Raw genomic sequence first — 115669 nt, 5'->3', positions numbered from 1 at the left:
GACCCAATAAGACCCTATTTGCCCCGTAAGCACATGCAATTACGTTTCTAATGACACCCCACACGACCCTGTACGGCTCGTGTAACTGCAGAAATTTTTGTAAGAAAAGTGCCGGTTTTTGATGACCTCATACCAGCCACAAAAGCTTCGAAGAATGTTTAGCCCCGTACGAAGTACGAAGGGGCTTATAGGATTACGATGCCGTGTGTAATTGATGGAATTCGAAGCAGACGGTAAGGGCAAAGTGTTTGCCTATGATCATAGATGACGAATCCGCAATAAAAATTTGGGCCGTCTGTCCGTCTCTCTGTCACGTCGATATCTTGAGTAAATCAAATCCGATTAAAAAAAAAAAATCCCTGAAAGATAGTTAAAATAGTGAGGCTAAGTTCGAAGATGGGCATATTCGGGTCGGCCCTTCGTGATTTAGGGCCACCTAAGTGATTTAAAGTCTTTTGGTGATATTTATGGCAAAATAAACGATGTAAACGGCAAATGATAGGTATTGTCAATACCAATCCAGGAAAAAATAGTTTTTTAAAATCGGGTGAGTGGACCGTGAGTTAGGGCCTTAGAAGTGAAAAGCTACTAGGGCCCTATGTGAATTTTACATAGAACTCAAGTAAATTTCATTCGTTTTTCGTAATTTTTGTGTCATTTGGACGGCAATCAAAGGCCGAATAGAATGTTGTTGAAAAAAAATTAAATTTGGGTCCTCGGACTAAGGCCGCTACTAGGGCCCTATGCGTATTTTACATACAACTCGAGTAAATTTCATCCGTTTTTCGTAATTTTTGTTTCATTTGGAAGGTAATCAAAGGCCGAATAGAATGTTGTTGAAAAAAAATTAAATTTGGGTCCTCGGACTAAGGCCGCTACTAGGGCCCTATGTGTATTTTACATACAACTCGAGTAAATTTCATCCGTTTGTCGTAATTTTTGTTTCATTTGGAAGGTAATCAAAGGCCGAATAGATTGTTGTTGAAAAAAATTAAATTTGGGTCCTCGGACTAAGGCCGCTACTAGGGCCCTGTGTGTATTTTACACATAACTCGAGCAAATTTCATCCGTTTTTCGTAATTTTTGTTTCATTTGGAAGGTAATCAAAGGCCGAATAGAATGTAGTTGAAAAAAAATGGGATCCTCGGACTGAGGCTGATACTAGGCCCTATGTGTATTTATACTCAATAAATTAAAATTTTAGGGCTATTTGAAATTTTTGTTTGCGCTATGCGCAATTTCTAAGATGTACACATTACATAATAATTTTACTTTAACTACTTTAACCGGCGCATAGGCTTACGGTCAAAGTAGGGTGACAGACGCACTAGGGTCACGTACGCAATAGATATACGGGTTTGTACGGGGCTCAGTCGCAGCAAACGCTCCGACTGTTCTGATGGCTCGTTTTGAAAGTGGTTTTGGCTTCTGGGGTCGAATACCTTACTGGGCACATATAAAAAATTCCAATAAAAAATGCGTCCGATTTCGGCCTTCTGTTTTTCATAAGAATCCCTCGGCATACGATAGTCGACTGTTCAGTAAAAGGATCGCGGATCGCTTTTCTCTCGGTAAATTTTGATAGGAAATGGGAAAAAAATGGAATTTCCAACAAGAGCGATGTTTGCGACCAGAACAAAGCGTGTTGTGTTGTGTCTCCACGAAACGAAAACATCGATTCGCCATATCATTTTTGGAAACATTAAACAAAGTGACAGTTCAAACGAGAAAACTTCTATTTTCTCCCTATGACATGGGGTGGAAAATACTACACTTTTCTCGCTAGAAATGTCATTCGACTAGTGCCGCATGAAATAGTTATTTGTGTATCTGTTTTGGACGATTGGTTTTAGGCAATTTCGCGAGTTGTAGCCCGAACGAAGTGAGGGCTACATGCGAAAGTGCCTAAAATCAATCGTCCAAAACAGATACTCAAAAAAATTTTCATGTAAGGGGTCGAAAACCTGAGAAAAATATCGAAACTCCCTCATTTTCGGCCCCGACACATGAAAAATCCATTTCGATATCCCGAAATGATGCTAAAAAAGCTTCTGTGAGTTATGCTAGAGTGGCAGCAGTTCCCTTCACCCTGCAACATGCATTATAATATTACAGCCGCTCAAAAGAAAATATTATTCCACAAACAACAACTCTATCCTATCTCCCATGTTTGTACAAATTCCAAAACACTTCGTTCCATGTTTACCTCAAAAAGTTTTCCCATTTCCAACCAGTCGCGATTTTATGCGGGTAACATTTGCCGACGAACGACGCACCACCATCCAGTTTGTTCCCATCAATCAATTGATTTAAATACTGAGACAGAAATTATTGCTGCAGAATATATTGTACCGAAAAGCAATTCAATTTCCGTAATATATACATCGCCACAACTTCACCCGAGAAATGATCTCGAACAAAACAAACAATTTTGCAATTTCCCCGAAAAAAAGACGCTTCCCTCGAACAAATAACATTTATGTGATGAAAATGGGGACTCTTCACCGCGATGGTTGTTATTCAAGTGTGCGTATCTTGTTGATTTTTGTTAGCATTGATATTATATGTGAACTGCGTATCGTTCAGGGAATAGATTTTCTTAGGTTATTTGTTGAGAAAACAGAAATGTAATCAGAAGCGGAAGTTTTATTGCTGTTTTTAGATTGTGGGAAAAATAATTTCCCACATTTTGATTCTAAAATGCCGTTCCAATAGTGTAAGCGAATAAGGTGATGCAAGGAACATATGCAAAATTGAAGTTTTCGAAATGGTAAGTTTCTACAAATCGAAAAATTAATCAACTTTTGATAAACTTTTAATTAAATTGCTGTGGAAATGGCCTGACCATTGTTTGAATTTTCTGATATACCCATTTCTCGCAACTCCCTCAGTACCACAATGACAAATGACACAGTTGTTATTAGTTTTAGTATTCTCATTACAAAAAAGCATTTGAAATTAGCAAATTAGCAGATTGGGTCAACATTTCATGCCTCAAAGGTTTTTGTTACTGTTCGAGCGAGCTTGTCTTTCATAGGACGACCATTTATCTTCTTACAGTTAAATTGTTAATCCCACCAATTCAAGGTTTCCATACACTTGTTAAATTGCTTGCATAAAGCATATAATTTAATGAAATCGATTTCGACGAACCCTTCTTAACGCTCAATCCTTTTGGACAGTCAATCTGAGGAAGTGAAGAACGAAGTTTTCGTTTAATTAATTTTAAATTCAATTTCCGGATAGTAGAAAGTGCTCAGCTTAATTAAAAGTTTTACAAAGTAAGCCGCAACACGTTCCTCTGATCTGAAAAAAAAATTCTTTTCGATTCGAGTTTGAATTTGAAAGTATTACTACGAAATACCTCGTCCCAACAAACTAATTCTTGACTCCGGAAATTCTACGAATAGAAATTGAATAAAATATCAACAGTTACACACAGCTCGAGACACAGCTGTAACGTTTTCGCAACAAGTTCATACATCACAAAGATTTTTGGTCTGATCCAGACAGTAGATAACGGAAGAATTTGTAAGTTTTATTCAAATAACCGAGAGAGACTTTGTCGAAAAGCTTTTAAAAGCTCAATGTTTCTCTCCCAATATTTGTTGCGCATGCCTGAGACGTAATAAGAAAATTGGGAAAACAAAAACAGGAAAATGTGGTGTACCACAGGTGTTTTTACTCAACTATTTCACAGGGTGTTTACAGAAAAATTGAAAATTAAGAATTGTAGAGTTACAGGAATCGGTTAATTATAGGGATTTGGGACAAAGACGTTATCTGCAATCGACAACGAAGCTCTGACTATTCTTTGTATGTTTAAAGTCAACAGAGACCACATTGAAGTACTTGAAACAGCTGAAGTAATAGATTCAGTTATAACATTTGCCGCTTTGTTAGGTTTTAATCAGTAAATTATGTATTCATAAGCATGGAGTTAAAGGATAGCGGAATTATGAGAGGAAATTCACTGTAAAAAGGATCTCACACACCATTGACAAAACATATCATCATAAGACACATAACAATTCAAGTGGGCTCATTAATTACTTCTTGTCTTTGTGAACAGCAATATGCAATGCATAGGTCTGTTCCAAGGCCATTTGAATTGTCAAATTTCATCCACCTCAATAACATTTCTGTGTAAATCGCGTAGGCCACGTTGCTCGATTTGTATGAAATATCACGTAAAAGCGACGTTGCTGTGGATGAAATTGTCGTTCTTCGGGTTGTCAAAGTTCGTGTTTACAGTTACTTGGGACAAAACGGACAAAACCTATTATGCATAACAATCAGATGGTGTAGTGCACTTGCATGATTTCAGTTAGTTCCTTAATCAACTTGTTTAACGGTTAGGTCCCAGCACAAATCATACTTGGAGAATATTATTTATGCCGAGTCAATGCAGCTCTCCAGATCATCTTCAAGGCCGTTTGAAATGTCATCCACGTTAACAACTGTCATCCACGTTAAAGATAATGTAATTTGAACGTGAGATTTTGAACAGCCATCTATTGTTCCTTCTTTATTTATTCAAGATTTTAAATTTAGTAGTCAAATGGCAGGCCTTTTTTGACATAAAAGTTTCTGTTCAATTTAAATAAAACAACGAAAGTAATCTGAGGTCACGTTTGAAAGCTCCGTAACTTGACGATGACAAAGTTTACAAAATTGGTGGGCCAAAAATAGGACAGTGTTCGCTTGCAAATTTGATTATTTTAGAAGTGTATGAAAAGAGAGTAATGAGATTTACAAGTGTACACTGTTCGATTTTTGGCCTACTAATTTTGTGAACTACGTGTGTGCTGTTGCTAGAGAGCTGCCTTGGTCAAGTAGATTAATGAACTGCGAGACAATGCAATTGGTGTAAATGTTACTCTATTTGACATAAGCGATATTCTCCTACTATGCTAGGTGTTTCAGTTAGGAGCATTCAACGCACTTCAAGCAAAAGAGATGATTGTCAGCAACTGTCACATGAAATGGTTTTTTTACAGTGTTTTGCAGTCGTGCGACACACTGTCAAATTTCAGTACCCAATTTACAGTATCACTAATGCTTGAAGTGCGTTGGTATATTTCATGAACGATGTTAAACCCTCCCCCTCCACTGAATGTGTAAAGCAACAACCTTCCTAGGATAAATAATAATAATTTTCAATCTTTATTTTCATCCTATCAATTCCTACAAGACGTTGTTTTTGAAAGTAAAATAGAAAGTTTTCGTTCAGCACGTTCAGTTAATGAATTTTGAAACAATGGCAATAAAAAATCAAATTTACTGATTCAGAAAAATAATAAACTCAAAATTTTTTTTAATCACATTCACAAATAACATTCCTGAAATAAACCATCAAAAATATCTCCTCACTTTGCAGTTTGCCAGGTTTGTTTATTTTCGAAATTCGCAATAGAACACTAATTATTTTAGTGCGAGATGTTGACGAAGTTAGACCGTGTGTTTAGTGAGTAAGCCATCGCTTTGCAAAGCTGTCACGAATGGGGTCCAGATGGCTGAGTCGATTTTTTTAAGATTCATGAGTGAATTCTGTCTACACTGTTTAAATGGTGAGAATACCCGAAATCAAAGAACGAAAACTTCAACAAGTACTTGCTACTTGCAAACAAAGCCTTTAATATGTAAGCCTAAAGAAACTCTGCAATTTTTACCAAAATTTCTACCATCACCAACAGTTAGACCGAAAATCAAGCTAACTGACTTCGAATGTGATTCAAGACCTTCAAGACTCTTGAATGAAAAAGCGCACAACTTGACTAACATCTCCGACTAATTGCAGGAATGAACATTACTGAAATAAATTATTATCGGCCAGATTTTTGTTTATACAATTTTGTTATTTTTATTTTCGCTTAAACGTATAACGATGTGGTCATCACGTAATTGTGCCGGAAAATATGTAAACTGTCGGCACCTAATCGTAAAATGTTGCAATTTAGAGAGCAGTAAAATAATCGGAGATATTGATGTTGTGCGGAGATACCAGTATACCGATGTCTAACATTTCAATATTTTTGGTTTGGATTGCAAAGATGAGGAACGAAAGTTAAAAGTTTGATGCAGAAAATATGGCAGGAAATGTGCCTCGGACGAGACATTTTTGAGATATTTAAAATTTTGACTGTAAACCAATTAAGTTCTGTAGCAATGAGCTGCTGCAGCATCCAGTGTATTCTTTATTACCTGACCCAGACCCATACAAAACTTGAATAGCACCAAGGAATTCATGCAAAATTAATCCAAAAAATCATTTATTTAATGGAAATTTAATGGTATTTTTGCAGTCGGGAAACTGCTATGAAATGGTCAGTTTTCACGGTGGCAGGCAATAAAATTACATGTTTTTGCGGCTTATTACACACCTAAGGAAAACAAGAAATTTGGTTTAGGTTTCAAAAACATGTAAAATCCATTACTAAACTCGGTATAAAAGTTAAAAAGTCTCGTTTTCGTGTGTTTATTGACCTCGGCTTCGCCTTAGATAAACAAAATTCACATGAAAACTCTACTTTTCATCGTTTTATCCCTTGTTGTGTAATAGTATTTTATCGCATACGCGGTGTGATTCCCCGAAAAAATTATTCACCTAGGATATGTAATAGTATATTTTCTACCTTGGTGTATATTTCGAGAATAACTTCGTATGTACAATTGTATATAACGAGCGCCAGCGAGTGTATATACAATTGTACATAAGAAGTGATTCGAGAAATATACACCAAGGTAGAACAATGTTTTATCTCCTGCAAGCTGATATTTCATACATTAGCGAAATGACCACAAAAATTTGGATTTAATAATTAATTAAGCATGTTGTTTTAAAACGCATTCACAACAAAAAAAACATCATACATAGAGAATCATACGTGCACAATATTTATTACAAACCTACGGATAAAAAGATGAAAAGTAGAGTTTTCATGTGAATTTTGTTTATCCGAGGCGAAGCCGAGGTCAACCAACACACGAAAATGAGACTTTTCACTTTTATCAAAAGTTATGTAATAGATTTTATCTATCTAGAACGATAATCTCGAGCTTATCTCCCTAGTGAGTTTTTACTTATCTCGATATATCTGTTCTCGACAGATAAAATATGGTATGCACCTATTGCCAGACTGTTATTTTGACGTGTAGGCATTACTGCCCACGCCTTCGGCTCTGGCAATAATGTCCTACAAGTCAAAATAACAATCTTGGCAACAGGTACATAATATATATTACATGCTAATGGCGTCGAAAGAAGTGCTTGAGACATGAAAAGTACTGTTTTCGACGCATGTAGCATGTAAATAGTCATTTGTGTCATTGATTTTAGGCACTTTCGCTTGTAAGCCTCACTCCGTTCAGCCTACAACTCTCGAAATTGCCTAAAATCAATCGTGCTAATCAGGTACACATGTGAGTTTTCATGCAAAGGGCCGAAAACTCGAGAAAAAATCAAAAGTTGCCCTCATTTTCGGCCCGTAGGATGTAATATATATTATGCACCTGTTGCCAAGATTGGTATTTTGACGTGTAGGACATTATTGCACTAGCCGAAGGCGTGGGCCATAATGCCTACACGTCAAAATAACAGTGTGGCAATAGGTGCATATCATATTTTATCTGTCGAGAACAGATATATCGAGATAAACAAAAACTCCCTAGAGGGATAAGCTCGAGATTATCGTTCTAGACAGATAATAACTATTACATTTGTTTCAATAATATAATCGAATAAACAGCTGACTGCTTATTTTTATCATTATAAGTTGAGTTGGCATATGTCTGGTAATCCTTAAATGTTCCTCTACCCAGCTATGCACTACTGTCATAGAATCGATATATTGAACCGCTCTTGTTCCTTAATTAACAAAATTTCAGTAATCATTATCCCCCTCGCCTAATCTACCAGCTTTGACGACCATGCGTTACCCTCCAGTATTTATAAATTATCTTAGGAAAATCGAACATCTTAATCGCTCGATGTATTACCAACGGACATGCTGCTCGTGTAAGTTTGTTCAGCTCAATATACATCCCCGGTGATATTTACAATTGACGACAAACAACACCTACTTATGTTTACATTGTACATCTTCGATGGTAATCATTTCTGATATATCCTTTTTAGCACAAGCGAGAACACTAAATTAGTTTTCTGCAGTGTATATTACACTACTATGTACACTCGGCAATGAATATAATACACCAGCAATCATCATTAAACTGCAGTTTTATTACTTTATTGAAACAACAAATTTAATCGATCTATTTGTGGCATCACAAGCAAGGTTATCAAGATATATTTATGTTCGGAAAATATTGATGGAAAACAAAATTTAATTTGCCATGGTCAATAAAAGTGCGATTGATAAATGAGTAGTTTTTCTTATAAGAAAGAAGAGGAATAAAGAATTTTTATGATGATGAGAGGCTTGTTTGTCGATTATTTAATTTACTTTTATTTACGACTGAAACGAGTGTGGTTTTAGCAACATATATACCTCACGGTTGTAATTAAAACGTCACTGCATATTATAAAAAGAAAATATTATTTCGAACGACGCATTTAGCGAATATGCTTCGGTGTAAGTTAACTTTCGATGCTTAGGTTATACACATTGAAATCTCTTGTGAGTCATTCGCTTAAAGACACACGAACCACACACTGACTGGCGTGAAAATTGAAAAAAAAAAATAAGAAAAGCCAACTACTTTGCGGATGTAGACTAGAAGACTAGAAAAAGGTGGGGAAGTTAGCTCAGGCTCCTTACAAACCCCTTGCAAACATCTAGCATATAATATGTATTATTATCGAGTCTACTACTTCTTTTGATGGAAGGATTTTTAGGAGGTTGATGCTAAATCTATTCTTTCATTTGCTTCAACATAGACTTTGGCTATATAAAAGACCACAATAGCCAGAGCTGTATGGTTTCGTTTTTTCGGTGTTATCGATGACAGATGACTAATTTACTCACATTTTCGAAAATTACTCGGGCAAGCTCTCGTGTACGTACATGTCTCGTTGTAAACTTCATGTAGCTGTAACAAACAATTTCCAATTTTTCGTTTTTACGGAATTCAGGGCCGAAAAGAGTACTTTTCATCTTCCAAATTTAAACTCCTCTGTCGCCATCATCAATTCAATGGTGGAAAAGTTGAGCTCAGCGAATAACTATTTCTGTTCAATTTCTGTTATCACTTCAACAAATTGAAGCACTCAACCGATGAAACAGCACAGTGCCAGATAAATACTCTGAGCGGTCATAGAAGTCGTATGCAATAAGGAATATATAATTCGACTAAATTTAAGTGCTGAATTTTATTAAGTGTTAATGAAAATAATAAAATTGAGCTGTGTTGTCTAAATTTACTGTCGTCAAAAAAAAATTTGTTTTATTGAGGCAGCATACTCTCTTGACGATTTGGTTTATGTTGGTCGTGTTGGTCACACACATGGATTAGCTATAAAGGTTATAAAATAAATGAACGATAAAAAGTTATAAATAAATTTCAAATAAACAATTTTATTCACAACAAAACGATGTGAGCGACTGTTACTGGCATCAATGTGTGGTTATTGTGTGACAGAATATTGAACTTGATTCGACACTTAATTTTATCCACTTTTGTAACACTTTTTAAAGTGCTTGGCTATTAAAGTTAAGGCTAAGGTTTTTTTTAAGTTGAGTTGTATGTCAGACTAATAGTTATTTTACCGCGAGGAGAAAATAGGAAATTCTAACAATAGCGTTCGCTCGAAGTGGAATTTCCTATTTCTCCCAGAGGTGAACACAACGTTTTTCATGCGTGAATTTTGTGTTTTGTCCTTTTTCTCCACGAAACGAAAACATCGATTCGCCATGCTATTTTCGAAAGCATAAACAAAGTGACAATTCGAATTTCTCACTAGCAATGTCATTAGACCAGTCGTCAAGAAATAGTAGATTACATTGGATGCTGCGGATGTAGTTCATTACATGAGGGATCAATTTTTGTGATACGAGCCGAACTCACAAGTGTGGTTTTAAGCAACAAGCTTTGGAAACGGTTATTTTGACAAGTGTAGACTACACGAGTCAAAATAACCGTTTCCAAAGCGAGTTGCTTAACACCACACGAGTGAGTTCGCGAGTTCACAAAATTGATTCCGAGTGTAATGAACTACCAAGAAGCATCCAATGTATGCTGTTTTATAGCCTATCCACCCGGAATATTGTTGTTACGAGTACATTTTCCCACCCAAGGACCTGACATTTCAAAACCAAAAGTGTTCCTGGAACACTGTTCCAGAAGACAACTGACCGATTCTTGAATATCAAAAGATTACTTTAAATTAATGCACAATTTCACAACATTTATGTCGCGCTATTTCATTCACTGCCAGACTAATAATAAACATAAAAACTACCGATACAACAAAACCAACAAAAATATCTGTTGTTCCATTAAAACGTTTATAAACGAATCTAGTCTGCTGATAAAATCGGCTCACAACATTAATCCCTAAAGCATCACTGGCAACACTACCGTTTTAGTTGACAAACTACTTCGACTGTTTTGTTTTTGTGAAGTGATAGATTCATATTTTACGTAATATTTGTCGATTTTGGTGGTGCTACAATAAATTTTGCTGTGAAGTGAAGTGAATACATGATAATAAAAGTAAAAGTGTCTAGTGTTTTTGAAAATAAGTGAAAAATGCGAAAATTCAATTGTTTGGCTATTGGTGTTCGTTGAAGTTGAAAAAAATCGAAAAATGGCTATAAACAAAATGGCCGTCACTTTTATTTTTGTGGTTTTAATTTTATTTTTTCGAAAGTTTTTGACGAATTTGCTTACATTGATGCGTACTTTATTCAAGTCAAAAAGTTTGTTGTATCAAAACTAAAACTACATCGCGATTGATTGTTTCGATTTCAATGCGATAAACACCTAAAGAATATTTCATGCGATACATTTTTGCTGATAAGTAATGAAAATCTCCTGGTATGTAATGAATTTTCATATGAATTTATGAACTTTACGCGGGTGGGAAATGTACATGTAACAACAATATTCCGGGGGGATAGGCAATAAATTTCTTTTACTTTACTAGTGAGGTAATGTGGCTATTCCCTCACTAGTGAAAACCTTTTTCCTCGCTCGTAAAGTAAAACGTTATACTTTACACGTGAAATAATTTGATATCTCGTATCACGATGAGTAAAAGTACCTCGGGCTGAAGCCCTCGGATACTTTTACTCATCTGGATACGAGATATCAAATTACTTGACTGGTAAAGTAATGTACTATTACTTTACTAGGGACCTTGCTCGTAAAGTAAAATAGCATACTGCACGCGGGAAATAGTTTGATATCACGTATCATGATGAGCTGAAGCCCTCTGATACCATTACTCATCTGGATACGAGGTATCAAATTGCGTCACTGGTTTAATACTCTACTGTTACATACTCTTCTTTTCCCTAGAGTCGAAAGTGGCTTATTCAGATCTAGGAAAAGTTTCAAAAACATATAATTCATTACAAAGCTCTGGATAAAAATTAAAAATCCAGTTTTCTCGACTTCGCCTCGGCCTTTTCAACTTTGTATCCCTTGTCATGCAAACAACTATTCTTATTTGATCTTACTTAACCTCAAGCATGCAGTTAAAAAAATAAATCATCAAAATCGGTTGAGAATTGCTCAAGTTATCGTGGTAACTAAGAAAAATTGGGTCAAAGAATTATGCTTTTCATAACATTTCAAACGACTTTTGCCACAAACATTTTAGGGTATTTTCTGGCGTAAGACCCTGACTTTCAGTCACGTAAATTACCAATTTGAATCCGGGATAAATTCGGGGATAATATTTTTATTGTACAGTTTGATGATATGAAGGGAAAAAAATGTTGAAGTGAGGATACAAACGGGTGCGAACGAATATCATGATAATAATCTTCTACTGCTACAACGACCACAGGAGAAAGCGGATATATATTTGGGTTGTGTTCTTTTAAATAAATACACAAAAAATCTCCATTTTCTCCTATGATCGTCCTAGCAGATGACTAGAAGTTTCTATATATAGAAAAATGTAAGTCAAAACTAATGAAGTAGTAGATTTCATATCAAATACTACACAATACCTTAACCACGGAAAGTAACCGAATTTACGATAATATCGTGATACGCCTCCCGTTTATAGAAGGTTAAGGTAAACGAACTCATATCCATACAGAAAGAAAACAAACGAAAAAAAGAACCAAGAAGATCGAGTTCAAGATTAAGTCATAAGAAAATGTTGTAGTTGTAAAAAAACCCAGCGACGGACGTGAATATTTAATCTTGAGTTTTAATTGCTATTCATTAATTAATTGCTCTAAACATAAAAGATTTCGTACGTAAGATTTTAATTTAATGAAACAACTCAGCCCACTCCCACCCACAAGACTAAACAAACCGAAACATTTTTACACTCAATTTTCCATTGTGAAAATTTCTCACGAGAGAGAGAATAATTTCCATGCGAAAAGTAAGAAAAAGACAGTCCATCAGACGATTAAAAGCTCCGTAGCACGTGTTTCAGGAGTAAATGTGCTCTATTGAGCGAGACTGATATACCGACCTTGTTATCATCAATTGGTAACAATTTTTCTTCTGGTTTTTCGAAACATTTTTCCGCAGACACATCCGGTAACTGAGTGCTCTTGCAACAGTAAAAGTTTGTTCTTCGCGTTGATAAGACGTGTGTTTTGGTTATTATAATTTATTCAGTGAGACAAGCTCTAAATTATACAAAACTGTTGACTGGGTTGTTGAATTTGAATAGAATCGTTTAAGAGGAAAACATTTATCGTGTATGTGAAAGTGGAATTAGTGCTGTGTACATAAAGAAGACATTTAGACAATTTTAGCGTCTCGCATTCAATTGTAACAAACAATAAAACAATTTACTTCTCGCATATTTCAATATGTACTTGAACGAGTATTTATATCGCTTATGAATTCAGATCGGCTCGTACTTACAACATTCAATTAGGAAAATTGTATTGATCGGTAGATAACGACAAAATGATGGAAAATTGATGGAATTTAGTTGGGGTGCAATTATATACATACATAACATTTGCGGCACCGTATCATCTTGATATACTTTCGAAAATTCGTTCATTCGTTTAGGATGAGTTGTCGTCAAACGGAACACTTTTGCAGTCGTATCAAATTAATTGAATAATTTGCATAGCGATATAGACGAGTCTCGTTGATTCAATTAACGTTAATTCGACGACGAACTATTGATTCTTTCGGGACATTCATTAAGCAAATTAAAAAAAAAACGAAGCAAATTTGGTAAAATTAGTAGGGCACACTGAACAAATCCGACACGAGAGTGTGAGGAAATTAGAAACTTAATGGGCTAGACATCGATATTCAATTTGGAGATATTTTTGTTCCTGTTTGGGCTCTCCAACTTTTCAATAATTTCATTAGCGTATCTCATACTTTACTTATTGTATGTACATCACACTGTGTAATGCTTTTCCTTTTGTTGGAACATCCAACATGTAGTGAAGCAGACATATGAATTCGATTTTACACGATCTTTATTTTTAGCTATAATATCAATTGTTGTATCGTCATTGAAGATTTAACATCAACAAAGAAACATATTTTTGTGTGTTTGCTTTTATGTAGGAATAGCGGCTATTGTTCTAAATCATAGCTCTGTGTATAATATGTACAACAAGTACGCAACTTTGTGTAATTGTTTGTTTGAATTAATTAATGGGGCAGAACACGTTATGCAATGAGAAATAATGTTAAAATGTATAACATTTTGGAAGTTCTGTGAAGAATAAAAATAGCAAACAATGTCATTACGTTCTTCGTATAGCTTCGGTATTCATTTTCACTGATGTTTCAAATTGCTTCCAAATGTACAACAATATTAATCTGTTACAGACGGCAAGCATATGACCAGTATTATTATCATGTCTATGACTTCAATCTATCAAAGTATTTTTAATCTGTTGATTTCAAATCTTGTACTTCAATTTTTTAAACATGCATTTTACCATATAAAGAACCGTATTTCGCATAGCTTATCATTATTTTTGTCGTCCTTATTGATAACAATTGAATAGCCATACTGCAGAGACAATTTGATTTTACAGACATTATGTCCTTCATTTTCCACTTGACCATTGACCTTCGTGTTACATTTATATCGATGAACCGAATGTGCTTTTAAGGGCTTATGCGTAGCTTTCTGTATTTTACATTCTTCAGTGGTTTTTTCGTTCATAAACGGTCACACCAGAAATAGCAAGGGATCGTGAAAAAATGTAAAGAGTTAGGGAAGTCCTATGTCCATCAGTGGAGGTAGAGATTGTGAAATGAAGAAGAATAAAAAGAAAATAATGTTAAGACCAATTGCCAGACTGTTTGAACCTTTGATAATGATTTTTCAAAGCATTTCTGACCACAGGTAATGTTAGGGAAAGTTAGCTGACAAATTAATGTGTCAGAAATAAATGAACTGTAAGCAAAACTTGCCCTTAAGCTTCGGCAGATAATGTGCCGGGCGAATGTTAACTGTTACAGGTAATGTAGCTTATTGACTGTGACGGATAATGTTAAGATTATACTCACTATGAAGCTTTAGAATGTCACGTACTGAGTGGTCACAGCCGGTCACATCTAATTTACTAATCTAATTAACATTTCAATCGACTGCTGTTCAATTTTCTGTCAGTGTGATTTTATGTGGTAGCAACAAGACAAAATGCTCTTTCTCACATTGCCTTTATTTACTAAGAAGTCCATTCAATTACTCTAAAGTAAAATGGTAATGTAGTCTACTTTACCGATGATGTGATCTGCGTTACCCATTTTCTGATGTAGTTTCTGAGTTTATTTATCTGTTTGATCGAATTACATCCTTTTCCACCTTTATTTATGTCCCTCTCGCTCAATCCACATGCGACATCCAGTACCAAGTGTATAGGAAAATCCGGCACAAAAAAAAATGTCTTGGCATCATGTGTCAGATTGTCCGTCCCCATCCAGTATTTGTTCAACCTGTATCGTTTTTCATTATTCGTTCTTCAATTCGGTTTACTCTATTTGGCTTCATATTTATAAGGTCTTTTTATAGTATAGCGAAATTACGACCCTGACCTTCGGCTCGAACGACATACTTCACACACATCAAACAATAAATTTTCTATGTCATGTAAATAAACATTCTCTTTGAAAGCTGTGATGTACATTTCGCTTTTCAAGACATGTACGACATTTCTTCATTGTCCGGACTTTTCCAAAAGAAACGAAGATCCGAATTCATCCATCGAAAGTTTAGAATCTGTAGATAATGTAATGCTATGTGAACGATAGATGCCCTTGATTTTTCATTTTTTTTTTATTTAACTTGTACTTTACGTTCAACTTAACACCAAGAAGAACTATATATTCTGTAAAACCAAATATCGCAGACACAATATCCAAAATTTGTGATAGTACAGTACATCAATATTGAAACTAAAAAATAAATAAATAACAAGAGCTGTTGATGTGTAGCAGAAAAATTTAGATGCTGATTAGTGGTGTCGTCGCATGTATCCGTACACAATGGCTTCATTAATATTTGTGATAACAAATTGCGGCGTACGTTTTTCGATATTCTCATATAAAAAAGAAGCATAGGGAAACATATCGATACGTTTCAGCCGTTTCAGCAACATCATTATCAAAACGTTCGCGTAGACATTCGCAAACTTTGCTAACAACAATTTTTACGGTTCCCTGTGTTCACATAAAAACAAATTGAATGATTCGGCTGTGACTGACTATGGTATGCTTGGCATCCAAAGAATTATTATTTTTTCCTTGTTCTACAGATGGCAAACATGTAACTTACAGTATAGTCATCGAGTCAGTTTTAACACTTCTGATTTAACTAAATTTTCAACAAAATCTATTACTTCCTTCGTTTTAACATTCATTTTGCTAAGCGAATCCCGTCGCACGGGTTAGTCATCCAGTCGATAACAGAGATGTGTAAAAATATTATAACTTGATAATCATTAAATATATTTTCAACGAAATCTATTACTTCATTCGTTTCAACACTCATTTTCCTGTGAAAGACTGTGTCGACTAAGTAAGCTGATCCCATCGTCATCCTTGTCGATAATAGATTTGACATTTTTGTCTGTGCAAAGATTGTGTCGCTAGTGTAACTACTGTCCTAGTATGACTAGAATCATCGAGTCTTTTGTACAACTTTCCATTTAAGTAAATTTGCAATAAAATCTATTACTTCATTCGTTTTAACATACATTTTCCTGCGAAAGAACAAAATAAGCTGAGTCCATCGTTCGTTTTAGTCATCCGTGTCGATAACAGAGATGACATATTCGTCTGTATCCGAGCCTGTTTTAAAGAATTATATTTTCCAAAAATTCTACAAAATTCCTGAATTTGGAAAAATCATCCAAATGAGGGCGAGTTAGCTTCGGAGCATAAAAAAGAACTAAAAAGGCCATAAAAACAACGGAGGCACTTCCTTTCCATCACTTCGATATGTTGTTATCTAAAACAAAACGGATAAAATGTGACGGAAAAATTAGTTAATTTTCGGGAAATTAATTCCTATAAAACAGGCAAAATGACTAACATAAACCGATTCACTTAGGGAATTCCAACGAGTAACATTAATGTGAGATTCCGTCCCACAAATTACAGATGTTATAGATTCAGGGCGTTTACGTAGTATAAGGAGAATCACACAAATCTTAATCATCACGTCGCCGTTCGTGTTATGCACAACCAATTTTAGCTTTGTTTTTGTTGGTGTTTCTAATAGATAAATATTTACCGAAAAGTTTCTTGTTTTAGATTTTCAAACGAAACAATGACGACGCAACGGTATTATAGCTAGCTAACCACACCGCATAGACTTTCACATTGACCCATTAAGTTTGTACATTTAACGATTCTTTTTTGTATTCAGATTTCAGAGAGCGAAAAAGGGGATTAGTGAAAATTACTCAACTTATTGCCATGAAATAAACATTGAAATGAAAATTTTTGTTTTTAAAAATGAACACTACTGAACAGTCTGTACATTTATACATTATTTGAGAGGACGTCTTAAGCGCTGGCTGGAACAAATGTTACAATAAATAAAACTTTTTTTTTTGGCAAATTATCAAAATAGAAAAATTGGGAAAAAAATTTCATCGACCAAAATGTGCGTAATTAATTTTCTTTACGGTTGGAATATCACCGAATGAATGAGATGTGACTAAGCCACAATGTAAACTGAAAATAAAAATTGTCGAATAAAACAGCCAGGGAAATTCCAACTCGACAGACGATTTAAAAAGGACAAAATTATGTGAGAATATGTTCAATCGAAAAGCAAACACTTTACTGATGCAACAGCTAAATAATGTGAATTACAGTGCTACAACAGTGCAACCAATCACAGTGTGTCTGAGTGTGCCAAATGCATGGTATGCATGAACTAAATAACATCCAACATTTCTAATTGATTCCCATTTTGGAACCACTCTACAACCAACCATGACGACAACGACGACAACGGCCACTTCTTCACCCAGTTACTATGCCCTGAATGACGACAATTACACCGCCATCCAACCGAATATCATGTTCGAGGGAGCCGAAGTTATCATGTCGAATGCAACACAGTCGGATTACATCCACAACCGGATTGTTCAGTCCTGTTTCATACTGATATACGTTCTGATATTTGTGATGGGCGTATTCGGTAATGTACTGGTTTGTTTCGTCGTGTTCCGCAATAAATTGATGCAGTCCGTGACCAATTTATTCATAACGAACCTAGCATTATCCGACATTTTGCTGTGCATTTTGGCAGTTCCGTTTACACCTTCGTACACCTTTCTGAAGCGTTGGATATTCGGAACGATTCTGTGCCATTTGGTTCCGTATGCACAAGGAGTTAGTGTCTACATTTCGACGTTAACATTAACAGCCATTGCCATCGATCGATTCTTCGTCATCATCTATCCGTTCCAGCAGCGAATGAGATTGATTGCTTGCATTTCAATTATTTTCATAATTTGGATGGTATCGCTATTGCTGACCTTTCCGTATGGACTTTACATGCAAGTAGCCAGATTGAATTTTACTGGTGAACATGAGTTCTACTGCGAAGAGGATTGGCCCACAGAGTACTATCGCAAGGTGTACGGAACCGTCACAGTTATTCTCCAATTTCTTTTGCCTTTCTTTATTGTGACATTCTGCTACGTCTGTGTGTCTATTCGTTTGAATGACAGGCACAAAACAAAGCCAGGTACGAAGACGACAAAGAAGGAGGAGCTCGATCGAGACAGAAAGAAACGCACTAACAGAATGTTAATAGCAATGGTTCTGGTGTTCGGATTGTCTTGGCTACCGCTTAATGTCGTAAATGTTCTCAACGATTTTTACATCAATACATCCGAGTGGAAGATCTACAATGTACTGTTCTTCATAGCACACAGCGTTGCAATGTCATCCACGTGCTACAATCCCATTTTGTACGCCTGGCTGAATGACAATTTTCGCAAAGAATTCAAATTGGTGCTACCTTGTTTATCATGGCGACGCGGCAAATGCATTCCTGGCAACGGCAGTCAGCGATGGCATCCAGAGCCAACATTTAACGGAAATAATGAAACGATCCAGGAATCATTGTTAACGTCAAGTTTTACGCGAAGCAACTGTCCATCATTAGCGGCCCGTGATTCCATTCAGTTGAATGGATTCAGAAGTCCATTGGACCACACCATTTTGTTGTCGGATGTGGTACCAGCCTGTCGACAACGAAGCCCGGAAACGGTTTTACTGCCATCTGGGGTATTAGAAACAAATTTTGAAGATTCACTTGAATACGGCAACAGGCAATTATCAGCGGGTGGCCATATACGCTTTGAGGATGATAATTGTAAGGAAATGAAACCGGATCGTATCAAAAATGGTGACAAATATCGTGCTACTTAAATTAGGTAAGAAATTCTTAATTACAACCTTTCAACCTTTCAAGACTCTGTTGCTTCTATTGGTACATTTAACAGAATGATGAAAAATCTTTTACTTCATTTGCTTTAACATTTCATAAAACTACATGAGCCTGAGTTTGATATTTATTTTTGTCATTGATGTCGATAGCAGATGACATACAGCACAGCTAAACTTATAGTCTCTTCATAAATATTAGCTGCTAATCAGCATACATGTTCCATGTATGCCAAATATCAACGTGAGTTTTCTTAATCCCTTCTCCCCCCACCTTAAATGGTAACCATTATGTTAAACAACGAGGAAATGTGTTACGAATTCCAAATTAAGTTATGACAGATTAGCGAACACCTAGAGACGAAGTCTTATTACGAACACCCCATTTACATCTGAAACATTAACTATAATACAACCCTTACGTAAAGACTTGAAAGACCAACCATTACAACAAAATGGGTTACAGATTTTCTCGTACAGCGTTAAAGTTGATTTAATTTTGTTTTTACTTAATTGACAAAAGGTACAAGAAAATATTCGTGTAAACGTTTTCAGAGACCGAACCAGTACACCGCTCTGTCTTATAAACATATTTTCATCATATTAATGCTGTGAATTTCAAATTTTCGTCCGTATTTAATAAGTTATTATCGTTGTCCGTTCGCCATTAAAAATAGGGAAGCATTTCCTTGGTTAGTTTTATAAAATATTTGATCGCGTCAATGCTGCACTTTCATATGAGTTGGGTACGAATGCGAAATTATCATCTACTTTTCTGTGTCAGTAAATATATGCCCCTGAGTCTTTCTGTAGCACCAGCACCAAGCGTCAGACGCGTTCAGGGCAGTAAAAACAAACAGCTGCAACGTTTGAATTCGATTTATTCGATTTACCGTTTAAACTCTTACAAACAACAGTACTGTATCGCCACACAATCATTCAGGGGCGCCGACTTCTAAGGACAAGCGAGGCTCGGGCACCACTACTCGAAAGATGATCACCACTACATCTTTCCAGCTTTACTTGAAAGATCACCACTACTCCCAGATTCTCTTGTTGTATGAGCACCACTACTCCCAAACACAAGTCGGCATCCCTGCAATCATTAGGTCTATTACTTCATTTGTTTAAAGTACGACCTAGTGTTTGATGAAATATTCGTATAACCAGTTAAAAAGATCAGTTTTCTTGTGAATTTTGTTGATCTGAGGCGAAGCCGAGGTCAAATAACATACAAAAACGTGACTTTTTAACTTTAGTAGTTCTCGATGTATGTAGAATGTAAATTCTTTTGAAATCATTAGCTTTAACATACAACAAATTCTGCTGACCAAAAAAATATTTCTACTAACCGCAAAGGCCATACCTATCCTTTTAAAAAAGCGGGCACGTAATTAAATGAAAAAAGCAAAAAACAAAAACGAAAAGAAAACGGGGAAACGTATTCATAAAAAGTACTTCCCTATAAAATTAATTAATGTGAGCAGGTAATTTTGTCGTAAACTATACGGAATTCTAAGGATTCCGCGGGATTCTGCCATAGATTAAATCTACCATTTGGGAAAGGAAAATGTTCGCATATTTTTCAAATTAATTTTTGAGGCGAAAAAGAATTCAAATTCATTGGAAGCATGAAACATCTGCACTGCAATGATTGCTGTAAAAATTAATGCCGAAGCTTTAATACTTCAGTGAATAAGGGTTTTACGACACGTCCTCGATTTTTTTTTCTTCTTTTTTTAAGTAAATCTGAAATTTTCATTTCTTCTCTTTGATTGGTTTCGTAATTTCCTCAGACTCAAGCTTTATACAATATGTTTCATGAACGTGAGAAAAGTTATGTCATAACGTTTTTGAATCCAAAACCGAATTCATTTTACACACACAATCGTTACACATAATCTGAAAATTCGGTCTCCTCTTTTTGGGAGGACGATTTCTATCAATAATATTAACGGAAATTTTAAAGACTTGGACTATGGAACTGCTATTTTCGATGCAAGTCTGAAAATTGGTGCTATTTCACGCACTAGATGTAAAATTGATCATTCGAACGCTTGAGGGTTTGGAAGCATATCGGGCTTGAACAAGACTTTTAATTATTCAATTTTGATAAGCTTAGAAAACCATCTGTTTTCACCGAAACAAAACTTTTTTCGCTACATTCGTCAGCTCACAGTAATCAGTGTACATTTTTATGTCTTTAGAAAGAAAAATATTATTCTCAACCGTCCAATTTGTTTTAATACATTAATCCATGCGCTAAAGTACTTTTTGCAAAGCACAGCTTCAATACGACTGTATTCGTCATGACTTTGTAGTGCGAAATGTAAGAGTTTTCCTAACGATAAATCATTGAAATTATCTTTCTAAATAATTTATCGTGCGGAAAGTGACTTTCTTCATGGTTATATGGCTGGACAAATTAAATTGGTGGCAAATGTGAAAAGCGTTTGTTGTCGCCTAAATGATGTATGTATTTTCTCCATTGTAATTGTGTTTCGCAGAAGACATTTTTCATGAAAAATAGGCCTCGTATCGGTACAAAAAATAAAAACATTTCTTTTGGAATTCTGTTGGATTTTACAAAATTCTGAAAATGGAACATAGGCACATAAACTGATAGGGTTTCCAGATTCAAAAATTGAAAAATTCACATTTCGCTATGGAAACTTGAAATAAAAAGCGTAGGAAATTATATGATGGGAGCAACAAACGCTCGAAGAAACAACTTCTGCCTCTCCATCTCCATCAGGTCTGAGATTTTTTAATATATTTAGTTATTTGGAGTTCCAGTGCTCTTTCTCTCTAGCTTTGGTTTAAACGTTCTATGGTTATAAGTAAACACTCGTTAGCTAATTAAAAATCACAAACAAGAAGCTTAGCATACCTGGACCGCTGTTCATTTAGTTCGTGTGTAGATGCGGTTCTTTACCTTCAGAATCGAATATAAAAATACGAGTTTTTAGAACCAGTGGGACCTAAACCGAGGGGCAGGCATTCATAGAAAATCCTTTGAAAACTAGAAAGTCAATTCATAAGAAAATCCTCAAGAAATCCTCAGCCAACTAAAGAAAGTCCTTGGAAATTCAAGAAAATCTTTAAAAATCGACATAAATCCTCAGATATCAAACGAAAATGGTAAAGAAAATCCTCAGAGGATTTTCTTTTTGAAAACCCTTTGTCAACGAATTTTTCGAATATTTGCTCCTCACGCTAGACCAACATTTTTATCTTTTAACGTCCAACATTGCGAAAAAATCATTTCAAAGCTGAACAATATCACAAAAATGTACAATTTCGTTCGACGGAATGTCATTGTATAGTCGATCATGAAGTAGTGTGTACAATAAGACGTAATGCCGCGCAACGAATTTTTTATATAAATTGCTACAACAGAAGAGTTGATGTAGAGTTGAAAGTGTACATAGAGTGCACTTTCACTAAAACAGTAGCGGGCAACGATTATTTAGTTTGCAGATCAGCAATGGTCTTTGGTAACAACAAGTTCACATGTAACAATCTCGAAACGAGCCATCAGAACAGTCGGAGCGTTTGCTGCGACTGAGCCCCGTACAAACCCGTATATCTATTGCGTACGTGACCCTAGTGCGTCTGTCACCCTACTTTGACCGTAAGCCTATTGCGCCGGTTAATGTAGTTAAAGTAAAATTATTATGTAATGTGTACATCTTAGAAATTGCGCATAGCGCAATTACGAAGCCCCGTACGACGTTCCTTTCAAATGAAACAAAAATTTCAAATCGCCCTAAAATTTTATTTTTTTGAAGGGCCTAGTATCGGCCTCAGTCCGAGGACCCAAATTTAAAAGTTTTTTCAACTACATTCTATTCGGCCTTTGATTACCTTCCAAATGAAACAAAAATTACGAAAAACGAATGAAATTTGCTCGAGTTATATGTAAAATACACATAGGACCCTAGTAGTGGCCTTAGTCCAAGGACCCAAATTTAATTTTTTTTCAACAGCATTCTATTCGGCCTTTGATTACCTTCCAAATGAAACAAAAATTACGAAAAACGGATGAAATTTGCTCGAGTTATATGTAAAATACACATAGGGCCCTAGTATCGGCCTCAGTCCGAGGACCCAAATTTAATTTTTTTTTCAACTACATTCTATTCGGCCTTTGATTACCTTCCAAATGAAACAAAAATTACGAAAAACGGATGAAATTTGCTCGAGTTATATGTAAAATACACATAGGGCCCTAGTAGTGGCCTTAGTCCAAGGACCCAAATTTAATTTTTTTTCAACAGCATTCTATTCGGCCTTTGATTACCTCACAAATGAAACAAAAATTACGAAAAACGGATGAAATTTACTCGAGTTATATGTGAAATACACATAGGGCCCTAGTAGTGGCCTTAGTCCAAGGACCCAAATTTAATTTTTTTTCAACAACATTCTATTCGGCCTTTGATTACCTTCCAAATGAAACAAAAATTACGAAAAACGGATGAAATTTACTCGAGTTGTATGTAAAATACACATAGGGCCCTAGTAGCATTTCACTTCTAAGGCCCTAACTCACGGTCCACTCACCCGATTTTTTTTCCTGGATTGGTATTGACAATACCTATCATTTGCCGTGTCATTTACATTTCCATCGTTTATTTTGCCATAAATATCACCAAAAGACCTTAAATCACTTAGGTGGCCCTAACTCACGAAGGGCCGACCCGAATATGCTCATCTTCGAACTTAGCCTCACCATTTCGACTATCTTTCAGGGAAAAAAAATTTTTGAAATCGGATTTGATTTACTCAAGATATCGACGTGACAGACGGACAGACGGACAGACAAAATTTTTATTGCAGATTCGTCATCTATGAACATAGGCAAACAATTTGCCCTTACCGTCTGCTTCGAACTCCATCAATTACACACGGCATCGTAATCCTATAAGCCCCTTTGTACTTCGTACGGGGATAAAAACACAATAAAAAACAAATCGTTCGCTTTAGGTCAAGGTCAATTGAAAAACAAATAGTCAAGGTCACGTCATTCCTAAAAGTACCCCGTTTCGTTCTGCTACTTTTAAGAGCTTTTAAGTTCATCTTTACAATTCCCGAAAATTGTAAAGTGAAAACTCATCAGTTTTTTGGTGGTTTCAAGGAACGTTTTTCGTCTCATTGAGCATTGAGGTCTACCGCGCGGAGTGATACACTTCTAGAACTAAATGGTCTAGATCGTACAGGCATATTGCAAAAAACGTATCATCAGCTCGTGATATAAGTGCATTTTGTAAGATGAGTCGCTTCGCCTCGTTATACAAGCTCTACGAGATTTGGAAATCCATTTCTCATGACACAATCTACTATTTGCCAAGGATTTTCTTCTTTTGTGCGGATAGCGAATAATGAATACGAACATTGTCAAGTTACAAAATAAAATTTGATATCAAACTCTGAGAAAATTTTATTTCACAAAAAAAAGAACGGTTCTGCTGACAAAACATAAGTCGTAAATTTACATACACAGCAAAGTAAAAAATTTCGAATGGACATCATTAGGACTAACTTAAATGCAACCGAACATCATCTCCTTCCGTAAAGTTTCGCATGAACGGGTAAATACAGTTTATAAATCGTCCTGTTCCGGTTTCGAATGAATGTGTCTGGCCAAACGATTTTTGTCTAACGAACAGATAAATTATCCTTCTGACTTATTTTATTCCGAAATTTTATTTGAACCGTTGCCACACAGTCTAATAAAGATTTGCAAATAAATAAAAAAAATTATTTTAGGATTCTAAACAGTTAAAAGTAGATTAATTCAATCTCATACTTTTTATTACATTTTTGAAGAGTATTTCTATTCTCTACACGTGTTTCATCGCTATAATCTTCTTATATCTCACTTACCTACTAAAAGATGAACGATTCGAATACGTTACGCTCGACCTATCTTCTTCGTTATACTTCTAGCGAATTTTCTTCGGAGATTATTTTCAGCACCGTAAACAGCGTGGAAATTTAATTATCTTATTTTTTTCGCCTTCGGTTCAGTTATATAAATGTGTAGACACACTGGGTGGGTTTTTCATTTCTGCAAGGGAAGATCAACCTCAACAATAATGCCAAAAATCGAAACAATTTGATCCATCTTCATTTCCAATAAGTGAGTGACACCGACAAAATGTTCAAACCGTATACACACACACTCATCTCATCAGTCTGAAGGGAGGAGAAATAAAAAAGAAAGTATTTTTACTCCATAAAATAGGATCCATAAAAATACATTCATTCATTCAAAGCGAATAAAAAAAATATTTACACTCGCCGGTTTATTGATTTCGGTGTTGGTGCGAAAATGGGAAATAGCAGAAAATAATAAATTTCCATATCAACTGACGACATTTCCATTTCCTATACCTTATGTTGGATTGAGTATGATTTGGGTAGCGTAATAGAATTTCGTTGCGGGAACAGTACAAAGATACATGTAGCGAATCGAAATGATGGGAAATTTCCATATGGAAATCGGAAAACAGGATGCAAAAGGTAAATTGGTCCCGTAGCAATGAAGTAATCATTGAAACTGTATGGCAATAGGTCACATCATGAGTCCAATTAGGGACCGTCGGGGAATGTGTTCGGATTGTTGGAAAATCATATGGAGACGGATTCAATTTAGGCAAACCTGGGTGTGACACTTCGGTATTTAAAATTCGATTTCAAGACATTTGGGGAATGACACATCACCGAAAAACTCATGACACGTTCCATTATTGGACATAGTAGCGACATTGGCATGCTGTGCAAATTTTAATAAAAGGACGATGATAAGCAAAAATTCATCTCTTTCCATCATTGTAATGGTACGCAGTTTAGGTATGGTGTATATAGTTACCAAATTGTACGATATTCTTTAACCAAATTCAATCCACACCGAACGAGGCAGTTAAATATTTCAATTTTTCGATCTCTTTAATTTTGCCATAAGGCAAGTTAATTAGCCGTTTTATGTTTTCACATCTTCAGTTATTTCTCGTACAACCAGGGACTATTTTTGGTGAAATATTTTCCCATATTTTCTTGAATTTCCTCACATTTTCCTGGATTTTTCCATACAGTTTTTTTTGGGAAAATTTCGAAAAATTTGGTGCACTCGAGGCCAAACATAAACGTGATGCAATTTTATAGTCTGTTTAAAGAGCGAAATAAAAGCATGAGTTAGTGGTAAACTGACCAGTTAAAACTTGCTGCAGGTGTAGCTGTCAAAGGTGTTGTTGTAAACATTCCATTGTCAATTTCAATTTTGTTTTGTTTTACTTGACAGCTACACCTCCAGCGGAAGCTGACCAAAAGTGATCTCAACTCAACTGGTCTCACTCTCGATTTAAACAGTTTATTAATACAAGCACATTGTTTTTCGTCTCTATAGACTGTTACCGGAGATCAAAGATCAGTTAAATTTAACTGGCCTTGAGGACAATGTCAAAAATTTATGAATGAAAATAAATAGGAACAACGCACTTCAAGCAAAAGTTGACAGCTGTCAAATAGAGTTCTATTTGTTCCATTGTATGAAATGGTTTTTATGCAGTGTTTTACAGTTGTGCGACATACTAACAATTCATAGTACCCTATTAATAGTACCACTCATGCTTGAAGTGCGTTGATAGAAATTGTAAGTTCTAATTTTCACATCTCATTTTGACATTGTTCTCATGGCCAGTTGTGTTTATCTGGGCCGAAATACCTCTTCGTTAACTCTCTATACGGATGAAATGGTTACAGAAGAGTGCGCGAGTAAGACTGTAAAAACACGTATAACGCAATGCATTTGTATCATTGGACCACCTGAAAAACAGCTGATGGAAATTATAACACGTTTATTATTGGCCTGGAGTGTCAAATGTTTTTTTTTTTTTTCAAAAATAGTCCCTGTGTACAACGGAAGATATAAAGACTTGACGGGCCCACGGTGGTGTAATGGTAAATACACCAAGATACTGAAAATTTTACGGGGTGGAAAAAAGAAACCATTCCACCGAAAGTCAACAATCAAAGATTCTGCAAAATTTAAAGGAGTATACCCGGCTCTTTTGTTGGGAAGTTAATCACGTTTTAATGTTATATATGTTTCTGTCGTGTTGTATTGAAGATGTTCGTTTAAAACGATAGCTTTTTTTTCCTTGAAAAAGAGCGCTCAATATTACAGCGTTTTAGAATACACTTCAATGTTTATGTCACTTAAAGATGTGTAATTCATGCTATGAGCAGATAATTTTACGCCAAGATGTGAAATTGTGGTGATATGCTTTGAAGATTGGTATATGAAATAATGAATTTTAATTCATTGTAAGTCGTTGTATGCTCGCATTTTATGAAAGCTTGCTAATAAGCTTGACTAAAAAAAATTATTATGATTAAGTTCCCTTGCTATGTTGTCGGTATATATACATGTGTACACCCACACAGTGAAGTGGTGTAAAGTTGCCCTATATAATTAGAGGGACTGGGGTTGGTGTTCTATTTCTTACGCAGAAAAAAACCGCTTTGAATCATTTGGCATAGCATTGTTTCTGCGAAAATGTTCATTATTATTTCTAATTTCGTTTTGTTCTGTTCTCCAACTTTCATGTTTAATTTGTGGCAAATAATTTCTCTCGGCAAAATGAAACGTTTTACAATTTATTTGAAAGAAAGTCCAAAATAGGTTTTTCTTTTAAATAGATTGTAAAAATACAATTTGCCATTTTATCGTCATCATCCCTCACTCCCATCCATAGAACAACTCTGCGTGTATAACAGGCATGAGCGCCGACGGAGAAACCTCGGCGGCGGCTAGCCGGAAAAAAATTCTCGGCGGCGGCGAAAAAGTCGGCTTGAGCCGGCTTAAAACGGCTCGGCATGGAAAATGAAATTGTACGGAAAGCGAAAATGTAGGTAGATTAGTTTGTTCAAAGTGCAAGTGGAACTGGTCTTGTTACAAGCAAGTCTCTAAGTCTAAGGTTCACTAACACGTCAAGTTTTATTGCCTCAAAACTTGAACTAAATGGAAAATCATGCTCCAGTACACTCATTTAACTCATTAAGAAAATGGTTTTCGAGAAGAAATCGAAAGCTCACGAAAATCAAGTAAAAATTGAAAAGAAAAAAAATCGAGAAAATTCGCAAAGATCGATAAAGTTTTCTCAAATTTGTGAATTAACTGATTGGGCGCCTTCGGCTCGTTCCGCAAAGGTCATACTTGCCAAAACAACAAACTTAGAAGCGAGGACGTAATATACCATTCTGGAAAATTCATGAAAATTCAAGAAAATTTTCAAAATTTTCTTAATTTTGAAAAAAAAATTCAAAAAGTACTTGAGCTGCTTAGGATCAACAGGAATCTCGGTTTTCAAAATTATTTCACCCATTCACCTTTCGAAATCTTTATTTCATTTTCCAGCCGTTTCAAGCCGGCTTGAGCCGTGTTTTTGGCACCGGCTCGGCTGCGGCGCGGCTTGCTCAAAAATGGCAGGCGGCGGCTTCATCGGCGGCTTATTTTCGGCGGCGCTCATGCCTGGTGTATAATATAAAGCTCAGCACCCTCAACAACATTCGCAATTGGAATGAAATTAATTTTAAATTGTTGCTTTTGTAGGATGTCATTTCTTTCTAGCTTCGAATTTCACAATTTATGATTATTCTTCAATCGTAAAACTTATTCATATTTTCATGTCACTCCTAAAAAAAGTAATTAAAAACGTGTTAAGGTGGGTGAACATGAATGTTCCACGTACACAGTATAACGTCTAAACACGACATTCCCTTCAATATGGGATAAAGTAAAGGCAGGGCCGCAGGTGACGACGGACTACGGGTTCCGAGAAATTCTATTTAAATTTTCCGAACACCGTCCTGAAATCGAGACATTACCACTTTGTGTTTTCCTTCCTCCAGCGCATTTTAAAAAGCCAAACATTATATTCTAACGATTGGTTTTTCTCCCACTACGGCCCATCACTGCCATAATAGCCTCACTGTAAAGGATAAACGTTCATTTTTATAACGATTTTACATAACTTTACTTTTCAGACATTTACATCGCATATTTTAAGTGTTTAATGCTATTTTAACATCGTATTTATGCAGTGCTGTGTTAATATTATGCTGTCGAGACTTTATAACTGGAACGAGTTAAATTTTTGTGTAATGTGCACTTAATGTAAATATTAAGTTTCAAGTTATACAAACGGCGAACATAACGCGAATAAATCATTAAATCTGTTAGCTCCTTCGTTCCATGATGTCGTCTGATGTTTGATGAAACAAAGTCTGTTACTTCATTAGTTATGGCAAATGTTGCTATATACAGTCATGATTAACCATATTATGTCGCATAAATCATTGCTGTTGATAACAGATGACTGGAAGTCAATTACTTCTATGATACCACTCGGATTTTATTGCGCTGAATCAGTTTAATATAGACATAGATTAATATTGGCTCGCCTAAGTATGTGTTTACTACGTAGATGGAAGCACGGGTTTTCAGGGGGTTTTGAAATTTAGTTTTTTTATGTTTGCATTTTTATAGTATCAGATACTGTCCAAGGTATTAAATTTGTGCAAGGTCCTTTTTCACCACGCAACCTACGTAACCTTCCAACCTTCCTATGGGAAACTTGAATTTGACAAAAAAAAAATCAAAACCCACTGAAAACCATTGGCGATCCACTTGTCAAACGGACAATACATGCACAAATTACTTAATCGATTCAGTTTCAACGAATTGAGAGACTGACTGGCAAGGACAATTGAAAGAATCGTTAAAAATGGTATATTTATGGATGTTATTATATGCACAATAATTTGTAATAAAGAATATCAGTCTCCATTAGGCTGAGACGAAAAATGTTTGTTGTGTTTCTTTGAACGCTAGGTAGGAGAATCGAATGAGGATATAAGCTTACTTTGTAGAGAAACCGAGCTAGTGTAGCAATGAAGAAACGATCCAAATAGCAGATTTTTATGAGAATACATTCCAAATCCACCACGATTCACGTGATTTAAGTGTATTGTACAATCACACAAAAAATGTTTGTTATTTGAATCAAATCACGTTGTAGTGCCGCATGACGAATGAAAAATTAATTCTTTATTGAAAGGTGAACATGAACAGTGTCGTGGAAATTTTTGTATTTTGAAATTAGTCAAGGCAATTCTAGAAAATTATTTTTAATTGACGTAAATCATTATTCTAAGCACCAAATTGTTCTACGGTATGCTTCTGTAATGCACTTTTTTTATAAAACTGTTCAAACATCAATTTCATTCAATTTAAAAATTGTTTTGATCATTGATTGAACAGTGATCAGATATATTGTTCACACATTTTCCCGAATTTTCTCACATTTTATCAAATTTTCCCTAAATTATCTTTTGGAAAAATCAATAAAAATATGGGAAAATCCAGGAAAAACTTAGAAAATTCCAGAAAATGTGAAAAATGTTTTCCGGAAAATAGTCACTCATAAAAGTTGATACTCATAAGTCAGTAGGGCACCTCTAGCGCAAAAGTTATGGCATTATGAGCTCCGCCTATACACATAATTTCCACCTACATTAAATATCAATGAGAGAATGTGTTCTGCTAGCTAGATTTATCTATTCTGGCACACGTCACTTTTAGTTGCCAAGTCCATCAGTAGTTATTGTGGGGAAGTTAATTTGGCATAACGATAAGCATATACCTGCAGTACGTGCCTTTTTAGAATTCGACCCTTTTCAATCAAAAGTGAGCCTTTCAAATACTCAAACCGCAACAGTTTGCTGGTCGATTCGGTTTTTTCCGCTTCAATTATTCCATGCTTTTCACACAAATTAACATAAATAACGTATTTACGGTTGTAGTTCCCAGTGAATTTAAATCAAGACGTGAGCACTACGATATGTAATAACACATTTTTTGTCGCACATTCAAATGAGAAAAAATGGCTCGAAAATATTTTTTTTTTTGATATGTTCATCCAAGAATGTAATGCCCAATCAACCTAATTTTTCCTTTCACAAATCGGATTTACCGAAATTATCATTCAACCTACATTGCATATAATAGGCCCCTTTTATCCGTATGTACGTATGAAAGTTATATACTGAATTTATGGGATACCGAAAAAGTAGATTTTACCTCTCAGACTATGATGGGTACGTATTTCCGTAATAATTCGTCGACTCAAGAGTAGTTTATTAGGTAAATTCATGTAAATTCATTTAGTGTGGAATTTATGCATCACAGGGAATAGGGTTCGGGCGAGGGTTCGGCTTCGTTACAGTTCTCCGAATCGATAAAATGGTGCTTTATCAGCAACTTTTTGATGTTGATGTTTGTAATCATATCTTCCGACAAATACCAACAAATTGTAACTCCCATTTAATCGACCAAACATCAACGCACAGTCTACTCACCACAAACGAATATTTCTTTTCGTATGTGCCATAAAAAATCATTTATTGATTTACTCATGAATTTTGTACGAAGCTATGTATCCCTTCGGAAAAAAAATGGTCAAAGGGAATGAATTTGGCATAGGTCTGGGTATTAGCTAACATAAAATGAAATTGAACAAAAATGATAATTCGTTCATTTCTCTTCCAAACAAAATACAAAATTAAATAGAAAAAAAAATGTTTTTTTGTAGCAATACTGTACTGAATCAACTGTTCGGGGGTATAATATTACTCTGACTAGGTTCAATATACAATACGGATTTTTATACCCAAAGGCGAGATGATGTTCCATTAACTGGCAAATTAATTCTGCAACTCCAGACTGAGGACTGGGGCTGTAAATATTTAGGGAGTTGTACATCATCCGAAAGAAATATTTATCGATATTACGCAGATTTTCTCGAATTGGTCGCCCTCACGGCAAATGCTCACGGTTAATGTCCAATATCCGTGAATTTCGTCCAAGGATTCTACGAAGACAACGGAAATACGGAAAAGAAAAAAAAAAGTGAAATTTCGAAATTGAAAATTAATTTATTGAAAATTTCGAAGAAATTGGAAGAAATTGATGGCAGAACGAGGAAACAATGATTTAATGAGAAATAAAAGGAAAGTTGTGTAAAGTAAAAGAAAGAAAAATTAAAAATAGAAAATATCATCAACGACAACAAAGGAATCAATGGAACACAAATTTATTGAAATAATACCTAGACCAGCCTTCTTACGTAATGAAAGGGGAATTGGGTTTAATAAACGATAAGAATCGTATTTGGTAAAGTTTGGCAGAATCAGCTCATTATTACTGGTCCTAGGTATAGCATTTTTTTAAACATAAAATTTATACAGACAGCTCAGACAGCTCAAGGATGTTGGGATGTTATACATATATGTGTGCATGTACATATCATCACCAGCATATTTATTTAAATAGACTTGTTTAAAAGCTTGAAGTTTTGGTATAGGAAGGATGTTGTTTTCTTTGTATGTAGGTCGTGAGAAACCACTATATCAGCACTCAGCAGTATAATAACTGAGTCTTCTGTTACTTCCATTTGTGTGGCTGGCTGCTTACATTTTTCGAGTAGTAGTGTATCGACAACATAACAAAACATTTTCATTCGTGTAGCTTTCCTTGCTCTTAGTGAATTTAGTCCGTTGCACTTTTGATTCTTTAAAAGTTTCCAATTATTTGGAAAAATTTTAGGAAGAAAATTATAACAAAAAAGTTTGCGTCAAAAAGTGGCAGATGATTCGGCTTTCTTCCGTTTGAATTCCATTCATTAAAGGAATATATTTCACAATTATAAAAATTTTCCTTCCTCAACATCTGCCACTTGTGACGCAAACTTTTTTATTATAATTTTCTTCCTAAAAATTTTCTGGTAAGATTTTTGTTGATAAAACTTTCGCGTACTTTGCTCATCAGCTGCCATTTGTGACGTATACCTTTTTGCGTGTCGAATCTGTAAGCGTCACCTACACCGATATCAGTTCTTTTGTAAGTGGATAACAGGACTTGCGTCACACCTCCACTGCAAGGGGTTTTGGGCGATATCAGCTCCTTTGTAAGTTGTGATTTTTTAGAATTGGGTCGAAGATAATAGACAATTATACTATGCAGTTTGAACGAAAATATTCTTCTTAGAAAACTGTATAACTTTCTCTTTGATCTCAACCTTCCAGCTTTCATTTGACGAAAATCGAAAATTTTACGGAATTCAAAAATTTGATGAAAATCGAAAAGTCTAAAATCGAAAAATTCACGAATATCGAAAATTTGACCAAAATCGAAAATTTGACCAAAATCGAAAATTTGAGGCACTTAAAACGCTCATAGCTCCCAAATAAGCGACTTTTTAAGAAAACCATGAAACACGCATCGACTAGAATCTAAAACTCTATAACTTTGTCTTTTACACGAAGTTTCCATCTGCTGTATTTTCCGAGTTATGGCTGACATAGCTAGAGATGAGCGGGTCGACGTTTTTTCAATACCCGACCCGACCCGGCCCGATCCAATTTTTTGAACCCGAGCCCGACCCGACCCGAGACTTTTCTCTTCGCGGCCCGACCCAACCCGACCCGAAAAAATCATCGGCCCGACGTGACCCGACTTTTTTTTACTATAAGAAATTTAATGAAAAATCATTTTCTACGCATAAAAGCTTTGCAATAATCTTATACGCGAAGTAAAATAATAAAATAAGTTAGTGTTTCATGCTTTATAGGCTTTTATTGGCTTACTTTAAATTTGTATTTCTAAGTCGGGCCGGCCCGAATTTTTGTTTTCAAAGCCCGACCCGACCCGGCCCGAATGAATTTTCAAAACCTGGACCCGAACCCGATCGGGCCGGGTCGGGCCGATGTATTTCGGGCGGCCCGCTCATCTCTAGACATAGCTCGCACTTAAAACGCCCATATCTCCAAAATAAGCGACTTTTTAGGTAAACCGTGAAACACGCATCGACTAGAATCTAAAACTCTATAACTTTGTCTTTTACACGAACTTTCTATCCGCAGTATTTTCCGAGTTATGGCTGACATAGCTCGCACTTAAAACGCTCATAGCTCCCAAATAGACGACTTTTTAGGAAAACCATGAAACACGTGTCGAATGAAATCTGAAACTCTATAAATTTGTCTTTTAAAAGAACTTTATATCTGCCATATTTTCCGAGTTATAGGTTCCATAGCTCAATAGCTTAACACGCTCATAGCTCCGAAATTATAAGCTTTTAAGAAAACATACCCTGAAAATTTCAGCCAAATCCGCCGGTAAATTCAAAAGTTTCGGTTAACAGAGTGACAAAGTGACAGAGTGACAAAGGTTGGTAAAATTCATCAATTTCAAAATGTATGAAAATGAATTTCTTCATACAAATTTCTGCAAATTTCCAAGTTTTGAAATTTAATATCTCGGCCAAATTTTAACCTTATGAGGCGTGTGATAGCTCGTTGAACTCGTATGGACGAAAAAAAAAATTGGGGGTAGTAGGAGCAAAGGGGGAAAAGTCAAAAAGTTCGTGTATATATGTTCCTGCGGAAAAAATTTTTTGTCAAATTTTTCAGTGTGAACGGACTTGCGTCAGGGCCCTTCACTAACGTAGGGCCATGATCTTTGTGCAGTCACAAAGTTCTTAGTCTGCCTTTGATATAAACAGCGCATCTAGATCTCAGTAGATGGAGCTTTTTTCAGTGGACATCAATACCAGTAGGCCTGCAAGAGTGCCTGCAAGATTTGCAGTATTGTCCAGGGTCTAAAATTTGACGTTTGAGAAAGTTTGACGACTTCAACTGGACAAAAAACATTTCTTTCGTCAAGTTGACTTTTCACACAATATGAAACAAATTAGGGGTGACCAGCCCTCGTGAGTGTCTTATGTCTTTTAACCTGTTCTTTCAGAACCTTAAATAAGCTGTGGTAAATGTGGACTTAATTAATTTTAAACAGCATACGATACTTTAAACTAAGGAAGTAACAGATTTACTGATTATATTTTTATACGACTGTCATCTCGTCATTTGGCAACGCGTAACTCCGGTTAACTTTGTCATGTCCAAAAATAAAAATTATAAGAACGACGACCGCTCAACCTTCAGTCATAGTAATTAGATTGTCTAAATTTCAAATTTAAAAAGAAAATTCAACAATTTCATTTTCCACAATGTTTTTTCTTGTCCTAATAAGCAAAATGATATTTGAAATTGAATCACGATTACGTCTATCAAATTCACAATTAAATTGAAGTAGGGTACATAATTTTGCCAGATATGGAACGATGATACCAATCCGAAAAAAATACACATCCAGTATAAGCCATAATTGGATTTTCCAATTATTCAGGACAACTGCGCGATAAATTTCAATTTCATCTAATTTTCATGAAAGAAAATACCGAATTGGGAAAATATGTGAAAGTAGGATATGAGCTCAACCTTCGTTAATTCTAATAAATTTCTCCTTTTATTAAGAGTTACGAAGCAAAACAGTTCGAATTTGTCGAAATTTTATTCGCTTTTAAAATCCGTATACGATTGAAAGACAAATTCATGTATTCTTGCGAATCATTACGGTTCTAAAAAAGCAACTTATATTCGGGTTCGTGTTCTATTGCCGCGTATACGTATAGATAGGATCAGGGACTATTTTCCAGGCTATGAAAAACAAAGGAAAATGTGGGAAATTCTAAGATAATGTGGGAAAATTCAATTAAAAATTCAAAACATTTTCTTGAATTTTCCTGAATTTTTCTTCATTTTTTCAACTTTTCCAACATTTTTCCACATTTTTCCAAAAACATGAGAAAACAAAGTAAACTAAAACTATGGGAAATTCTAAGAAAATACGCGAACAATCAATCAAAAATAGTCCCTGGATAGGATATAATATATAAGGACGTTGAGCTGCGAATAGGCGTTCTGATGGAAACACACCACACCTTTTCTTGCATTATTTAAACGAAGATGTTTCAGAAAATTAATTAGTTAATTCGGCATATTTTCCCATTTTCTTCCATTCCTTTTTTATTATCATTTATCTAATTTGGGGGAGAGAAAAAAAGGGTTCGTTACATTCATATTTTATGTATAAAAAACAGTTAGAAAGCAATGAGTCTCGGTCTCTCGGTCTCATACACATTGTGTGAACTAATGGATTGGTTGTTGGTGACGTGTTTCACGATTGGAAAAGTATGTGGTGAATCACAACGAGTTAATGTGATGATTAGAGAAAGTGAACTGGGATTTATCCATTCACATATGCCGTCCAGGTAGAGATTTTTCGTGTACTATATTAGCAATAGGTCCGACCTTTTGGGTGGGTCAGAACCCTTGACTGTCTTTCTGAATCAATTTTGGCGATTGTTACAAAAATATCATAAAACTGACCTGCTTTCTCATAAAATGAGCATTCCTGGTATTTTATTCAAAACAAAGTTTCAGAATTAACAAAGCGAACTATATCTTACGTTGGAACGGGGCAACTGGCACACGGTGCCAAAACAACTCACTTTTCAACTAAACGTAAAGGGTGAACTTGCACGATTTCTTTCCTAAAATTCTGTTAAAGGAGATATTAAGTTGATGGCAGGGTAAGGAAATATTCGTGGCATTGACTTTACGTCTGCGAGATTGTGAAAAATTGACTTCAAAAATGTGATATTTTCTCTCTTTGTGTGGCAGACACCCTTACATTTTCGAACGATCGTAAGTCCCATTGTCTGCTATTTGAAAAGATTTCTTACTTATGTCTTCAATAAAATGATTCACTCAAAAAATTCTATTCGCGATAGCTCCTAGATTATTACTTCGATACTTTCCATTAAATCGTGTTATCAAGCGACGAGACGAAAATTCTTTTATCACATACGCGCGGTGTTCGGATGTCAAAATTACTTTACTAGAAGTTTAATTCAAAAATTACACTCCATCTCTATGTTGTTGTCTCGTTTTCGCTTCGGCAAGCCTCGACTTCTTCGTGACAAGTGTGTAATATATTGTATATCAGTCAAAAACACTCAAAAGAGTAAAAGTGACGCAAGTCCCTGTGCGTGCATACTTCCAAAACAACTGATATCGCTGGAGGTGACGCATTCTGCGCTTGTACGCAAAAACTGTAACAGCAAAAATTTGACCTAAGAAATTCTAGAAACAAAATTTTACCAAAAAAATTTTGCGTCACAAAGTGGCGTATTAGGACATATTCTTGCCTATTTTAAAAAATTTCTTAAAAGTTCTTTACAAGTACAACATATACCACTTGTGACGCAAAATTTTTTTGGTAAAATTTTGTTTCTAGAATTTCTTTGGTCAAATTTTTGCTGTTACAGCTTTTGCGTACAAGCGCAGAATGCGTCCCTCCAGCGATATCAGTTGTTTTGGAAGTATGCACAGGGACTTGCGCCACTTTTACTCTTTTGAGTGTTTTTGACTGATATCAGTTCTTTTGGAAGAATTAGTCGATTGAAAAAAATTGAAAAATTGAAAAGAAAATTAAAAAATGTTAAAAATTTGAAAAATTTGAAAAATTTGAAAAATTTGAAAAATTTTGAAAAGTTTGAAAAATTTTGAAAAATTTTGAAAAATTTTGAAAAATGTAAAAAATTTTAAAAAAAATTAAAAATTTTGAAAAATTTAAAAAATTTAAAAAACTTTGAAAAATTTAAAAAATGTAAAAACTTGTAAAAAAAATTAAAAATTTTGAAAAATTTAAAAAATTTAAAAAATTTAAAAAATTTAAAAATTGAAAATATACTAAATTTAGGGAAAAAAATTGCGGCGAGCAGAGCTTACCAAATACCAAAACCGAACAAATTTGTTCTACCATACCCATTACCCATCCACACACACACACATAAAGGTGTTCTTATATGGGGCCTATATGGGAACTTCGAGGAGCCCTAGCTCCGAAACGAGGCCGGTTCCCACCATTTTTTTTTTCTGGAATGTCTTAGAATGACGACTAGAATCTACTCCCAAAATTTCAACAAAATCTAAAGAAGACTTTAGAAGATAGGAAACACGGACGGACGGACGGACGGACGGACGGACGGACCAACAAAGTAACGTAGGATTTTTTCATTTCGTTTAAAGTACTGAAATTGACCAAAATGTATGGAAATGGGGCTTCTTGGAAGATTTTTTGCGTGGCCAAATTTTAAGCTGCAAGAACGTGTGATAGCTCGTTGAACTCGTACGGACGCCTATTTTTTTAATGGTAATTTGGAGTCATTTGTCTTTGAATTGTAGAACTTCAATATTTGCTGTATATATGGTTCTGCAGTCTACGAAAAAAAAAAATTTTTAAATTTTTTCTAGTAATAGGACTTGCGTCACGGGCGCTATGCTAACGCGCACCCATGATTTTTCGCATTTACCGATCAGAATCACATAACGCACTGTACGTATGTGGTTCCGAATTTTTGTTTTGACTAGTGGGAATACAGCCTTCTTCTTCGGGTCGGGCCATAACGTCGATCATCAGTAAGACCCATGACTTTCAGTCAAGGGAACTAGTAGATTGCACTTCACTCGCTTGAAGCATGGCTGTGCGGAGATTTTTTGTTAAAAAATTAGCTGAAAGCTTTGAAGGAAATTAATCCATTAAATCGAGTTAAATTGGAGTGGGGTGCAAAAAGGGTAGACAATTAATACTGAAATAACTCAAACATCTGCTGCAGTTTATAAACTAGCGCAACAGCGACATTAAGAGTTTAAAATATGAGTTGAGCAGTAAAATGGTTTCGTAATTTTTAATGTTTGTTTAAGCTTAGAAAGAAACGATAAATTTACGTCACTATTCCATAATAGTGAAGCGCGTTCTAGAAGCGTTCGTTTAATCCGTATTAGCTATGTGAACGAGCATAAAGCAAAATTGAACAGATTATTCCGATTGTAAAAACATTATCGGATATCTTGTCAATAAATATCAATTTATATACCGGATCGAGTTAAATCTCAAAGGAAATCCATTTTATTTTGTAAATATATTTTCGTTATTCCGTGATACAGTTCACACACCAACAGTGGTTCGGTTTTGTTTTATTTTTCAATCACAGTAAATGTGTCATATTATCGAAACGAAACAATCCGATAAATATTAATGCAATTTTATTTCTATCGTTTGTTGGTTTTCATTTCCATTCCATACCCTCAACGCTTCGAAATCACAACGAAAAGAAGGAAAAAAAAAGCTCCAGAAACTTTCCAATAAGTGCTAAGTGTTTGCTCTCAAGGCGATTTGTTATTTTCGTTTGTCTATCGCTAAATTAAAATGGGACGCAAAAAGACCCGTCGTCGTCAAATATTTATAAAAGTTCATCATTTCGCTTCATGTGCTTATGTGTCGGTCTGGTAGAACATTGTGTCTGAATGAAATGTTACAATTCCACAAATTGCGTGTCCTTTATTCAACTTCAGACTTTCGCTAAGAACATAAGCTCGTTGAATGGAGATGGAGAGTTAGAATTATGTGTATTGTCAGACGCAATCAAACCTAAAACGTTTTGTTACTGGAAACAACATTAACACTAATTTGTTCAACATTGTCTTGCAGAGACTATGGTATATAATACATGCATTGCGACTGGTTTCATTCGGATCTCCAAACTCAACTATGTTATACAAATAATTGATTTTTCGATGGCATATAATGTTGGGGACGCCAAAAGGCTTCTGGTAAGTTAAATCAATACATTGCTTACCGATCAAATCAGATGCTTTTGAATAGAAACAACTCAGTTTGTTGACAATTCTGGACTAAAATAACAGAAGGGAGTCTGAAAGTCAAAATCCTATACCAAAAAAAACCCTCAGATAAATACCGCAGATGATTGAGGAACACGATATAGAAAAATGGGGCCATTCACAGGCCCGGACTGGCCATACTGGGCGTTCGGGCGATTCCCGAAGGGCCTTTTGCCTTAGTCGAGCGAAGTCCCGACGAGGCCTTTTTTGAATTTCAGCCATTTATTGTTCAAACAAATGAAGTCCATTTTAGCGAACATAGACAAAATCTTTAATTTCCTATCGAAATTTTTTTACTGAGGCCTTTCCGTTAATTCTTTCTTCGATTTCCAATCAAAATTTTCCTACTGAGGCATTTCCATCAATTTTTTCTTCGATTTCCTACTGAGGCCTTTCTTTCAATTTTTTCTATGTTTCCCAATCGAAATTTTTCCACTGAGGCCTTTCTGTTTGTTTTCCAGAAATGCCTCAGTAAGAAAATTTCGATTGTAAATCGAAGAAAAAATTAACAGAAAGGCCTCAGTAGGAAATCGAAGAAAAATTGAGAGAAAGGCCTCAGTAGGAAAATTTTGTTTGGAAATCGAAGAAAAATTAACAGAAAGGCCTCAGTAGGAAATCTAAGAAAAAATTAACAGAAAGGCCTCAGTAGGAAATCGAAGAAAAAATTGAGAGAAAGGCCTCAGTAGGAAAATTTTGGTTGGAAATCGAAGAAAAATTAACAGAAAGGCCTCAGTAGGAAATCTAAGAAAAAATTGAGAGAAAGGCCTCAGTAGGAAAATTTTGTTTGGAAATCGAAGAAAAATTAACAGAAAGGCCTCAGTAGGAAATCTAAGAAAAAATTGAGAGAAATGCCTCAGTAGGAAATCGAAGAAAAAATTGAGAGAAAGGCCTCAGTAGGAAAATTTTGTTTGGAATTCGAAGAAAAGTCAACAGAAAGGCTTCAGTAGAAAAATGTCGATTGGAAATCGAAGAAAAAATTGAGAGAAAGGTCTCAGTAGGAAAATTTCGATTGGAATTCAAAGAAAAATAACACAAAGCGAAATTTGGTAAATAAATTTGTCGTTGGTTGTACATTTTTAAATTGCAGCCTTTTTTTCGCTTTTAAAAATAAAAAAAACTTTTTAAATTCCCCTCGAAAATGTTTCTTTGAGCTATTTCCACAATCTTTTTTTTTCTTTTAAAATTTTGCACCGCCAAATCGCTGCGCCCTAGGCAAATGTCCCAATTGTTCGTGTGATGTGGCGGAACTGTGTGATTCACTTACACTGTGGAAATTACACAAAATTTTCAATCATAAGAATCGAGGGCCTAATTGGAAAAAGTCGCCCGAATGGAAGGGCCTTTTGACTTTTTCCCCGAAGGGCTTTTTTGAGCCAGTCCGGGCCTGGCCATTCATGCAGTGTAAGGTGGAAATCTTTGTATGGCTTTATCATCGAAAGAATAAAAATTGACGGAGACTTTCTCAATAAAAATCTTTTGAAGTCACACAGTTTCTTTTGATGTCGCATCGAACGGAAAAAAGGATGGTTAGCATAATGGAGATGCTTAAATAATTCAAATTGTAAAGAAAAGGTCATGAGTTGCACTTGAAATGTGGGTACGGAGAGACCCGTGTACACAAAAGAAGTATCCATTCTTCTCGAACAAACATTCAAGAAATAAATTCAAGTCTCTGTCGGATCTGATACGTATGCACACAATCCAAACATGTTACGAAAACGATAGAAGTGTCGAAAACATGCAAATTTTTCTATTAGAAAAAAGAAGTGAAAAAGAAGCTGTGCAGACCACTTCAAGCATGTTTTTCTTTGTTAAATGTTTTTTTTTTTTGCCCATTGGACAATCTTGACAATCTTTGATGGTTTTTAGGCGAACCCGAACCGAAAAGTTGAGAATTTAGGTTTTCTAAAATAATAGACGACACACTTCAGACATATTGCCAGAGAGTTTTCCATTGTGTATGAACGAGCGATTGGCTTTTACAACATACACACGGTCCTCTTTCTCTGGGACAACAAAATAAAAGTTTCATTTAAAAATTCAAGTTTATATTAAACAAACCCTCAATTTGCCTCTGCCTCTATCCCTTATTGTCAATCATCAGAATTTGCTGAAAATTGAAGAGTGAAAGTACGAACATAAAACTCTAAATAAAATTAAAGCCAAACTACGCCTGTACGGTGATTTATGGTATACTCTTCTTGGATACGTATTAACAGCGTACATTGTGTTCATCCATAGCACCCCATTATTTTAGGTGTGAGTGTGTGTGCTTATAAAGGGATGTTTTATTTATGCTTTTATGTTTTTCATTTTAGCAGAACAACAAACAGCCACCTGACGATAATATGGAAACGAGCACAACTGTAACGCTATATAATCCACTTCATTCATAAAAACCGGATATATCATCAAACTTTATGATCTTCATCTCATCATTGACACGACGAAAATTGTGATAGAAAATAACACAGCGAAATTCATGTTTAGTTTACTGACGTAATTTAAAATGATTGAGAGAAGAAACAAAACCAAAACCAAAAAAAAGAAAAGAATCTCAAAATTCTAAACAAAAAACAATTTTTCAATTTTAAATCAAAAACTTATCAAACCAGCGATCTTGGATATGGTGTAATAAATATCACCTTTTGAATAAACAAAAATTTGCCATTGTCAAGTCAACTAACATCACTATAATATAAAGTTATGGCGCAATAAAGTCACCTTTGGAACAATAAAATTGGCTCTTTTTTCTCAACGAAATTTTTTTGTTTGATGCCAGTCATTAATTAAGACTAATTGCCATCGACGAGTGGATAAACAAGTGTGACACGGAGGGACATACGATAAGAAATCGCTGTGTGAAAACATTTACCTTTTTTTTAAGAAATTTGTTAATTTGTCTATGATACATTTCCATTTTTAGACGTAAAGTTTTCGACGAAAATATTGATGAGCTAAGAATAGAATTACAAAATTTAAAGGTTTTTTCTTTGGTTAAAATCTTTTTGTTCAAATTTTTTGTTGTTGCTATAGGTATGGTCGTCATTAAGGCCTGCAAAAATCGACTGGATTTTCGAATTAAAATCTTGGTAACCTTTCGGAAACGGCAGGCCTATCACAATATATAATAACACGGCATCTATTACTTCGTTTGATTAAAATAAAGTGTCGTGTATAATAGAAAATCTTTTACTCTTTACTTTTACACAACACCGTTTGCAAAAAGTGAACCACCATCAGCTGTACCATTTTAGCCTAAAAAATGGGGAAACTGACAATATCGCCGAAGGTTTTCAATTGGAGCTAACAATGTTAGCGACCTTTTGCCAATTTATTAAATTCAACAAATTCGGTTACTTAGAACACTTAACCTGTCACATACGGCTATTCATGTGTTATCGATAACGACGACAAAAACAATGACACGCTCTGGGTAATACGAACCTTTATATAGTAAAATGCATGTTAAAAAAATGAAGTACAAGATTTGAAATCAACCTGATCAATAATACTGATCATATGCTTGACGTCTGTAACAGTTTAAATCTGGTACTTCAAGGCATATATTATGAGGATAATTCCGTGAATTTGTGGGTAAACAAACTGAAAGGAATATCTAATCAGATGTTTCTAAGGATTTAACAGACTTAGATGTAAGGAGGATTTCAAAAATTAACGCAACGGTTGGGCTAAGCCAAAGCAAAAGTAGAGTCATCAATAGATTAAGGGGTTGGAGATTTTAATAATACCGTTAGTAATCATAGAGTTAAGTACTACTTTCGACGCACTCAGCATGTAAAATCCATATTACACAACTCGGGTTAAAAAGATGAAAAGTTTGGCTACGCCTCGGATCAACAAAATTCACACGAAAACTCTACTTTTCACCTTTTTATACCTAGTCATGAAAAATATAACTAAAATCGAGGTTTTCATAAATACGTGTTTATTAATCGAAGATTCAGACTTACAATTTATAAAAATCACAAAACAGATATCACAAGACGATTGAATCGCCACGCTTAAAATTAATTTAGAAAAATTTCACTCTTAAAAATGACTAGGTCAAAACGGGAGAAAGGAAGAATTGGAATGGGAATCACAAATAATAAATCTCCTCTAAATTAGTGTCCGCTGGGATTGTGCCCAAGACGGCCGCAGCATTCCCTCTCTGTATGGCGACACTAATCCGTTGCATAAGGAAACTCGTGGAACGTTTTTCCCCCGTAATGTTTTGTAGCAACTCACCGATACGCCGAATCAGTTTTAATCCGGCTTCACCGACCGTGCCCAATGTCTCGATGCATACTGGAACGACATGGAAGTTCTGCACCAAATTACGATACAACCATAGCTTGTGCGCCTCACGTTTCCGGGCGGCGTGACCTGCTTTTCTCGAATTGCCACTGACGTACGACCGGGCAAGAGTGTCTGCACAAGTGAAGTCCCACACCAGTGGTTTTCCGTTGTGCCAAGGCACTAGTGTGAGCCCGTCCGGTTTTTTGTCATCAGACCGATTACATCCAGTCGGTTCGAGCATTGCTGGCACTTTGCTGGTGACTAGAGCTCGTTTAAGTAAATCGTTGACAATTGCGTGTCTTGCGTATCGACCGGCACTGTATTTGCAACTCAATCCGTGGAGGCCCAACTCATCCACTTGAACACCGCAAACGCAAGTATGTGGTACGCACAGTGGAAGTCCCAAACGTAGTGATACGGCGATTCTAAACGATTGGTCGTCCAGCAAGGTGCCGAGCGATGAAAACGGAAATGCGTTGAGCCATGCGCCCGCTTCGCTGCCGATGTTTGCTAATAGACGTGCCTTTGATGTGACGGACGAACATTTCTCCGATAAGTCGTGCTGTTGTCTTGAACACAATGCTAAGTCCCATTTATGTTGGAATTTTCGGTCAGATTCGGGTGGAAAGTCCGACTGAGATATTGACGCCCATGCGCCCAATGCTTCGACTGCTGGGATGTCCGACGATAATGAAAACGACGGAACGATGCTGCCTACCAAGTCCGTGACTGAATGAACTGATCCCAAAAAACTAGAGTAGCATAGGTTAGTGGCGTTTCTCAGGCCCAGTCCGCCCAATTTGACTGGCAAAGTTGCTTCGTCCCATGAGTTACCGGCAAAACGGCAATTCACTATTCTTTCCATTGCTGCTTTCAGTGTTCGGTCGTATTCCTCTAGTTCGGTTAGAGCGTTCCAACACGGCGTCGTTCGGAGCAGATAGTTGAGCTGTGGGATGGACAGCGAACTACGGAGCAAGCAGTACGAGTGGTGCGAATTCAATTTTTCCATACGACCGACCATTGTTCTAAGTTTGTTCAGCTTTCGCTGAATTGCCGATCGAATTCCTGAAATTGTCAGTGGGGAGCCCAACAATTCGATGTCGTCCGGACGCTCGACGATTCCTGGTGCAATTTGGTTGAGAGTTTGCAGGATGTGGGCGCGCTCAGCCAAGTCAGTGACTCCCAAAATCTTGACCTCACATTTTGCAAAGTTTAGCTGAAGACCGACTTCGGCCGACTTCGTTATGACTGTTTGTAGGTCTTTAATTACCACTTCCGGGGTGCCGCCGATCGTGCCGTCATCCATATACCAAATGTTGAATTCGGCTTCTAGGCTTTCGATCATGTCTTGAATTCCGAGGCAAAACACCGCTGGGCCGCACGGGTCACCCTGTTGACAGCCCCTTTGAGATAACATTGTGAAATCGCCAAACGACAGCCATGTGGGTTGCTCGTAGCACTGTCTCATGAATGGGAATATTTCGGGACATTTATCCTTGACTGATTGTAGCATGGGATGCCTCTCCATTTCGTTATACGCGTTCTTGAAGTCCAGTTTGACTAGCACTTTGGTCGATGAATGTCGGAAATTCACATAATGTTATTTTTTGCACTTGACATAAGTCTGCACCTACCGTATTTGTAGAAAATTTATGTTAAAATCACCGAAACCCGTCACAGACAGTAAGAATATCAGCAGTACAGCAGGATTTATATCGGGTCTATTACTTCTTTTGATTTAACACATTTTAAGAAGTCGACGTCAAATCTACTACTTCACTTCATCTAACATGCATTTTTTCCTTATTTTAATATATAAAATCGTACTAGCCATTACCCGTCGTTTATTTTTGTCGTCATCGTCGATAACAAGTGAACATCCGTCTGTAATTTTGTTTATTTTATTTTTTGCTTCGGGTTTTTAACATAGAAAACATAAAAAGTAAAAACCACTTCAGAGTATTGAACAATTATCACGAGCTCGGCCCGAGCCTCGGGATGACCATGAAGCTAATTTAAAAAAAAAATGAAACGCCACACCCTATTATATTCTCAGTGCCGGACTGGTCCTATGGGCGTTGGGGCGATTCCCGAAGGGCCTTTTGATTTTTGTATGGATAAATGACAACGAAAGGCCTTTTGAAAAATTTCTTCATATAACGTCCGAAAGGCTTTTTTGAGCCAGTCCGGCACTGTATACTCTGCATGATAGTCGAATTAATTAAAATGTTGTTCCAAGAATTATTATGAAAACTTTACATTAACAATTTACATCGTGAGTAGTGTACTTTTCAACTTTACATTGTTCAACCCTTCAGATCAGGTAGAAAATGCAAACATTTAATTAACCCACACAGTTTTGTTTTTCATTGATTTTCTTTTCAGTTTTTTTTTTTAGCTCTGCAAACGTAAAGAGCTAATAACATTACCTGCGCTTAAAAATATTTTTTCCCCGTAACGTACTGTTCAAACTATTTGTGCCATCATATATAAAAACTAATTCTTCCAATTATAAAGAGCGCAAATCACACATCTCTTATTGTTCTACGGCAATTTTAAAATGAACCAAGTCGTTTCACTATTGAAAGTATATCAGTTTTCACCTCTGCAACATTGTTGAGCTTGAAGACAGGCTGACTCAGCGTCTATTTTACGAGAATTTCCCGAATTTTTCCGTAACGTTTTTACGTGTTCTTATGGTGTTTTCAGTTGTTCTTGAGCTAAATTAATTTCGTTCGGATGGTATTTAAGAGAAATCAGAATTCAAAAACTTTAGGGAAATTTAAGGATTTTTTTTGTAATTTTAGGGAATAATAGCGCGTGAGTTATATTTTTTGGAAAATGATTTCAAAGATAGTAACAAAACGAAGAGGCGGCGATGGAATTTACAAATTTCATTACAGGGGTCTCCAGTCAAATTTAGGCATGTTTTGTTTCAGCTGTTTATCAGCTAGTCCACTCAAACAAACAAAACTGCTTATGCGTGCTTATACGGTTTTATTAATACCACACGCGTGCTAGTCACTATATCACCTGTATAAGTGACCCAGCAGGAAAACAGCTGCAGAAAATTTATGTCTAAATTACACTGACATCCACTGTCATTGTCACGAATTTCCTCTTTTTTTGATGAAGTATTTTAAACCAGACTTAGCGTTGTACTTTGAATACAAGGAAATTTTCTTTTAGCCAACAAAATTCACTGTACTGCAACTAGAGTCGTCTCGCCCAATGACCGTTTATTTTCTGATAAATGTTTAATGAAAACCGTGCTAAGTTTACACAACTTTATCAAACATGATCTGTGTCTAAATTATCATTTCTTAATTGAAAAATTCCGTACAAAACATCGATGACCTCTCCACGATCTCCCATATCTTCTATCACTCTTCACTAAACTCACGGAATACTCCCTGTGCATACGGTGGTTGACTATTTGCGTCAAGGAAATAACTACCTCGTGCACTGAAAATTTATCGATGACAAAATGATGAATGCAGATCAGTTACTGAACTTACTCTTTTGAAGCATGTGCTCCCATAAGCGCTAGCTCCGTTGAACTTTTTGGCGTACAGAAGCCAAATGCCCATTGCATCCAATCTTTACATTTATAGGCCCAAAAGCCTGTCTTCGAACTAATGGATTCCGCGTAGTATGCTGGTGCTCTGTCATGATTGCAGCCTCCTGGCGCTTAAGATATTTTTATGCAAAACATTTTTTCACAGTGTCCTCTTGCCAACCGAAAAGGTAGAACTTACATTTTTCTTTTTCGCATCCGTGCTGCGCGATACCGCCGTTTACATAAAAGTCTGCGTGTCCACAGGGTGCTAGAACGCCTCTTTGCAGAACATCCGTATGAATAACGTCAACAAATTCAGCGTCATCTTGTCCCAGTTTGCGATTGTTGTTGGCAAATATGAATAGTGGTTTCGCTGGATCCAAACCGGTTATCCTCTTCAATTTGCCAGATTTGATGAAACCTGCGACCATGCCCGCAGTCTGTGCCCCGAGACTAAATCTAAAAATGTGAATCCGTCGTTTTACCTCCTCGTTGGAAATTTACTTGTTACATGTCTGCTAACCCTATCACATGAATGTCGTCCAACTTGAAGAATTTCTCTTGAATTAAGTAGTCGATTAATTGAGCAGTACAATTTCCCACAGTTGGTAAATTTTGAACAGCCTGAACGTAACATGGTTCTGGTGCAAGCGGATGATAATCAACAGATATTATGTTATAGTCAGCATGCTTAAAGTACGCTTTTGTGGAAATGAAAGAAAATCAATTTCAAAGCTTCCCGGAAAAGGATCCGAATTTTACCAGGCCGAATCTCTGGATTGGGCGAAAAGTCTTTATGGCCCGTAAAACCATGGATTATAACAATCAATGGTCTGTCCTTTACAAAGACTGCTTGCTTAACTGTTTCGGGACGTCCAACATCGAGTTGGTGTGGCTCCGTTTCTGTTGATCTGCCGACCAATAACAATTAATTTCTGTTTTGAGATTTTGGTTCAAGCTTTACCGAGTGTACAAGAAAAACGTTACGTTCTTGTTAGGACATTCTTTTGCTGTGACGTAGCATTTTCCAAAACCTGCAAACGGGAATGTTCGACTGGTAGGTGACTCATCTGATGCAGCAATTTTGGCTGTAACGACATGTTAAATGGTCGAAAAAGGCATTAGTGTAAATCATCAAACGATTTACATCTGTGACCGTGGTCACTTGAAGAATCTATTTGGTTCTTAAATTTTCAAGTTAGCTCTGCATACTGTTAAATAAAGAGCCCATCAGAGCCAAGCAAGATGCAAAAGTACAATAGAGGTAAGTAAACTTTTCATTGCATTCCAACCTGACTATAAATGCACATAATGTCGCACACAATGTTCAGTACGGCATACGGCATTCACGAGAAGAGCATTGGATAGATAACAAGAAATGCATGCAACTCTACACGTTGTAACAGATCACTGAAATCACGAAACATAATTCACTTGAATTTGAAAAGAAGAATTCAAATTCTGTTGTTCACTTGAACATACAGAAGGTAATGGATTTTCATTCATCAAACAGTGTACCAGTGTAGGTAAGTCGTGCTGTTTTCTTTTGATTATTTTTATAAATTGATAAGGTAACAGATTTTGAGGTTGGTTTCAGATGAAATAGTTGAGATGGTTTGATTTTAGCGAACGGCCAAGTTCTTGTAAAAATAAATATTCTCAGGCTTCATTATTAAATTTATTCTTTCAATTCAAAGTCTGATGGCATCGTGAAAAAAAAAACATCCGATTCTTAGGGATCGAGTGAAGGAACAGCGAAAATGTGATGGTTTTGTTAGGGCATAGGAAAAACGTAGACATAGAGATTAGATTAGATTAAGTGGGTGGAGATAATGGGAGACCCAAAATTTCCTGCACCTTGGCCGCCAATGGGCCCGTTGTGCGTGCCCACAGCATGTTAAATTCTATTCACTTGGTTCATATAGTTAAGTATACACTTAGGGTGGAATAGCTTTATATGATCATAGCTCAGAGCCAAGACATTTGGCTCTGGCGATAATATATGCGGAACATTTGCACAGGAAGTGTTCAGCCGTCTCGATGTCGCCGCATTGGTTGCAGGATGCACTATCTGTAAGACCCGTAGTAAACAGATGGCTGTTAAGGCTACAATGCCCTGAAAGGACGTCAGTAAGGCGTTTTAGATCCTTTCTGGATAATGAGAGAAAGACTCTTGAGCGAGCCTCGCTTATCTCTAAACAAGCTTTGGCTTGTCTGGCAAAGTTAATGCTTTTCCAATGCTTTGAAAAAGTGCTGGCTTTCCAGCACTTAACAACGCTTTGTAACACGGAAGGAGACACACCAATAGCCGGTTCAGGACCGGATAGAGGCGTATCAGAAGCTTCCCTGGCCATGTTGATCTGCCAGTTCATTTCCGGGATGCCCGCTGTGGCCCGGTATCCAAGTAAGTATGACTTGACATTGTCTAGCTAATAGTTCTAAGACGTCCCTGCACTGAAGGGCTAGGAAAGAAGAGTACTTATAGCTATCAAGAGCTTTAAGAGCCGATTGGCTGTCAGTACAGATCAGAATGGTGCTTCCACGAATATTTTTATCTAATATCTCTGTGCAGCAACTCAAAATGCCCGTTAGTTCAGTTTGGAAAACTGTAATCCAGCGACCTAATGGTACCGATTTCACCCAATCAAATTGGGGACAACAATAACCAGATCCTGATCCGTCACCTTTACGCGAGCCATCTGTATACCATTCAATCACTGAACCCGATGAGTTAACAGTACCTGGGGTCCAGTCACTTCTAGCTGGAAAATTAATCTTGTAAGATTTTTCGAATCTGAACGCAGGAGGGATTAGGTCACAAGGCATTTCTAGTTCAGGTGATTCTTCTAGCATGATTTTCCAGATCCTTGCGTGACCGAAAGAGACGTAGACATAAGAGATATGGACTCTGGAAAATCACATTAAAAGGCGGACTCCTTTTATGAACGACGACGCCTATTTGCCTCGGCGATTTAACGGTGCGCAACTATTTGTGACCGGTTTTCAATTATGTAGAGTAGGAATACTCCCCTTCGGGACGGAAATAAAAATTTGGACACAAGAACGTAATGTACTATTACAAATGATAAGTAATATGACCGTAGTGTCTAACATGACCTCTTTTACTAATTTTGCTCTAATGATAGGCAAGAGTGTTCGATATGAAATCTACTACTTCATCAGATTAGTAGCAGAACATTAACCAGAACATTCTTTTGAGATGAACACAAATCGCGACCTATTCTAAATTTCTAGACATTTTTGAAATTCTAGAATCGAATTGAATTTTGATGTGCACGGGTGAGGCATGAACCCACACCCTTCACCTCGCCCCGCTGATGATCTAACCAGAATTAGCCAGCACTCATTGCTTTTTTCGTCATTGTTGATGACATATGAACAGTGCTGTCTAAATCTATTTCAAGCCCAAAAAAGGCCAGCAATTGACTTGGCAATATTGTTCCGAAGCCTTAAGTATAACTTTAGTTATCTTAACTAACATTTGAAGTATCATTGTCCTGTTTTTCTCGTATAATTGCCACTCACAACATTCTAATTGAAATATTTTAGAAGATTCACTGTTGATGGCATTGTCGGAATTCTCCAATTCACTCGTGTAACCAGTACATTTTCAATCTCAAATGTTCTACAAACAAAACGCATGGGTCATCCACCCACACAGAAACCTGAATTCTTTCCACAATATTCCTCAATATCTAGATCATGCTTCGCAAATCGTTTCCTACTTTGTAAAAGTTATTTTTGAATTATTAGCATTTCAATTAAATAAGTGAAATGCTTTTTAATTAGCCACATTAATGGCATTATAACGAACTCAATTAAGATAAAAATGCAAATTACCCAACGCAAAAACTATTGTAAGTAAAAGTTTTTGCATTATCAGTACGTGAACGAAAACACTGAATTGAACTCTGAATTGTTTTCACCAATTTATTTGAAAGAAATTCTTAATAAAACGCACAATGTCCGTGTGCACTTTCTTCGACTAAGTGTAACGGCTTTTTAAAAAAATTCCTCAACATACTGCAGTATAAATACACGCGGGAATTATTATTTTATCGGAAAGAATGCCCGCTTTTATCTGCATTCGCTGAAAAACATAAACTTTACCAACTCGAGACATACCTTTGTAAATTGTTAGTGAATAAAACCACGGCAATGGACGATTACCGCCTCGCTCGACCACTTTTCAAACTGTTGTTTTCATTCCAATAAACTTGTCATGTGCTTGGCATTTCTTTACTAGTTTTGAGTACTTACAGTAAAGAGCTATCAAATGTCAGCTTAGCTTCAGCTGGTTTACTCATACAAATGAAACTGGCTGTGAGTGTTTAATACTACACACATGGGTTTTGTAGTTGGTAGTTGTAGTGGTTGTTTGTATGAGTGAATCAGCTGATTTTTAAACTTTTCTGCAGTAATAGGCCATCTTCAAGATACGGTACTTTCAGACAAAACCTCACTTAAGTTTCGTTAAATGTTTCGTTAAATGTTTCGTTAAATGTTTCGTTAAATGTTTCGTTAAATGTTTCGTTAAATGTTTCGTTAAATGTTTCGTTAAATGTTTCGTTAAATGTTTCGTTAACGTTAAATGTTTCGTTAAATGTTTCGTTAAATGTTTCGTTAAATGTTTCGTTAAATGTTTCGTTAAATGTTTCGTTAAATGTTTCGTTAAATGTTTCGTTAAATGTTTCGTTAAATGTTTCGTTAAATGTTTCGTTCAATGTTTCGTTAAATGTTTCGTTCAATCATTCAGGAGAATTTTTTTTAGCCTGAATTTCTTCGGTCGAAGGGTTGTTCGGTCTTCGGTGATACTCTTAATTCTAATGATAAGGTCAGAAATAAAAAAAATCGACGGTCGAGTGCGTTCGATAGTAATTGGGTTGTGGTTGATACTCTACTTTTTGAAAATTTAGAAACTTCCCTACCCTCACCCACTCGTAAACGAAATTAAAAAAAAAAAATTTTTTGTCGCAACAAACGTAATCAAACCAATTCAATGTACGACACTTGATTATGATCACTGCTAAACGCAATCACATACCAACGTGAATACAACGCTCTCTAAATTTTTCGCCAGTACAATTAACTTGAAGTTATTTTTAAATTACAGAACGGAAAATTGCATGTAGCGCACATTTTAAAAACTTTAAATTACTCTTTAGAATGTAGTCACATCTCGAATTAAATTGGTCGAACACTTTAGCTTTTAGCTGGTGTGTGCGTTTGCGATACGATAATTAACTTATTTCCGTTTTCAATTCCATTCAATCCAACTACAACTTTTCAAACGTTAGACTTATATGGCTGATTAAAAAAAAAATGTTTCTACTAGACGAAAAGACGACATACATATAATAAACGTACGTATGGTTTCTGTGAACATCACATGTATAAACACCGCAAACGTTGAGTCGTAATAATTAACATAAATTATTTATTGTATGGTACGTTACTGGCCGATACTAATTCATTAAATAAGCAGAATAAAAAGCAAGAAAATATTCAAGAGAAATAAATAAAATGATGGTGATAAGTCAACGAGAAAGACGTTATAGCAGCCGATCTGCAAATTGTGTGTTATTGCAATTTGAAATGCCGAACAGTCTAGCAATTCTGAAGTCGACACGACAATGATTATGTCATTTTTCAATTAATTTTCTTTGTTTTAAAGTTCAGAAGTTATAGAGCATTTAACCTATCACATACGTCTATTCATCTGTTATCGATAACGACGACAAAAATAATGACAAGTTCTGTGTAACATGGTCCTTAATACAGTAAAATGCATGTTAAAAAAATGAAGTACAAGATTTGAAATCAACCGATTAAAAAATACTTTGATCGATGGGAGTATAGACCCGATAATAATACTGGTCATGTGCTTGCCGTCTGTAACAGGTGAATAACACATTCACACTGACTCAGGGCCTACTTTTTGGAAACTAATTTCTTGAATTTCTTGAAATTTCTCGAATTTTCTCGAATTTCTTAAAATTTCTCGAATTCGAGAAATTCGAGAAACTTCAAGAAACTAGAGAAATTAGTTTCTTGAAATTTCTTGAATTTCTCGAAGTTTCCCGAATTTCTTGAATTTTCTGGAATTTCTTGAATATTTCTTGAATTTCTCAAAGTTTCTAGAATTTCTCGATTTTCTCTAAAAGTTTCTAAAAAGTATGCCCTGCTGACTTTTTGCTTCACAGATACCAATTATTAGATCTGTGTAAAAGACGAATCGGGTTCATCTCTTTACACAATTCTTTCTTCAAAATATTACGTTTCCAAACTAAACAGAGTGTTTGACGCATCTGACCTGAAATTCGGCCGAAAATTAAAAATTAAAAGTGTCAAACCTGAATTAAACGCAGCGTCGTATTATCACAGTGCGTTGAAATTTATTTTGTGCACCGGACAACTGAAATACGACATATTTTGCCATGATTTTTTGTTATGAAATGTCATTTCTTTACGATTTATCGTGTGAGAACGGTTTTGAATGAATTTTTCCGTCGCCGTATATGAACGATGTATCAACACATCGTATCGTAGACAAGGATGTAACTGAAAACATTATGAGATTCTTGTACTTCGTACGGTCTTAAATTTAATTTCGCTCAAATTCTAACAAACCCGTGAACTAGATGGAGTTAATAGTTATTTTATCTGTCTAGAACGATAATCTCGAGCTTATCCCTCTAGGGAGTTTTTGTTTATCTCGACATATCTGTTCTCGACAGATAAAATATGATATGCACCTATTGCCAGACTGTTACTTTGACGTGTAGGCATTATGGCCCACGCCTTCGGCTAGGGCAATAATGTCCTACACGTCAAAATACCAATCTTGGCAACAGGTGCATAATATATATTAACGCTTGCTAAAGGGCTTTTTTATAACAAATGAGAGGTTTCCAGCCCGAGTCGGAAATGACATAAATTTGCTAAAAAATTAGCGATCAACACTAGTTAGTAAGAATTGAATTATCGCCCTAACGATGCCTTTTAGTGATGTAATGACAGAGAGTTAAAAAGATGTCACGCAAGAACCAATAACTATGTGAAAGTCAGCTTCAACTCGGATTTAAAACTTTAGGCAATCGTCCATCTTAGTCATTTGTACTGTAATGTGTAGTGGATATGTAATCGCCAAGACTTAATAAGAATTACAATGTGGAGCGCAGCGAGTGAAACGTTTTGAGAAGTCCTTTTATTGGCATCAGTATTCAATCAACAAATTACTTGGCTTGGAAATAAATCGAAAAGAAACAGAAAATTAAGTTAAACAGAGACCGAACATGTGCCATAGCAGTTGGACCATTTACACATTTCCTTAGTTCTCACAAATACTGTATACCAGTACCGCGAAGGTAATAAATTTTCAATTCTTATTTCTTCACCGATCGAACTACTCTCAATAAGAGCTTTGTTTAAAGAACATAACTGACAACGTTTACGTCTTAAAATGTATAAATGGATAAGTAAATACATCTGTAATAAATGCGATCTTGTGTTCAATATTTTCATCATTTCCCATCCAAAGTGCAGACATGCCGTTAAGATATTGAAATATTTGTGTTTATAAATTGATTGAATATTTCATATGTGAACCGTTCAACGAGCAATTCGTGTGTATACACACAAAATCATTTTTAACTCATATTTAAGTGTACGAGTAATGTTTCATCTTTCGTTTTATTGGAAATTTGCATTTCAGTCTCGTTCGCATTCGTTGAATGCAAACACATTGATCTGGTTAATAAGATCATTAACCGATGCAGTTAATAGAAGGGTCAAACCTTGCCAGCAGGATATAACAAGTTTGGAAATTCGAAAAGTATAGAACAGACCAAAATTTTGTGCAGACTTATCAGGTCAGGCTTCACGCAGGCTGAAGTCTTCGTACAAATTTATTAAAAAGTTTTGTAAGGTTTGAGTTTGAGAATATAGTTAAATTCAAATTTCAGGTCAATTTAGGTCAGGTCATAATTAAACATAGAAATTTAAGGTCAGAACATGTTCAGGTATTTTCAGTTCAGGTTCAGGTAATGCTTGTCCACCAATTTTATCAAGACACACTATTGATCGATTTTTTCGTTGGATTCCGTTGGATGCTGCGAAAGTAATTCATTACGTGAAGTAACAGTTTTATGGTTTTAAGCTTTCTGACAAGTATAGAGTACAACTACACCTGTCGAAAAACATTACCAAAGCAAGGTGCACACACTTGTGAGTTTGCGGCGAGTATCACAAAGTTGTTGCCGAATTACGTAGCAGCATGAACCGGAAATATTCTTCATGCAATGGTTCATTTTCACAAGAGGAAAACTTCTATGTAATGGTTAGATTTTGCATGGGACAGACAATAAAACCGCTTATATTGAAAGAAGTACCCGAGCCATGCTTCAATCTGCTGCTTAAGTTGGAAATTTGCTGCTGCTTCAGGCGAATTTAAGATATTAGAGAAAGAGATTGAAGTGATAATAGCTTCGCGTTCTTACTGTAATTTTATCTGCGCTTTCTGTATCAAATCAAAGGCTGGACGTAGATGTACAATGATGTCAAAAGTCGCCGAACACGAAAACAACTGACAATAGAACCGACAATAGAACTGACAATAGAACTGACAATATAACTGACAATAGAACTGACAATAGAACTGACAATAGAACTGACAATAGGACTGACAATAGAACTGACAATAGAACTGACAATAGAACTGACAATAGAACTGACAATAGAACTGACAATAGAACTGACAATAGAACTGACAATAGAACTGACAATAGAACTGACAATAGAAATGACAATAGAACTGACAATAGAACTGACAATGGAACTGACAATAGAACTGACAATAGAACTGACAATAGAACTGACAATCGCCGAACACGAAAACAACTGACAATAGAACTGACAATAGAACTGACAATAGAACTGACAATAGAACTGACAATATAACTGACAATTGGACTGACAATAGAACTGACAATAGAACTGACAATAGAACTGACAATAGAACTTACATTAGAACAATAGTGTGTTTCCATTGTTTGCTATTCTATTGTTCTATTGTTCGCATGAGCGTTTACTTCTGATTGCATTGAAGTTCCAGGGATTTAATAGAAATTAATCGAAACGTCGAAAATAAGAAGCTTTAATAATATTATCACATCGTAAGGGTCAGGCTCGTAATAGTACCTCTAGGATTACACGATATCCGATGCGGCTCTATAATTTGTATGGAGCTGCCCGGAAAAATATCAATATTGGTGCAGGTGCCCGTTAAAGTTGATAGCTCTCTGCACTTGCATTGCATCGATTCAATAGGGCTAAGCCATTATGATTCGTAAAGTTCGTAAGTATAGGACTTTCGTGAACTTTTGACATTTCTCATGTATTTTATGTCAAAAGTCTACGAAATAGCAATATCGACGAACTTCAGGAACCACAATGGTTTACCCCCAACGTTTAATATAAAATTTAAGAAAAAAAAAAGTTCCGATGGAACACCAACACACCATCTGAAAGAAAATTCTATGAGAGTGAAAACTAAGAAAATATTTCGTTGGATTCAGCTGAGTGTGATTTTAGTTTCTCTATCACCCATACGCCCAACTCACATCAATATAATATTCATCGTACTCACATCATTAAAACATTATATTTAAAATATATTCAGCACGAGCAGAGAGTCGATTAAAAAAAGACCAACATCACATCTCGAAATTTCATATTATAAACAATAAAAATTTTCAAATAAAACTTCGAAAGTGTTGCTAATGAAAATGATTTGGTTTTCGAGGAGTGAAATATATTTAAAAAAATAATAAAATCGTCATGTTCAAGAAATAATAGTCTCCATAAAAAAAAATTTCTTAAAAATATTTCATCAATTGACAAAACGAGTTTTCGGAATGAGTTTGTAATAATCTGCGTTCCAACATGGAAGGTTTTTAATATTTATTTATATATATACAAAAACAGTGACTCTTATTAACGGTTGTTAATATACATTTTTCAATAAAGTTATATCTGTCTGTTCCATGTGTATAAAATGGTAAAATATAGTCAAAATTGAAATCGAATGAAATAAGGAAGTAGGAAGATTTTTAATTATATTATATTGGTTTCACACGTTATGAACACATTAATAGTCTATCCCATGGACATACAATCCATAATAATTATCAAAAAAAAAATTATTTTAAAATTTTCTGTCGAGATTTTTCGTATTCGAAAAGCTGAAATGGAGAGTGCCCCGATGAACAACAACAACAACAACAACAAAACATTCAACTGATCAAACAACTAATTATTTAATTCATTTCATTACAATCACTTGAATGCATTTTATTTACAATATGCCAACCGCATACCGTATATACATCTATATATGAGATGTTGTGTGTAGCACATTTTCGACTTCTTTTTTTTTCCTTCATTCTCTTCTCTTAATCCCCAGCAATTATAAATTTTTCTTTGTTGAAACTCAACAAGACCCGACTTGTCTATCGTATTCATCTTGAAATTAATAATAAGAAAAAGAAATAAACAACAAACATGCATCAGAAAAGAAGAGATAAATGTAAAAATGTTGTGTATAGAGTATGTAGAAATGTAAATGTGTATAAGCTAAGTGTTGTATATTTGTATGGATGTATATATACAGATATAAATGAATTTTTTTTTTGCTTCCAAGAAACCAGTTAATTACAATATCCAACTCAACCAATAATCAGCTATAGCGCAAATTATAAATTTTATAAACATCAATTTATTTACGACAGTGTAATATACTGGAGCCGTGATGGAGTCAGTTCCAATGAGGTAGCTTCAACGTTGAAATAATCGGATAGATCCAGTAGAGTGTTGATCGTAGACTTAACAGCATACACACGTTTCTCTCGATTAAAATTTATTTTTTTCCATAAAAAAGAATTTAAAAAAAAAATTTCTTTACAAAAAATTTGTCTGATTTAATTAAGTAATTGGTGGGTTATTAGCATAAATCGTTCTCTTTGTCTCTCACATGTGTTAAAGTGTGTTAAATGTGAATTGTTTCCATATGTATATTGTTGTCAATGGAATTGGTTATTGAAGTGGAAACCATTGACTTTTGGTCCACGTAACTAGAATTAAAAAGTTTGAAAAGAAGAGAAATAAAAAAAAAATTATTTTCAAAAGAAGTGAAGAAAAAAGATCAAAAATAATAAATGAATTCGTTCACCATAATAGATATGAGATGTTGAAGTTGATATGGTTGTAATTAATAGTTGTTATATTTATAGCGAGAGGATTATTATCTAAAAGTGATTTTTCTTGTTGATATTAAAGTTATTGTGATGTGGTTTCGGTTTTAAAGAGAGAAAAATATTTAATTTTTATTTTTTCATTTTCAGTTGCGTATTATGTTTTCAAGGACTTGTGCTAATTAACAAAATAAAAAAAAAATGAAATTATAGAAATGATACAAATAAACAACAAAACATTTGTCAGAGACGAAACGAATGCGTTGGTTTTATCGTCAGTGTCGAAAATATTGTTTCAAAATAGAAAACCCAGTGCCGAATGAACTACTCTTATATCGATTAACCGCAGAAAATGTAGTGAATAAAATTTAATATCGAAAAATTCAACAGATAAATAAATTCTACCAACCAACAACAACAACAACAACAAAACAAAATTGGTGTTGAAAGAGTCGCAACTTTAGTTGAATTGGAAAAGTAAATGTGTGTTATGAATTAATAGCATAAAATCTCAATATTATTTTTGTATGCGCAAAAAGGTTTTAAGCGAGATACGGTGTGTGGATCACTTTGCAAATGAAATAAAAGTAAAAAGTTTTGTTGTTTTTCTTAAAAAACCAAATTATTTTTTTTTCGTCTCTCTGTTAAACATCTCGATTGAACATCACATTAAAATATATCGAAAGTTGTAATGACATGGTACGGGCCATTGCGGATTTTGTGTGTGTGTTGTGTCTGTATATGTGTCATTATTGTTCCATTCTAAAATTGGCTTTGTTCATCTAAGGATTTAAAGAGAACATACATTCATATACACCTTGGTACTGGGCCGATCGCCAATCACAAATGAATACTTTGCCGTCGCAATAAAAACATATTGTAAGTACACAACAACAACAAAATGCAAATTCCTTAAAACCACTTTAAATGTGATGACTGCGAGAGCAAACATTGGGACACGTGAATTGATTGGGTCAATAACAAATTTTAATTAAGAAAATTGACGATGTTCAATGTCTTGTCGGTTCAAAATATTTTTTTTTTCTGTTTTTTTGTTTTCGTTAATTTATCATCTACACCGTCGTTTGGTCTGTTGTTATCGCTGTGGATTCGTTTAGCGCGTTTTATTCGGTTTCGATTTCAATAGCTAATCCATCACTAAAATGGCCTGTGTCAACTTTTAAAAACTTTCTTTACGTGGGATGTGTGTAAGGCATTGTATATGTTAACAAGAAATTACATTTAACTCGAAAACAGATTTTGCTGCCGATAAGTATTCCTGACGATTAACCTTTCACAGCCGGCAAACATGTTGTAAAGATCTAAGTATTTTTGACGGAAAGACTTCATTTGTTTAGTCACGCAATTTATTATAGAACGACGTTGTCTCGAACTCATTGTTTATTGTCGACACACTGTCATCTGTTAAAAAGTATGGTGAGGTAGTTATACAGCGGGATCGAATATATTACGTCCGAGACGTATTTCGCTTTGACAGAGATCTAAAAATATGAATTTTATTGAATTCACCAACGACTACACCATATTAGCTTAAGAGTGATATCGCCAAAACTTGAACCAATTTGAAAACAATGGTTCGGCGATCCAGGCAAGCTATAGCTCGTTTGAATCGTCTTTCAATTCTAAGAAATAGGGATCTTTTAGTTTTTCTGTTAGTTTCCCATTTTCGGAGTGAACACGTGAAAAGTCATAACATGTCAAGGGGTGGTGAAAACAGTTTTTCGGTGATAGCTCGAGATAGAAATCTTTCTAAAATGTGAAATGTTGTAGGAATATAGGCCTCTAGCAGACCTTCAAAACGAGTATAATCATCGGTATGGGCCGCCACCCGTTCTAGACTTATGACTCAAAATATGGTCAATGTTTGGTCAGTGCTACTGGCTTGCAACAGAATTTATCCGCGGAACTGACTATAGGGTGTTGTAGCTGGACTTACCCTCTTTCATTCCACGTATAAAAAACCCCAGATAAATTCTGTTGCAAGCCATAAAGTTAGTTGAAGTAAAATGTCGCTCCAGGAGACCCATATTTTTCAGTGTTTTCAACTTGTTTTTGATCTTCAAACAGGCTGGAGCGATGGGAATGAAACTAAATCAAAATTACATGTTCAGCTCGAAATTGTCCTGAACCGCGCGATCATTTGTCTTGAAAATGTTGCTTTCCTCCTTCTTCGTAGTAGGTGGAAAACCTCATTTCTTTTACTTCACAAAATTAACAGAAACTCAATTGCTTGCTACGAATATAGGTTTATTGTAAAGCAGAGATGCGCAGCGTTCGTTTACAGACAATAAATGGTCACTCAAGATGTAATTTGTGCTTCACAAGAGGTCACACAATATGGAAATGTGTGTAAAACAACGTTTTTTATATGTAAACGAACGCTGCGCATCTCTGCTTTACAATAAACCTATATTCGTAGCAAGCAATTGAGTTCCTGATATTTTTATGAAGTCAAATAAATGATGTTTTCCACCTACTACGAAGTAGGAGGAAAGCAACATTTTCAAGGACAATGATCGCACGGTTCAGGACAATTTCGAGCTGAACATGTAATTTTGATTTAGTTTATTTCATTCCCATCGCTCCAGCCTGTTTGAAGACCAAAAACAAGTTGAAAACACTGAAAAATATGGGTCTCCTGGAGCGACATTTTACTTCAACTAACTTTATGGCTTGCAACAGAATTTATCTGGGGTTTTTTATACGTGGAATGAAAGAGGGTAAGTCCAGCTACAACACCCTATAGTCAGTTCCGCGGATAAATTCTGTTGCAAGCCAGTAGGACTGTCCAAACATTCACCATATTTTGAGTCATAGGTCTAGAACGGGTGGCGGCCCATACCGATGATTATACTCTTTATGTAGGTCTGCCCAAGGCCTATATTCCTACAAATTTTCAACTTTTAGAAACAAGTCTATCTTGAGCTATCACAAAAAAACTGTTTTCACCACCCCTTGACATGCTATGACTTTTCAAGAGTTCACTCCGAAAATGGGAAACTAACAGAAAAACCAAAAGATCCCTATTTCTTAGAATTGAAAGACGATTCTAACGAGCTGTAGCTTGCCTGGATCGCCGAACCATTGTATTTATTTTCACCAAAATTGGTTCAAGTTTTGGCGATATCACTCTTAATCGTAAGGACATTTGTATAAGGATTCATTTCAATTGAATTGAATTGAAATTGAATTGAATTGAATATTAACAAGTTTATAGTAGTTATTATACATTTTAGCAGTTATTGGTGACAAATACTTCAAATTAAAAACTGACTTCTTCGGGAATTGAACCGGGGACCTCTGGATCATGAGCCAGCCATCTTTCTAATGTTGCAATATAGTAGTGTTGGTTGACATTTCTTATTGTTGAAACGTACTTTGAATTGAAAGCCATTAGCGTGTGTGGCGTATAAGTTACATAATTAATAATAAACATAATTGAATTTAAATTCATAAAGCACGAGGAAGTAGCTACGACTTGCCGGCAAGAGAGGCATGCACTTGAATTATCAAAATACTGATTTTCAACTATAGAAAATTTCAACTTAAACAACTTTCTGATATGATTATGAAGTGCAACCTCTTCATTAAAAATGAAAATATTTTAACGAGAATTTTTCCAATTACTAAAATAATTTGTTTAGAAATATAAATATGATCCAAATTCAATGTTTCAGAACAACATCCACTACATACGTTTAACATACGTGATGTTCGTTTAACTTCCGTCCCACTCGTAAATTATTCACATTCCACGTACATCAACACAAAACGCAACTCATGAATATTCAAATCTGACAATCGAAATACGTAACTACGGTTTCAACGTGTCCCACGTATAGAAAACATTGTACATGTACCATGTACGCCAACGATGTATATCATACCGTTCCGATGAATTTTACACATACCCGGAGTATTTTCTGAGTTTTCTTTTTCTGGGTGTATATAAGACCTCTTTAGTCTGAGCTTGACGTTTATTAGTACTGTCGTTGTCGATAACAGATGACAGCCGTCTGTAACAGGTTAATAAGCCGTGTACGTTAGGGAATGTAACCGGGAAATTAAAAACCGGGAAAAACCGGTTAACCGGTTTACCATTTCCCGGGAATTTTTTTTTTCATTTACCGGTTAACCGACCTTAAAAATTGAATGATTTTACATTTTTCCTTTGCAATAATACCTTGAATTGAATTATTCTTCTAGTTGCATTACAGCATTACATCTGATTTGAACTCGTTGTGAACATTTTCATCACATTTTCATCGTAAATTGCACCTCAAGATCAGCCCTAGACTGAGAAAAAAGGATCAGTTTATTTTGCGTTGCTGAGCTGGACAATCATGCTGTAATTTCTACTGTAATTGAATTTTCACCACAGTCCAAACAAAAGAAAATGCAGCATAATTGTTGATGTGAGCAACGCAAAATGTGTCATTTGTACTTAGCCTTAAGTTTGCAACTCTGAAATTGATGTTCTTTAGAAAGTCTACAGAATTCGAAGTTTAGAAGATCGTGTTACTACATCTTTAAGAAACCAATTGAAGCAACGTCCGTCAAAAATTCATGGAAACAGTTCAATAAGGAGCTTACCTTTCATTTATTTCCTTTCTCAGCATCTCTAATGCGTCTGTTACCAAAATGCAAGTCAACTGAAAGTGTTCATTTTTAAAATTGCGCATAGCGCAATTACGAAAGCCCGTACGAAGTACCTCTCAAATAAAACCAACAATTTACGACATTATTTTAGAAACCCAAAATTTTTTGCCAACTTTCCATTGGGTATTCAATTACCTCTCAAATGAAACAAAAACTAGCAAAATCGGATGAGATTTACTCGATTTATGTGCAAAAAACACTTACGGTCGAGTAGCGGCCTTTGAGCCCTCCCAACAAGCCCACGTTGCATCTTACCCAGAAACAATGTTCAGCAACTTTGTTCTACTCGTCAATACCTTTCATTTGATACATCACAAGCAGCTATTGCGTGCGTATTTCGGTAGATATCGTCGAAAGACTGAAAAACACTTATAGGGCCCTAGCTCTGGAGGGGCCGACCCTACCATGCCCATTTTCGAACTTGACCTTACTTTTGTCGATACCAATCGGGGAAAAAAAGAATTTTGAAAAAAGGTTGTGATTTACTCAAGGTAGAGGGGTCACGGACGGACGGACGGACATTTTTTTTATTGCGGATTCGTCATCTATGAACATAACCAAATGCTTTGCCCTTACTGTCTGCTTCCAATTCGACGTGTTACAAACGGCATATTAATCTTATAAGCCCCCAGTACTTCGTACGGGGCTAAAAATTCAATCTTTACACTGTCCAACAGAAATTTTGAAACTAGTTCACACGATCGATTTCCGATATTTCTGTTGAAATATGTAGATATGAAATTCTTTATCATCCTGAAAAATGCAAATAAAGGAACGGTAAACTCATTTCTGAAGGGCTTCGCGAGCACAATAAGCCACTTAGTAGGATAAAAGCATTTGTCATCGGTGCAAGTTACAAACTCCCAACTCATCCAAAAAAATGTCTAAACGAGTACAGAATGTACTATTCATTTCCCGGGAAATTTTTTCTCATTTACCGTTTTTCCCGTTTCCCGGTTTTTCAAAATCGACGGTAAATGCATTCCCTAGTGTACGTATTGTGGATCAGGTGGTAGGCTCAGCTGAAGCTGACGTGGTACTACTTAGTTCTAGAGTTAGGAATCAGGAACAGGTCAACTTTCAGGACTTGGAAATTTTATTAAAATGTTTTGCGAAAGAGCGCGACAATGCATTAAAAGTAGATACCAAAATTCTTACTCAATACCGATGGTTTTATCTCTGCTACCGTTAGGAGTTATTGCACCACCAACACTGATCTCAACACTGCTCACCGAACAGCTCAACTTCAGGCTACCGTTTAAACCATTTAAATGTCAGATTGAATGTTAAGTTAACTTCTTTTGATTTTTATCCTCAAGGACATTCTTTACGGTAGGACTAGACAGATTAATCGATGCCTACGAACGACCATGTTATTTATATCTCCTCTTCCGCCCTTTGATGGGACAATCACAATTTATTTTCCTAAAATTGACCTTACTCTAGTTTAGCAAGTGTATCTTGTCGGCATCTGCACCGCTCCATCACAGTACCTTTCCATTCCTGTCCAAAGGTCGTGCGATTATTTGAGTGCTAGTCTGTATTCCAACTCAGATTTGAAAGAAGACTGTTTTATCAAAATGTGCTAAGTCCATAGCTATCTGCCCTCATCTAACATTAAGCGTTGTCATCTTGCATCTCACTCACTCATCTGAGGATTGTTTTATCAAAACATGCTAAGTCCAATTTTCATGTGCAAGAGATGCAAGAGTGTGAGATGCAAGGTGACAACGCTCAATGTTAGAAGAGTGCAGATAGTAATTGACTTAGCACGTTTTGATAAAACACTTAATATCGGAAATGGTGAATTGAGATGAGTCGAGGAAGTTGATGCAAAACACGATCTATCCCATCAAAGAATCGAAAATTTAAAAGGAAAAGCCAAACTCCCTCACATAACATAACACGCCGGACTGTACTATAATCAGCAAATAGTGAATATGTATTATTCTCACGTAGCATCCCGTAAAGTGTTGGCATAAAGATTACCAATGTGAATGATGGATAAAATAAATATTGAATCACCTCTCTACATACATCTGGTTGCACGTTATTTTAACAACAAAAAAGAAAAACGAACAACTGTGCAATGTAGCCCCACAGTCTCTCTCGATAAACCACAGTTTAGCAGATCCGAATTCATCACCACATATTATTTATTAAAACATCACGATATAAACACGATGGTTTACACAAAATTTTTGCTTTTTTGTGTTTTAACAATTTGTGTATATTAAAGCTAAAGTTTTTCATAAATTAAAATAATAAAAAAAAAATTATCGCTAAGTAGCACAGAGACAACCAGTTTAGTGTAAATCTCTAGATGACGTACTATGTAGCAAAATGTCAACCTTTGATATATAACAAAAATTTATAGCCCGTACATAGCCATTAAAATACATAAGCGATCTTGTGTGTGTCTCTAAAATATATTTTATTTTTTCTCCATTTTAATAATTGTGCATGCTTTAAGCTTTATATGCAAATCGAAACAACAATTTCGTATGCAAATCGGTAATAAATAGCGTAAAATTTCAAATTTACTATCAATAAACCACAAGTCGGAGGCATTTTCGGGGATATTCCTTTCGATCTCTACACATTTTTATTGCACAATAACTTTTCCTCCGTCCATTGCCAAATTTTTGCATTGGCAACAAGTGATAGCAGAAGAGCGACACTTAAAATAACAAAAAATCTGAAAAACTTGATATTGGTTCAATCTTAAAGCACATGCAGTCGTTTGCCGGTAAGAGCAGGAGTTTTCAAAGCTGTTGCCTTTGTTGTTCTATTGAAATGTTTAGTTAATCTGTTCATGTACCGTCCACTTGAGAAAATTACCCTATCACCCAATCATAAGTAGAGTGATTTACGTGAGACTGGACCAGTGCCGCTTTTAGCTTTTGGGCGCCATCGGGCAATTGAAAAAATAGGCGCCAATTTAGTGAAGCTAAATTTTTTTAAGGACCTCGGGCGCCATTTACTTTTGCTCCACTTCAGGCGCCACGGGCATTTGCCCATTTAACCCATATGGAAAAGGCGGCACTGGACTGGACTCAAACTTAAATTTTCACAAACAATGAATTTCCAGGTCAGACGGGCCACTCTACAAAGTAAAATAGATAGTAGACAGTATAATCATTTACTGAAGCGAAAACCTTGAACATAAAAGAAGCCTGAAGCTATTCTAAACCAAAGCTTTGAAATTGATTTGAAAGACAAAAATGTCACGAAACTCCATTCGAAATCAGATTAACGAAGAGTAGGGGGGTCCAGAATCGTATGGGAAAATAAAAGTTTCGAGAAAGTTGGCGGGCCCCGGGGAAAACGAACCTATATGACCCACTGATAAAAAATGTATATGGGGCCGATGTGATCCGAGTTGATTTATGGGTCGCTCAAGGACGAAATATGTGAAAAACCACGAAAATGAGGGTTAAAGAAAAATTGAACGTAACTAACAGATGCTGAGGTCACTTCTTAAGGTGAGTTGGATTATTTCACTTCAGAATAATCCAAAGAGACCGATTTAATGATTTGTAAGTGCATTCGCATCTCCCAAGTCAGTCAAAGTTTCCCAATCTGTTCACCCAGTCTTTGGGTTCTTCCAAAACATTTATGGGATGTGCATCGGATATATTCATATCTAACGAGAGCTTATATGGCATAAGCTTTCATCGCAAAAAGAAATTTTTTCGAAAACAATTTTTTGAAGCTATATAGAAATCGATTTTGGTGCAAAAATGTCAGGGTCGTGAACTCAGACAATTTTCAAATGACTGTTACATCAAGACACTTACTTGAAACTTATTGTGTGTGGGCTCGTTAGAAAGCCACTGTCATTACCTTTACAACGACACCTAACACTTAATTTTAAGAGTGACTTCGCCTGACTTTGTATTACTTGGAAATTATCTGTCGATTTTTGTATATATCAATATTGTTAGGTGTGCCCAGACGATATAAAAATTCCAAAAAATGAAAACAACGCATTTTTGTTGCTCTTGCATCTAATCTAAGTTGTCTGGACCAAAAAAGTTTGATATTGTTGCTAAAAACATTTTTCCATAGAAAGTAATGGAAAAAATGTATGGAAAATCACAGCGTTTTTTCACATATTTCGTCCTTGAGCTACCCATAAACCAACACGGATCGCATCGGCCCCATATACAATTTTTATCAGGAGGCCATAAAGGTTTGTTTTCCTCGGGGTCCGCCAACTTCCTCGACACTTTGATTTTTTGGACCCCCCTAACGAAGAGCCATTAAAACTCGATTTTCGATTCAAATTTTCGTGACTTTTTTGCCTTAAAACCAGGAGAAGGATTAAGGCATCAGAACTCTTTTCTTAATTCTATCTCATCTCTACCGATAGGGTACGATTCATTATTTCACTGAAAGATGTAGCTGCAACAGACCCAATGTCAACAGAAAAATAATTAATTCTTTACTTGACGGATTTTAGTCAAATAAAATGCTATCTTATAGCACATGACCTTAGGAATCCGGAACAGTAATCAGTTTTTCAATCCACTTGAGAGTGGGCTTGGAGATATGAGTCTTAAAAAGGGATATGATGAAACGTTTCTTGAAACCTCTACAAGAAAATACATATTTAACAATGGGCTTCGGCATCGCACCTCAAGCATGAGTGGTACTCTAAATAGGGTACTGAAACTTGACACTACATAAAAACAATTTCATACAAAATAGAACTATGTCTGACAGCTGTCGACTATGATGACTTTCGCTTGAAGTGCGGTGGTTTTTAGACTTGTTGCTTTCATATATGCAATTATATGATAAACAAGCAGATTGTAGCTTTATAAGGCAATATTATTAAGCTTACAATTCGCTTATCTGCTCATAAAATATATGAAGGCAGTGTGTCTAGTGAAACAATAAGTTCGAATACAATTGCTAGAAATATAAAAACAATTGCTGAATGAGTGTTGGTCAGATGATATTGTAATTAAGTGAAATTGTCATACTTTATTCTATTACTTTCAGCAATTCTAATTTGAATAAATATGAGAGATAAAAGTAGCATCCAATCTCAAGAAACTATTGTTCATAATTCCATTTGGTCTGTTGACCACGCGAAGAATTAAAAAAAATAAATTCTCAATAAAATTACGCTTCAAAATTTCGATCTTCCATATGGTTGGATATATTAGACGTTATTGTTGAAACGTTCCACTAAAAAAAAACTCATCATTTCGAATTGCGACTGATTTGCAAATTTAATGCTAATGATTTTGTCACTTTTATATATACAGTGGTTTGAAGCAGATAAATGTGGAAAAATCTTGATGCTTATGAAAATATGTTCAACGATTCACATATCAATTACATTACAGTTGCAGATATCTACTAAGAAACTGATATTCTTTTAAAGTAAAGAAATTCTTAAGATTCCTAACATTTTTTAAAATATTTCGAGAAAATAATGAATTTAAGAAGCTGTAAAAGAATTTATATGAAATTATTTCTAAATAAGTCTCGAATTCTTACAGTTTTATAAAAAAAAAAAAAATAACAAAAATAATTACTTTTCCCAGTTTAATTCTCTCAGAATCTTGGTACAGAATTAGTTATCACCTATCCTCTGCACCTTTTTATGAATATTTTTTTTAGAAAACTAGAAACTTTAAGAGGCACCGGTACTTTACCGAAAAGCATACATTAGGGCGATTTTTAAATAATGGATTTTAACTTACTTTTGATGATATCTTTCCAGCAGAATCCTTCTTCAAAAATGTACGACCGCAATTCCGACCACGAATGTGTTAGCTTTTAACAAAAAATAGATTTGGTTGTAGCAATTTGACCAGCTCTGAGAATAATGAGCAGTTTATGAAAATTTCATTAAACTGCTCACTTTTCTCAGAGCTGATCGAACGACTACAACCAAAACTAATTTTTATTTAAAGCTAACAGATTCGTGGTCGGAATTGCGGTCGTACATTTTTGAAAAAGGATTCTGATGGAAAGGTATTAACAAAAATGAAATACGAAACACGCAAATGTAGGCTACAATTTTAGCTCAGTGCCGGTGCCTCTTAAATCTTATTCTCTCATCTGACTGTTTTCTCAAATAAAGAGTCCTTTAGTTTGTCTTACGGTCTAAATATCTTTTTTTAGACAGCTGAATCGAATTAAACTAAACTCCATCAATTAAAGTTTGCAATTGGTTCGCATCTTAGACGAATTATTATTGCTAGACAGGTATTTCGTACGGTAAAATGCGTCCCGAACATCAGTTTGTATAATATGCATATTTCGGGATTATGGTTTTACGTAGAATTTTACACCAACACAATGTAGGCGATGACGTTTTTGCTAGTTGTCAGTTTAGTATTTTGTTTTGAAAATCCAGTATCGCGCGCTTTGTTTTTACTTATTCGGGACAATTTATCGTTAATTTACTGTGAAAATTATGTGTAGACGCAACACACTCCAAGCAAAAGTGATTCGATTGACAGCTGCCAAATAGAGTACTATTTTGTATGAAATTTTTCCCCACTCTTTTTACAGTGTAAAATTTTGTATGGGCCACTGTCAACTTTTAGTACCCTATTTAGAGTACCACTTTTGCTTGAAGTGCGTTGGTAGACGCGTTTTTTCGAGTGTAACCTTTATTAGGAGAAGACAGAAAAGAAAAGGTTCAAAATTTCAAGTGACTTTTCATGAATTGTGTCAAGATTGTGTGAATTCGAAAATATTTTTTTCGTGAATTTTTGCGTATTTATGATTTTATTGGAATAAATCACTCTTCTTGGAGTACACTCCGGTCTCTGGAAGTTTCCAACTTCATTCCCAAGGTGATCGTTCCAATCGTTTTTTTTTTATTTTTTTTATTCAAAAGATTTGTGTATCAAAAAATTTCGAATTCTTCGCGCTAATTTGCCCACCAATTTTGCCCACCAATTCTCACACTATCAAATATTTCGTTTTTCATGTTGGGGTGTTGGGGACACAATTTTGACGTAATTTTCTTCGTAATTTCCGGTCTATATATAATTTGTCTAAGGTTCGCATTCTACAGTTTTGATTGTTCCACATCGTTCTTCATGTTGTAAGAAGCGTAAAGAGTTTTATTTCACTCACACGTAAATGTAGAATTGAAGAAACGTAAACACAAACACTGCTTCTTTGTGGTGAAATACGCGTGGAACAAATAAATGATGGAATTTGTTTATGTACTGTCCGTTTGACAAGAGGATCGCCACGGTTCAGCAGGGGGTTTTGAACATTTGTTTTTTACACGTTGGCACACGTGCTCTTGTCAGATTCAAGATTCTTTTTACGAAGGTTACGCTGATTATACTTTGTGAAAAAGGCCAATACCTTGCAAATATGTCACATCTTGGACAGAATTTGACACTGCAATATCTGCAACATGAAAAAACTAAATGTTCGAAACCCCCTGAAACCCCGTGCTTCCACCTACGTAATATACACAAACTAGGTGAGCCAATCTTAATTTATAAAAATACATTTTTATGATGAGATCAGTCTAGGAATTAAAATTGACATAATTTACTATCTGACTTCTCTGTCGTAATTAAATTTTATTTTTGGCCTGCCTTTCCCTTTGTATCGGCGTGACCTCAATAGAGACTCCTTCATCCTCTGTACATCTTCCCCCTGCACAGATAGAAATTCGGACCTAGATTTAAATCTTTTTTGGAATTAAAATTTAATTCTTCGGGAATTACTTTCATTACATTTTGAACTGGTATTTTTGTGATGTGTCGACATTTACTACGCGTGGGAATGCCTTTTTTCTATTTACCCGGCGTGGTTAAAATACAGTCTTTAATCCCTAACCATGCCTAACAAATCGAAAGTAAACCCACACGGACCTAAAATTTTAATCCCAATTTATCGGTGAATACTGAATACGTCATGCATTTTAATAACATTTTGCGGAATAGGTACTGAACAGAAAGAGCGAATAATCTGACTTTGTCTATTAGGTTCTTATGGTTCCATGGCATATGCCTAATTTAGGTGATTTTGCATTTTCCAAGAGAATTTTATATCTTCATCCAACGTTGATAGCTAATTAACTCTTTTACTCCTGTTTTATTGTTTCATCTTAAATTAGGTTTCTTTCGATATTCAAATATGAATTTTATTGTTGTGGCTCGTTTCAACGAAACCCCCATGTTATTATGCTATTACAATTCAACAGCGCCCCATTTTTTATCATCAATTTTTTTCGCATTCACTTGTTTATTCATCCCATCCATTCACAGTTCATTTCATTTCTTCTCGTTTTCATATATTTATAAACTTATACTGCCACCGTCTCAGTGAAATTGTCTGAATATAAAATGGTTATGCTTCCTATTTTATGTTTCGTTTTTTTTTTGTTCTGTATCCATCCATGAGCACATAATAACTCCATCTCGATAGATAAAAAAAAAAATTAACAGAAACATAGACATGTTATGGTCATCTAACCGCTACGTGCTACACCTGAACAATATTTCAAAACACAAATTTTAAACTTGTTTACCCATTAATGTACGTACATGCATACCACACTTTAAATCTAATAAAAAAAATTCATTTTTTTTACAGAACACCTTGAATTTTCAAATAGAATAAATTGGTTTCTGTAATGAATGTCCGAAGCTCATAAAATATTTTCTGTTTGACTTATAAAATCAAACAAATAGTATTTTAAGAGTTGTAAAATTATAGTTTTTCTATATGGAAATTATCCGTACGAATTGTGTGGTGTCGGTAATTTCAGTATTCTCTTTTTATGTGCGCCTTTTCGATGTGTTTTATTACAAACCGAAAAGTTGTTGGTTAATTACTAAAACTGTCATAGGATATGTAAATAATTACAATAAAAACATTGAGTTATTTAGTACACACGAAAAAAAAATATTGGCTTTTCGTTGTGATCATAAATTAACATTGTTTGAGAATTGGGAAAGAGTAAATACGGCTGCCGAACAGTCGGAAGTGTACACAAAATTATTTTCTTTTGAAGAAAAAAATAAACGAAGAGATGGAAACTGGCTGAAATTGACAGCAGAACGCTTCTCATTCCATAAAATTTTCCTCGTTAAATTAAAACAACGAAGAAAAACCCTTGCGTTATAATCTGCATAGCATCGATGATTAATTTGGGTAATTAGAGTAATGGGAAAATTTGGAATTTTGTGTTTTCCATTTGTAACCAAGTCTTCGCCATTGTTTTTAATTTCAATCAATTTTTCACATTTATTTATCATTTTTTGCGTCAGCTTCAATCTAACTTAATGAATTGCATTAGTCTTGTGGAATTTGGCCGTACTAAATCATCCAAATATTTGCTATTAATTAGACGTTTAAAACCGGTGCCATCAGGGATACCGAACATATTTTTAAAATAATCGTCAACATTTAGATGATAAATCACCGATCAGAAACGGCTAATCATCTCTTATCGACAGCAGCGACAAAATTAAGCGATGACCCCACTTTAACGCGACCCTAAATTTAATAAATTGCATGTTCAAGGGATGAAAAAGTTTTGTTATCAAACGGTAGACGATGCTCTGAACAAAAGAACTAAGAGATTTGATGGTTTTTGTTCAATAATAATTTTCAAGACAATTTTGAGTTTGCTATTTTCTTGGTTACAGTCAAGGCTGCCTCGGTTCTGAGTTTACCGTGATTTGAAAGCCAGTATAGTCTTACATGCCGACCATTTGAACTATTTTTATTACATTTGTAAGGTTCATCATCATCATCTTGTCTTACTCCGCGGGGGAGCATAACGTACCAACAAATTGCCTTCATCGCACACGATTCAGCGCCAAGGCTTTCACTTCGTTCCAAGTCTTGTAAGGTTAATTATCTGTAAACAGTTCCACTGCACAACCTCAATGCACTGAAACAAATTGTCCGCAAGCTCATTATTAACTGGTCCTACGTACAGCGACGCGACGTACGTAACGAATTTCTTTTGTTCTTCTGTCAAATTTGACGTTTATTACAAAAGAAATTAGATACGTACTACACCGCTGTGTAGAAGGACACTAAGCGACTAACCGTACTTAGTCATATAATTGTTTTCTTATACTGATACGCCTGAAATCTTCATAATCGATCATTTTAATTTGTTTTGTCCTTATGTTTTTCGAGAATCTCTTCCTTTTAGCCATACCCCGTTTCCTCCTCGTTACGTAATTTATGAACTACCGCATTGTTAGATCGCAGTATCGCGCATCTGTAGCCTGTCCACTCGTTCCTTGGAAACACTTTGAGCATTTAACCAGATAATAATTTGTGTCCGTATTTGCGTTACCCTGTTTTTCATACTTCAAACATTCCCAAATGATACGTGACCTGTTCTTAAATAAATTCTTTCTCTTTACACTGGTTACCAGTCACAGAAACCGAAACAGAAACAGAAACCGTTACCAGTAAAACCCATTCGATTCGTTGTCTTCCATTGAAAAGTGTCATATCAACTGGTGGTGATTGAATGATATTTAACAGATTTCTGAAGAAAGAAAATGATCTGCGCAAATTTGAGAAAAACATCAAAAAAAACATTTCCAAACCCAATAAAGCAGTACATTACCAGGAGGTAAGAACAATATTTATTTCATCGTCTGTAATTTCAGAGAACTCTCTTTTCTCATACTCGTATATTAGGTGAAGCGTAAATAAAGCAAAAAAAAACCTAACTTGTACTCTTTCAACTATATAACTCTGTATAACGTAGCAAAAATATTAGCCATGTGTTCAATTTCTAGTTTTACAGTTGTACACAAACCAATTCAAATAAAATAAAAAAACAGAGATTTTGAAAACTTCTATTGAAAATGAAGCGTGAATCTTTTTTCTTCTCCTCTTACTTATATTTCCATTAAATATAAATTACCTAACATGTCTTATTTGATGATATGAATGGTATAAGCTGCAGTTCAATAATAAACAGCTCTTTAACTTCGCATTTAATTAAAGTTGGAGAAACAAAAAAAATATAGTTGCAGACATGAGAGCCGTGGAAGAACCCCCAGCCATGGCTAGCCGAAAAAAACGTTTTTGGTTGATGCTCAAAATTACGACCTATAAGAACAAATCAAAATCGAATTCAAAAACTAATTTCACCTAAATCTTGCCAACAATTACTCGGAAGTTTAAGACTGGAACATAATGACCAGTATTATCCTCGAATCTATTACTTCTTTTGATCTAAGGCTCTGTAATCTGCAATCACACAAGGGTTAATAAAAAGTTCGAAATAATTACGTCAGCTATTTTCGGATCGTACTTCAGGTACGTTAGTTTACTAGTGGTGCGTGTTTAAACATCCCATACGTATGCTTTCGTATCCGAAATAAAAAGACATTCTAGGGTACATTGGTGCGCCATCTAATCTCGTTTCAGTCTTATTTTAAAGTGTTGTTAGACGTACGAAACGTAGTGCATATATACGCACGAAGTACGTACATGATCTACGTTTACAATGGTTATTAACCTATTGAAATATCTATTACTTCATTAGTTTGAATTCATATTTTACTATAAATGACCCCATAGCCAGAGTTAACCTATTATTTTGGTAGTTGTTGTCGATAACAGATGACACACAACTCGTCTAGGTATCAACCAAATACAATTACTGGGCCTTATCGTTATTTAAGTCAAATGCGCTTGACATGCTACATGCGTCGAAAACCTTATTTTTATGTTTCAAGCACTTCTTCAGACGTTAAGTCATGTTTTCGTGCAATTTCGGCCTCAATCAAATTCACACGAAATCTAGACTTTTCAACTTTTCATCTCTTGTTATGTTAAATGAAATGATATTTGACTATATTGTCAAGGCTTAATGATCAAATTTGTTGTCGATAACAGATGAATATCCGTTTTTAAAAGGTTGAAGACTCTCCTCTGCTTTCATTGTAATGTAACTGATACTTCCTATCCTTCCCTCTTTGTCTTATAACTTTTTATTGGCTATTATTGGCCTGACCGTAATTTGTCGTTGGCTGGCGGCTGTAATTCGACGACTCTCACATCTGAATAATTTCTTCGTATAACATTACAATTACCAGACATTTACTTTTATTTATTTGCTTTTTCAAATTTATTTATAAATTTTATGATAATTTTTCTCGTTCTTTTATTTTAAAAACCATTTTATACCATTAAAGAAATTATGATATCCTTAATATTTAATTTAATTTTGTAAACACCGGGTTCATTAGAAAGAATTAAGTTAACTTTTCAATTTGGTTTAACTCAATTCCATTCTCGTTCACATTGTAATTTGTACTTCCACACCTCCTCCAAACGAACGAGAGCTGTCTTTGTTCAACTAATTATCAATATTAGATAACGATGTTGGTATAAGGGTCTAGGAAGGTAAATGTTATGTGTAAACATTACATAACTTTTCTTATACAATTTGTATATTGAATTAACATTGAAAGTTTAACGATTATTGTTATTGCTGCGATAAGTAGTTCGTTTAGTGATTAGGAAGATGTAATAAAATTTAATTTGTCTTGACGATAGATAAATCGGAAAATTTAACTAAATTAAGAAGGGTCTACGATTACAAATTACAGGGAATGTTGTTTGATTTGAGAATGATACCGAGAACTGATATTGAGTATGTTAAACTGAGTTAACAAATGTGGCAATTATCGATTATTTGAATAATCGGAATTGCTCTCTTCGATATTCATTTGTTTTTAGCGTACTTTGCACCAATCAATTATCTTTAATTGACAAATTTGTTTAGCTTTATATATTCAAAAGAATTTCAATAGTCTACCTATTTCATTCTATCTTTTACATGAATTGATGCAACACCTTCCTTGTGAGAAACACTTTTACTTTTAGCAATGATTAGACACCTAACGAGTTGAATTAAACTCCGAATTGGTCCGACCAACCTGAATTGCACCTGAAATTTGTGTAATTTGGTACTGAGACCTAAACCAGATAGGTTTCTGAAAGTCTGAGCTTCAGTCAAAATTAAGACATCGGTAACTGAATCTGTGAATAAATAAGCTTTTCGTCGTCCCTGACAAGTTGGAAACTTAAAAATGTTTCTTGTCAGCCACGACAGACCACTATATTACTCAATAAAAATTTAATTTCATTCTTCAAGTGTTCAAGTGGCCACTCATTGTGGCACAAATTTGAGTTTTCTACGTAAACAAAAAAAATCAATTCGTGTAAGATAGAGTTTAATAAGTCCCAAACTGTTGCCTTATAGTGGACTGCTATGCATCTTAGCCTGTCAATTTTCACATGTGCGTATTGGGAATCTTAAGAAACCGCAAAAGCTCTTCAAGAATTCTCTCTTTTTTATTCAAAAAATCAGATCGTATTGACAACACGATCAGTACTTTAGTTACAATAACTACTAAAACACCAGTTTTGATCTGATCGACCAGAGAACGAGTTAACAGATTAAGAAAACGATTCCGAATCTTTTGTGGAAATAAAATCTAATCCCTGAGGAATTGTCTTCATTAACCATTTACCTTAATGATAAATGTCTTAACGTAGAAAATTTTTCGTGCACCTGACGAGATTTGAGCGTGGGACCTACAGCAGACTAGCAGAGAATCTTCACACTGAGCCATTGCATTCTTAATCTGTTACAGACGGCAAGCATATGACCAGTATTATATTATCGGGTCTATACTCCCATCGATCAAAGTTTTTTTAATTGGTTGGTTTCAAATCTTGTACTTCAATTTTTTTAACATGCATTTTACTTTATAAAGAACCATTTTAGCCAGAGTCTGTCATTATTTTGGTCGTCGTTATCGATAACAGATGAATAATCTTATATGATAGGGTAATTTCAACACAGATAAAAATATGGGATTACAATTTTTAGGTCCGAGGGGATTACTTTCAAAAAGTAATTCTTTCGGGATTAGATTTTTAATCTTCGCCAGAAATTGAAAAACTTTAATTCTTTCAGTGATTAAAAGTAGGACTACACAATAATATTGAGGATTGAACGATGATACTGCTGCTTAGAATTTTCCGTCTATAATTTAATCGTCTTGAAATCACACTTTTGTGTTAATTTAGTTCGAACACGATTTACGAACAAGATATGGTTATGTGAGAAAAATTAATTGAAACGGACATTTATTTGGTGTTATTTGGTACCAGGCTCAGAATAGAAATTTTTAGTCGGTTTGTAAAGATACTACCAGTTAATATGGATATGGTTATAGAGAAATTCTAGATTGAAAATGGCAGCAAGGCCAATTTTAGCAGCGAACTATTTCACATTACTATGGGAAAACAGACATTTTTGAATTTAATCAAGAAAAAATATCTAGGTTTAAAGTGACGATCTGGCAATTTGCATTTTAATCCCACGCGGAATTAGTTTCTTTAAACAACGGTTCACAATAAGCCACGTTGGAGAAGCCAAAACCACTCTCAAAAAAATTCTTCGAAGCTTTTATGGCTGGTGAAAGGTGATCGAAAGCCGAAAATTTGCCTATTTGGCCCAAAAGCACATAAAATTACCTTTCAAATGATACCCCACACCACCATGTACGGCTTGTGTAACTGGAGAAATATTGGTAAGAAAAGTGCAAGTTTTCGGTTTTTGATCACCTTTCACCAGTCACACAAGCTTCGAAGAATTTTTTTGAAAGTGGTTTTGCTTCTAGGGCCGAAGTCCTTTCTAGGCACATATAAAAAAGTCCATTGGAAAATGCGTCCGATTTCGGTAGGCGGTTTTTCAAAAGAATCCCTCAGCAGTGGTAAGATCGTAGACTGAAGTGCAGGATGTCCCGGTTTCAAATCTCGTCAGGTAAATGAAAAAAAATTATTTCTGTTTAATAAAAACATTTCTCATTCCAGATTCACAAGAAAGCTTCTTCTCATATCAGACGTTTAGCTAAAAACTGTAGTATCACACAATATCCGATAAAAAAATCTTTTTTTTTCAATTTTTTTTTTGAAGTGAAATTAGGAAGTGTTTGAATTTTTTTTTATTACACTACAAATAACATTTTTATCAAATTAAAATGAGATTTTCGTTTCAACGCATAGTAAACAAGCGTCAAACGTTAGGGCCTCAAAGATTAAAATTTAATTCCTCTAGGGATTAATTATTTGGGGATAAGTTCAAGTAATCCCTGAGGAGATTAAATTTCAATTCTAAAAAAGATTCGGTCGCGTTCTGTTAATCCCAAAAAGATTTAGATCTAGGTCCATATTTTTATCTGTGAAAGAAGTCTCTTTCGAACCGTTGTTACAGATAAAAAATCCTTCTTTAATCTCGCGACGAATACGAGGAAAGCTAATTCACATTCCTTTGGCTAAAGAACCACAAACCAATAATTTTATTCCCAAATTTAGATCTGTGTAAACAGAGTTTTTTTGAGGAATAGGCCCTGAGTCCATGATACAAAAATGATTTTCTGCATAGTTTCCATTCCAGTTGCATTCCATTTAATTTTACGTACGTTCAATGATTATTATCGTCTAATTACATCATCCAAGGTTACATTCCCAGCAGCTACTAGCTATACATTCAGTCTGATTATAAACAATTCAATTTTTCCCAATTTAAAATAATATCGACAGCAAATTGAAGCATTATTCCATTCCATGTACACATTTTTCTTTATCGGCATAATGAGATTCTGGGAGGTAGAAAATGATGATCTTATGTGCTTTTATGTAGAACCTTTATTTTCATCAAGTTATTATGTATAATGCACTCAACATGCTCAACATATTTATCGTTCCAGTAGATAGTAATTTCGAAACTAAACGATTTTGGTCATAACACAAATTGTTATGGAATTTCAGATAAACTTTTCGAACGTTTGCCACAAAATGGTAAGGAAATTATCGACGAAATGTTATGTTTGTTCCAAGAACAAGGAGTTCGAAACGCTTCACTGGAAGTGTGAATCTCAAAAAGCAAACAATTTCTTTGTGTGTTGTATTCATAGAGATTTAAAAACTCGAACTACCGCATTTCGTGTTTATTACATAAGTAATCATTAGACATTAGTCACTGTAACGATAACGATGGCAGGTATAGAATTTACATTGAGACGAAACGAATGATACAATAAAAGGTCGATAGAAATCAAACAAAAATTGATATCAACTCGCTCACATTCATTAAAATTTCACAGACTGCAAGCGTTTAACCATTTTGAAGAATCTGTTCCTTCATTTGATCTAAATATTCTCAACAGATTGATACAAAATCTTTTACAACAATTGTTTGATCATACCATTGGTATATAACAAATACTTTATCCGGAGCACATCATTTATTTGTGTCGTCGCTATCGGTAACAGATGATGTACGTCTACTAAAAGTTATTTGAAAATTAAAGCCGTTGATTGAAAATCATTAAATTTTTATTTGAATTGAAATTTCAGTCTGAAAATCCTAACTTCTCCTAACAACAAATGGACATATCCATTTCATTCGACTCGGAAGAATTTCATTAAAAACGCCATTCATTAAAAATAAACTGTTCTGCGGGTAAAAAAAACAATCCCCGTAGTACTTCTATCTCGTACGAATGTGTCCATCACCACATAAAAAGAACTTCATTGAGAAAACCAGAAGAGGCATCTTCGTCGACGTTGTTTTACTTTATAAGGCAATGTAAGTCGCTCGTAACATTTCATTAAAAGATTAATATTAATAATGGCTACAAAGGAAAATGAAATTACATCTCGAAGCGAAGGAATAAGAGAAGAAAAAAATGAAATGAGGAAGGCAAAGGGAACGAAAATTATTGCAAAGTAAATATAAATCAGAAAAAAGAAAAAATATTTCTGAAGTAAGCATTGAAACGATAAGCGAAAGATAGTAAAACAGCTGCATGAAAACAAGAAAGACCGCATAGCAAGTGGAGACGGTATTACAATATTTGACAAAAAAAAGAAGAAGAATAAATGAACGAACATGATCTTCACAACCGTACATTGAAATTATTATTGAAACCGTACATTTTTTGAATTGTGTTTGTTCGGAATGAATGAAATTTTCCAGACTAAACATTCCATCGTGTAACTCTTTTTCTTCTGCTGTCCGTCCATGAGATTATGTTGAAAGAATGCCAGTTGTAGTTGGCGTACTAACCTTTTAGAAGTGGCAAGCGTATCGCGATATAATAATTAATTTGCTGTTGCTTCTTTGGTTTTTATTATCGCCTAGTGTTTGATACAAAATCTTTTACTTCATTTGTTTTATCCTGGATCTTACCCTCAGTTGCATATAATCTTAAGAGTGAAATTTGACTGTGACTGAGCCTTCGGTTAGATCCTTTGATAAGAATCACGTGAACAGTGTCCAGTCCAATTAAGTGTTTAAGCAGCGCACTCCAAAAACAGGTACAAGAACAGAATCAATACCCTCTCTAGCAAACAAACTGAAATCTGAAAATGACGAATCTTAACTTTTCAGATCAGATCAAGCTTGAATGTAATCTGATCTGATATGAAAAATTCAGATTGGCATTTTCAGATTTCAGATCAGAACAGATTGATCTGATTCAATGTTTATGTTCGTTCCAGGGAAGATCCTGCTATTGTAATAATTGCAAATCGTAGTTCATTTTATGTATTATTGATTCGTAGACAAGACAATAAATTCGTTCTATGCAATTCAGTGATGATATTTGCAACTTACGCAGCTGTGTGCAATGTTACATGAACGTATTTTATCGCACTAGTGCGATAATGGATACGCAAGGGACTTTATCGCACTAGTGCATTAAAAGCAACGTGTTTGTGACGTCGATATTTATTCGATTTTCTTAATCGTTGTGTGCAACACGAATCATATGAAGGAAGGTATATTATCGCTCACGACGTCTTGTCAACCTCTTGTTACATAAATAACGATTAAACAATTATGAAACCCAAAGATTAGACAATATTTTCTGTAACTCTTTCAGTAATGTTTCAAGTGAATATGTAAATAGAACCTACCGCTTCAACAGATTTCAGATTAGATTCAGATTTATCTGTTCAAGATTTTCAGATTCCAGATCAGAATCAGATCATATTAAAATTTTCAGAGGGTAAGGGTATTGACAGAATTTATTTATTACAGTAAAGCCAACTGCTTTTGCTTACTGGCTTAAATGAGCATAAACCGGAGGCGAGTGTCGTCCCAGTCGACCCGTCGGAGACGACACTAGCCTTTGCCCAAGTCCAAATTACAAAATTACATTTCATTACATTTGACTTCATTGACTAACGCATGTACGATGGATCTGTGATTGGATAGTGTGCGCAAGGTGCGATGATGTGAGCAGGTGTAAAAGCGTGCGTATTATGTGGCAGTGCGTGCATGAATTGAAAACGTGTGCATAGCAGGATAAGGCGGTCGTACGCAAATGGTGGCAGTGTCATGAAAATAAATTGAACAAAGAATGAATTAGCGTGACGTCAACTATAGCTGCTTAACTAAAACTGTCAGCCCGCCGATAGCAAAAACCCGTGCTTTTTCATAACCGAATCAGTGAGCACAAATTTTCTCACCGAAGCACGAAAAACGTTTCGAGAGACAGAGACGCCAAAACACTGCGAGAACATATTGAACACCCTCGACAAACTATTCACCGGCTCAAAGAGTCCATAATTTGAGCGATGTCTTGCCAGCACCATAAAACTCGTCTTTCTAAGCGTCCTAATCGGCACATTCACCTCAAATTTCGAAACCAAACCAGGAGAATCGATACGGCCAGTCAGGATGTCATAAACGAACATCGCCCCCAGATTAAAGCGCCTTCGTGACAATCTTTCCTGAAGTTAGAATCCCTCCTAACAGACCTCCTCAAGGCATACAATAGGAAGTTCTTCTGAATTTAAATAAGAGGCTGTCAAAAATTCTCATATAAATTCAGTTTTTTATGTTGGTATACGCGTTGGCTGCGTTACGGACGTTCCATACAAAATAAGAGGCCAAATGACCGTTAAAATCTGTTCTTGTGGCTGTTATTGGAATGCGTTGGTTAAAGCAATGCAAATATCATTACAAAAGTGGTTTTGTGTCCATTGGAAATAAATGTTCACTTCTTAGATGGGGCGCAGAGGGGGCGGCGCCCCTCCTAGAGAAGTCATTTTTTCAATTTTTTTTAATTTTTCCCATACAAAATAATTTTTTTGGACCTTGCGCCCCCCCTAGCGCACTCGGATTTTAAAGTCTGGCTACGGTCCTGCTAAATGCTCTGTAAAATGAGTGTTGAATCTGTCATTAGTAAGGGGTGCAACGGGCGGAACTTTCTTCGGTCTTTTCTGAAGCGTGTCTCAATCATAATAAAATTACGCTTAAATGAATGTGTTGATTTTATCAAATTTTGTCGATAATTTTAGTTCTGGATACGTCAATAATAAAGCCTCTACCTTCCAAATTTTCCTAGTTGTGGAAATGAAGTACTGATAACTACGCCCCTGGATCCCTGTTAATCTAATTTTTCTAGTCAGAACCACTCAATCTCACCGAAAAAGCTTAATGAACATCGAATTATATACCTTTCGATCACTCGATCACACATCAAAGCAATAATTTCGAAATTAATAACATTTCGATAAAAATAATGACTTTACAATTTCAGTACAGTCATTGTGACTTGCGTTTCAGGAATCAGCAGTTTTTTATGAAGAAAAAGAATTCTTTGATACAGCGCAAAACTAACAACAAAAATGCATCCCAAACATTTTGAAGACGCAGAAAAAAGCCGATGTTATACTAAGAAAGACAAAACACGACCGGATATGTTGGGAATTGCTTCGGACTTTTTTACTCTTCTTCTTCTCGTTTTTTTGCTGTTGTTGTTCTTCAATTTACGCAATTGTCTTTTGATAAATAATTCGATTTTCGCATATTATCCTCGGCTACATATTGCGCATATTAAGTAGCGTGCTGTGTAGTAATTAAGCCCTTTTCGATCGTTCAACGATATCGTGTCGCGATATCCGATTAAGCAGACTAACGGATGATATAAATCGAAGTTATATTTACCCACACATTGCATGGGGATTGGTTTATCTTCTTCTTAAATTCATTCTCTCATATAGTACTGCACTCTTGTCATTATAGCAATGATGGATCGGTATACCGGTTCGTATTATAAATATGTACAGATCTTTAACTCTCTCGGCTCAATTGAATTAAAATTGACCGCTTCGGGATCGAATCTCGTTTAAAAGGCAAATTGAAAGATTGAAAACATTTACACAAAAACAAAATAATCTTTTCATTCAAATCGTTTCCATTTTGTGTCCGATTGAAATCATCCGAATAAAATCAGGTCATTACAACCTACATACAATAAGAAAGAGTCCAACAATAATAAATATTACGTCCTGAATGCCCCTATGCGCACCTGTACGAATTATTTATTAGTAAAACCAATATTAAATGCTACAATCATCAGAACTTAATAGGTATGAATTCAACAGCACAACAACAACACCAACAATAAAAAACTGTGTATAATAAACACAATCGTCTTTTGAAACTCATTCACGAAAAAGATGGTAGGAAATATTGATCAACGGGGGTCCAAACAAGTCTTTTGTATACTTTATTACATCTTGTCATCTGCGGCTGATTATTAATAAAAATTCTTTTTATAGCCATATATAATATCTGTTGAATAAATAATAATATGTTTGCAGGTTCTCATAAAGAAACACGTTTAAAACATTCCTTTCTTAAAAGAAGAAGTAAAAAAAAAACATTGTATCAATAGTATGCATGACCATGTACTCACATATCTATCTAGATATATATAAATATGTAGTATGTATATGCTCATGTGAGTATCTTCCTGTGTGCCTTTGTTCTGCTAACGTCGATCATTTTCTACTCGTTTCTTTCATTCCTATATGTAATTTCACAAAAAAAAAAACAAATCAACATCAACAGACTATGGGTATACCAATAAAAATGAATGCATAACTCTCAGAACATTTTAATTACTTAAAAGTGCATATCAACACCTGCATCGTCTCTCGAGAATATCGAGGCATAATTGTATTTATCTCTGAGATATTGGATGTTCCATTGAGTGCATTGTATAACATTTAAACAATCTCTTGGACATAAAAATTGTTTTATTTATATAAATGAGTGGCAGGACAGGGCCTATTTTCGGGAAATTGAGTCTTGAAAATTCTCGAAACTCTCGATAAAATTCGAAGCAAGAATTTCGAGATGTTCAAGAATTTCAAGGATTCTTCAAGAAATTGTTGAAAATTCTAGAAATTCATGAAAACTCTTGAAAGTTCTGAAAAATCCTTCAAAATTGTGGAAATTTGTGAAAAAAAATTTAATTTTGAGATTTTCAAGAATTTTAATGATTTAAGAGTGAAATCGCGAAATCTTCGAACAACTTTGGGACAAGGGGTCACGGATATTATTGACTTATAGCTCATTCGATTCGTTGAACTGTTGCGAGTAAAACGTGGTACTACGTTTGGTGTCATATTTTTTGTTGTCGACGCTCGAGGTCATGAAGTAACGGTCTGCGAAAAGGGGCCCAAAATCGTTTTCTCGCGATTAGTCGAGTAAAACAATGTTGGGAAAAAACGTTTTTAGCTTGTAGGCTTGTAGGCCTTGAAGGGACGCATAGCCACAAAAACAGTCCAAAAATGTTTCATACCCCACTTATATAGAAAATAGTCCAAATAGATCGAAATTTGGGTTCCAAGAGTATAAGAACCACGTGAATACATCGAAAAATTCTTAATTTTAGTTAATCTCACTCTTATTAGCAATAAATAATGAATAGTCGCACAAAAAACCTCAAAAAGCGAAAAACAAACGAAAGAAAGGAATAAAATTTCGTCGACTTGGCGTGGACTTCCGCTAAAGTCGCTCCAACCCTTTGCAGTGAAACGTATCCAACGATGTTTTTACAAGTTATGGTACTACAGAGGCTAGGCTCTCTCACCATACATACCATGTCTCGGACTTATGTCACTGCAGCCGGTCAGGGACTTGGGAAAATCACATATTTTTTCACCTAAAATGATTGATATCACCAACAGGTCAACATGGACCTGGCGGTGTGTATTCTCAAAATATGCGTCTCTTCAAGGTCTACAAGGCTAGCTAAAAACGGTTTTTCCCAAAATGGTTTTACTCGACTAATTGGGCCCCTTTTGGCAGACCCTTACTTTATGACCTCGAGCGTCAACAACAAAATAAAGTTCACCAAACGTAGTACTACGTGTTACTCGCAAAAGTTCAACGTATCGAATGAGCTATAAGTCAATAATATCTGTGACCCCTTGTCCCAAAATGTCTGATTTGGCTCGATGTTTTGGCGATATCACTATTAAATGCTCAAGATTCATTAAAATTCTTAAAATTTCAGAGATTCAAGAAAATTTTCGAAAATTCGGAAAATTTGTGAAATTTTTCGTAATTTTCGAGTACATCACAATTTCGAGAATTTCCAAGGATATAAAATCGTGAAATTCTCGAAGTTTTTGAAATTCTTGACAATTTTAGAAAATTCCCGAAATTCATGGAAATTCACAAAATTCGAAAATTTCTGGAAATTCTTGAAAGCTGGGGAAATTCGTGAAAAATCGAGAAATTCTTGATAATTTTAAGTTCTGATGGAGGTCGTGTCTGCAGACGATGTGGAATCATTCCATGTAAAAATGTTGTGGAATGAGTTGTCTCTATGGAAACTGTTCTGTTAAAAATCGTTTTTCAGCTAAAGGTCAAAAGATCAACAAAAAAAAAAGGTAAAATTCCAAACCCTCAATCATTTCACAAAAAACTAGCAATAAAAATCATATTCAACTGTCGCTCCAGCTATGATCCTTTATCGGCCAATAATAACTAAAGACGCGTCGCATTCATCATTGTTAGACACACAAGCGTCTCTCTCATGTTAAACGGGTTATATAAAATGCTTTCGTATTTGACGACCGTTCGAGTCTAAAAATAAGAAGAAGAAGTGGCAGCAAAGATTATTTATATAAAAATTTTGTATTCCATTTTGCTGTGTGTTTTATCACAGGTGGACAAACAGATTGGAATATATATAATGACAATTACACAATGGGAATATTTGACATTGAGCTGAGAGGTTTATGATCTCTTAAACGATTATAGCGTTTTAAATATCAACTCAACTCGTTTTACATACACCCAGTTCATGATTAATATTTTTTTAGTCAAGAGCGGTGCACATAATGCTTTCATGGATGTTTAGGGAAATGGTTGTGTCTATATGGATTTGTGTGCATGGCTGAAAAGAAACAGGTGAATGTGTCAAATATTATTAACCTCTGCAGGGTCGTGTGAGTGTTTTCAGTTTGACTGGGTCATTTCAGTCAAAATGGCAATATGTTTCAGATTTTGCGTTTTTATTCGGATGTTTACTCAATATAGACACAACCACAAAAAACATTCATCAAATTTGTGTTGAATAGAAACAGAAATAAAACGAAAACCAAAAAAAAAAAATTTTTTTTTTCGAATCATTTTTGCTAATCTACTAATGACTTCCTGGGATTCAGGCACATCGTTTTTCGGGTTAGGTCCAATTTGGACGAAGATGAAAAAGGGAATCGGCGTTAAGTGACACAACAAAAGATGTGTAAACTGGGCAGAAAACGAACGGACGCAGACGTTTTTGGGTATCTCAATTTTAATTTGTGCAATATAATATCGCACACGTTGAAAATCGACGGCTAATTTATTTCTTCTTCTTTAAAGTATTTTATCATGTCAATCAAGTTGTTTGTTTGGAATTAGAATTCTTTTCGCATTGTGGGTCCTATGGTGGTTAGAGGTTTTTAGAGAGGCGTTTAGTTTACTCATTTGAAATATGTTTAATAGGAGAAATTAGATTAAATATGTTCCGATTTGTAAGTTTTCTTATCCTCCGAGAATATATATATGATATGATACTGATGACGAAGAAGTAATTGTACCTGTTGTATTGAGAATTCTTCCTTTATGTCACATTCGTACTAATACCTTCTCGGAAGAAGGTAGAAAACTCACAACTTCCTCGCAACTACCAAATAGAAAATGCAATTCAATAGACTGGAAAATCAATTAATTGCACAAACTTTTAAAACTTCTTTTTCATTCACAACAAAAGTTACATGAAAATTGGATTCTGAGTATAGCACGACGTTCAAATCGAATCAATTTTAGTAAAATGTTTGTATAGTTTTGCATTCTTTAAATTACTTTACATAACAAACTTATCAGAATTATTCAATGTATGATCTACTACCGGGGCAAATCGAATACTTTAACGGTTGTATAGCTTGTACTTAATGTACAATTTACTAATGTCGTCAATAGACTACGCCAAAATGATTTTTTTTCTCAATTTTTTTACATAAAGCAGCTAAAAATTGAAAATAAAGATACCCTTGTCTCGTCTTTTGACGAAAAAACTTGAAACCGGAAAGATTTTTCACTTTATAAATTCCTGAAATATGTGATTTCCACCCAAATTCCACATAAGGTCTTAAGTTTGCCACTTTGCAATTACAGTAGTATGTTTAGTATTGTTCACTCAGTTCATCCAGTTTTGACTGATTCACTGAACTTTGTTTTGATGAAATGTCAAATCGGGACAGTAAATTTTAAATCTCAAACAAGTTTGTGTCGAAAATGTGTAGTATTTCGCGTAAAACAAAGTGATTCAGTTTAAATTTCGCACAGAAAATAGTTCCGAGTGTGCTCATTCTCCGAAATAATTTTAAAGACAAATTAATTTGGTCAAACATTGTGGGTGTTGTGAAAATCTCATTTTAAAAAGTAATTTGGTGTGAATTGTGCCATTCAGTGTTCAATTCCTTAATTCCCTTGACTGAAAGTCAGGGTCTTATGAAAGAAAATACCCTTAAATGTCCGTAACGCTAAGTTCACTTTGATATTTTGAAAATGTTCTACATTGGCAAAAAACGTTAAATACAGAAAACGTCCGTACACTTGTGGACTCGATAACTCGAGTAATTCTTTACCGATTTGCAAAATTTTGGTTTTAATCGACGGAGAATGGAAATCATGACGTTAAGTTCGTAGATGGGCAATATTGGGATAATGAGATGGGAGTAATTCTCAAGAGAATTTTTTACTTGTTACCGCGATAACTTCCATAATTCTTATCCGATTTTCAAAGATTTTGTCTTAATCGACGAAGATTGAAAATCTTGAGGCTGAGTTTGCAGATGGATAATGTTCGAACAACGAGATGGGAGAAATGCTACACAGACGCTTTCTCTTGTTACCGCGCGATAACTTGAGTAATTTTTACCCGATTTTCAAATTTTTTGTTTTAATTGACAGAGAATGACATATTGGAGTAGTGAGTTTGGAGTAATTGTAAACATAACTTGTTTACCATGACATCTTTGCAACGGATTTCCAGAAAAATTTCTTATTTGACGAGTAGTGAAATTCTGGATTTCTGGTCTAACAATTAAGAAGTACTTCCCAAAAGAGTTTTTGCTTGCTTGAGAAACCGATAGCTCGAGTAATTCTCAGAGGCTTCAAAAATCAATTTCGACCAGTAGCGTAATTCATGTGGTTAAACTCGAACATTGGAATTTAATTGGACTAGTAATCTGGGATATACGACAATTTTTGCGTGAAATCCGTATTCTTAAAAGAATTTTTTTCGTTCCTAAAATGTTTGAACGAATGTGAACTTTGTGGCCAGAGCGAAGCGAGGGCCGTAAATCACACGAGTTATATTTTTTCAAGAGGTAGGCAGGAAATACGCCAAATTATACTCAGACGCTTTTCCTTCTTATCGTGATAACTTAAGTAATTTTTACCCGATTTTAAGTTCGTAGATGGATAATATTGGAGTAGTGAGGTTGGAGTATAATTGTAAACACAACTTGTTACCGCGACATTTTTCCAACGGATTTCCAGAAAAAAAAATTATTCGACGAGTAAGTGAATCTGGATTTCTGGTCGAACAATCTAGAAGTCTAGAACAATCTTGCTTGCTTGATAACACGATAACTCGAGTAATTCTCAGAGGCAGAATCGCAGATTTGAAAATATTAAGTGTTTTCGACCAGTATCGTAATTCATGTGATTAAATTCGAACATTGGACTTTATTGGACTGGTAATCTGCGATATACGACAATTTTGCGTGAAATCGCGTTCTTAAAAGAAATTTTTCGTTCCTAAAGTGTTTGCACGAGTGTGAATTTTGCCAGAGCCGTAATTCACATGAGTTTTTTTTTTCAAGAGGTAAGCAAGAAATGCGCCACCTGTTCAGCACTTTTAGTAGACTATATAGGAGACTCAACTAAGACATCGCTCGCTGGACCTTCAACTCATAGCTCTTTTTGTTTCTTCAGGAAATTAAATAAATATGAGTAAAATGAAGCATGTGATGACTGCTGTTTTCTGAATAAAAGAGACATCACCTTTTCATGTGACTTTAATTTTGTGATCTCAAAAACACCACCTTATTTAAAAATGGTTAGAAAACTAAGGCTGGAATTATAGAAAAAAAAATAGCCAGTCAAGGGACCTGACCCACCCAAGAGGTGGGGCCTAGTTTTATGTGCATAGAAATTGCCTGCAATACGTTTCGTGCTAATTCAGTCGGTAAAATGTGAAGAAAACATACAAAAATATGTTGCCATTCAGGTAAACAAAATTCTTGAAATGTCTGTTGTGAAGATAGTCGTAAGTGACACCACAAAACTGAAATTTTTTTGTCCGTTAATTTAAAAAATGATTTTTTTGGCTGAAGTGCTTTTATTTGAATGTGTGCATGATTCCGGTAAAATAAAATTGTGATAAAGTCACCACTATTGATGACCTTTAAAATGGCATCATTGGTTAAATATGATTGGCATAGTCTATTGTTAGTTGAATAAGCACCAAATTCCAATAAATTTCTGATTTTTCTACGCTGTGTTAAGGTTACAGGAACCTTCTGTAGATTGGTTTCGACACTGATTACAACAAGCCTATTTGTAGATCATTTATTCACTTAAAATTGTACATTCAATCCAACAATTCAGTTTACAATTCCGTCTTTTCGTCTTTCAAATACATTAAACAATCACATCGAACAGTTAATTCTGACTTACGTCTCGTTAACATAGTTCAATTCAAAATCTTAAATTCATCTCAGTCCTCAACTTCGTTCCGTCAATCAACTAGAAAAGTTTTTGCTTTCCCTTCTCTACTCCTCACTTATGCAATCGAACACAAAGTCCTATCATCAATCCGTCGAGAATATTTTTACCGTTTTGTATCACATTTTTAATAAATCACCGAACACTTCTTCTAGCAGTTGCATTACTTCCTGTTTAAAGCGTGGAAAGGGTAATGTAAGAACGCTCGACAAGCATTGTTGAATGGTGAATCCCATCCTCATCCATATTCGGTTCCAGAATATTTTATCCTGACGAAATCCTTATTCCTCAGCGTTATTGTCCTAAATAATTTAAATCTTCAGTAAGACCTCGATTTAAACAACGTGTTCCTTTCACCAACAAAGTTTACTTTGAATGTATGATCCTCAAAGAGTTAAAAATATTCTACTACTTCGAAACATCATGATAAATTTGTAGATTTTCCAGATAACGACTATCTATTAGTTATGTCATGTGTTGCATCTGTTATCGATAGCGACAAGAAAAATAAGCGATGAACTCTAAATAATGTGATGTTAATATAGGAAAACGATTGTCAAAACAAATGAAGTAAAAGATTTCGTGTCAACCAACCTAAAATTACTTAAATGAAAAGAAATATTCGACTCAATGTTTTGTCAATGATGTTGCAGATGTAACAGTTTCTTGATTTTATGAGTTAATGGCTTGATAGACAGGACTAATACTTATGTGATGTAGCTTTAGATTAGAATAGATGGTTGGAATCAATAATGTTGTGCATCCCACAAACTGAGATGAAGGATATTTTTGACTTTGAAATCTATCATGCATGTGTAGCAATGAAGGACTCACTCATAGATTATAGATGGAGCTGAAAGTCATGATGGTGACGTAATCTTATTATGGTAGTGTGTCAATTATTTAATGCCTTATAGCAAATACTTAACGACTTAGTGAAAGAAATTAGTAAGAAACTAATTAGAAAGAGACAGTGAGGATTTTTGGGAGCGAACCCGGGATCTTTAGAGAACGAGTTCAATACTCTCCCGATTGAATTAACTGGCCTTTTCGTTTAAAAATTAATCGTTTGATAAATTTTAAGCAACAAATCGGAAAAGCATCAGAAATTCCACGATAATTCGTAAACTTCACGAAAATAGACTGGATAGTCACATAATCAAGGATGGTAGTTGTACGAAAAATAATTAATTTCCAATAAATGTTTCTCTGCTGAGGCTCAAAATTCAAATTCAATTATCCGATTTCGTTCGTTCGATAATCATCATACCATTTCACTATAATAGGTAGACAGCTCAAACATTTCATCAAGAATTAATAAAAATCTCAAAAAAATCCAATAATGGAATTTCGAAATGACTCAAATTCGTTCTCAAATACAAAAAATTATTTTTTTTTCTAAATATCGAAAATAGCTTTTAATGATACCATTTCCTGTTATTATTGAAATTTTTTTTGGATAGAGCTTATCTACGGATCGCCAATTTAGCCATATGTCCATTATAAAAAATAATTTTTCTTCTTCGCCTTCTTCTGTTACTGTGTGCGGTATGAGCTCCGATATATATACAATAACTATTCAAATGCCTCTCTACCCTCACCATGGTGTAAAAAAATTGAAACCTTTTTTTTCGTTGTTCATGCATCTTTAAAGTCAAACCGAAAAAAATCTTAGAAAACATTATACAACCATTTATATCTCTTCTCAACTGATCCCTCTGTGTTGTCAATTAACAGATATCCCGACAACAGATAAACAAGGAACAAATGTCTCGGTGGTATGATTCACTTTTGTCTGCCAGGTATATTAAGGAATGTTACACACGGTGGGATGCATATATATATATATATATATATTCTATGTGTCCATAAAATTCTTCATATTACTTAAGTAATACCACTAAATGCTGACCTCTCTAATGTGCATGCCATGCATTATATACATAAATAAATATACGAAAAATGCCCACTCTTGTATTTAATGTTCAAAGTATTAATATTACTATATTGAGTTGTGATAAAACAAAAACAAAAAAAAACCAAAAATTTATTTCAGATACTAAATTATATCAAAATTGTTTTTATTGGTTAACACTTGAAAGATGAGGGAGGGGTTTTATTTCGTACACGTACGTATATATACCATACACACCACTCATCGGTAAATATATACAGAAATATAATGATCGTTCGTCGTTACTTACTTCAGAAGATCTATATATGTATACATGTCGACGGTATACCTATGTTATAGATGTATATATGCACAGTCACTGATGTGTGTAGAAGATCCATTATGTCTAAGAAGTTAAGATGTTCGTAATGTACACATATATATCCTACGAAAAAAAAGGTGCTTATAGAAGTTGCTACAACAATCAGTCAGTCGATAACGTGCGTTTTGTCGAACAAGATCACGGTTTCTCTTCTTCGGAAAATTATTTTTTTGAAAATAAAAAAGTTTTGTTTTTTCTGTTTTCGAATTTTGTTTCAAAAAAATTATCAACAGAATTGTGTGTACTCTCGGGTTATAACTGTCGCTTTTATTGTGTGTTGTTTTAGAGAACCTAGAAGAAAAGTAAACATTTTCTCCGCTCTTGTGTTAACAATAGAAAGCAAACAATTTGTTCCCATGATATGTTCTTTTGTGCGTGTTTTGACAGTGCATTGTGTTGTGCGAAACATTGGATACGATTTCACTGAGAAACTCGACAAAATTGAGTCAGTGTAACAAACAAAGGTGTGTTTTTCCTGCACAACAACAGCTAAAAAAAAAATATATTTTTGTTATCTCTTCTATGACCGTGATGGCTATTTAATAATGTAATGAAATATCAGCACAGGTTGATGGAAAAGTGTGTTTGTAAACGAAATATTTTCCGAGACGGATACTGTAACCATTTTACCTCTGTCGATAATAATATTTAAAGGGATGAGTTCATCACGACTAGTGAATCATGGTGGAATTGTGTATTTCGAATTACGGCCAGAATGCAAGCAAGTGAAGTCAAAGTTAACCAATTTAATTAGTTGATGCGTAACTGTCTTTCGAAACACTCTGATTGAAACATTCGACCAGTGAGGACATTTGCTATTTTCACTTCATATTGATGTACGTCCATAATCTCCCAATTCGATCTCCCAATCTACGTGTTCATATAGTCAGATTTAAAAGGTTATTCAGGCTTATCCCATTAATAGCATCGATCAGTCAATGAGTGTTCCTTTCTAGGATAAATTCCGCTATTTTATCTCGACATTTTGTTGGCCTCTCACCCTTTACATTTTCAAAATGAACTTGACCGCAAGCATATCAATCTACTACTTGATTTGATCTAAATATTCTAGACGGACTGTCACAAAATCTTTTACTTCGATTGTTTTTTAACTTGGATATTGTCTATATAAGACTACGTTAGCTACGCAGTTCATTAATACATTTTGTCGTCAGTGTCGATAACAGATGATAACTCGGTAGAATGCTGGAATCTGAATAGACGACACAGATGATTTTGCAATAATTATCCGGCGCAAAATTAAAATCTTTCTTTTCTAAAAATATACTTCAATAAACTGGTCAATTACGTTGATTCGCATTACATCACAGCATCACAGATCGAATTTCTCTAGCGGTTACAAAATACATTTTCAGTTATTATCATATGCGGTGCGTGTGTGAGTGTTACATTGCAGTATGCATTGTGAAACACATCGTTATTATTATGTAAATTAGGCAGAATCCAATGCATATGATTCCGAAACATTACAACGGTTCAATTCAAATTTTACGGTTTGCAGCCACAATAATTGTATGTGCTTCCATGGAAGAAATTATTGGGGGATGATCGAGTGTATGTCTTTCATTAAAATTTGCAACATTTTCGTTTGTAGTTCACTATAATGTCGCAAAAGTGATGCAAAGGCATGGGATTTTATTTAGCGAATGAGAGGTTTCCAACGCGAGTTGGAGACGAGTTCTGTAATTGAATTCGCTAAAAAAGCCTTTTAGCATAAAGTGTCCATTCCACTCAACAAAAAGTACTCCGTGAGAGAGCCGTGAGAGAGCAAGCTGTCAAATAAACAAAGAAAAAATTGAAAAAAATCATTTTTGTCTCTCACACGGAGTACTTTTTTGGTAAGAGGAAACTAAGCATAAGTTAGGAACAACGTTTTGTTTGTATTGTGCCGGAAATGAGCGACGAAGTTGCGATATTTCAACCCTAGACAAACAAAAGCCTTTTAGCATAAGTCAGGAACAACGTTTTTGCGATATTTCAACACTAGTTTCGCTTATTTCCAACGTCATTTTGGAAAAACGTTGTTCCAAATTGTGCTTATTGGCTGTTTTAGTATGCGTAAGGAAAAGTAACTATTATTTTTCTGTGCGTGTATTGTGTTACCAAACAGCATTGAACTCACCCATCGCTTAGTGATTTGCAGAATGAGAATTTTCACAATTGTAGCGGATCATAAATTGCAATTTCAAGGATATGCAGAAGGTAGAACGTATACAAACTATGGCCATGTGAACAATAACAACTCTCGAGAGCTACCCTAAAAGCTTTATTATTTTACAACTCAACAACATAGCGTTAATTAGGTATTACTGGAAGGACTTGCTTAATGATGTTTTTATGATGTGGAACAGGTCGAAACCCTAGATGTCTTGATAAGACAACATTTTTTGTGTTTTTTCTTTGTCACTTAAGTGGCAAAGAAATTCAACAAACATTTTGAAGAATTAAATTTTTCGGATAATTCGTCGAACTGTTGAGGAGGCAAATTTAAGTGTGTATGTGTGTGTGTGTTATTCGATTGTATGGGAATTTCCATTCGAATTGTGAACAAGGGTCTTCAAAAGTTGAAGAGAGTACCGAAACAGATCTGTTGGTCATTGTTAAGCGAACAGTAAACGGACTATTAACTCTTTGAACAATAGAGTCGTGTTGTCAATTGTTACACTATTTTTTACTACCCCAAATGTGATAAATGCCAGGTCTTTTTCTGATGATAAAATTAACTTTTGTGACAATATCCCTGTTATATGGTTACGGTGATAGGTAGACTCTTAACGACACAGTCCGCGTGTGGAAATTCACGCTATCCGCGGTATCCTGGATACCGGGAAGTTTTCAGAAAAATTCTTTAGATACCGGGAAATCGAAAAAATCGGGAAAAATATGTGGCGAAAAATCAAATTTACGATTTTGGATACCGGGAAATTTGACTCGGATACCGGGAAGAAAACAAAATTTCCACACGCGACACAGTCAACGACTGGAATGTCTTTCTACAATATTAATGTACTTTTAAGGAATATGACGATGGGATGAGTGCTGTTCACGGACGGAGCCAAAAATCTCTGATCTTCGGTTTTGCATACATCTAGTACTTCAACCTTGATAGTTCAAAATTGAGAACTTGAAAAAACTATAAAAAAATTGAATTATCACAGATCGAGACCAGGGAATTCTTTGCTCTTATTGCCTCCTATCAGCAACTCTAATAATCAATTCGTAAAGACAAAAAAGACCTCACCAAAACACTCTTGCTGTTCAAAATTTCACAGCAGCTGCATACTGTTCAATAAAGCAATATTGAAGCAAGGCGTGATGTCAGTTTTTTTTTTGCCGAAGATCAGTTGGGTACCGAAAAGAAAATTTAAAGGTTGGACGGACGTAAGATTGATGTCTTTAAACAGCTTGGTTTGTTGTATCGGTTCATTGTTATTTTTAATCGGTTGATGAAGAGGTTTTCTCAGAGCAAATGTTATCCATTTCACTGAGAGTAGATGGTAGTGGTTAACCTTGACATTTTCGTATGTTAACAGCCCAATAAAAATTACCTCAGTTCTATTACCATAGTGGGAATTTCTAACCGATATTCTCCGATTTTCCGATTAAATAATTCACCAATTAATTTGCTAATCGAGCAATTAGCTTGCAAATAAAACTGAACTTGTACACACACACACACATGTTCGCACACATTCTTTCGCGAAAGCGAAATATTTATTTTTAATTCAACAAAAAAATTTATTAGCTAAATTTATCGCAGTTATGATTGAAATCAACATTCACGTAAATCAAGTTTGTCAATGGGGTAAACTTCATCATAAATTTTGTTAATAACACGCTCTCATATGCCAGTCAATTTGTAATATAATATTCAATCGAACGTTCGAGTTTTATAGTTTGCATTAAAAAGAGTTTCGAACGTATGGAGTCTCCTATAATTTTATGTGCTAGCCGTTTCGCATTCATATAATAAATTTCAAGAACTACCAAAACTTTTCAACATTTTTTTTTATCGATAATTGGGTACTAACCGAAATGGGTAGTTTGCAGCTTAACTGAAAAAGTTTAACCGGTGCAGAATGTTGCGGAGAATATTGTTCGATGTAATTAAATTTCTGTTTGAGCTTGCACTTGTAAAGTTTACAAAACGAAATTGCATTCTGATCGTGAAAAAAAATCACCAGATGCTGAATAAATAGCAAATATTCATCGAATTACGTAGACGAAAAATACCTTGCGTTATTTGCGATGACATGGAATCATACAGAAATTGAATATAATTTCTTGAACTTAATGTTTTATTGTCGTCGTATACGAATCAAGAAAATAATTTTTGTGTAAAATTCAAGCGAAATTTATGATTTTCATTTCTAATTCTGCGTTATCCATACAGTGAACGACATCTCAAATGTCTCACTGTCAAATTTTTCTGAGAATTTTATTGTGTCATTGCAAATTCACAATGACATTCTCTGAAAAAAATGACAGTGAGACATGTCGTTCACTGTATCTGAAAACTGGGAGTTGTTTTGGGTAAGGATCTACTGGAAATTTTGTCGATTTATATGCCATTCCCATCATTTGTCTATGTGGAAAGTGTGGAAATGTAACATATTCTCCGTAAAGATTCGAGCCAAACTTTATTCAAGGCTGCATTTGAGGAGTTTACGCTGGGCCCGTTATCGCAAACTTTGCTATAATTTTTTTTCCGATGCAGCCCAGTGAAAAAATGGCGATCGACGTAACCTTCAAACCTAACCTTTCTCAGTCTTAAAGCGAATCAATCTTCTTCTAAAAAACTGAATTCTAAGACTTATGTAGACTAATCTGTCTTTTTTAATGTGATTTCACCGCATTTTCTCACATTTTGACGAATTTTTCTAGTTTTTTTTTTCAATTTCACCAAAAACCTTTTTTTGTTAAATTAAGGAAAGAATGGGCAAATGTTTTCCTGCAAATTATTCTCTCCAATTCTCTCCACTATTTATTGACCACAACGCAGTCCTGATAGAAACGGCTAGTCATCTGCTATCAACAATGACGACAATAATATGCTATTAACTCTTGGTAGTTTTCTCTTTTATAACGAAATGTATGATAGAAGTTTTGAAGGTATAGATTTTGTGTGAAATACTTCACACAAATGAAGTAATAGTTATTTACATGACAAGTGACAAAAAGTTGAAAAGTAAAGTTTTTGTGTGAATTATGTTGATCCGAGGCGAAGCCGAGGTCAATAAACAGACTAAAACGAGTCAATTTGCGAATTCATGAACCTTGAAAATTGATTTTTTTTAGTTTAAATTTAACTTATAAATTTTTGAGACTGCCTTGACCATCCCTGGCCAGCTATCGATCAAAATATGGTCAATTTACATAACTCGTAACACTACTTTCCTGATCACTATCAGCGACAAAAATATTTCCTCAGAACTGTTACGGTTGGAGGCAGTGAAATTTCAGCATGAATTTGCTTCAGCTGTTTTTCAGACGATCCACACACACAATCAAAACTGTTTGAACGGCTTTATACCGTTTTACGATACCATGCCCGTGCATGTAGCAGCTTCAACCACATAAACAGTTTTGATTGTATGTGTGGATCAGTTGACAAACAGCTAAAGAAAATTCATTCAGAAAGTTCTCTTCCTCTGACTGTATGTTTAAAGATTTGCAGACCGAAAAAATCAGCTATTTCTACTTGTGTATGCGAGTCACATCGACCCGAATCCTTTCATTTTTTTGGTACCATAAAATCTTAAGTGTCTGGACGACGTCTCAAGTCCATGATCAATGGACTTTCTATCAAAAATCGATTTTCATTCTATTACGAATGCAGTGGTCTCAAAGTATCAAAAGACTGGTCTACCCCAATATTTCGATTCGATTACCGTCTTTATCGGACCAGTTTAAACGTGTTTTGACTTCAAGTGTAAAATACCAAAGCAATTGTAAAATAGCCGATCCTAGCAATTCGCAATCTGCCACTCGTTAAAGTTGAACCACGCATTTGTTGATAACTTGTCCAGATTGCAGTCGTTTTTGTATGCATTCATAATACAAATCCCATTTTACACTTGTGCCTTTGTTGAAAATTAGTGTGATGTCACCTCCGAAAGACGAAGATTAACCATCACCCAATAAATGTTCTTCGACAGATCTATTTCTCAGATCACAAATTTCTTTTTCCCTTTTTTTTTTAAAGAAGTTGTGATATCTAGATGATATTTTCAAAAACTAATTTAGAGAATTTAAGGGAAAAAAAAGGTTATCAATTTTAACTAATGACGAAATACGACCCGAGGTGGTCGCTTTTTTTTATGACAAACTTCCTTGTGAGTGAAATTTTTCGTGTATATTTGTATAAGGTTAGAGAAATATCGGCATGTCCAATATATCGTTAAATAGATTGGAACCGTATACCTTTTAAAACAATAATCTATTTACAAAACGTCACTCCGAATCCTCATTTATCTTTTTACCTTTATTTTTCGAGTAGAAATCAAAATCGTACAAAATCATAGTTGTTGGGCAGGTAGATTTTGTGTTTGTAGAAAGTACACTCTTAACAACAATTATTTTCTGTTACATCCTATTGTTAGCAGTGCAATGGTATTGGTATTGGTATATCTACTACCATACATAACATTAGCATGGCATAATACTATATATAGCCAGCATACAAAAGGTGTACATAATTTATGTCCATATAAATACCTTTTGTTAACAAACTGCGCAGACCGTGGTTTTTAACAGAAAATGTTTATAATTTAATTATAACACAAAAACACACACTTAAAGTTAACGAAAGACGAAAAAAAAAACTTTTTATTTCTCGTAGATTCGTAGGAATTAGTCATAGATGAAAACCGCCTATAATATGCTAAGAAGATGTTGTAACGGCCAGACTATGTATGTTATACCGTGTTTGGGAATCAAATTAAATAATTTTCGTTGTGTCGTCTCTGCGTCTGAGACAACAATTTTATATTCAGTGTTTAAGTTGTGAATTGGAAATGCCGATCTTATTTCATTTGTTAAAAAAAAGTTTCACCGAAGGCGTATTAATGTCTCTCAAGAATGTTGTTTTATGTACGAAATGACCGACGATTCAACGTTTTATGGACACTGAATATCGTCAGAATACTTAACTGTAAAATATACAACGTTGATGATTATTATTGTTGTCCAATTAAAACAAATTTAAGCCTCTCAACGACCTTATGTGAGAACGTCTCATTAATCAAAATTTTTTCTTTCGTTTTTTTTTTTCAGCGCTGCGATCGACCATGCGCGCTTGGCTATTTGTCCTCGCAGTGCTGGCGACTTTTAAAGAAATAGTGCAAGTTGCTAGCACAGATAATCTCGAACCAGACAAATTGGAACAAATTGAGAAATCATTAATTTCATTGCTGGGAATGGAACGACGACCGAAAATAATTGATCGAACGAAAATTGTTATACCAGACGAACTACAAGATATATTCAACGAAATGATGACTGGCCATTATGCAATGGATTCAGTTAGTTTACCGATGCCAGGTGTTCATGCCAAGTCAGCCAATACGATTAGGTGTTTTCAACATGAAGGTACGTGGTTATTTCGAGAGAGAGAGAATTGGTGTCTCGTATCAATCAATTCAAGTATCTTGTTAGGGATTGTGTTCACAAATGACATCTGCGTTTGTGGGGAAGGGGGTGTTGATGAACACATCTTCATACAAAAATATCTTCTTCTTTGAAAAATTGCAGGTAAAGGTAGAGGGTGTCTAAAAACACAGGAAAAATTGCGAGCGTCATTTATTAACGTTCCTATAGACTGAGAGTCTACGTGCTCATCAGTTCTTTATAAAACGATTTCAAATGTAATCCCTTTCGTTACACAACCTAAGTGGTTCGTTCTGGCACTTTTACTTTTGCGATCTAGGAGGACCACAACGAGGGTAGAGACTGTGCACAGTGCGGTTGAATGAATTTTAACTGATCATTTCGATGCAATTTTGATATTTTTGGATATTATTAGTCAGCCCTGAACAAGGTTAAACAAAAAATTTTGATTTTGATCCGTACCGTCGGTGACAGTGGTGCATGGCCCATCCTGTCTACAGAGAGAGTGGCGGAAAACTGGTTGTGGTTGCAAACGGTAGTGCCTGAAATTTTAATAACAATTGTACAAAAATTCGGTACCATAAGTGCAAGGGAAGCCGGCACAGACACGCTAAATTTAAAAAAACGTGATTTTCAAACAGTCATAGTCACAAAATTTCGTCGTGGAAGGACACATTTCACTTATTCACGCAACATATCGGCACTGTTGACATGAGTCATTGCATCTGTGGTGTCGATGGACAGCTGAGACTTCCAGCAATTCAGAATTAACCATTTTAAATTCAAAGAATTTTAATAAGTGTGTTTCAGGTGCCTCTGAAACTCGCAAATTTTACCAAATATGAGGGGAAAACTTTGAGCTACTGTCGGCCTCTATGTAGTTGATCTCCAAAAATAATTTTTTGGTCATTGGTAGAGGAGATGTTGTTGATCCCTCAAGTATCCACGCTACTATGACTGTTTAAAAATCACGTTTTTTCAACTTTAGCGTGTCTCTGCCGGCTTCACTTGCATTGAGGGTACCAAATTTTTGTCCAATTGTTATTAGAATTTCAGGCACTATCGATTGAAACCATAACCACCACTCTCTCTGCAGACAGGATGGGCTATGCACCACTGTCACCGACGGTACGGATGAAAATCAAATTTTTTTGTGGAACCTTGTTCAGCGCTCCGAGTTGACTAATAATATCCAAAAATATCAAAAGTGCATCGAAATGCTCAGTAAAAATTCATTCAACCGCACCGTGTGTGTTAATATCTGTCAGCTTCAAAAGTAAATCAATCTCAATTGGGTGTATTGGGTGGGCAAGAAGAATAGAATTTACATTTTTTGTAGAAAGGTCTGTCGAACATTCGACTTGTCAGGCAAGACATGGACCTCAACTAAAATTTTAATTTTTGAATTCAATCCGTATTCACTTGGCTCTTGGTCCTGTACATACTCTACATCAATCATTGAAAAAATAGCTTGGACACGATAACAAGAAAACTTTCTCTTTCCTCTTCCAGGCAGCAAAATTGACAACCGATTTCTGGAGCACCACAAATTTCGATTATTTTTTAATGTAACGACAATACCTCAACAGGAGGCTCTGAAAGCTGCCGAACTTACACTAAGCCGAAAAGTAATATCCCACGATAAAATGCGCAATCACAGATTACTGGTGTACGACATCATCAAGCCTGGCATCAAAGGGAAAACCGATCCCATATTTCTACTGTTAGACGTCAAAACCGTAAAAACAGATAGCGGCGAATCGATCAAGCTGGATGTACTGCCAGCTGTGGAACGATGGCTGAAAAAGCCCAAAAATAACAACGGACTGCTGGTTCAGATCACGTCCGGTAAAAGCAATAAAGCTCCACTCTATCGGCACATACGATTGAAACGGAGCACCGAAGATATGGATGATGATTGGGAACAGCAACAGCCGTTCCTGTACACATACACCGACGACGGTCGGAACAAGCAACGTTCCATACGGGAAGTGATTGCTACCAGACACAAGCGTGCGACAACGCGAAGGCAGCACCGAAGAAAAGATGGCCGACAGATTTGTCAACGAAAGCCACTCTACATAGACTTTACCAGTGTGGGATGGAACGATTGGATAGTGGCGCCGCCAGGATATGATGCGTATTACTGCGAAGGCGTTTGTCCGTTCCCATTGACCGATCATCTCAATTCGACGAATCATGCCGTCGTACAGGGTTTGGTTAATTCGGCCGATAAAAAAATTGTTCCTGGACCGTGTTGCATACCGACCCAACTGAATCCCATATCAATGCTGTATTTAGACGATCAGAACAAAGTAGTGCTAAAAAATTACCAAGACATGATGGTCGTCGGATGTGGCTGCCGGTGAAAATGGTAAACATTTTTGTTGTGTTGTGGCGCGGGGGGCCTACTGAATTGTTTATAAATATCCAAATTATATATAGTCGCATGTAAATAGAACAAACAAACAAACAAAATGAATACAAAAAAGCCAAATCGGCACAGCCGAAGAATTTAGTGTAATAATGCTTACTGTAGTGTGCAGACCAATCAGTTTGAGTGATTTTGTTAGGCAGTGATGGACGAGGAGATGAGAATTTCTAACAGAAAAATGTTTGAATTTTCGGTGAAGAAATTTTTGTTAAAATTGTGGTATGAGACAATTGGAACCGGTTAGAGCGAGGTAACGTCAAATAACAGTGCCAATAGAACTTGATTGATTGATTGATTGATTCGAACTTCGATTGCGATAAACGTTTCAAAGAAAAGAAATTCAAGCCTTAGCGTGGCAATGAAATTTACGTCATTGATCGATGTATCAGAGCTTTGTTGGCTTCTCTAAATGTTTAGTGGGAGTCCTAACGCAAAATATCTAAAATTCAGTTTTGTAATGTGAAAACAATTACCAGGTCACATGACTGGACATATGGGCCGATCGGTCCAGTCCCGATGCACTTTTCAGGTCTTAGTGTCTTGAGTAGCACCTAATTCCATACTGGCACTTGGAGGTCATTCAAAGCTTCAAAGCATATTTTATACAAAGAAAAAGTGTGAGGACTGCATCGTGCCGCGTCCTATTCACGCCGTAAGTGTGCCTAAAATTTGAATTTTAAGTGAACGATTCGATGAAAAAGTGAACCGAAAAATACATTTCAACGCTTCATTATATGAAAATGACGCTAGAACTCGTTCAGGAACTAAAAATTCGTTACGCAAAGTGAAGATTTTGACAGATTTTATATGAAAGAAGTGTCAAAATCCTCACCAGTGAAACTTAACGAAGAGTTTTTGAACGAGCTCGTACGTTAGAAAGACCTCCGCACTTTCTATTTTGAAATACAGTTCTAATTGTAGTGCGTGGGCTGAAATAATCGCGTGATCAACCATCTTGGATCGGTCATGGGCCTGAAAATTTAAGTTCGTTTCATACTTCATTTTCCATGAAATCTCTGTGGTACCTCTAGCAATTTGTTAAGGCCCGTCATTGGGAAATGACAGGACAGTTTCTCGAAAATGTATGGAAAATTGTATCACAAAAATTCACCGAAAAAATTCAAAGTAATTCACCTTTTATACTTTCCATTGTATTCGGGCATAGTCTCTTTAGGTCGCCAAGGCATATTTGAACACTAAAACACTTTTTACTCGATGCAAAAACAAAAAGTTTTTTTTGTTTTGTCGCGACAAAAACACAGAAAATATTTCGACACAACTGTGACATTCCGCTACTATAAGTACTAGAATGAATGTTTGCTGTGTTCACTTCGGCGGTAAGATATTTTCATTCAAAAAAGTGTCGGGCATATTAAAAAAATCATGAAACAGTTGACAAAGGGTAGCGTATACATTTAATAATGCTCATCGACCATTTTTTAAAGCTTTGCGAGAGCTCAGCGGACATTCTTTCAACGATGAGAGAACATTTATTAAAAATTTAGCCTCTCGTAAGACTGCGCGACGAGAGAAGAATTATTAGAGCTCAGCGGAGGTTTGTTAAAGCTCAGCGGAGAATTATTCGACCTCAGCCGATATTTTTATTCAAAGAGTTGGCACAATTAGACTCAGCGAAGTCTTGTTAGCTTACCAAAGAAGTGGGAGAGGTTACAATTTTAATAAATGTCTACCATCGTTGAAGTGTCGGACACTTTTTTGAATGAAAATATTTTACCGCCGAAGTGCTGTGTTCATTTTAGTACTTATAGTAGCGGAGTGTCACAGTTGTGTCGAAATATTTTCTGTGTTTTTGTCGCGACAAAACAAAAAAAAACTTTTTGTTTTTGCATCGAGTAAAAAGTGTTTAGTGTTCAAATATGCCTTGGCGACCTAAAGAGACTATGTCCGAATACAATGGAAAGCATAAGAGGTGAGTTTCTTTGAATATTTTCGGTGAATTTTTGTGATAAAATTTTCCATTTATTTTCGGGAAACTGTCCTGTCATTTCCCAATGACGGGCCTTAAAACTAAATTTCAATTTGTAGAGTTAATGAGCTTTTGTTAACTTAACGAATGTCAACGAGAACGATACCGTGAGAAACGCAACCTTAAATTGAACCATCGTTACAGACCTATTCGTTGTCATTGTTTTCGATTAGTTTCGAAAGGAAAGTTTGTGACGATTTCAAAAAGATACAAATGTCGACGTAGGCTCCCAGTATCGATAATACTAAACGTAGACCCTGAACGGAGCTCGTAATTCAATTTTTAATCTCAATTTGTGGAAATTATTTCATCTCGAGTCCGTGTTTTTTGTCGATTAAAAAATACCGTCGGTAACAAAAATGAATCTGGCATACGAAGATACCACCTCGGTACGAATTTTCCATCAATGATTATTATCATCGACTTGAAAACAGTGACTCAGGCAAAGTTGTGTAACTCTAGCAGTTAAACTCTGTGTCGTTTTATTACACAGCTAATGGTCTGTGAAGGTACAAGAAATCGAGTTTTTTTTCATTGCACGGAGATTCCGCATCTTTAATAATTAAATTTAAAAGAATTGCACATTGTAAGCGTTGCAAAACACAACGTCTACCTGTCTAGTGTTTTATAAAATGAATTCAATATTTTTTTGCCCCTACTATTCCTCTCTTAAACGATCACGTATCCAATTTCCCAGCAACAACAAAAACGAAACAATTATCACCTTTTGACTGAAATGTTTTCTTTTTCGTTCGTTCGTTTTTTGTGGTTCTTCTTCTTCTCAATCCGTATGCAAAATAGCCATCGGTAGAGGCTATTATAATATCACACACAATGTGCGTTTAAGCGAATGGATATGTTGCCGGAGAACAAAACACAAAAATTCGCTGCTGTGATTCTTCTTTGTTTGAATTTTATCCCCCTGTTTGTTGTTGATTTTATTCGGTTTGAAAAGACATTTTAATTCGTTCTTTTTATATCAAATCGACGGTGGTATACACCAGGCACATTCAACTTTTATTTATTTTTTTAATGAATTACATGAAGCTCTTCGACATAAACGGCAATTAATTTCAAACATGCGGGATCGGGAAAGCTTGCAGTGAATTTTTAAATGGAAAAGTTTCGTAAATTGAAATTAACGGACAAGTGAATTTTAAGCGTGCAAAGTAACTTACATTACCTGCATCTCACTATCTTATTCAAGCATTAGTGGCAGGGTTTTTTCAGCATATTACAAAGTGGTGGGGAGCCATGTAATAAGTACCTCTTACACTTTAATAGTAAATGTTGTTATGCTTGTAAATACCCAATCGTACTTTGAAGTTCAAGACTTCGCTTGGCTAATATGTATATTTTACGGGATATCTCATTAAGTGAATCAAAATTCCACTAAAATTCAGAGTTTAGAAAAAAAAAATCGTTTCCTCTCTTCGTAATCTTCGTACGGGTGAAATTGAGACTTACAAATGTTCTAAGCGAAAATTAAGAGCCTTTTAGAGCTGTTAGTGACGGTTATCACTAGTGACTAAAACGGTCTCAAAACGGATGTTCAAAAAATTGAAGTACAAGATTTCACGCAGATTTTTTTGGTAAAATTTTGGTTGTTTCCAGTCAAATTTTTTTTTGGTAAAAATTATTTGGCAGATGATGAGAAAACCTAAGCCAGCTTGTTTGAACTAAAATTGGGTGTAAAATTTAATTTTTGCGTAACGAAGCTGAAAGCGTCAACTCTAGCGATATCATTCATTTTAGAAATTGTACTTCAAAGACTGCGTCACACTTTTCTCGAAGAGATTTTTGTTGGGATATCAGTCGTTTTAGAACACTGCTTTTTATAACAGTTTATAACAGAAATTCGAAAATTTGGCGAAATTTGAAAATTTGACGAAAATCGAAAATTTGACGAAAATCGAAAATTGGACGAAATTCGAAAATTTGACGAAATTCGAAAATTTGACAAAAATCGAAAATTTGACGAAAATCGAAAATTGGACGAAATTCGAAAATTTGACGAAGAAAGTAATTCTCTATCTGCCCACCATTCAAGAAATATCTCCAAAACCCCAATTGACCCACCCATTTCCAACTTTTGACATTTTTCACAAATGCCCCTCTGTTCGACTCGTAAAACTCTGAGACTTTGCCGAAGAAAGTAACTCTCTATCTGCCACCATTCACAAAATAACTCTAAAACCCTAATTGACCAACCCATTTCTAACTTTCGACATTTTTCACATATGCCCCTATGTTCTACTCGTAAAACTCTGAGACTTTGCCGAAGAAAGTAATTCTCTATCTCTCATAACCCAAAAAATATTAGTCCTTTCATCCTACGCTCGAGTAGCTCAAAATTTGGTCACTCTAATCACTCTAGCTCAAACGAATCTGCCCCGATTTTTTTGTTCGAATCGTGTTACGAATACCTTTCATTTGATGGGTCGCACGCCTCTGTAGGTTTCAATACAGCTACGCTACAGCCGAAAACGCGTTCCCGACCCTCGAAAACCACACTCAGAAACCACTTCGAGGCCAATAAAACAAAATTCTGGTTTTTCCTGGGGTAATGGCGTATCACATTTTCATTTTTATGCCCACCCTGAGACTCCTGCAAAATTTCATGGAGATTGGCTGACTAGTTTCCGAGATCGACCGTCGATAGATAGATAGATAGATAGAAACATACAGAGTAAGTTGAAAGATTTTGATTGTTTGGGAAAAGTCAATTTGGTGTATTTTGTATGAAAAGTGACCAATTTCAAAACGATGTATCTCCGGCAATTTTAAACCTACATAGTCGAGTGATAGCTCGTTTTGCTCGTATTTGAAGCGAGAATATGATAGAATATGTTTTGTGGTGATATAAACCAAAGGGTAGAAACTGAAATATTCGGCTATATATAGTTGCCGCGTCTCAAAAAATTTTCTTCGTTCTTTTTTTGGAAGTTAGACTGCGTCAAGTCCTCCGCTATCGCTCCGGACATGATTTCTTTAAAATATTTAGTTCAAATGAAGTAACAGATCCAGTAAAACCATGAAACATTGCTGAATTGCTTGCTATCTGTAGAATATTCAAATATTTAATTTCATATTTTGTAACTGAATTCTCGCTCGAATAAAAATAAAGAAAAGTTCTGATTGGCACTGTTATTACAAGTCCTCTTCATTCGAAAAATCAATCGATGGAAATGAAATGGAAGTAGCACGGAAATTTGCATGAAAATGTTAAATTTGCTTCAAACAAAAGAAAATGGCAATGCATGCCGATTGTTAAAGAAAAGACTAATGAATTTGTCTCCCTCAATCGTTTAAAAATGTCTAATTTAAAAGAACGATGTTCGTCGGAGCTTTCGTTCCAATTTCTTTAATAGTTGATATGCAACGCATTTTTTCCCCTCGAAAAGAGGAAAGTAATTCTTTGTATAAATTTGTCTTTCCTTTTTGTTGTTAAATAGAAAAGAGAAGAAAAACCTCTGTGTAATATAAAAAAAAGTCTAATTTAATTCCCTCTCTCTGTAAGGAAAAAATATTTATTAAATTAAATTAGAATAATTTAGAGAACAGAAATATATATAAAAATGAAAGCTCGACGATTAGGACGTAAGTTTTGAAATATTTATAGCAATACACATGTGTCATAAAGGAACAGAAAAAAAGTGTGAAAAGATGTGGAAAAGAAAATGTTTTTTTTTAAATTGTGAATCAAGTCTGATTGAATGGTTGAATGGATCGAGTAATGTTGATGAAATAAAAATTTAAGTTAAATAAAGATGCCACTCTTATAACTTTGGAAATTGTTTTCTTTCTCTCTATATGTCTGATGATTACATACAATACACGCAAAATTCAAAACGTAAAAATGCTGCATTTGTAATTGTGTCTAAAACTTAAGATTTTTATTCTATTTTTCCAATTTATCATTGTACAGTTGATACTATATTTTAGTGTAAAATTCTAATTTTTATTATTATATTTTCGCTGAAAATAATAAAAATGTCACAGTTTCGATTCTTGTTTCTTTATTTTTCTTGTGGTTTGTGCTTTGAGAGCTGTGCAGCCGGACGTTTTTCGCTGAGATTCAACGAACTGGGAGCTCGAGTGAGTTCGATGAAGAGAGAGATGGCGAATAGCAGGCGCCTGTTAATTTAACAACCAACCCAAACAGCTTCAAAATCAATAGTTCCTTACGTGACGAGAGGCGAAAAGTTGAAAGGTTCAGTTTTCGTGTGAAGTCATGAAAACAGGACCTTTAATTTTTTATCCCGGGTTTTGTAATGTATAGGATAGGATAAGATGGGCAGGAAAGCTGATGCTTTCCAAGCACCAAGCCTGCCAGTTGGCCTACATTACCCATATTTTTGAGAGATTTTACACTGACAAAAAAGTTTCGAAAAACTCACCTGTCGCAGGTAACTTTGTCTCCAGGTAATCTACATTATCTGCAGCAGCTGTATTCGAAACTTTTTTGTCAGTGTAAAATCTCTTAGAACATAGGTGTCGCTAGTAGTTGACTTTTTTTTGAATAACAATTGTGACATTAGCATGTGACGTATGAGAACTGTGTTCAACATTTGCTGTTGTTTTCTTAGAGACCAATTACGGTCGATAGAGCTGACTAGTGGTAACTAACAGCAGAGACTAATCATTTACGATTAGGAAAAACCCGATGAACTATGTCTGAAATGGGAGTCGAACCCGTTACAAGACATCTACCGATTGAGCTACCTGGACGTTTACATTTGTAATGCTCGTGTTTCGGCCCTATGGTAATCAAAAGCATGAAAAAAAAGAGTTTTATCTCCTATGTGCTGCGAAAACTCATTTTTCACAGGAGGCCCGCAAAGGAAAACATTACTTTCTCCGCACTTAAGAGGTAAAATAAAATGGATAACTGTGCGGAAAATCGTTGTTTTGACTCGTATGTTTGTATACTTCGCCTTCGGCTCAGCATGCTCCACACTCTTTAAAACAACGATTTTCCGCACAAGTATGTTTTCTTCGATTACACATTCATAAGATGGAATCGACACAAGAAATACTAGCATTTGTTGTTAACAGATTTTTTTACATAACTTTGTTTTCCCTAGGGTCGAGAGTGGCTTATAACAACCCTGAGAATGAAAAGTAAATTGACTTTAGCCTTATAAGCATGTAAAATCCACCACTTAACACGGGATAAAAGGGAAAAGTCCGGCTTCGTCGCGGGTCAACAAAATACACATGAAAACTATACTTTTCGCAACAAGTGACGAAAAGTAGGTCTTTCCTTTGCTTTAATTGCGAAAGACGTTACATAAAACTCGATGATAAATAACTTTTTCATCTTTTAATCTCTTGTTACGTAAAACGCTAAAATTAGCTTAAGAAGAGCACTGTTGGAAGAACGAGTAGTCGACTCCTACTAGTTGGGTCATTTCTAATCAGGTTGCCTGTAGAAACAGAAAGCTTCGTAATAATTCCAAATATGGAAAAATTATCAGTTTCTCCTCATCCAGTGCAAATGACAACTTCAAAAAGAAAAAGAAAAATTGACCTGCACATCAAGTTTGATGTCATTCCTAAAGTAATCGAACTGTTTTATTACTGACTGCTTTCAGTTGCCATGATATCGCCTCTACTCTGAGGACAGAGCACTGAGTCGCTTAAAACGGGGTCAAAAATATTCATTTTTCAAAAATTGTTTTCGAAGCCATTTCTTTGAGTTTTAATAAAATTTCTGAAGAAGATTAATTTCATCAATCACAGCGCTTCTTCTAACATGAACATAGAACATATTTGTAGGTTGATGATATCACCGTGTTTCTTTTATACTCCTCCAAATTTGACATTTGTCAATTCAGTGATCTTGCTAGGAGCAGTCAATCGAATATTAAAGTGAGTGGGAACTTTGTAGAATTAAATGGAGCTTACCACAAGAACGAACAAAGCAAATTTGCGTACGCCCAGGCGTCCCACTTGTCCGAAATTTTACACATTTGTCCGAAATTGTCCGAAATGTCCGAAATTTTCTTCAAGATTTGACCGGAATGACATATTGAAATTTATAAAACCGTCTATACAAAAAAAAAATCGCCTGCGGCGCGCTACACAAACTTTTAATTGTACTTTCAATCTACCAATATTTTCTACCGAACTTTTCATCGTAATGAATATTTGAATAAATATTTTGCATCAATTTCTGAAAACAGTCACATTGAGAAAACCCTGCTCCTGCATCAAATTTTGGCTGACTTTTTTAATTTTAAAAGTTGTCAAACTACTAAATACATCTAAAATTCTACCAAGTTCTTGATTTTAGAAACTACTTCTTTTTTGAAATCTTTTCCTTGAAGTTTTAAGTACGAGACATACTTTCTTTTACAATGAGAAAATTTCTGGATCTAAATAAGTTTTGCTCGCTTCGCTCGTACTTGTTATTTCACATTTTTTTCAGTGACTAATAAGTGACTTCCTTAAGAGGAACCAGTACTTTGCTGAAAAGCATACATTTGGGCGATTTTTAAATACTGGAATTTAGTTTACTTTTGATGATATCTTTCCACGAGAATCCTTTTTCAAGAATGTACGACCGCAATTCCGACCACGAATGTGTTAGCTTTCAACAGAAAATAGATTTGGTTGTAGCAGTTTGACCAGCTCTGAGAACAATGAGCTGTTTATGAAAATTTCGTTAAACTGCTCACTTTTCTCAGAGCTGGTCAAACGACTACAACCAAAACTAATTTTTATTTAAAGCTAACTAATTCGTGGTCAGAATTGCGGTCGTACATTTTTCAAAAAGGACCGGTGCCTCTTAATAATTTTTGACTAAACGAAGCAAACTCTTGCGAAAAATTTCGGAGAAAATATGTTTTGATCAAAGAATTGAAAATCGTACATAAAATACGCTTTATGCTTTCGGCAGAAACTATTATCATCCCGGTATGACGGGCTTTTTCATGTTTTCCCCGAAGCTCCTTTTGGTAGCCAGTTCGGCACTGGACAATCTTGAATATGTTCGGCCAGGCTTCAGTTAATTAAAGAATTTAACACTAACTTTTGTAGAAAGCTGTTAGATTTCGGGTCCCCTATTCTGGTCTCACGTTGAGAAAATCTTCTACTTTAAAAAAAACTTCAGCAAATTTTGTGTATATCCTGCTCATTTCATTTAAAACCTTGTTTTTTGTTGATTGAATGGTTTCAAATGACTTGAGAGCACCTCGGTTGCGATTTTTTAGTGAAAATTAAAAAAAAAATTGTCCGAAATCTTTACAGTAAATGTCCGAAATTTTTCTGAAAAATTGTCCGAAATGTCCGAATTTCGGACAAGGCAAAATTTAGTGGGAGGCCTGGGGTACGCCTTCATTTCTTTTTTGTTGATTGTTGAATCAGTTGGACCAATTCTCTCAAATAAGTTATAGTAATCGTTCACAGTTTATCATCGATTGTTCAATATTTAGCGTACCTAATCGTTAATGCTTAAAAGGTCATATTAGTGCATATAACTCTTTAATAATAGCAGAACGAAAGCATTATTCTTTCAGAGCGTGATTTTCATTTCCCTGCAAATGGGCTTAACTTTTCGTTCATCGTTTCTTATGACATTATAGCCTTTGAAATAGCTCATTTACCATATTGTACCACACTATACAATCAATGTTAATCTATTACCCTTTCACATGCGGCAAACAAATGACCGGTCGAGTCTGTTACTACTTCTTGATATTATGCTATTTATATTGCTGAATATCCTTATGCTCAAAACAAACGAGGCATTGAAAACGTGTTTTGGTCCTAGTTTTCATTGACAGGTGCAGCAGTCGCAATTTTGAATAGAAAAAGTTCTAACTTCATTTGACAGTTTCGAAAATTTCGTCATGAAAAAAACACGTTTTCAATGCCTCGTTTGTTTTGAGCATTAGGCAGGTCAGTGATGATATTTGCAACTTACGCATCCTGTGTGCAACGTTATATTTTCATATATTTTACTGGTGCGAGTGGGTGATTGTTTCGAAATGCTAAATTGGTTGGTTTTCAAGATTTCTTTATTTCAAATAATGTGCATAAGGATGCTCGTATTCCTGGTCAAAGATGCCATCACTCACATTGGCAACATTTTGTTTGCGATCTGTACGGATATTCCATTGATACCGGTGATGGTTCAGGATATCTTCTTGATGAATAGTAATCATTAGACTGCGGATACATTTTTCTCATCGGAACATCAGCTCTTCTTCCTGAATAGTAATCATTAGATTGTGGAACCCCTGATGATATATGTAACTGCATTATCTGCAATCAAATGTCAATTGGTTGTATTTGTGAGAAATTAATTTCTGCTTTACTTTCAACTTCGAACAATTAATGTAGAGAGTGTTATGATGAAAGAGAAAGAGATATTTTGACAAGTACCCCAAGACAAGTTATAGTAAACTGGTCTTCGGTCCTCTCGCTCTCAACGTACCACGTTGAAAGAGAAGTAAATACTTTGACAAGTACCCCAAGGCAAGTTATAATAACTAGTCTTCGGTTTTCTCGCTCTAACAGTCTATTAAGAACCTTTTAGCGAATGTTGATTTGAGTTTTAATTGAATTTTAATTTTGGCGGAAAATTTCAATTTTCTGAAGAATTATTTAAAAAAATTCCACCAAACAATGCACCAAAGCTTACCACAAGAACGAACAATGCGAATACTACGAACGCCTTCATTTCTTTTAGCACAGTGTTGAATCAGTTATACGAATTCTTTCAAATAACTTATGACTTTAATCAAAAGTTGGTTTAGCTTTTATAGCATTTGGTGGAGATTTATCATTGATTACGATGAAATCATTCGTGGCGCAGTAGTAAGTTACCGTGACGCAAGTCCACTCTACAAAAAATCGCGATTTTTATATTATCAAAAACGTTGCACTTTACACCGAAAAGTTCTAACGTAAGGGATTAGGTATGGAACTAGGTCAAATTTATGTGTTCTTCTTATTTTGCCTCTTCAAGTTAAAATTTCAGTATTCCATATCAGATCGTAATGATTAGGTCCTCATGAATTTAATGTTTTCAGCCACTGATGATGGCATCTATTTGATGACGAAATTTGTTTTGGCAAAAAATGAATTTATTTCGGACGAAATTGAGCAATACAAATGTTTTCTACAATTATTGATAACATCATACCACGCTCATCGATTTCTAATTAATTAAAATTTCATTTACAAAAAACAGGGAAACTCTTTTGTACGCGTAATCATCCGAGCTGCAAGCGTCACACATTCTGATATCAAAACTTTGTAAGTAGATGACTTGCGTCACGACTCCCTTTTAAGAGGTTTTTGTGTGATTCGATTTGTAACATTGTAACGCACCAAATTCAATCATGCAGCTTCGTAGATTAATTAGTTACGCAGTGCATATTACATTTTAATAACAGCAGAACGAATCCATTTATTGTTTTTAGAGCTTGACTGCTTGACATTGACGTCAACAGTTCTATCATTTTATAAGGAAAATCAAAGAAATGTTGCGCTTCCCAATCAATAGATTTATCTTTTAAGAGCTTTCTAATAAGCTCATTCGGCTTATATCTACGCGCAGCTTATCAGTACGGCAAGTTAAATTATATCAATTAATTAATAATTACACTTGCGGTAAATTGGGTGCTGACATGTCTTATTTAAGAGTTTTTGTAGCTTTCTTTCCACAAAAACTTCGTTTAGCAATTGTAAATCTAGACTTTATTTGGTCAGGTATGCGCTTGCGACACTGACTCGAAAAAGTCCTTCTGGTGTTGTATGAACAAAATTTTAATGAACAACTTTTCCATTCACACAAATATAAAAATCCTTTCGGGTAATGCCCGAATATCCAAGGCTGTAAACTTACCTATTCCAATTAAAAAGCTTTGTTTTGCTAGAGCTTTTTAGACCCGTACGAAGTACTGGGGTCTTATAGGTTTACGCATACGTTTGTAACACGTCGAATTGGACTCCCTGAGTAAGGGGAAACCTATTGTGGTTGTCTAGAGATGCCAAATCCACGAAAAAAAAAATGTCCGTCTGTCCGTCTGTCCGTCTGTCTGTCTGTCTGTCTGCACGATAACTTGAGTAAAACGCATCCGATTTTGAAAATTCTTTTTTTTTCCCGTTTGGTAATGTCAAAAGACAGGCTAAGTTCGAAGATGAGTGATTTTGGATCGACCCCTCCCGAGCTGTGGCCCAATAAGTGCTTTACGGTTTTTCGAAGATATCTCAAGACATTTAAACGTTAAACTTGTAAGTGATACGTCAAATAAAAGGTATTTACAATAGCGATCGACAAAAAAAAGTTTTTGGAAATCGGATGACCGACTCGTGAGTTAGACCCCTTGGTGTGGAACAGGCACGGGGCGGCAAGCAGTTTTTGCTTGTAGGTCGGCAACATTTGAACATATTTCGTCTGTTTTAGCTTTATTAGATAGGTATTGACCGTACCAATCAGGGAATTTTTTTTTTATGAAAATATGTTCTCCGGAGCGTGAGCTAGGTCTCTTGGAGTGAGCTCTTATCTGGCTACTCGGAAGTACAGTGAACGTGGTGTATTTTGACAATATCTCGAGTAAATTTTGACCGAATTTCATGAGTTTTTTTTTGTTTGAAAGGTATTAACG

At 35.2% G+C, this 115669-nt stretch overlaps 4 protein-coding genes and 1 long non-coding RNA gene across 11 annotated transcripts; 2 read left to right on the top strand and 3 right to left on the bottom strand.

The window, feature by feature from the left end:
- Positions 1-12676: 12676 nt before the first annotated feature.
- Positions 12677-42306, top strand: LOC119072548 (prolactin-releasing peptide receptor-like). 4 transcript variants are annotated; one of them, XM_037177783.1, is made up of 4 exons: positions 12677-12767; positions 17009-19034; positions 39567-39690; positions 42078-42306. In XM_037177783.1, the coding sequence occupies exon 2, from the start codon at positions 17584-17586 to the stop codon at positions 19030-19032; it is 1449 nt and encodes a 482-aa protein (XP_037033678.1). In that variant the 5' UTR covers positions 12677-12767; positions 17009-17583; the 3' UTR covers positions 19033-19034; positions 39567-39690; positions 42078-42306. The 4 variants fall into 4 exon arrangements, with proteins under 4 accessions (XP_037033678.1, XP_037033680.1, XP_037033679.1 ...); XM_037177785.1 differs by having other exon boundaries at positions 12689-12924; positions 17009-19037; positions 39569-39690; XM_037177784.1 differs by having other exon boundaries at positions 12691-12924; positions 42081-42306.
- Positions 42307-42554: 248 nt separating this feature from the next.
- Positions 42555-45589, bottom strand: LOC119073006. The gene is made up of 2 exons (XM_037178331.1): positions 44011-45589; positions 42555-42616 (listed from the first exon to the last, which is right to left on the bottom strand). Exons 1-2 carry the CDS (start codon positions 45587-45589, stop codon positions 42555-42557), a joined length of 1641 nt encoding a protein of 546 aa, XP_037034226.1.
- Positions 45590-47279: 1690 nt separating this feature from the next.
- On the bottom strand, positions 47280-49974 carry LOC119073005 (pancreatic triacylglycerol lipase-like). Its single transcript, XM_037178330.1, has 7 exons — positions 49923-49974; positions 48585-48708; positions 48383-48531; positions 48144-48321; positions 47820-48079; positions 47580-47751; positions 47280-47526 (listed from the first exon to the last, which is right to left on the bottom strand). The coding sequence occupies exons 1-7, from the start codon at positions 49972-49974 to the stop codon at positions 47445-47447; spliced, it is 1017 nt and encodes a 338-aa protein (XP_037034225.1). The 3' UTR covers positions 47280-47444.
- An 8415-nt stretch (positions 49975-58389) lies between these two features.
- On the top strand, positions 58390-103171 carry LOC119072877 (protein decapentaplegic). Of its 4 annotated transcripts, none has more exons than XM_037178186.1 (4): positions 58390-59769; positions 73968-74170; positions 100294-100608; positions 102139-103171. In XM_037178186.1, the coding sequence occupies exons 3-4, from the start codon at positions 100308-100310 to the stop codon at positions 102993-102995; spliced, it is 1158 nt and encodes a 385-aa protein (XP_037034081.1). In that variant the 5' UTR covers positions 58390-59769; positions 73968-74170; positions 100294-100307; the 3' UTR covers positions 102996-103171. The 4 variants fall into 4 exon arrangements, with proteins under 4 accessions (XP_037034081.1, XP_037034082.1, XP_037034080.1 ...); XM_037178187.1 differs by lacking the exon at positions 73968-74170 and having other exon boundaries at positions 58393-58900; positions 59041-59769; XM_037178185.1 differs by lacking the exon at positions 73968-74170 and having other exon boundaries at positions 58393-59769.
- Positions 103172-113052: 9881 nt separating this feature from the next.
- Positions 113053-113792, bottom strand: LOC119072855. Its single transcript, XR_005086938.1, has 2 exons — positions 113698-113792; positions 113053-113318 (listed from the first exon to the last, which is right to left on the bottom strand). It is a non-coding gene; the product is annotated as an uncharacterized LOC119072855 (long non-coding RNA).
- Between the last annotated feature and the right edge of the window lie 1877 nt (positions 113793-115669).

Source organism: Bradysia coprophila, assembly GCF_014529535.1.
Source record: "Bradysia coprophila strain Holo2 chromosome IV unlocalized genomic scaffold, BU_Bcop_v1 contig_84, whole genome shotgun sequence".
Taxonomy (NCBI): domain Eukaryota; kingdom Metazoa; phylum Arthropoda; class Insecta; order Diptera; family Sciaridae; genus Bradysia; species Bradysia coprophila.
This window is presented reverse-complemented; position numbering and strand designations above follow the sequence as displayed.

Bases quoted from the DNA above. Each gene is read 5' to 3' on its own strand.
- LOC119073006 (XM_037178331.1), bottom strand. From the start codon at position 45,589: ATGGAGAGGCATCCCATGCTACAATCAGTCAAGGATAAATGTCCCGAA. The intron at 42,617-44,010 runs GTGAGTTGCTAC...GTTTTCACACAG, and splicing joins AAAACTGATTCGGCGTATCG to CGATTTCTTATCGTATGTCC.
- LOC119072548 (XM_037177783.1), top strand. From the start codon at position 17,584: ATGACGACAACGACGACAACGGCCACTTCTTCACCCAGTTACTATGCC.
- LOC119072877 (XM_037178186.1), top strand. From the start codon at position 100,308: ATGCGCGCTTGGCTATTTGTCCTCGCAGTGCTGGCGACTTTTAAAGAA. The intron at 100,609-102,138 runs GTACGTGGTTAT...TTCCTCTTCCAG, and splicing joins TAGGTGTTTTCAACATGAAG to GCAGCAAAATTGACAACCGA.
- LOC119073005 (XM_037178330.1), bottom strand. From the start codon at position 49,974: ATGGCCAGGGAAGCTTCTGATACGCCTCTATCCGGTCCTGAACCGGCT. The intron at 48,322-48,382 runs GTAAAATTCGGA...TTTCCACAAAAG, and splicing joins CAATCCAGAGATTCGGCCTG to CGTACTTTAAGCATGCTGAC. The intron at 48,080-48,143 runs GTTAGCAGACAT...TCACATTTTTAG, and splicing joins GACGACATTCATGTGATAGG to ATTTAGTCTCGGGGCACAGA.